Source organism: Amphibalanus amphitrite, unplaced genomic scaffold, assembly GCF_019059575.1.
Source record: "Amphibalanus amphitrite isolate SeventyFive unplaced genomic scaffold, NRLGWU_Aamphi_draft 000715F_arrow, whole genome shotgun sequence".
Classification (NCBI taxonomy): Eukaryota; Metazoa; Arthropoda; class Thecostraca; order Balanomorpha; family Balanidae; genus Amphibalanus; species Amphibalanus amphitrite.
In genome coordinates, this window is record NW_024882209.1 from 98,482 (window position 1) to 242,202 (window position 143,721).

Consider the following 143,721-nt stretch of genomic DNA (forward strand, 5'->3'; position numbering starts at 1 on the left):
ATATATATGTCCACACAACACAAGCCAAAGGCCGTGGAGATGACACATAACTAGTGTACATACAAAAAAGTCAAGTGCAAGGCAGCACTTTGGCGAGCTTATCAGATGCATCACAAAGTTGTAACAACTACATAATCAAGGATATTTGTCCATCGGATAAATGCATTTATTCAATACGACATTTATAGCATCGTCACCTTGCGCCACTGACGTGCACCAGCACAGTTGCATCTCTTAAAAGTTAATAAATAACGAATACATCATTTCTCTTCCGTGCTTAACCCGCACCCCAGTGGTGGTCTCAGTCAACTTCGCCCTGGTGGGGGGGGGGGGGGGCATATGCTACCACCCACCTCTAACTCAAAAACTAAGAGGGCTAGAATTAAGACGCGGTAAAAAGCAGTCGATAGCTCTCAATGCGTACGTCTGAAAGTATTACCGTCATTTTTCACCTTAGAGCAATATTGGGGTCACCAGAGGTCATCAAAGGTCAAAATTTGCCAATTGTCATTATATTTTTCAGAAAACATGCCGCTATCTCAGGAACTATGGTAGCTAGAAAAACGCATGGAAAAGCAATCGATAGCTTTTGCACTCTTCTTTTGAAAAGGTCATTATCAATATTGACCTCAGGTCAACGGTTTAGCCTCCAGAGGGCAAAAACTCCAAAAATAGCTGTTTTTACGAAAAGTGTTTTTCGACAATAACTTTCGACTACAAAAAGCCACGACATTTCTATTGCCAGAATCGTGTTCCCCTTGCTGAGGCGCGTCGAATGAACTATAATTTGACCTTGAAAGGTCAACTTGAAAATTTGACCTCAGGTCAAGGTCATGACCTGACCGGAAAAGGTCATTGTTGTATCCTCAGCACTCGCTGCTCTGCCGACCTCCGCCGTGACACTCCAGTTCTCTTGATTGACTCTATATTGTAACGGGACTTGACCACTTCAAGAGACACACCCAGTTCCGCCGCCCAAAACCGACTGGCCGGCGGAACAGACGAAAACACCCGACATCAACCACGCTGCCGACCGCCCGCGGCCTGACCCGGGGCGGCGGCGGCGGACAAGCGACCGTTGACCGCGAGCGAAACGGGACGAACACGTGGACGGGCCCGTATCACAAACGGAGGGGGTACGGGCCCGTATCACAACAGTCATGTTGCATATCAGTCGATGCGTCTCAACAAGACCAACACAATGAGACCATCCCCAGCGTTCTATCTCTTTCCAATCGCGAGTTATTGGCAAAAAACTGTTTGTAGGCTGTAGCCTCAAATGACCTCGGATGACCTTTCTAGAGGCTATCAGCAAAAATGACACCCTGGTCATCACGAGTGGACTAAATCATTGTGATTCTGAAATATTTGGACTGTTCCTATGCGTACACACGGATCTAGAGGCATTTTCATTTTTCTCCATTGACTTGTAATGGAAATGTCACGCCACTGACCTGACCTTAGGTCACGGATATAAAAATACGAGATATACAAATTGTAGGCGCCCATATTAGCATGCAATCCACCAAGTTTGAGACCTTTCTGACAAACACTGCAGGCTGGACATGATTGCAAACATTTTTTTAGGCTTGGTCAGTTAACCCGCGCGGGGCTGGGGGGGGGGGGTAAATTTTACCCCCCCCCCTCGCGAATTTTTGCGATATCTCAAAAACGGCGGCGCGCAGCGCCGCCAAACTTTCAGTACCTTTTCTTACATCAATTTGACACGTTCCCTGAAAATTTGAGCGAAATCCGTCGGAAAATTTTTGAGAAATTGACGTTTTAGTGACGTCATGTTCGCCATTTTCGCCTCAAAAACGGCAAAAGTTCAAACGCCGCTAACATCTTCATTTTTAAAGGAATCAAGACGTAACAAAAAGGTTATCCGTAATTTTACTTTGTCTATCAAATGGCTATCTCGGTTTTTTGAAAATTTTGGATTTTAGCCTAATTTTTTTCAAAAAACTGACTTTTTTGGGAAAATCATTATAAAATCCAAAATTTTGAGTCTATCGAAAAAAAACGGAATATATGTCAGAGAAGTGGTCTATGTGCACCTACATACCAAATTTTAGAAGAATCGGGTCAAAAATGTGGGAGTTATTCAAAATTTTCTGACGTCACGACACACAATTTTTTTTGAAAAATGACTTTTTTGGAAGTTCTAGACCTCGTACGGAAACAAAAATAGCACCATTCGATTCGCCGTGAAAAACTGCATCAGATAGACACCTTTTTAGGCCTTAACAACCAACTTCAAAATTTGACCTCACTTGACCTGACCTTGACCTGACCTCGACCTGAAATTCATCCAGAGGTGGTCCATATCACTTATTGAGTGTGCCTATTGAATTCTATGAGTAAAATGACCCATAAAACATGTGTCGCACATGCCCTTTTCTATATTTTGTTTTTTGGTGACCTGACCTGACCTGACCTGACCTTGACCTTGACCTCTGAATGATATTGTATGCAATGAATATTGTCTTGGTAGCCTAAGAACACGTTTTGGGCGATCAGTCTCAGTCCATGACTCCATTCTTCGGCAACTACGGTGCAAGGCCGATACTGTAGAAACTTGCAATTTGTACCCTTGACCTGACCTTGACCTTGACCTCAAACTTTAAATTAAGTACATGTTTTTAGTAGTTCGTGATGAGAGCTTTCGATTGGCGTTTGAATTTTCCAAATCGGACCATTAGTTCGGGAGATAACAGGGGGGTAAAATTTACCCCCCCCCCCAGCCCCGCGCGTTCGGCTGGAGACCCCAGCCCCGCGCGGGTTAACTTGACCTTGTGACCTGACCTGACATGACCTGGGGTCAAAAATTTCACACATTGTCCAAAATTGATGTACCAAAAGCTACCCCAAGCGGCGCGGCGCTACGCGCCGCGGTTTTTTATTTACACGCAAAGAACGCGACAGGGTGGTAAGTGGTAACATATGCCCCCCCCCCCCCACTGGGGCGAAGGTTAAAATAGACGTATCGCTGTCCGGGTATTCTGTACCTTATGTTACGAGCATACTTGACGATGTAACTATGAACTGTGGCGACGCTCCACCCCTCAGATTCCTCAGGCTGAGGCTGCGGCATTGCCCTGGTGACTCCCCGAGTCGCCGCAGCCATTCTCCGACATCTGGAACTGCACCATGATGATGATGTAGGTGAGCACGGTGGACGTGGTGCCCAGGATCGCCGACAGCCGCAGCCGGAAGAAGCCCAGGTCGCCGAACGTCTCCAGGTCACGCCGCGCGGCAGCTAGTAGAGCAGCTAGCTGACGATCTGCGGGTGCGTCCTGCGGCTCCACGGTCAGCAGGGCGGCGCGGGTCCCCTCGGAGGCATCCAGCACTCTCTGACAAGACCAGCTCGGGAGCAGAGTGAAGACCAGAGCCGGTAGAAGGAAGAGGTTCGCGCCCCAGATGGAGATGTTCTGGTCCTGCTGGGTGGCTCCGATCAGCTGGAAGATGGTCATCACTTGGGCCAGCGTGCCGTAGAAGATGATGGAGATCAGCTCAGGTCGGAGCTGCTGGGTGACCCGGGAGAATCCGCGGCTCAGCCGGGCCTGCAGCAGCCTCAGGCGCCTCAGGGCACTCCAGCTCACAGGGCCATCATCTTCGGCCAAGGTTTTGAGCTCAGAGTTGACAGTCTCTATGCCACATACAAAGAGACTGCAAAATAACGCGAATTTAATCGCGATCATCACTAAAGAGGCAAACACCACGCTGCTAATTGTAATAGGAAGAATTGTGGCAATAGAAGCGTGTTCTTCGATAGGAAGGAATTTTGAATATTCAGAATCAATCATGATGTAGCTGACCAGGCCAATAGCTAATATCAAGACAACGGAAATTAGCAGGCAAAGCATGCGGCGGCCGTTCTTAATGCGCTGTTCCGCGAAAGAAGGACAGATGCTGATGTCTTGCAATATTTCCAGGGACTCTTCCAGCAAAACCCCCGTGCGGCGACGTCCACAGAAAAACGTTACCATCATTGTAAACCACATCAGAAAGAACGTCACACCGAAGAAGCTCGACTTTAAGTGCGTTGAAAATTTTGCTGCCGTTTTTCAGCATGTCAAGACCCAGCATGAGTGTGGTCCAGCCTCCTAAAAGACAAGCGACAGTGGCCATCCCGAGTACAAGCATTGCATAAAGAAATTGGCAACAACCGGCGCCACTGCACTGCGCTGTCAACTTTAGCAGAGCGATCAGTATTGACAAGGGCGCGGAGATTACTGACGACTTGACTGTGGCATCTTGTAGGCTATCAGCTTTATGTTCTGCTCCGATCTTGGGCCGTCTCACATGGATTGAAATCATGGCGCTGCTTGAAATGATTGCACTTGTTGAGTTTCTCTCAGACTATTCACTGCTAAGCCCTCGTCCTAGCATTTTTCTTCAGTCTTCTTAGTCCGAGAATGAATTGATGGTCTTAGCGTGTCCCGTCACCTGCGTACGCTTTCTCAGGATGAAATTTCAATCTAAGAATATGGATTGCATTACATGGACTTGGACGCTAAGCCACACCTGGGTTCCTGGGTAGGTAGATTTGGTCGATCCAGTGGATACAGTAGGTTCTTATTCCTAAGCTGAGCGGTCCGTCAAGGGCAGGTCACTGTGCTCTGCCGGGCGGTCGGTCCTTAGCTGGTCGGTCCGGGACTCTGAAGCTACTCCAAACCAGGTGATCGGCTTCCAAACTGGCCGTCGCAGACCATCGTCGTCTGTCGTCTGTAGCCCGGACAGAGCGGCGGCGAAGATTGGCGAATGCCGACCAGCCCCGTTACCGTGGGCGGCGATCGCTGTATCGAACTGGTGCGACCATTCACACCACGGGGGAACCATCATCAAGGCATGGTGTTTGATCAGGCACAGTGCCCGAGGAAAGGTCAATTAATCGCCTAAAATAAATATCGTCGTAGCTGTCGCAAGTGTCAAGTTTATTATTATCCTGAAAAGCACGAGGCGTAGCGGTCTGAAAGCACCATGCTGTTTGAAGTGCGATCCAATGCGCAAAAATAATCCTTATGACAACAGTAGCATCGTGTTGCGTTCTAGCCAGCCCTATGGCCGCTTTGTTTGGCAGCTATAATGCCAAACATTAGTAAATTGAAGCAAGTCCTCACTGCCTGAGCTAACAAAGTCCTGGTCCAAAAGCATGTGATGAATTGGCGGCGTCCACTTCTGATGTGCTCCGTTGACCGCGCATTGGGGCGTTTTGTAATGCTGACAGGCACGAGGTATCGACCAACTTTAGCCAATAGCAAGGATGTTTTGGCGTTGACACGGTTAACACTTATATCGTTTCGTCTTTTGCACACCATCACCTAGAGATATAATGGACAACAGCCATTCGAAAGAAAAAATGGAGCATTGTTATGTCTAATTTCTGTTGTAAGGGTAACGCGGAATAGCTCAGGGTCTATATAATCGCACCTGCGCCGTTACCCGTTATACGTCAAGGCGGGGAGGGGGGGGGTGCCCCTCGATCTGGCTCATCCTTTGGGCCGTATAGCTCTACCAACAAGCGGTAAGCGACGTTCAGAACATGCTCAAAATAACTTGGAATGTGCTTCGACAATTTTAAATTATAATAAAGGGCGCTAAGCTATTGCGGAACAGGATTTGAAATATCTATAGCGCGAGTAAAACTCCTTATTCGACTCGCGCCACGGTGTTGGTGGCGCAGTCGTTCTACGCTGGGGTGGAGGGAGAATGGGGAGGGGAAAGTTAAAATTACTCGGTTCCTGAGTCATATGACGAAAAGAAACAAGTCGCGTTCGATTATTTCTAGGTACGCCCTAACGTCTCTTGAAGTACACCTTTTTACGGCCAAATATGGAAGAAGTGCGCACAGTTCAGTAAACATGCAACCGATTTCGACAGATCGCCATAGACAGAGAATGCTGTGCTGTCCAAATCACCTGCACTATAACTGATATGTGTACACTGCCACCTAAATTGGGCGTAAAAAGGTGTAATAGAAACAGTACAGACTTCCATATTTTTCTACAAACCCATTGCTCCGGCTTTCGACAGCCAAACACATCGTCAGTCCACTGTTCATTTATTATCGATATACCTGCTTACCACACACATAACCAAACTAGAACCACAAGCGTCCACCGCGCCCAGTACTCAGTACCTCCGCGGTACCGCGCGGCACTCTCCAGAGGCACCCCAGACGCACATCCGTTCCTCGCAGACACACACGCAGACACACAGTAAAACAGACACATTGATTGGGGTGGTGGTGACTCGCGTTCAGTTGTTGCAACAGGACTCGGCTGGATATTAGACCGAGTTGGGAGCCAATGGATAGCTCATCTGTGGATCGCTCACTGTCGGTTAGCTCACCAGTGGCTAGCTCACTAGTGGGCAGCCTACGATCGGCTAGCTCTCGAGTGGCTAGGCCATCTGTAGCTAGCTCACCTGAGGCTAGCCGACATTGGGTTAGTGAATAGCCACCCCGTGGTCATGACCACACGCCACCACAATACTTGAAAATATAATCGCTGGGTCATCGTTTGGATTGGAACCACCAAAGTTCGCTGGCCCAAACCACCGCGGGATGTTGAGTTGACGGTAGAGTTTGGAGCGAGCAGCTCATTTTAGCTCATTGCAGCTCACTTTACACTGTAGCTCACTGTATACTGAAGCTCACTGTTTCGCGTAATGCTGACTGCCCAAGTGTCCACTCTACCTTATTGGCTATGCATTTCACTGACCACAATGACGTTGTCTTTCGCCAATTTGACACACTACGCAACATCTTCCTCCTGAACATGTATCCCTTTGGTTAAAGCTCGCACCACGCATTGATTTACATTGCCGGCATCGTCCATTCCACGTCTTTGGCTCTTCTCACTCGCATTACAAACTACAATGAAAAATAGCAGACTCCTTTCCTGAAGCTGGTAAGCGAACAAAAATAAAAGACTTCTATTCCCGCACATGACAACGACGCTTATCGTAAAAACCGAAGATAACGGAACAGAATGGCTTATTACGCTAATGTATCTGTGTGATGGGATAAACGTTCGTTGCCAGTCGTTTAAAACCATTAAATTGTTAAATTATACTCCACTACCTAACAAGCTCGTAGTCTCTGACTTGTGGTGGATCTATCTGAAAAAAAGAGGAATCCTCACAATAAACCCAACGCAACGTTAGTTCAAATTTTCACCACACGGCGGCAGCACTTTCTGCTCTACATCTTTTACCTCCGACAACATGTCAGCTCTTTGAATCACAACCATCAACTCTTCGCTCCTGCAACGTTGCCCATCACACCCACATCAATCGACATCACACCCATATCACTGGCGACTCTTGTTCGAACCATCCGCCGCAGTGATGTCCCACATCACATGACGTGCCGATGACGTCATCATGACGGCGTTCCCTGATGTGTCTTCTGTGCTGACGTGTAGTGACGTCACAGACGGACCACCGACAGGCTGATGGCGCCCTTGGTTTTGCGCAGGAGGTCAATGACCTGGTCGGAGGTCATGTCCCGTACGGAGGTGTCGTTAACCTGGCGGCGAGGGAGCGGGTCACATGTCAGGGGGATATAATCGGACAGAGTCGGGTAGACGGCACCATTCGGAACAAGCAGTGGACATAACTCTTTGTAAGTTCTGATCAGTGAGTCGTGATATGAGTGCTAATGTCGAAAGACGAGCCGAATGGCAAATGTAGCTGCGGTGAATAACAGGCTATGGCCGTCACTTCAGCACCAGAAAACGTTTCTTTACCTTTCATCAAGAATCAATATCTAATTTCAGACTTGGCGCATCATCGCCAAGCTACTAAACCACTTTTCTAGACCAAACTCATCACTTAGGCCATTCAGTTTGTTTGTCTGTTTGTTTTGTTGGGTTAGGCCCTTTCGGTCCAATTAGACCATTTCAGAGCCGGAAGGATGTTAGGAATTAGGGGGAGACATTGGTCTGGGCAGGCACCCTAGTGAGTCACCGGGGCTGAGCCCATCCCGGAGGACAGGCCGATCAGCCCCAAGGTACTCACTGCACCGGCGGCTACGGGGTGCGCTCCCTCGTGAGCAGCGTTGCCGCTCTAAGGGAGCAGCCCGCATGAGATAAAGTTGCCTGTCCAGCCCGGAGAGGGGTTGCGGCGTGGAGGAGAAGGATTTCAGTATCCTGAGGATAGAAGCACGGAACGGTGACCATTCAGTCATCTCATGCCCACTCCATCACTTGTCTAGAAGACATGAGACACCCATGGTATAGCAAAAGTGGCATGGCATACGCGTGGCTCCAGTAAGTAAACGTGGGCCGGCAAAAGTGACTCTCACACATGACTCACACATGACTCTCACATGACTCTCACACGAGTCGCCGTACCTTGGTGAGAACGTCTCCGACCCTGAGTCGTCCGTCTCGCTCCGCCACACTATCAGGGTGGATCTGCGACACGACGTGACTGCCATCTGTTGAGTGTAGCGAGAAGCCCAGCCTCACCGACCAGCCACGCCGCAGCTGAATGTTCAGGCTCTGTGCGAGGTAGGTGGCGTTGTCAGCGGTCATACAATAACTCTCAGCCGTCCACTGACGCATGACCGGTTTATCAGAAGCAAAAACTGCTTCGGTTGTGGAAAATGTGGAGCAACATAATGAAGGACATCATTTATTACTTGATCATGAGCGACATGAAATGACTTCAGCTCCGTATTTTAAGTATGAACATTCATGATGACGTGCATTCCTAAAATTTGTCGATAGATGTGAATATGTAGACTTACAAAAAAAAAACTTTTGACTTACAGCTAAAAATGCGGCTACTACGAGACAAAACTAGCACATTGGAGATACCTTATCTCACTCGACAACAATTTAATGGACGTCACGCTTCAAATACACTCATCCCGCCCTCCCCAAATGCCCACCAACCTGACCACGAAGTCCCGTCTCGACTCCCAGCGTTGGGTCAGCGTCCAGCTCGACAGAGCTATCCAGGTTGAAGCCTTTCCATTTCCCCAGCTGTCCTCCGACCTCCGGGGAGGCCGCGCCGTCCTCCAGTCGCTCCTCAGAGCTGATACGTTTCAAGGTCCGGCCCGACTGCCGACAGGAGAGAGGGGGTTAAAATGAGGGAGAGGGAGAGAGAGTGTGTGCTAGTGAGTGAGTGAGTGAGTGAGTGAAAGAGAGAGTGAAGGAGGGAGCTGATATGTTTCAGAGTCAGCGAATAGGGATTGTGGGAAACGGTTAGGGCTTTGAGACACTACAAATAAAAACAAATAAATAATATATTCAGGCTTTCATGGCAAAAGCGTCATCTGGCAGCGTGCCAACGGCGAAAACGATATGGTAAGGCAAAGTTGTTTAGGTGAACAATTGGTGGTAGGAACGGACAAATAAGACAGCGGCATAGCGGAGAAATGCGGACCGTAGATAGAAGTAGTAGCAGTGTAGCAACGTAGAATGTAGAATGTAGAATGTAGGTAGAACGTAGGTTTCTGAAATCAGCCAGAAACGCATTTTTACTCTCTATCCGATAGACATGGGTCTACCTATCGCCGAAATATCGCTAATATCATGTCAGGCTCATATCACATTAACAATGCAATAGAAACGGCAAATAATATAAAATAATGAAAGAACATACCAAAGTTTTTCCACCGAATCACATTGTGGCGAACGGCGGCGCACAAACTCCATGCGTCTCACGCCGGCGCCACACAGCCAAAAAACGCCACGTCGATGGGCGGCGCACTGGACTTTCTGCGCCACCACTGGCTTAGGGTGGCGCCACCATCCAATGGTCAGTACGAACATCGTCGCCACCTGTGTCCACAACTAGCGCCACCTGTCGAGCAAGGCACAGGCCAACCCGCTCCGGCTCAGTCCGCTACATCCTCCCCCCGGTGTCGTAATGACACCTCGTTGAGCGGGGATAACGGAAGCCTGAACACAAAACCTCTTCGGTACGTCGCCCACTCAACAGCCACAGCCGCGCGCACACATCTACAGCGTTCATCCTGAAGACACCACGCCTCACATGGTATCGGCTTCGCTGCCGAAGTCACAGCTCCGGAGAGCAGCAGTCATCTCCGCCGCCCACTGCCACCAGCTCCGTGCGGCAGGCGAGCTCCCGCAGTACCAGCTCCGGAGAACCACCAGCTCGCCGCAGCCTCGGAGAGCACCAGCTCGCCGCAGCCGACGAGCGCACCGGCTCGCCGCAGCCTCGGAGAGCACCAGCTCGCCGCGGCCGACGATCGCACCAGCTCGCCGCAGCCTCGGAGAGCACCAGCTCGCCGCGGCCTCGGAGAGCACCAGCTCGCCGCAGCCGACGAGCGCACCAGCTCGCCGCAGCCTCGGAGAGCACCAGCTCGCCGCAGCCTCGGAGAGCACCAGCTCGCCGCAGCCGACGAGCGCACCAGCTCGCCGCGGCCGACGATCGCACCAGCTCGCCGCAGCCTCGGAGAGCACCAGCTCGCCGCAGCCTCGGAGAGCACCAGCTCGCTGCAGCCGACGAGCGCACCAGCTCGCCGCAGCCTCGGAGAGCACCAGCTCGCCGCAGCCGACGAGCGCACCAGCTCGCCGCAGCCTCGGAGAGCACCAGCTCGCCGCAGCCGACGAGCGCACCAGCTCGCCGCAGCCTCGGAGAGCACCAGCTCGCCGCCGCCGATGAGCGTCCCCGGACGCAGCTTCGGAGGACTCCAGCTCGCCTCAGCCGACGAGCACCTCCGCCGCAGCTAGCCGCCATCAGGAGGGATCTGTTAGGAAGAAACAAAAGGAAAACATAGGATACTTGGGATATACGTGATAGGACAACACTGTCGTCACCAACATAACAGCCATCCTTCAACTCAGCTCTGACACAGAACAGTTCTGAGCTTATTCAGCCTCCTCCAGGCTCCAGGAGGCACACTTTGCTGACCGGGCGCCGGTACTTGCCTCCCCCCGCTGCCATCAGTTCCACGGTACGAACTACTCCGTCCGAGCCCGGGAACACTCTTGTAACTCGGGCCAGGGGCCAGAACCCGCGTGGCGAGTCTGCCTCAATCATCAGCACGACGTCTTCAACTTTGAGATTTCTTCTCTCGCGCAACCACTTCTGCCGACTGGCTAGTGTTGGTACATATTCATTTCGCCATCTCTTCCAAAAATGTTCTGCCAGTACTTGTGACTGACGCCAACGTCGTTTGCTGCTGATCTCTCTGTCTTGAAATATGCCAGGAGACATGTTGGCGCTGGCACACCCGAGCAGAAGGTGATTTGGCGTCAGTGGCTCAACATCCGTACTGTCAGGACTGACGTGTGTCAGCGGCCGTCCATTGATCATTGACTCCACCTCGAGCAGAGCAGTGTGGAGTACTTCATCGGTCACACACTGAGATCCGATAGTTACTCTGAGCGCGCGCTTTACGCTGCCCACCAGCCTTTCCCATACGCCGCCCATGTGGCTGGCGCTGGGAGGCATGAAAGTCCACTTAATGTTCTCCTGACTCAGTTCGTCAGTAATGCGAGTTTGGTCGAGTTCATGTAGAGACTCACGGAGCTCACGTTCACCTCCGACGAGGTTCGTCCCGTTGTCGGAGTACATTGAGTCTGGCTTCCCTCTCCTTGCCATGAATCTCCTCAGTGCCATGACGAAACTGTCCGTATCTAAAGCGTTTGCTACCTCCAGGTGTACTGCGCGGGTCGAGAAGCAGGTGAACAAGACGCCGTATCTCTTCTCGGTCCTCCTGTACTTCTTCACGAACATTGGCCCGAAGTAGTCGACTCCTACCGTGCTGAAGGCTCTGGACGTGTCATACCGGCTGGCCGGCAGCTCCGCCATTCTTGGGACCTGCGCGATCGCTCTTCGTCTTTTGCACACGGTACACTCGTGTAGGATCCTCCGGACTGTCGAGCGGGCCTTCAGAATCCAATATGTCTTCCTGACTTCTGTCAACGTTCTTTCTTGTCCTGAGTGAAGAACCTTCACATGGCAGTGCGTCACTACCAGGCGAGTAACGTCGTCTCTCGATGGCAGGATCACCGGGTGGCGAGTCGAATAGGCCACGGGCGCTTTGTCGATACGCCCACCGACTCTCATCACACCCTCACCATCCAGGAAAGGTGTCACTTGTCGCAGCTTCCCTTCAGTCTTCACTTCTTTGCCAGCTTGGATCTCTGCCAGTTCTTCAGCGAAGCATCTAGCTTGACAGTCTTTCAGTACCTTCGTCTCTGCTTGCTTCAGTTCCTCTGCTGACAGAGGTCCTGCGCGTCTCCAGTCTGCTCGTTCCTGACAGGACTTTGGGGCACAGTTCTTCACAAACCTCAGTACCCATGCCACGGTTCTTCTGTACTTCGTCCACGACGAAAATCTCGAAGCGTCGGGAAGAACTGTAGTATCAGAGTCATGCTTCACAGTGAGCATGACTGATTCCGTCCTCACTTCTGGGTCGTTTTTCAGTACAGCCGTACTCGTGAGAGATGGCTGTTCCGGCCAGCAGTTCTCCTCCTGGAGCAGGAACCCAGGACCCGCGCTCCAGCGAGAATCTGATGACAGGTCAGACAACGTAGCTCCCCTGGAAACAACGTCAGCTGCGTTCAGACTCGACGGCACGTGTCGCCACTGGTCAGGGCAAGAAGACTCTCGAATTTCTGCCACCCTATTAGCGACAAATGTGTGAAAGCGGCGGCTGTCATTTTTCACATACTGCAGAACAACTGTGCTGTCGGTCCAGAATAGGACCCTATCCACCCTGACCGACAGCTCCGTCCGTAGCACGTTTGCTACTCTGACGCCCAGCACAGCCGCTTGCAACTCCAGTCTTACAATTGAGATCTGCTTGAGGGGTGCCACCCTGGTCTTCGCCATAGCCAAGGAGCAGACGCGGCGACCATCAGGCATCGTCGTAGCGACGTACGCGGCAGCACCGAAGGCATCCTGAGAAGCATCACAGAAGATGTGAAGCTCTCTCCGACAGCCGTCACTTGCCGACACGCCTCCGAAGCATCGCGGGACGGTTACCCGCTCCAGATAGTGTAACTCTGAGAGCCACTGAGACCACCTCTGCAGCTCCGTCCCCTCGAGCTCATCGTCCCAGTCGTAGTTCCCCGCCCAGAGGCGTTGAATGAGAACTTTAGCCTGGAGAGAGAACGGAGCGACTAGCCCCAGAGGGTCGAATAGTCGAGCTACTCCTTGCACTACTCCCCTCTTCGTTGACGGTACACGTGAGTCAACAGCTCTGACTCCCAAGGTGTCGTTGATGGTGTTCCAGGCGCAGCCTAGCACACTCTGAACCGCGACATCGATGTCTTGAACGCGCTCTGCGGCTTCGATCCGTTCCAAGACCTTCCGCGAGCTGCTCATCCACTTTGTCAGCCTGAACCCCCCTCTTCTGAGAAGTTCTGTCACCTCGGTTTGCATCTCAGCTGCCTCTTCTTCGGTTCTCGTAGCGTGGACGAAATCATCCATATAGAAGTTTGTAAGTGCCGCTTCTCTAGCTGCTCTCCCTGCCGGGGTGCTACTGCTGCAGTCCTTAGCGGTCTGCTGCAGGACGAAGTTTGCTGATGCGGGACTGCTTCTGGCCCCGAAGATCGCGACCTGCATGGTGTATGGTTCTGGTTGCTTCGTTGCATCCAAATCTCTCCAGAGGAACCTCAGTGCTGGTTGATCTTGCGGAGTTATCTGGACCTGGTGGTACATACACTCGATATCAGCGGTCAGAGCGACGGGTTCCTCTCTGAACCTCAGGAGGATGCCGGGCAGGTTCTTAAGAAGGTCAGGTCCCGTGAGCAGCACATCATTCAGAGAAGTGTTGCCACACTTGGCAGCCGCATCAAACACTACTCTGAGCTTCCCGGGCTTCCGGGGGTTCGTTACACCATGATGTGGCAGGTACCACTTCCTGGGGTGTGCTTCTTGATCTTCTTCTGGGGTTAGCTTGCGAGCGAATCCGCGCTCGACGTACCCCTCGACAACCTTCTTATAAGCTTCCGCTTTCTCAGATTGTCGCATCAGGGTCTTCTCCAGGGAGTACAGCCGGTTGGCCGCCATCATCTTGTTATCAGGTAGGCACACATCATCACTCATCCACAGGAGTCCCGTCTCGTAGCGATTGTCCAGTCTCCTGGTTGTGTCTTCCATGATCTTCACGGCTCTGACGTCTTGGGGAGATTTGGCATCCTGGCCTTCAAACCTGCTCCCAAACGATTCCGTGCTCCACCACTCCTGGAGTGCTGCTGACAGTTGATCGTCTGGAGCCATCTTCCTGATCAGCATCACCTGGCGCGTTCGTTCTGGCAGGAATCCCTTCACCGTGCCCGTCAGCGTCCACCCGAAGACGGTTCTGATGGCCACCGGTTGGCCCACCTTCCCTGTCCTCGCTTCCAGCTGAAGCACCGCTTCAAGGACGTTGGCGCCGAGAAGAAGATCGACCCTCTTCCCTGAGCAGTCTGGAAGGTCGAGGTCCAGCAGGTGCTTCCATTCGATCCTCTTGTCAGGGAGCTCTGGAACCGTGACGTTGATGTCCCTGACGGAGAAAACTTCAGGGACCACTATTCTTGATCCGTCGCCACCTGACGCCTTGAGCTCCAGTTTCATCTTCACGGAGTTCTGGAGGCGCCCGCATCCTTCCACGTTTTGCAGGCGGAGGGTTTGTGGCTCCCCTTGAAGATTCAGCTGTGTCATTACCTCTTCGGACACCAGTGAAGTCTGAGAACCAGGGTCTAGTAGAGCCCAGACCTGCTTTTCCTTGCCACCACTGGCAAGGACGGTGACTGGTACGACCTGCAGCAGGGTTGTGGTCGCGCCCGCCTTCACTGATGCTGCTGCTACCACGCGCTGGCCAGTGTTCCTGAGGTCGACCCTCTTGCTGCCATGGAGCACCTGATGATGTCTCATCTTGCAGCTGTCGATGCCGCACGGCCTTGCCGAGCGACAGTGCCGAACGCCATGTCCAGCCTTCAGACAGAAGAAACAGCACCTCGCACTGGCGATGAAGTGGGCTCTTTCATCAACCGATTTCTTCAAGAAGATCGGACACGTTGTCACCTCATGCTGCTCCTTGCAGCATACACAAGTCGTGCCTGATGTATCAATCTCTGTGGCCAGAGCACTTCTTTGGACGGGCCTCGGCTTCACGTCGCCCTTCCACCGCTGGGGCTGTCCTGCCGGCTTCTTGCCAGTCGCCATATTCTGCTGTGGAGACACGGCAGCGTAGTTGAGGGCCACCCTGACCTGCCTGCGAAGCCATTCGTCAAAGTGCACCAGTGTCGGTCTCTCTCCCAGGTTCAAGACATATTCTCCCCATAGACGTTTCATCTCAGATGGGAGCCTTTGAACAACTCGTCTGAGGTTCTCGAAACTATTCAGATCCCCATCGTAGCCGAGACTCCTGAATATCATGACAGCACAGTGGACTGATGCGTGCAGGCGCTCTAGTCCAACATGATCTAGTTGGGAGGGCGCAGGGCAGGAGAAGATCTCTTGCAGGTACGCGTGTACGACATCTTCCTGGCGGCCAAACCTGTCCTGCAGAGCATGCACCGCCTCTTCATATAGGGCCCCATCAAACATCATCCCACTGATGGTGAGCTTAGCAGTACCCACCACTGATGCTTGCAGGTGTATCAGTTTTTCTGTTGGGGAGAGTGAGATCTGTTCATGTACTAAAACTTTAAAAGAAGCCCACCACTTCGGCCACTCGGCCGGCTCGCCGCCGAACTTCGGCAGAGTCAAGCGCGGAAGACTATTGTGCAGCAGCGATGGAACACAGGGCGCCCCTTGGGCGACCGCATCACTGGCTGTGGGTCGAAACTGACCGGCTAGTTCAGTAGTGGGTGCCCCTCGGGCAGCTCCAACAGCCGGTGGGGGAACATGACTGTAATAGAACAAATCAGCTGTGTCGGCGCCGAGTGCCCCTTGGGCAGCTCCAACGGCCGGTGAGATGGTGTGGCTGGGACGTGACGAACCGGCTTCTTCAACAGTGGCTGCCCCTTGGACAGCTCCAACGGCCGGCGAGATGGTGTGGCTGGGACGAGACGGACCGGCTACTTCAACAGTGGCTACCCCTTGGACAGCTCCAACGGCCGGTGAGATGGTGTGGCTGGGACGAGACGGACCGGCTACTTCAACAGTGGCTGCCCCTTGGACAGCTTGTGCAGCTGGTGGGATGGCTCGGCTGAGATGAGTCGAACCAGCTTCTTCACTAGGTGCCCCTTGGGCTTCACAGACCTTGGTCTCACCACAGAAATCATTTCTTCGGTCCCACGCTAGGTCATCTTCAGCTGCTCTTGCCAACTGTGCACGCAGCTCGGCAGCTGCATGAGCATCCTTTGCTTCTTGTAGCTTCATCTTCCTCTGGATCTGTTGCTCTTCCTTCTCCGTCTCAAGCCTTCGCTGCAGCTGCTCCAGCTCTAGCTGCTTCACCTTAGCCTCTATCTCTGCCAGCCGGGATGCTGACGTCTTGTCTGATGCTGCAGAGTCTGACGCCTGCTTTGATGTAACTGATGGTGGATCGTCCTTCCTCTCCTTCAAATGCACTTCAATCCGGCTCACCGCTTCTTCATGCTGCCTGTCTGCTTCTGCTTGATACACTCTTGCCTGATCAACTTCCTCTTGAGATGTCAGCACAGAAACTAAACTATCTGTCATCTCCTCCAACTGCTCGAGTGCCTGATCAAGCTCATGGACGATTGACGCTAGCTGAGTCCGACTACCTCTGGTATCAATCAAGACGAAAGCCCTCCTCCTGACCCTGGTCAGTGCAGCTAACAATCTGCCTCGCTTCTGTTTCAATTGTGCTACAGACATGTTCTGGATTTAACAGCACAACACCAATCAGGAACTGAGTCACAATTGAATTCTCAGCAGCAGGTACAAAACTTCTCGCCACAAGAAACTGTCATTTACACGACCTACACCCTGAGAAGCCTCTTCGGGCGATCAAGACAGAATCTTCAAATGAGATACACTCATAACAACAGCATCATGTTCGGAAAGTCCTTGGGCATTCTGACAAACTTTTGCATAGACCTACAACCATATCACTAGGCTGTGGAAACTTTGAAACTGTTGTGGGAAACGGTTAGGGCTTTGAGACACTACAAATAAAAACAAATAAATAATATATTCAGGCTTTCATGGCAAAAGCGTCATCTGGCAGCGTGCCAACGGCGAAAACGATATGGTAAGGCAAAGTTGTTTAGGTGAACAATTGGTGGTAGGAACGGACAAATAAGACAGCGGCATAGCGGAGAAATGCGGACCGTAGATAGAAGTAGTAGCAGTGTAGCAACGTAGAATGTAGAATGTAGAATGTAGGTAGAACGTAGGTTTCTGAAATCAGCCAGAAACGCATTTTTACTCTCTATCCGATAGACATGGGTCTACCTATCACCGAAATATCGCTAATATCATGTCAGGCTCATATCACATTAACAATGCAATAGAAACGGCAAATAATATAAAATAATGAAAGAACATACCAAAGTTTTTCCACCGAATCACATTGTGGCGAACGGCGGCGCACAAACTCCATGCGTCTCACGCCGGCGCCACACAGCCAAAAAACGCCACGTCGATGGGCGGCGCACTGGACTTTCTGCGCCACCACTGGCTTAGGGTGGCGCCACCATCCAATGGTCAGTACGAACATCGTCGCCACCTGTGTCCACAACTAGCGCCACCTGTCGAGCAAGGCACAGGCCAACCCGCTCCGGCTCAGTCCGCTACAGGGATATAGAGGGTGTTAGATTGAAAGAATGAAGAAAAATGAGATAGGAGAAAAGGCGACACTTCTCATTTTATGAGTTGATTGACGGTGGCTTGGCGACGAAACATGAGGAAAAAAGAGGGAAATACCGAAAGATGAGTTAAAAAAAAAAAACTAAAAAGGCCGTCTGCCTAATTTTCTGTAACCACTCTATGCTGGTGCCCCGTGTCGGCCTTCATCGACAGATTCCACCGTTTTTTCGTTTTTTTTTTAGCCAGCGCTCTCTGTTCAGCCACACAAAAACACTGCTACCGAGCCTTATGTCGGCGAGTTAGCAATGTGTCCCACAAGTGTCACAGCTGTGATATCTCACTGCGATAAAAGCCACAGCTGTGACAGTGTTCGAGTCAGCGTCACGTGCGTTGTCACCGGCCGTGACTCGGCGGTGACACGTCACAATAGTCAGCTGAGTGACGTCTGTGGCGTCAGCTGGCCACTGGCCGTCAGCTGAATAGGAGACTGGGGTAGGTCTAGTAGTCAGAGGGTGGAGGATGATTGTTAAGTGCACTGTTGTTAGATGACATTAGATGTTAGATGACATGCTATTTTGAATCTGGATGACAAGTGTTCGATGACAAGTATATAAATGACTCGACAATTCGCATCGCTTCGCAATAATCACCCTACACAAAATCGTCACAATTCAATGTTACCGAAGTTCGCCTCTTATTCCTATGAGTATGTTCCTGCACCCCTTGCCAAGCTCAAAATACACATGCGCTTGATTATAATCAAGCACATAATTATTGACTTTCATACGCACTAGCTTCCCAGCACTTTCATATGGAGCAACTCCTATTCATATGCCGGCTAGGCACACCCAAAACACAGCTGCACTCCCAAAGCCTATTATCAGCTCGAGTCTTAAGCAGCATATTTGATAGATTGGTTGGCATGATGATCGTCCCTCCCCTCCACACGTCATACAAGTAAATATCGTCCATTCTCCGGAACTCGTTCAGCACATACGTACCTTGACTCGCTGCTGTGGCTGTACAGAGAGGTATAGCTGACGACTGCGGCCGGATCCGACCCCCTCGGCCGCTCCCTCGACGGCCACTCGGCGCAGGTGACGCTCCTGTGAGGGCAGAAGAGATGGAAGGGTGTAAGAGGGGCGACGGCCGTCAAGTCAAGTACACATGACAAGGGTGAGAAGGTGGTTTGGATTACTTGATTGATTGTGTAAATGTCCCAAGACAACTACCCACCAACTCTGGGCAGGTTATTGACTAAATGGCGACCACAAATGAAAACACGCGTATAAAGTTTGCAATTTATAGACAGATGGTTAAGAAAAAACTAAGCTTTATTTTACACACAAGTTGTAGCTACAGATTCATGAGCAACCATGCTCGATGCATTCCAACTGGTTTTATTACGCAATGTGACCGAAACAAAGTGTTTTCGTGCATATTTGAACGTGCATGTCACGGGAACTTTGTTGGCACTTCTCGCTCAGGTCAGGTCGGGTCAGCTCTAGGCCCCACACACCAACTCACGTGCAGTTCTGCGTCACTGTCCTCGCCGCTGTCCTGCCATTCATCACTCGCCGCCGCGTCACTCGTCTCCTGAACGCGGCTCAGCTGGGAGGTCATCTGTTCCAGCTGGTCTGACGTCACTGGATCGGAGTCGGCCAGCGCCGAGCTCTCAGAGATGCGCGTTAATTGGTCGAGACGCTCTGACGTAACAGCGTCCATGTCGTCGACGCCGGAGAGACGCGAGAACGGGTCCGTGGAGTCTGGAGGAGGAAAGAACAAACGGTCATATGGCAGCACTGCGTGACGTCACAGCTTCCATATTGGGTACTCAAGGCAGAGGCGTAATACCGGGTCCGTGAAGTCAAGATAGAGATTAGGGATAACGATAGATGAAAAGATAGATAGAGGTACAAAAAGAAGGTCGGCCACATGGCAGGAATGGTTTACGTCAGAGCTTCCACTGTAGAATGTAGATGTCCGGTCCGCCCCATTTTCATAAGAAGTAAAAATTCCCATCAACAAGCTACACCGCAAAGCAGTCTGCAAATGGCTACAATCCTTCCCGCTAGATGGCACTGATAGTTGGTGCCTGAAAGTATGCTGTCCCGCAATGATCACGTCAGCTGTTACGCGGCTTTGTCAATAGATGGCAGCAGCGTCAAGCGCCTGAAATCATGCTGTGCCGCAACGCCCAAGTCATGTTGCGAGGATTCGTCAATAGATGGCAGCAGCATCAAGCGCCTGAAACTATGCTGTTCCGCACTACTCGCGTCAGTTGCATGGTTTCGTCGGTAGATGGCAGCAGTGACAAGCGCCTGGTTCTATGCTGTACACCGCAAGGCTTGTGGGACCACTAACGACCGCTGGAAACGGCGGGGGTGGTGCACATGATTAATTTCTGTCGAAATGCTAACAGCCAAGAGATGCTGATAGTTGTTGATGTTGTAATTATTAGGTACAAATACTGGCGAAGCTAAGAATATGAGATCTATTTTCTAGTTTCATGTTTCAACATTACAATAAACAACTGACCACATCTCGCAACATGTTTCGTTAGGATGGAGATATTTATTATGCAGCTGTCCTCAACTGAGCCAAATTGTAACACGACTTAGTCATAACTTATACATTCCCTCAGTCACACGCTAATGAGTTATGGCGGTGGTTTGATTTACACGACAGTCCTGTAGGACTGTCTGTTTAACCCGCGCACCGACGGGGGTCTGCGCCAACTTCGCACCGACGGGGGGGGGGGGGGGGCGGATGACCGCCCCCCCCCCCCCCTGAGATCTCGAGAACGAAGCAAGATAGCGACAAGCGGTAAACGGCATCGGATACGCACGGCCAAGATCTACAATTTTCACAAAGGTGATTTTCAGGTCAGGTCAAAGATGACGTCACAGGGGTCGAAAAAGTCAAAATGGCGGCGCTAGATATGGAGAGAGTTTTTCTCGAATAACTTTCGAATTAGTCAAGATAGGAACAAACTAAGGGCATCATCGTGATCCTCTCGTCAATCCGCATCGAGTGATATATAGGTTGACCTCGAAAGGTCAAGGTCAAAGGTTGACCTCAGGTCACGTGACCTCGAGGTCATCATGTATATCATTCGATGCGTCTTGACGAGCTGAACACAATGAGACCATCCACGCGTCTGTATCTTGTTCCTGTACGGAGTTATTGGCCAAAAACCTTTGGTGACCTTTGATGACGTCACATGACCTCACAGCTGCCCAACAGCAAAACAGACCTCAAGGTAGTGAAGGTTGATCGTATATGAAGTCATGTATGGTATATGGGGCCATTCCGACCCGTTTTAGTGGTAAAAACAGGGAGTTGATTTTTCCCCCATTGACTTATAATGGGGAGGTCGCGAAATTGACCTGACCTTAGGTCACCGATATCAAAATTCCGAGATATACAAATTGTAGCTACTAATGACCTAATAATATCCGGCGACTTTCAAAGGCCTCCGACATCTACTGTAGCTCTGGCACGGTGACAAAGTTGCAAAAAAGTGACTTGAGGTTGGGTCATTCAAAGTGACCTGGTGACCTGACCTTAAACGGTAGGAGGTTCAAACTTGCACACCATGTGTAAAATTGATGAGGTTATAGTCATACCAAATCCCGCTATTCGCGAAAAATATCAGGGGGGGGGGGCGGATATCCGCCCCCCCCCCCGTCGGTGCGAGGGTTAATTGTTTATTGTTAGAGTACCTAAATAGTTCCACGGTTACACATGGGGAGGGGTAAAGAGAACATGTCAATGCGACCCCCGGGACGGCGATCAATAAACTGTGCCGTCTCCACCAACGATGTCCCATACATGCTTCTTTTTCCACGCCTCCCATCGTGAATATCGTGAGACGCAGCGCCTGGCACAGCGGGTCTGGCGTGGGTGATCATCCCTTTGGCGTGTTACATACCGGAGCTCATCGTTGACAGGCGTGACCTCCGTATCTGACCTTCCTAGCACCTTATCGGACAGGGAACATCAGACTATTGGAGATGTGGAATATTAGTTTCCCTCACAATTTCTTTTGATTCTTTGGCTGTTTTTTTTCTCAAGTTATATTGGTGGATTCGCCGATACCAAACTAACTACCGAATCTTTGACCACCCGTAGGACATTTGCCCTGCGTTCACATGTTTGCTAGAAACAATGCCAATGGCGATAGTACCTAATTGAAGCATACAGAATGCCGATATTCATAGAATCCCAAATGTGCGTCCATATTACCTCACTTGAAGCTCCAATTTGCCCTTGTCTACTACTTCGTAACCCCGCATAGCAACCAGACTCCTCTCCCCGCCCCTCCCCCTCCCCCCACGGTGGCTGGCACGCTTCCATTAGCCCCGCGGAACTGCCTGGTACGGTCCCACTCAAAAACGATCCGCCCGCCACGAATCGCTGCAGCTGTGTTATATTAAAATATACGACCGTGCCCAACTATGACAGAATTTGGGGCCCGTGACCGGCAACGCCAGCCACCATATAGTGGAGTTTTGGTGCTGTTTAGGTAATCTTTTCCGGGAGTTTGGTAAACTTTGACTCTTCCGGCCTGCAAAATGAGCTACATATGCAACTAGTCAGGTAATTTACAGACATGAAGTAGGTACTTCAGGTTTAGAAATGACGAGCCAAAACGAAAGACTTATGATAATGATATGACAAATTGGTGATAGGTACTTGTAACAGAAAGATATCGAAAATAAATCAATGCCTCTAATAAGATAAATCTATCATGAAAAGTCCAAAATCACAGTTCGCAACTATGGACGAACAAAAACATTTCTAGCAAAAATTATAATAATTATAATTTAATAAAATTATAATAAAATATAACAGATACTTTTTTATATAACAGATACTTCAAAGCCGGGGACAGCAGGCGTGTTTCCAACCCCAGTGGACGAGGTACTGCGCTACAAGTGTGTCTGCTGCGCCACATATGTGTAACCGGCGCCATTCCACAGCTGAGGATGCGTCATACGGGACACGTTCCGAACACACCGACACACAAACAGACATACAGACAGGCAGACCGATCCATACAGACACCTTCCACGGAAACAGAGAAGTGCAGGTAGGCAGAAGCCTTCGTACGGATACATACGGGCCAGGCCACATACCTATATCATAGGTATACAGACATGTTCAGGTATGTTCAAAAATGCAAATTCAATTAGGCCAAAATGCAGGCAGGTCATGACAGTAGAGACACAAGTACAGACATACCAACATGCAAGAAAAGACACCGACAAACATGCAGCCACACACAGCCCGAGGCGACGACAGACAGACACGCTACCAATAAGCTGTTTGGGGCGGACCAATCGGGAGGTGATGAGACGGAAAACAACAGACCGCGGCAGCCAATCAAATCGCAGCCGCGTCCCATCTCGGCCAATCATCGATCAGACACGCCTTATTTGCGCCAATCAAACGCCGTCGCCGCCAGTGGTACAGGGACCCGCAGTTGCTTCTGTACACACTAGTATTTCAGCGTATTCTTGGCCTGTGACACCGTTGGAGGTGAATTGGGAAATGATTGTGCGCTTATTAAAACCACCATCTGAAGGGCTTTAAACTGATGTGCTGCTCTCCTAATTCAGTGAACATTTTATGGCTATATCAGCAAAACATTGTTTTCAGCGCTTTTTCCTGCCCCATTCCGTCTGAAACCTGGAACCGCTTATTCAATTCACTCCTGCCATCTGACGATGGTCGTGCTGATTACTAGTTCCGGCGCTAGTTACTGCTCCAGTTTTGCACCCGGCACAAACTCAGGCGGCACCGGGCCGCCGTGGCTCGACCAGTGAGGGTCGGACCGAGCCGACTGCCTGGGGCGCGGTTAGATCGGACGCCCTGCTGGGGAAGGGGACGGGAATGAGGGGGAGGGGAGGAGGTGGTCACGTGGTCCGTCCAAGCTCGCACATGACCTGTCCCGCGCCCAGCCATGTTCCGTGATGCAAAATGGCACTAGAGAACTGTGGAATGCTTAGAGGAGACGCTTCGAAAGCGAACTTCAGCAGCACTAATTTACCATATTCTGAGGAGATAAATAAATATTATCTTAATGCAGAAAAAAATTGTAAGCCTAAGCTGTATAAGCTGTATCTTTTTAAAAGCTGTAAATAGGATTATTTTTAGGGACTTATAGGTTTCGTATACACAGTGAATTGTGTTACATTAAGCCGTTTCGCTCTTATGGTTACTAACTGACTGAGCGCTAACTAACTGACCTTTTTTCTCACAGGGAATGACAATACAATAACAATACGAATAAAACCAGACGTTTCGCACACAAAAGCCTCCGTCAGTGGCAAGAAATAAGTAACTGGCATACATGTTTTCTTTCGACTAAATCGAGGAAGTAGTTATCTTTATTTTTTTAAAGATATATTTTCAGCAGTTTTTTAAGCACACCATGGAAGCTTATAAACATTTTATTTTATCGGCAACCCGGCTGGCCAGACCGAGACGGTGCCGCATATAGTTCTCATCGATGTTAAACCACTATGGTTAAACCTACACTTATTTTTCTCCACTGCACTGACGAAGGCACGTTTTTGTCCGAAACGTTTAGTTTTATTCGCATTGTTTTTATATTGTCATTGTCCGTGAGAAAAACATACTCATATGGACTGGTCTCAGTTCATGTAGAAATTGTTGCACATTCATCAGCACAGATAAAATGAATATTAACCCTCACCACACATATAAGTAGAGGTAAATAGACCGCGCCCCGTTTTTCACCAATAAATCGCGGCAAAGCGAAGTATTGCGACGATTCTTTGGTGCCCTGGAGTTAATCAATGTTACAACTTCCCGGAAAATTAAATAGCCCTTATCATTTTTGCATCTTCTCCGAGAATTTTAAATCCCTGAACCAAATTACCTTTAACCTGTGATTATTTTTCTCAAGATCATGTCAGTCCAGAATAGCAATTGAAAGTCAGCGCACATCTTCTGTGTGTTTCCATAGTCGTTTCGTAATTAGGGACGTGACAACATGTGAAATATACTATCTAATGTTTGTCTCATTGATTGTTGTCGGTGCCAAGGTCACGTGAAACTCAAGTTAAGGTCATTTGCTTGAAATGATCTCGGTTAACTTCCTTAAAATTTACACCTTTTTACTGTGGTTTTTAGGAAGTGTTGGTTTGAAATTTAGCACCCATTTTAGCATTTGAAAACTAGGCATGCTTAGGTATCAGTTATAGTGCCTATGCAATATGTTGCAAGGCTGTAAGTGCTGGTTAACATTCTATGGAAAGCCGGCAGAACGCCTAATGGGTGATCTGGCGTGACCAGTCCTACCCCAAATGCTTTGATACATCATCTTTGATCAAAGCAAGTGCAAGTTCGGAGTCAGAAGCAAGCCAAGTCCCAGCAAACTTCACTTGTAGAAATTCTAGCAGGACCCAATTTTCCGTGCCTTTGGGTTATTAACCTGATCAGGAAGGTCAACCAATGACCTAGGATCTCAACATTGACCAGGACATAAAAATAATTGGCTTTCTAGTCTCGTCAGCGATGACCAGGAGCCTCAAATCATCGGATTTCTCTCGTCACGAGCAGCTCGCTCTTTTTTCTTTTTCAGCAAAGCACTGGCTCTTTTTATCAAGGGCCGAATGGCTGAGGGTTTCTACGCCCCTCCGCTACATGTAAGACGCTGAAAAGAAATGCCTAAATGGGTGAGGGTTAGATATCGATTGGTTTTTAAGTGCCGAAGCCCGGAGCACTTTAATTTACTTCGATAGCAGTTTTTAAGACCAACGAGCTCGAATACTATAACTTCTTGAACAATGTAAGCACCACATAAAATGAATCGTGAGAGAAGCGGCTCAAGATTAAGGAGCTATGAGACACTTAATAAAAAACGGCATAGACTAGTAACTGCACCTAACTTGCACTGGTTTTTAAACCCTTTCGTTGCAGACTGGTAGATTAAATTTTAGGATTGATTTCAGCTGGTGCTCAAAATCAAATGATGTAGAGCTATTCATTCGTTCATTCATGCGACCATCCATTCATAAAAGAGGCCAGTGATAGAACTGTTCATTTTAGATAAGTGTGAAATACAAACTCAATAAAAGTTTAATGATACGGCAAATTTGACAGCTTTTATAATGAATAGACAAATAACTTTAACAAATCGAAGTTGAGAGCCCCAAATACGAAACACAATTGAGGGCATTTTAGGCCATCACAATATTTGTCAACAATTATTGGGGGGACTGGGGAGGGTGGCTGCTGGCTCATAAACTGTCCCCCCCCCCTAAAAAACGAAACCGATCATCCGCGAAAAGAACTATTGAGCTCGAACCGAGGTGACGAATCGATTTATAGGTATGCAGGATGACGAACGATGCCCCTTTTTGACTTCTTGTGTCAAATAAATTCCATCATCTGGATAGCACGTCAACATTCTATTTGACATTTTGCAACAAACGTATACTATTTGGCGCGACTAGCCTCAGAAATGTTCTGAAACTAAAACCGTTTCTTCGAAATTAACTTGGCCCACGTCATCCCAGCTTATGCACGACAAAAATAAAATAATGCTTCAGGATCACTGGCCTGAATTCCAATGCGTAAAGTTTACTCTGGCTGAGGCACTATTCGCTACATCTCGTGACGGCCACCATTGGGTTGCATTTTTTCGGTAAGCTATAAGTTAATAAGGAAAGGATTGGTGAGTGGGTTGAAAACAGCGCTCATCCTCCACCCCCCCCCCCCCCTCCTTCTTCTGGAAACATAAGTAACCGAAAGATCAGGCGGCAATGGTTTATCCACCTCGTCTGCCGCCGCGCTGCGAGGCCTCGATTCGTTCGGTATGTGGATTCCTGAGCGGTCCTCCCCGGAGGCAAGGTGAAAGGTCATGGCCTGTATCATAAATTTATACGTTGCTGAATATGTTTTATAGTTCTTCCAAGGCCTTGGACACCGTTTTATTATATCTGACTAGATGGCCATGTTTGCGCGATAACTGTATGGTATTTAATTGATTTTACGGGTTCTGTAGTGTGTACCAAGTTTGAGAGAAATTGGCCCAGCCGTTCTTGAGATAGGAAACTGCTCCTTTCCAGGTGTGCACGTGCATTAGCATTTAGCACCCTACATATGGTAATGTGTCGTTCGATATGTGCCCGTTGACAGTCCCAAAATTCAGCACAATCGGCCCGGTAGCGGCTGAGTTATTGCAAGAATAAATTTATTTTATTTACTGGCGAATTCCCCTGGCGAGAGGTGCCTTCCGCTACCGTTTGTTGTCAAAGGTTCAATGGCCTGCCTGGGCCTGCCTGCCGAAGCCACCGATCCGATTTCGTCGGAAAATACGCGTAACGTTATCAAAACACGGTCGCATGCTTGAGTCATTTTCACAAAAGTTTATTGACTTTTCGATAATATTTTGGGTGGATATTGGTCAGAAAAGAATGCTCTTTCCGAATATGTAGGTTTCATAACGATTGATCATCGTTTTCAATACGTTTTGGTGTTGTAAAGGACATCGCGCTCCGTAAAAATCAAATTTTCAAATTAATTTTTCATTATTAAAGAAATAGTACGGATCGTCACTTTTTATTTGCTTTCCTATTATTACACGTACCTTTGTCTGCAAAATGATACAACACCGATTTCATTCCGTCAAGCCGTTTTCCAGCGGCATCGGTTTTCTTCCCACAATGCATGAAATCGGTCATTTTTTCACAACCGGGGGTGCTGTCTTGCACGTGGCGCGTGCTATACTATGAAACCATATCAATACGCTAGGCCCAGCTCTCCTCTATCCAGTGGTGGCAACCCCACCTCGCTACGGCAATCTGTCGCCGAGTTTTGGGCCCGGGAAGTGGGCGCCGCAGGCCGGTTTTCGCCCGATCTTCGATTTGACCGTTTCCCGTGTTAACCCTATGGCGCACGCGAGCGCGTGCTGACGGCGCACCCCTGGTCCGATCACGCCCAAATTTTAATACAAAGGCCGCCCACGCCCACAGATTTGGCATGCCAAATTTCACGCCGATACGCGGCGCCTTTCAGGCGCAATAAGACACATAAGTCATGACGGATTACGCACGCACAGACATCTTATAATTCATAATATAGATAAGCATTGCACTTTCTTGTCAATCAATACATTCAAAGAAAACTTTATCATAATATCATAATGCGGCAATTGTAATTCTGCTTACGGTTGCCTCTTTATGATACGGGCCACCACCACCTCCACTGCGCTGGAGCTCTGGCGTTCTACCCCTCCCCGCTACGGACCGGCCCTCGGGCTAGGTGTGTTAGTACTGAGCGCAAACGTGTAGTAGTCACGTGACTTTCATTCACGTAGCGGGAACGGAAGCTATAGGCGATACCAAGGACGGGCTCTGGGGAGGCAACCGGCGCGGAAAAATACCACGATTGTAGTTTTGGAAGAATATCTGTTGCGGTAAGAGGAATTATACAAAACATACGTCCTAGGGGCAAACATGTGTTATTCCTCCATGCTTTGCGCTACATTTCCTTTCTCCAGTGGCCAGCACTTCGCAAATAATAGCACATTTCTAAATTGGTAATATATGTGTACAGTAGCAACTGCGGGTCCCTGTACCTACAGCTGTTACAAAAGCATAAGACAGATGACTGCTGTCATATGACACATACTAACCCAGCGATAAAATATGCATCGTCAAACTCATAATTCATAGGGCATCGTGGCTTCTTAAAATTGGCCTTGGCGAAACGTGTGTTGTGTTTTATTCATTTGAAACGTGCACGGCGCATTAATTTTCGAACTATAATCCCTACTAAAATACGATGATTTACGTTGTGCAACATATAATATTTCAAACTATGCAACTATTACAATGTGTAAAATGAGTCTTTGGTTTAGCACTCAGCAGCGACTCCTATGCTATACAGCATAACAAACACAAACTATGAAAGCCATCCTACAGCGTAGCAACCAATAAAGGTGTTGGTGACTACTGACTATTAAACACAATATGACAAAACCGGAAAGTTTTACTACCAAAACCGAAGACACCACATGTCCAACGTTGCTAGCCGAGCACCGCCTTTCTATCAAGCAGGATCTCTATTTCCCATCCAAGCACCCCAACATCCTACACTCCCCGTCCCGAGATTCCGCGTCCCACCACCAGCACTCCGAGGTCAGTCGGTCTAACCCGGCTGGGTCGATGTCTGGGGTAGCACGCGAGCCGGTGACTCATGTCGCCTCCAGCAGCTGAGCGAGCCCTGACGTGTCTAGGGAGGAAGCTACTTGGAGGTCGTGGAAGGTAAGATGAGAAGATTGTGGATTTAGAGGGGAGAAGCAGTTGAAAATAAAAAGGGAGATATCGTAGAAGAATAACCGTATGCTCACTATCCTTTAACAATCCAAAATGAACCCAAAAAAAGGGAGATGTTGGATTTACGATGAAATTTATCTATGCATGCCGCTGTAAAGATATAAAACTCAAAGTAATAAACAGAGAGGCCGTATGCTCAATATCCTTTAACATTCCAAAATTAACCTAAAAAAGGGAGATGTTGGAATCTATATTATGATTTATAAGTTGTCTGTGCGTGCGTAATCCGTCATGACTTATGTGTCTTATTGCGCCTGAAAGGCGCCGCGTATCGGCGTGAAATTTGGCATGCCGAATCTGTGGGCGTGGGGGACCTCTGTATTAAAATTTGGGGGTGATCGGCCCAGGGGTGCGCCGTCAGCACGCGCTCGCGTGCGCCATAGGGTTAACACGGGAAACGGTCAAATTGAAGATCGGGCGAAAACTGGCCTGCGGCGCCCGCTTCCCGGGCCCAAAACTCGGCGACAGATTGCCGTAGCGAGGTGGGGTTGCCACCACTGGATAGAGGAGAGATGGGCCTAGCGTATTGATATGGTTTCATAGTATAGCACGCGCCACGTGCAAGACAGCACCCCCGGTTGTGAAAAAATGACCGATTTCATGCATTGTGGGAAGAAAACCGATGCCGCTGGAAAACGGCTTGACGGAATGAAGTCGGTGTTGTATTATTTTACAGACAAATGTACGTGTAATGATAGGAAAGCAAATAAAAACTGATGATCCGTACCATTTCCTTAATAATGAAAAATTAATTTGAAAATTTGATTCGCGCGGAGCGCGACGTCCTTTACAACATCAAAACGTATTTAAAACGCTGACCAATCGCTATGAAAACTATATATTCGGAAAGAGCATTCTTTTCTGACCAATATCCACCCAAAATATTATCGAAAAGTCAATAAACTTTTGTGAAAATGACTCAAACATACGACCGTATTTTGTTAACGTTACACGTATTTTTCGACAAAATCCGATCGATGGCTTATGGCCGTCAGGTCATTCCACTTTTCACAATAGCTATCAAAGCATGGGCTGCAAAGCACCGCCCGCAAAGGGGAATTCCAAACACTGAAAATAAGCGCCTACCAGTAAACAGCACATTATTGTACTAGGAATAACTCAGCTACTACTGGGCCGATTGCGCTGAAACTTGAACTGTGGGTGGAGGGGGCACTAACCTGGCGATATATGGTCATTTGTGACAGGTAGGGTGGATCGATTGCACGTGTGCACGTGAGGGGTCCGCTTCTGCATATCAAGAACGGCTGGGCCGATTTCGCTCAAATTTTGTACACCGTTAGGAACAATTTAGAAGGGTGGCTGGCACAAGTCATCTAAGAGTCTTAGTTAGCGCGTGCGCACGTGCAGCAGGCCAGTTTTATATCTCAAGAACGGCTGGGCCGATTGCGCTCAAATTTGGTACGTTACTTTAATCGAGTAAAGGTAACTATGTGTAAGTTATGAGTAAGATCGGGTATGGGTAGGTTAGGGTAGGGTAGGGTGGGTTTGAGTTCGATAAAGGCAAACCATGAGAAAGACTCTAACAACTCGCAACCAGCACCAGCATAACATGCCGTTCAAACAAATATCCAACTCCGACAAAATAAGACAAATAAAAATCATAAGTTCTGACACCCAAACAAATGCCCCATCAAACCCATCTATCAAAACGCACAGTTATAGCGCAAAACATGCCATCTAGTCTATATTATGAATTATAAGTTGTCCGTGCGTGCGTGCGTAATCCGTCATGACTTATGTGTCTTATTGCGCCTGAAAGGCGCCGCGTATCGACGTGAAATTTGGCATGCCGAATCTGTGGGCGTGGGCGGCCTTTGTATTAAAATTTGGTCGTGATCGGACCAGGGGTGCGCCGTCAGCACGCGCTCGCGTGCGCCATAGGGTTAACACGGGAAACGGTCAATTCGACGATCGGGCGAAAACCGGTCTGCGGCGCCTGCTTCCCGGCTGTATAAATCGGCAACGGAGGGTCGCAGCGAGAAGCGGTTTTCACCACTGGATAGAGGAGAGATGGGCCTAGCGTACTGATATGGTTTCATAGTATAGCACGCGCCACGTGCAAGACAGCACCCCCGGTTGTGAAAAAATGACCTATTTCGTGCATTGTGACGGGAAAATCGATGCCGCTGGAAAACGGCTTGACGGAATGAAATCGGTGTTGTATCATTTTGCAGACAAATGTATTTATAATCAGAGAATAGCAAACAAAAACTGATGATCCGTACCATTTCCTTAATAATGAAAAATTAATTTGAAAATTTGATTCGCGCGGAGCGCGACGTCCTTTACAACATCAAAACGTATTGAAAACGCTGACCAATCGCTATGAAACCTATATATTCGGAAAGAGCATTCTTTTCTGACCAATATCCACCTAAAACATTTTCGAAAAGTTCATAAATTTCCGTGAAATTAACTCAAGCAGACGACAGTATTTCAGTGACGCCACGCTGCTTTCCAACGAATTTCTGTTGATCGCGTCGAAGGAGAAAAGTGCCCGGCCGCCCCCGGGAATTGAACCCGGTACCTACGCCGCTGAAATCCGAAGCGCTATCGACTGCGCCACGGCCGAGTTGCTACAGGCGGCTCAAATATTGTTATACTTTAAAGTTAGGTGAGGAAATGACTGTGAACTCTTAATACAGAGCGTTCATAAATGCTTTCCGTTATTCAGTTTGATGCTTCGTCCTTAAGTATTTGAAATATTAAAGTGTACTTTGAACAGATATTTTTGTTTGCATTGAGTGAGATATTCATTTATCCAGGCTTGCGTTCACTTTTTTGCCACGGCCTTGATTTGTCGCATAGCAACGGGATACGCAACAATACTGTAAACAACTTCAGCAAAACAGGCTCGGGTGATAGCGTTCGCTGTGGGATCGACTGTTCGACGGGCAATCGTTTGAGTGAAATTTTGCGCATTTTTGCGTATTATCTTTGCTCACCTGATTGTTGGTCGTCTCAGTAAGCCCTGCTGTGAATTCGTTTGCTCGATCGTTCAAACTTTGCGCTGAGGTGTTTGATTGATGGTATTTCGGGTACCAGACCTGTTAATTGCTTAATTCCTCGCAATTTTCCCAAAATTATCACCTGCCTTCTGCACTTTTCCTCATCTAAATTAGATATCCATGCCGCGCCATGACCGGGGCAGTGCTGCTCGGGCGGCGAATGCCGCCGCTCAGCGCCGGCGCCGCGAACGGATGGCCCAGGCCAGGCGGGAGGCTGAAGCTCTCCGTGACGCAGAACGGCAAAGACAGCGGCGGGCGGCCTTAGATGAGGCCGAAAGAGCGGCGGTCGCCGAGAGACAGCGACAGCGGCGGGCGGCCTTCGACGAGGCCGAGAGAGCAGCGCATGCTGAACGTGAGCGTCAGCGGCGGGCTGACTTCGATGACGCCGAGAGAGCAGCGCACGCTGAACGTGAGCGACAGCGGCGGGCTGACTTCGATGACGCCGAGAGAGCAGCGCACGCTGAACGTGAGCGGCAGCGGCGGGCTGACATGCCCGACGAGGTACGTGACGCGGAACGGGCAGCTAATGCGAGGGGTCACATGGAGGGGCGCCGCAGGGCCGACCGGGCCAATCGAGCCGCCTGTGACGCCGACTCTGTGCTGTCCGGTCGCCAGCCGGTGGCCAGACTTGACACGGGGGCACGCGACACGGTATGTCCGCACTGCGGCGCCCTCCTCTGGCGAGGGGAGCGGGCCACTATCTGTTGTTCGGGGGGAAAGGTAAACCTTGATCCCCTGCCGGCCCCGCCACCGCTGCTCCGTGACCTGTGGACGGGTGACACGCTGGAGGCACGCACATTCAGGCAGCACTCCCGGCGCCTGAACACGGCGCTGTCTCTGGCGTCTATGATGACGAGAGAGGTGAGACCGGCGGACGGTGGGTACGCACCATCAGTGATCATACAAGGTAGGTTGTATCACCGCGTCGGTCCGCTGCAGGCCAGAGACGGGGAGCGGCCGTCGTTCGCCCAGATTTACGTAAATGACCCAGACTGTGACGACCCGGCGGCAGAGGCCGCCCTTCGCCTCGGACATGTGCCGCTGCCCCGCGGCACCCGCGAGCCAGAGCGGGTGCGTCTGCTGACGCTGCTCGAACAGCTGCAGGTTCTGCTGCGTCAGGTAAATCCCTATGTGCAGGACTTTATCCACGCCGCCGAGCTGCCGGAGGAGGAGGTTCAGCAGCAGAGACTGGTGGTAAGTGCCGACGCCCGCCCGGCCGACCAGCACCCCCGACGGTACAACCGCGCCGAGGGGTTCCGGGAGGTGGCCGTGCTGATGGACGAGGAGCCCGTCCACCAGGACATCGTGCTGCGTCGCCGTGCCGATGCCGAAGGTCCGTTCCTCCAGACGGTAAATGAGACGCACCGGGCGTTTGAGGCACTGCACTTCGTGCTCCTTCTGCCGTTTGGCACAGACGGCTGGCAGCCGGACCTACGGCAGGCGGTAGCAAACGGGCGCGGGGACGTGAGGGGCGTGACGCTGATGCAGTATTACGCTCATCGGCTGCAGCTGCGACCCGATCTCGATGACTCACTGTTCCGCGCAGGACGACTGTTTCAGGAGTACGTGTGCATGGCTTTTGCGCGCGTAGAGACACAGCGTTTGCTGTACCTGGCACGGAACCAGGCCGGCCTGCGTGCAGAGCTGTACCAGCGCCTCCAGGACGCGCTGCCGGGGGACGCCGAAAGGGAGCTGGCCGGCGGAGACCGCGTCGGTCAGCGTGTCATCCTGCCGGCCTCCTTCACCGGCGGGCCCCGGTACTACCAACGCAGGTAAGCTATTTACGGGCGCATTGCATTGTTTATTATGTAGAAACCAGTTGTTTTAATCCACTGGATTATGGATAACCCGTGCCATTGGGGGCGGGGGGGGGGCGTCTGAGCACCCCTTCCGTTTTTTTCGCGAATATCTCGAAAATAGTTGCAACCGCCTTTGGCAAATCGTATGATGCACCTTTTCTGCATCCGTTGTGAAAATTTCGGGGTCAAGGTCACTCAAGGTCAGGTCAACAGGCCACGTCAAACGATCTCACCTTATGAGAAGTTTTGATGCCTTCAATAGCTTCACCGAATACCTAACTGATCGCTTTGAAAAAGTCAGCGATTGATAAGAGCGACAATGCATTAAATGAATATATCGGAATTTTGATATCAGTTCAGTGACCTAGGGTTAGGTCATGTTTGCGAACTCTATTTTTAAATCGTCTGTTAGGCAGTTTTGGGGTCCTGTAGTTAGACCATTGACTTTAGGTCAAATCTGAGAAAAGATTCAAAAAGAGCGTTAATGCCCATAGTGCTACTATTTAATAAGCTTTTTCGAGATGCTTTATGTCTATTGGCTTCTGAGTCATTCGCTATGTTGTTGAAAATTTCCGACATTTGACCTGAAAATGGGCGAAATTTTAGCCTTCGACGACCTTTGGTGACCTGACTTTAACCTGAAAAAAGTGATCGGAACATTTTTGCGTTATTTCGTCAACCCATGAACAGGATTTTTGCGATAGTTCATTTTCTCATTTTGGTGCTTTACCTTTGTCTCAACGTTTCAGGTACCAGGACGCCATGGCCATCGTGCGAGTGTACGGCCGGCCGACGTACTTCGTTACGTTTACCTGCAACCCAAACTGGCCTGAGATCCAGGCGGCGCTCCTGCCCGGCCAGGATGCGCAGTCCCGTCCCGATCTGGTGGCCAGGGTGTTCCACCTGAAGCTGAAGGCCCTGCTGAAGGAGCTCACCACCAGCGGCATCTTCGGACGCTGTGTCTCCATGCTGATGGTGGTCGAGTTCCAAAAACGAGGTAAGCACTAAATGTTTGTATTTGTGTGCGTGTGGGGATGGGGAGTGAGAAAGAGATACAGCTCACCATGCATCAATGTTATATCGTGTGCATAACCTTAGCGCTCAGTTCACTTACGGTCAGGTCGAGCTTACAAGTTCAACCGCAAGATATTTTTAGAATCGCAACATCTTTGCCTATCTGCAATGGGCTAAGTGCAGCTAATGGCTAGCACTGACTCGGAAGGTCATGTTAGGTCATAAGAAGGTCACCACTGTGTTTTTTCGACGTAACCTTTTGCTTGATGCATGGCAGAGCAATGAAAGCACCTGGATTGTGTGAATTTCACCATCTCTGATCGATTGATAAGTAACAATTTATTTTTCCGTTAGGTCATGACCTTGACCTGAGGTCAACTTTTAAGGTCATATATTTTATCTCATACAACTGTTGTATTCGATAGGCTATGACACGTTCGGTCATCACCCCGACCTTAGGTCATTTTTTCAAGTAATGTTCTATCTCAATCGACGTTTAAAACGTAATTTATTTTTCCTGCAGGTCTGCCGCACGGCCATATCCTGGTCATCGTCCGGCAGGAGGACCGCCCGCGGACTGCCGACGATGTAGACGCGGTGATCACGGCGGAACTGCCCGACCCGGCCAGGTCAGACCAGGCGCGCCGCCTGCACGAAATCGTGGTGAGTACTATGGTACATCGCCAGTGCGGCGCCGCCAACCCGACAGCCGCCTGCATGGACGGCGGCCGCTGCTCCAAGGGCTTCCCCAAGCCGTTCGCCAACGCGACAGAGTGGCGGGATGACCATCCGTACCCTGTCTACAGGCGGCGACCAGCGGCCGAGGGCGGCCAGGAGTTTGTGCGTGACGGACGGCTCATCACCAACCAGTGGGTGGTACCCTTCTCTCCATACCTGTCCCTAAAATATGAGGCGCACGTGAACGTGGAGGTGTGCTGTTCGGTGCAGAGTGTCAAGTATCTTTTCAGGTACATCTACAAGGGCCCGGACCGCCAGATGGTGCGCGCTGACAACCTGATCGGCGGCGATGACGAGATCGCCGAGTACCAGGACATGCGCTCGATCGGCGCCAGTGAGGCCTGCTGGCGTCTGTTCGACGTGCCGATGAGCCAGCGGCAGCCGAACGTGGTCGCCCTACAGGTGCACCTCGAGGATCACCAGCTGGTGTACTTCGAGCCGGGACAGGAGCGGCAGGCGGCTCAGGCCGCCCGCCGCACCCACCTCACCGCCTGGCTGGAGTATAACCGGGAGTCGGCCGCCGCCGACCCGGACTGCCGCCGACTGCTCTACCCGGACTTCCCGTCGCGGTATACCTGGCAGGCCGGCCAGAAGGTGTGGCGCAAACGGCGCCAACAGCAGGCGGCGGAGGCCATCGGCCGCGTGGTGAGCCTCTCACCGCGTCACGGCGACGTCTTCTACCTTCGCGTGCTGCTGCACCACGTCGCGGGGGCGGCGTCCTTTGAGGAGCTGCGCACCGTGGACGGCGTGGTCTGTGCCACCTATCGTGAGGCGTGCTGCCTGCGCGGCCTTCTGCAGGACGACCGCGAGTGGGAGGTGACGATGGAGGACGCGGCGCACGCACAGATGCCGGCTCAAATCCGGCGCCTCTTCGTGACGCTGCTGCTCTTCTGCGCGCCAGCCGATCCGTCAGAGCTGTTCCGGCGTCACCTGGACGCCATGTCTGATGACTTCGGCCGTCGTCATCGCGACCTGCCGGACGAGCTGCGCGCTGCTCTGACACTGGTGGAGCTGGAGCGGCAGCTACAGCAGGCCGGCAAAGAGCTCCGAGACTTCGGTCTGCCGGAGGTGACGCCCGATCAGCGGGCGCGGGCGGCTGAGCTGCAGCAGGCCGCCGAGCTGCGTCAGCTGCCGCGGCTCATTCAGGAGGAGCTGGAGTATGACGCAGCAGCGCTCAGAGACCAGGTGGCCATCCAGCTGCCCACTCTGCTGCCGCCGCAGCGCCACGTCTTCGACCTGGTGATGACGGCCGTCGACGGGCGGCGTCCGCTGGCCGTGTTCGTGGACGCCGCTGGCGGCACCGGAAAGACGTACGTCTTCAACACGCTGCTGGCGGCGGTGCGCTCGCAGGGTATGGTAGCGCTCGCAGTGGCCTTCAGTGGAATCGCTGCCACTCTGCTGGACGGCGGGCGCACATACCACTCGCGTTTTAAGGCACCGCTGCAGGTGGACGCGACATCAACGTGCGCCATCAGCGCGCAGAGCCCGCTGGCGGAGCTCATCCGACGGACGGCGCTCATCGTGTGGGACGAGGCACCCATGGCCCACCGTCACCACCTGGAGGCGTTCGACCGCACGCTGCGTGACGTCACTGGCAGCGAGGAGCCGTTCGGCGGAAAAGTCCTCGTGCTGGGCGGGGATTTCCGCCAAATTCTCCCAGTCATCAGGTAACTAACAACAACAGGCATTCAGTCATGTGTGTGAGAAAAAATGTATATACAAAAATAGCTGTGGTACGTTTGCTATTATTAGTGTAATTAAATACGACTGATATAATGCGCTTCGGCGCAATCGCATTACTGCAGTTTTAGTTTAACATGTGACATAAGTCGTAGCCATGAACATTCAACCGATATGCCTTCAGATCAGAACGTATTCATTGATTTTTATCGATGCCAGCGTCGTAAACACACTGCCGCAGCGGATTGATCGTAGACCGCATGCTTTGTGGTTTATTTAGCTTCGCCCTGGTGGGAGGGGCTTTTGGACCACACTCGCCAGTTAACACTCACACTCGCCCACACAGTGAGCCCAGTAAAGAAATCTGGGCTAAATTTGTTATGGCCGATAATAAATCAATTGTGCATCATATGAGTTATTTCTTACCTCCGGTCACATAAGGTCAACGGGTCTCCAGATTAAGATTAATCCAGCCTTTTTTGCGATAACTTCAGGTAAAACTGTTAGAACGATACAAACGCGTTAGTTAGATGGATTCAGTTAAACGATACAAATCGACAGTTATGACACATGACCTTTTCCGGTAGGGTCACGACCTCGACCCTAGGTCAGATTTTGTAGCCGGTCTTTTGAGGTTAGATTATACTTCATTCGACGCGTCTCAACGAGCGGAATGCGTCGCTGATAAAATCGACAATACAACCTTGATGAAAAAGTTTCGCAGAAAAACGTTTCCCGAAAAATGTAAACGCTTAAGTTTTTTCCCTGTGGCTTAGACCCCCACCAGGGCGCTGGCTAAACAGCCATTTTTGAGCATTAGTGGCCGTCTCGGCGCGTTTTTATATGCATATTGTTGTCCGTTTCAGGCACGGTACCCGCGCACAGGTGGTGGACGCCTGTCTGCGGCGTTCAGCGCTGTGGCGTCACTTCATTGTGGCGCCGCTGCTGGAGAACATGCGGGCGCGGCGGGCAGCCGGGCCGGACGGTCCAGAGCTGCGGGCGTTCTGTGACTGGCTGCTCGAGCTGGGAGAGGGACGCGCAGAGGGCCCCGAGGATGGGTTCGTTCAGCTGCCCCCGCACCTGGTGATGGACGCCGATATCGACGCTGTCATTGACTGGGTGTTTGATGACCTGGCAGGGCGACACGGCGACCGGGAGTGGATGGCGTCGCGAGCTGTGCTCGCGCCGCGAAACACTCGGGTCGACGAGCTGAACGCCGCAGTCACCGAGCGCTTCCCCGGAGAGGCCGTCCGCCTGCTGAGCGCCGACAGTCTGGTGGAGGAGGCCGAGCAGCTGGATATCCCACATGAGTATCTCAACACTCTGTGCGCTCCCGGCTTCCCACCTCACTGCTTGATGATAAAGCCAGGCATGCCACTCATGCTACTTCGTAATCTGTCCGCCACTGACGGACTGTGCAATGGCACGCGACTTATCGCTGGTCGTATCATCAGCCCGCGACTCATGGAGGCCACTATCGCCTGCGGCAAAAACGCCGGAAGGCAAGTGCTTATTCCACGGCTCCCACTCCAGCCCCCGGATGACGCGTTTCCCTTCCGCTGGGAGCGTCGCCAGTTCCCCGTGCGGCCAGGTTTCGCCATGACGGTGAACAAAGCCCAGGGGCAGACGCTCGGTCGGGTCGCGGTCTTTCTGGAGGAGCCAGTGTTCAGCCACGGGCAGCTGTACGTGGCTGCATCGCGGGTCGGCCGGCCGGCGGATCTGAGGATCGCGCTGCCCAGAGGTGGCCAAGGCGCAACACCCAATGTGGTGTACACGGAGGTGATGGGCCGAGGTGATGGCCGGTAGATCCACGGGTCGCAGAGGCGACGGGTCGCAGAGGCGACGGGTAGCCAGAGCGCTACGAGCAACGTGGAGAGTAGGGAGAAAACGGCCGGCCGACCGTGATGCAGGACGCGTATTTTGAATTCACCATAGGGCTCAGCCATTCCTAGAGGAATTCTAGGCACCTTGGAAAAAAGCGAAATCGCGCTAGGGATTTCAGCCGATCTGGCAGCTCTTCCGATGCCACTGGCGGGGCCTTGGTAACAACTGGATTTCCATTACGTCATGGGTGATGATGTCACACCACGGGTGACGTTTCACTGCTGCTGCTGCTGTCCACGGAGGGCAGCGTTTGTGAGTGGAAAACAGTAGCAACATTGTAAATGAAGGCAGTATTGGCGCTTATGCTACATATGAAATTTATAACAACATATTGATATTGGTGAATGTTTATTTTTGTTACTTTTCATAAACCCTCCATTTCAGAGGGTCTGCATGCAAAATTTCTGTTATTTTTTAGAGTCAAGCTATTGTACTAAGGGATTTATTTTGGCAATTTAGTCATTTGTTAGGTTATAAGGCTGCAGAAACTTTTAGTTGAGGTTGGTATCCATTATCCAGTTGCAGCTATAATCGTGTCATATTTTGTATCATTTTCTGAACATGTAAACACCTACCTATATGAATTCAAATTTTGTGATTGTAGAAAAGCAGTTACCCTCACATTGCAGCGGGGATTAGAACAATTAACCACACTTGTTATACAAAAAGCCTGTTTGCCATCAATTTTGGGAATCCAAATTGGGTATTGGTAAGGTAGATGTAGCACAAGCTGCCCGATGCACGAGAATGGGTCTTTCTAACCAAACCTTACCTAACCTGACCTACAACCTACAGCCTTAAACCTAAAATTTACAACCTACGACCTAGTCCTACGGTATGGCATATCACAACAGCTTGTGCTACGTCTGCTAGTGCTACCATGACCCAACTTTGTGCCAATTCATACCAACTTGGGATGACAGTCACTGCAGATGACAGATGTGTGCTGACCATGCAGGTCTTTGTTACAATTGCAATTCTATTGTGTTACAGGTTCGGCGTTCTACAGCTGCGACCCGCCATGGCTGGGCCACCGCAGCGGCATCACCTTCAGGGTGGACCTGCCCGTGGCCACCCGCCGGTCGGACCCGCCTGCAGTCCGCAGGGAAGCTGCCCTGCGAGCCATTGCAGAGCTCCCGCACCCGGACGTCACTATCTGGTCGGACGGCTCGGCTCGCGGCGGACGGAACAGGGCGGCGCAGGCGCTGATCCAGTTCCACCACCTCAACAGAGAAGAGACCGTGCGCGCTCCTGCAGGGGCGGTCTGCTCCAGCCTAAGAGCAGAACTGACCGCCATGCGCGAGGCGTTCGCGGCTGTGGCCGGCCTGGAGGACGGGGAGTTGGCATCGACCAAGTCGGTCCGCCTCCTCACCGACTCAAGGTCTGGGCTCCAACTACTTGGCCGCGGCCCAGCTAACCAGACCATGGCCCTGGCCGCCGAGGTGTGGAGGCTGCTGAGTGCTGAGCACCCTCACCGAGAACGGCACCGAGACGGTGCTCCAGTGGGTGCCAGGCCATGCCGGGCTGGACGGCAACGAAACCGCCGACCTCCTGGCTGGCGAGGCCACGGCGGGCGACCAAGACAGCGCACCGATCGACCTGTCGAGTGCGCGGGCCGCCGTCACGCGCCATGTCCGGGAGCTGTCGCGACAGAGGGCAACCGCTGCCCACCCGCACCCGGACCCCACGCCTGGCCACGACTCCCTGGCGCGCTGGGGTCGGTGACGCTGTCCCAGCTGAGGACCGGCACATCACCGCTGACCCGTGACACGCTCCACAAGATTGGCCCGGAAGCCGACGACGAATGCCCCGCGTGCGGGGAGCCCGACCGCGCGGCGCACCTACTGACCGATTGTCCGGCCTATGAGGCGGCCCGCCGCCGCCGCTGGGGTGTCGACCCTCGCCTGGTCGACGTCCTCGGCGGCCCGGCGACGAAGGTCGTCACCTTCATCGAGGATGTTGGGCGGACCGAGCCGCCGCTCGACCCGCCTGCGCCGCCGCCCCCCTGAGCGGGTTGGCAATGGGATGCAGAAGAAGAAGAAGAAGCAACTGCCAGCGCGCCACGGCGGCGAAGCCGAGTTCCGCCGCTGGACCGCCCGCGCAATGGCCAGCACAGACAAGAGACAACCGAATCACAACACCTACAATTACGTTATTATGGTATTGACATTGTTACAATTAACCCTGCTCTTTCGAGCGTGGATGCACGCTGAAATTGTCGCATAATTCCATGCAGCTTCCACCCTTCTGCAATACAAAGTTTGAATACAAAGTAGTCTTACAATAGGTTTAGAACTTATGTGCAGATTGTCGATGCTGGTTGACTTGATGATTGGAATTGTGTTTATCTGTTTATCTGTTTTGACTTAAATATATGGCCATGTACTATGGCCTACCTTGGGAAGTGTCTCTGATTTCAACAAAACATTTTTCATCAGGATACGCTGCAGGGTACATAGTACATACGTAGTGAAAATTTTGAGCATGTATGGGTGCGCATGTGGAGATGTAGACTGCGAATGAGACGGACTACGACGGTTTTTGAACCAATTAAATCTGATTGACAACATAATGTAGGATTAAAAACTGACTGTCAGAAGAATATTCACAGAATATTCACTTCACCCAGTACAACGAAAAGGGAAAGTCAGGAAACAGGCAGGGTACATCTCGAAGATCAATCAAATTGCAGGTGCCGATTGGTTATGGATCATTGTAGCTCAATGTACTGCCTTGTGCTGCTTTATTGATTGAAATTGCTTCCAGCTTGTATTGAAAGAAGTCATTATGGAAGAATTAAAAAGGTTCTTGAAAAATTTAAATACTTTGAATTGATATTTATGCAGAATTATACACCCGTATCATTCTTTACATGTCAATATTTGTATATTATCTAGCATATAAGAAAATAGTGGCCTCAAGTTTCTAGAAAATATCTGATTTTACTCTCAGAGCCACTGCAGATCCCTAAAAAGTTAGGAGCCGTCTTCATTATTGACAGGGGCGTCGCCACGGATTTTTGACTGGGGGGGACGGATTGGCTGACTAAAAACCCAAAAGTTAGTTAGTTTACCGTACAATTTCAGGCCTATGCACTACTTGTAACGCATACACAATACACATGTTCTCATGTTCTCGCGTGGAGGCGTTATTAGTCACACTCTTTTCTAACTGTGCATGAATTGGCGGCGCGAAGCGCCGCGAAAATTGGCAAAAACTCTTGGCAAAACAGTCCCAAAACGCATAAATTTTGCATCCCGCGTAATAAGTTTGATACCAGGACAGTTAGGGTCTGGTCACCAAGTCCAGCAGCCCTACCTCTAAAAAATCGTGTGGTCCTCTGAAAACCGCTGTCAACCATAGGTACAGCTTTTTTCCAACTTCTGTGCAGTGTAGCTGCAGGACTGCGGGGTCGGAGTCGACTTCGGTCGTAGTCGACGGTTTTGGTCGGATACGGAGTTGGAGTCACCAAAATCGTAACAGACTTCAACTCTGAAGTCAGAGTCAACGTCATCCCCGAGGATGGGTCGAATAAGAGCTGGAGATTCTGTTGGCTGTGGTGATTGTAGGGGTCATGGTAAGACCAATGTAGGGGCATACTGAGCATTACGTCCTCCTGGGCTCTCTCAGACCAGGACGAGGTCCTCTCACCCTCAAGCATCAAGCGTTCAAAGGCCATGGTGAGACCTTCTGCTGTCGGATGGCCTCGAACGGGAAGAGGGCCGTTTGAGAGTGAGCTGAAGGTCTTGACTATTACGAATATCCTATGTAAAATGTGTGGTCTCTGCAAGCTGTTGTCCTACTGCACTCTGAGACTTTGGGACAGATCTTCAGCCCTTGTTGGATATGGTCGCCCCTACAACTGGAGCTTTGGCTCCCTATCGAGGACCTGGGACGGACAGTCCAGAGCTGCACCTCGTAGACAATGTTAACTTTTAATGTGCCAAGAAACGTTCAAAGAGACAAAAGCATCACATCACATGTTTTTTTTTCACTCCGATGCGAGCCGAGGGATGCCGTGGTCGGAGATGGAGTGGGGACTCCGAGCGTTTTTTTTTTTTAAGCCGGAGTCGGAGTTACCAAAATCATCTACTCCGCAGCCCTGTAAGCAAGGGTACAGTGTCAGCAATTCGCAGATTCAATTTGTATACGAGTACCTAGGTATCCGCAATTTCATCCCAAAACGACAATACACCAATGTCGTAGGTCACCTTTTAAATCATTCATGGGGATACAGGGTGTCCGGAAAGTTCTGGCGCCTCTTTTGGACGTCGTCTAACGCGCGCTGTGATTATTGGACTTTCAACCAATCACCGCAGATATGACCCCTCGTTCACCGCTCAGCTAGGGGTCGCGTAAATATGACCTTGAAACCGTTTTCAGTGCTAGGTATATGGGCGAAGATGCGCCTTGTCGCTGAGAGCCCGCGCGCGGGGGCCCGGTGCGGCTTGAACGAGGCGCGAGTTGCAACGCGATGCGGCGTTTCCCGGCGAACGGTTGAGCAGGCAAAGGTGCACTCCAGATCGGAAATGTCTTAGAAAATATTCTCACTCAGCTACAACCACGGTATGCCAAAGCTGCTGAGACTGAAGCAGCATTTCAGCGGCAATCGAAGAAAATCTTGGGTCTGATGGACACAAATGTCCCATCATCTTCGTCAAGGTCAAATAAATGACTGATAGGCTGGTCCACGAGGGGTTCCTGGACACGACAATCAAGGCGACTTGCCCTAAGGGTCATGTCGCACTTCAATAGCACGGAGCGCCCTCCAACAACGCCGCTGCCGTCCAAACCAAACTGACAGAGGAGCTCGGCGGACCAGATCACCGTGGTGAAATGAGATTAGGCCACCTTATTATCCCAGCCTTAACCCGCTCGACTAAGGCATGCTACGCGTTTTGCAGAATAAGCTCTAGGCCACCTCTCATCCCAGCCTGGAGTCCCTGAACACTCGCATCATGACAGCATGGGAGGACAGGAAATGTCCTGCACCGTCAAAACCCGCAGGCGTTTCCGCCCTTGCGTCGAGGCCGTCGTCGGCACAGACGGTGGTTACAATGAATGGGCACTTAGCAGAAGGATGTGGCTTGGTGTTCCTGGTCATTGTTTCGTTCTATTGTTGAGTATCTATGGACCAAAGGCATTTATCTTAACAATGTTGAAAAGCGCCAGGACTTTCCGGACACCCTGTATTTTTGCGGGGGACGTCCCCCCCGGATTCCTCGACTGGGGGGGACGCATCCCCCCCGTCCCCCCCGGTTTCGACGCCCATGATTATTGAATGTATAAACCCAAATAAATTATCACTGCTCAAAAGTGGAAGAAATGACAAATGAAATAAAGTTTTCCTACAGCGTTGCAATCCAGATTTCAAGATAGTGATGGGCGCACTAGAAAGCAAGTAAAAGTACTCCACAAGGCAAAAGTAAGGAACAAGAATATCCTTATACTGTTTCAGAATTCGGTAACAAACATTTTTTGTGTGTTTTAAATACCCGAACAAATCGATTCCAGAATCAGTCTTGATAATATTATATGGTTTTTGTATGGTGTTGGTGGTACTTGAATGACCAAAGTCAGTACATGTCCATCACCTTTCGATATTTCCGTGGTGCTCGTTCCCATTTCATAGCTGCTCACGGTGTTTTCTGCTGACGTCATATGGTGCTGCTCCACTAGCGCCACCATACGGCGTCAGCTGGCGAATTATCCAGTTAATACCAGAGCCCCACTGGCGCGCCTTTTAATCCAAAGCGCCTTTTTCGTGTCTCATGTTTGCTCGTTTATTGCGGAGGCCTATATATGCTTCAAGATGCTGGAAAAGGTTGGTGATTAATAAGTATTTCCATTTTAGGTGCATGTTCTTTGCAAGAAATACAGTTGTTGTTGCTGTTGTTGTGGGTTAGGGCGCAAGAAATACAGGTATATGTCAAGTTTAGGTCCTAACTATAACTGTGACGCTGTTGATACAAATCTGTAACAGCAAAAAAATTATGTTTTAGGTTACGTTAGGCTGTAAGTTTTAGGTTGCATTGTAGGTTTGTAGGTAGTAGATTGGTAGGTTATAGGTGAAAAGGTAAGGTTAGTTCAGGTTTGATTATGTTTTTCTTTTAGTTACGAGACATATAAGTATCATTTTTGGATTCAGGATGTCAAATAATGGTCGGAAACACTAAATTCAAAATTAACTAATTTTGAAGCGGGGACCTCCATGTGTACCGGCCAAATAATGTAAGAATATGAAAAAATTATCCATGAAATCTGCTTAGGACTTAAACTTGACATTTACCCACATGGCTATAGGTATCACCAGCAGAATTATAATCTTTACATAGGTAATTTTTAAGAAATGCTGTAAGTGAAGATTATGAGTCGTGTAACCATTGTTACTATATTGATATTAAATATTGAATAGGTACAAGTCCGCCACTAACTTTATGGAACATTCCTTCTTCCAACAGGATCACTTCCAAGTAATCTGGAAGGCTGATGCCAAGTACATCTTGTGCGAGAAGCTTGATATGATTCCTGACCTGGAACCGGTGAGCATCAAATATAGCAATTTGCTTAAAGCAATAGCAATTGCCGATGATGGCAATTTCAATTTGCAGTAACACATATTATATGTAATTGGTTTGAGCCATGTTGCAATCATTTCATGAATGAAAACTTCCATTTTTAAAATGGAACTATCAACTTTCCCCACAGGCTTCGGTAACAAAGTTTTATCAATTGTGAATGACAATATTATTGGTATGAGTGGTGTGTGCGGTGATCTGTATTTGAATATAACGCGTCTTGTCACTAAGTATTTGTCATCTGCATTATAGCTGACTATTACGGTAATACGATCGTGCATTGGTCCCAGACAAGAATACCCCAGTGAGACCTTGCATTATTTCGTTTCAGGAGTTGATGGAGGGCACCACTGTGGCCTACCGATGTCCGGCGTCAAAGGAATCGGCCCTGCAGTGGATTCAGCTGTACCAAGAGGCCGCCAACATCACCCTGACGACGTACGACTCCATGTCGAATGGCCAAAGGGTGGTGTACTGGGTGAGAGCTTTAGTTTATGAAATACCAGTTTGGGCTCGCCGTGTAAAGCTCGGCAGGGGGGTACTTTTGCCCGAGCACTCGACCTGGGCCCGCCAATGGAAAATTCTGCTGGTGCAGAGCCTCCTGAGGGTTCAGCAAAGACCCGCCGTATGAAAGCCTGTCGGGGTCTACTGACAGAGGGCCCGGCGGCCTGGGCTGGCTGCATGAATCCCCAGCTTGATGCCGCGTACTGAGGACCAGTCATCCAGCCGTCATACCGGGTGTCTCGGAGGACTGGACGGGCACCTACCAGCGGGCCCGCTAGATTTCGGGAGGGTCAGCTGACCCCTTTGTCCCCCTGACTCCTCCCTGGGTGCGCCACTGCACCCAGTAACTTTTACTCTTTTATATCGCAGGAAGGTGCGGGTTAATGAAACACCATGATCAGGGTCAGTTAAAAAGGTAACGTTTTTAAATCGAGAAACTTTCATCCTCATTTAAATGACGGACTAATGAGTGGCAATTGATTTCATCACTTTTGTTAATGTTGTCAATTTTTTTTTTTCAGGCCAGGCTTCGTTGTCACCACGACGTCCCAGAAAAGCCGAGTCGTCCGAGGAAAAACCAATCCGCCAAGGACACCGGGTGCCCCCTGCGCCTGAAAGTGACTGTCGCCAACATTCCAAAACGGCAAGTTTCTCACCGTCTTTTGTCATTGGCACCTTTTACCAGGGCTGCGGAGTCGACCCAACTTTAGCCAACTCCGACTCCGACTCCGGCCTCACAAAATCGACTCTGACTCCGACTCCGACCTATTAGTTCTGGAAAGCATTTATTTGGTCCTTTGGTTCACCGAACCAGTGCAGAGACGTGAACTTCGGGAGAAAAGAAAAGGCTGATCAAAATCGTAGGTCGATTTTGTTGTCTGACCACTTTGGATCATCGGGATAATTGCCATTTTGCTTTCACCAGACAACAATTTCACTTGATGAAAGGCGATTTTCGGACTACATGGCCGGAGTCGGTAAAATCTTATCGACTCTGGCCAAGAAAAAAGATCGACTCCGACTCCGACCAAAAACTGTTGACTCCGACCGACTCCGACTCCGACTCCGCAGCCCTGCTTTTTACAAACGCCTTAGTTGATCAAACGATCAACCGCAATTGAAAAAAAAACTACATATTTGATGAAGGAGTTCGCTGCCGAAAAGATTTCAAGTCGCTATCTTTCTTAGTTGTGCCAATCTTGGCTCAGAAAACTAAAAACGGTGATAATCCGAAACATTTCACCTCGCTCGTTCCTTGCCTCAAAAGGTTTCTTGCTGGTACCCTATAAAAGTGCGTGGAAGGAGCGGAATTTCTTCTGAATAACACCATCGTCTCGTGTTTTTTATATTTGTTGACGAATCCTCCCTTTCCAGGAATAGGTCTACAGACCCATGCGCGGCTTACGAGCTACGGGTGACATGTAACAAGAAGCCCCACAACCACGCCGTGGACAACGCTGCCGCTCTGAGACATCGACGCGTCTCTGAGCTGACGAAGGCCCGGCTGATGGAGCTGTTCCAGCACCACCACTCGCCCTCCACGGCGCTGGAGACCCTGAAACTACAGCTTCAGGAGGAGCATGGGAGCGCCTACCCGTCGGTGGCCGCAGACCGAGCCATTGTCCCAGATCGGATGGCCGTCTACTAGTAAGTTTTTAACAGCTTGATGCAAAGCCACACTGCCACAAGTTAGCAAGTCTGTAGGGACAGTATCTGAAATAATAAGACTTTCCCTATAAAGTTACACATGATTCTCATATATGAGATGCAATTGATCGTTACACGGAGCAGAGATGATAGGGCTACTCAGAAAAGAAGGCCGCATGTCTGGGATATGTGGTTGCGATCCGAGACTGATCTGGCCATTGACAATTTTTGGGTCCCCTATTGCAATCTGCCTGTTTTCGTGTCACATCCAGTTCTACTGTTATCTATGAATTGTGTTGTGCTAAAAACTCGCAACATTTTACGCTGCGATAAATGCACTCTGGTTTAGTAAAAGCTATCGATAATCATATTACGTACGCCTATGTGTCAGGGTCATTTCCGTTTTCCTGCTTTTCGTGAAAAACCTGAAGGGGAATGGCGTCTAGACGCCCCCCTTCCGGCCCAGCGCAGGTTAACATTATTTTCACCTTGGATTTGTGTAATTCAATGCGCTGAGGGGTAAGCTATATTTTGATTAGGACGAATCAGGAACAAGTGGGACAGCTGAAGCTTAACCATAAGTACACTGTTATGCAATCGGTATTTTATCACAAAATGAAACTGACCACCACTTGCAGCTGGAAGTCAATTGACAATGCAATGTGTTTTCAGCCTGTACTACAAGCACTGTCGGGAGCGTTACCCAGCCTCGACCCAGGAGGAGACCATGGACCTCATCCGCCACATGAAGGACGTCCGCACGGCGGTCTCAGTCGAGGACGGCGAGACGGTGATCGCGGCGGTGACGCCGCTGATGGAGCGCGTCCACACGCTCCCCGACGCGGGAGAGGTGGTCTTCGTCGACGCCTCAGGAGGGATGGACCGGCACGGCCAGCGCGTCTTCCTGCTGATGTGCTGGAGCCCGGCCGGTGGTCTGCCTCTCGGTGTCATCGTCTCCACCTCGGAGACCGAGGCCGTGGTGGACAAAGCCTTCCGGCTGCTCGTCGGGATTTTACCAGACGGTACGATATACCTACATTTGCCATGAATTCCCCTATCTGGCGGCTAAACTCTGAATTGTCCAGTCAGTTGTGCATTGGTGTATAAAATCCAATATCGTGTTTGACCGAGAATGCTTCTTTGACAGGCGCCTTTGCGGGCGTGGAAGGCGCGGCCCTCTGTGCTTCATGAACGACGACTGTCAGGCCGAGCGGAACGCGCTGTCGGCGGTGTGGCCTGAGGCGCGGCTCCTGCTGTTGCACGTTTCACGTGCTGCAGGCCGTCTGGCGATGGCTTCACAACGGCAAACATGGCATCGACAAGCAGTGAGTAGTTTCTACTGGGAATGAATTTCCGTTCATTTTTGTCTAATTACCCCTTTTGAGAAACACAGAGAGAGAGAGAGAGAGAGAGAGAGAGAGGGAGAGAGAGGAGGCCAGAGGGACATAGAGAGAGGGTAAGAGACGAGACAGAGAGAGAGGGAGGGAGAGAGGAGAGAGAGAGAGGCAGAGCGAGGATGAGAGAGGCAGAGAGGAGAGAGGCAGCCTGGGAGGGAGCCGAGAGAGAGAGAGAGAGAACGAGAGAAAGAATGTGAGAGAAAGGAGAGAGGAGCGGAAAAGATGAGAGGGAAGAGAGGACGAGACGGGAGGAGAGAGAGGAGACGAGAGAGAGAGAAGAGAGAGAGAGGAGAGAAGGAGAGGAGGAGGAGGAGAGACGAGAGAGAGAGAGGCAGGCAGACAGCTGGGCAGAGGCAGGCATAGGCAGGCAGTCAGGCATAGACTAGACAGGCATAGGCTGGCAGTCAGGAATAGACATGCAGTGATACTGGTCTAAAAGCTGTAAAAGAACGTAAATGAGTTTGATTAATTTCATCTCAAACACCCCCTATATTTACATTTACCTTCACCCTTCACCCTTCACCCCTCCCGCCTCCCACACTCGGATACCAGTTAAATTGTGCATTTTCTTCCAGCACAGGCAGGCTATCATGGCACTAGCCAAACAGCTCGTGTACGCCAACAATGAGGCGGAGATAGCGACGACGATGGAGCTGGTGGCTACCGAGTGGGGCGAGCGCTACCCACTGCTGGACCAGTACCTGCAGGGTTTCGCTGCCCGCCGTCAAGAGTGGGCGCTGTGTCTCCGCACGGATGTCCCCACCCGGGGACACAACACGAACAACATCGTAGAGTCCGCCTTCAGAGTCCTCAAGACTCTGTCCTCTACAGGTCAGTCTTTATTCATATGTTTCACCTAATTGCGGTTCAATAAATAAAACAGTTAACCTGGCGTTCATAGACAAACCTGTCTTTTAACTAAAGTTGATTGTAAAACTGTTTCGGTGACCGGAGGTATTGCGATAGATTCATTACTATTTTAAAATATTTCAAGTTGTAAGGTTGCCCAAAAGTGGCAAATGTTGAAGAAATGTCAAAGTTGCAGTTACAGACAAATTCCAATTAATAAAGACAAATAATTGGAAAAAAAGCCAAAGCAGGGGAGTAGTTTTCCTTTCAATATAGGTCGGAGGGCTGAGAGTTAGCCGGTAAAATGTTCTCGAAAACACCATCAAAATCCCTAGGACTGTGCAATTCTCCCCAGTGTCTGCCAAAGTTCAGAGCCTGAAGCCCCCGAAACGGAATTGGACCATACATCCCTTCGTCAAAGACGTTAATTACTAACTTGTGACTTTCATGGATTAACACGGATTAACTTGTGAATATCACGGTTTTACATTTCTGTTAACCCTACATGTGGAAGAAAAACAAACTTTCGCATTTCGGGTAGGTTGTGAAATTGTTAGTTGTGCTTTTGGCTGCTCTTCTGAAAGCCTTATTGTGTCCATACGATGGCAGTCTACCGTTAATTATAGCTGCAAAGAAATTGTTGAAATATTCGCTTGACACGCGCTGTTTTTCCAGGACTCGGGCGTTCAACCTGCTGCAGCTGTTTGATTTCGTCACGGTCCAGCTCAGCAAGCACTACGCCAGGAGGGCGTGCGACGTGGCCAACGGCCGGCAGCGGGCGGCACCGGTCCGCGGCGGCACCAGCCAAGAAACGGGCACTGTGACGCAGGTATTTTGCATGACACGAGAACTGATTGAGGTCACATAAGACAGCTCGTTTTCCAATGCTGGTCCCACCCGTACTGCCACATGGCTGTGCAAAGTGACCAATGCAATCGGCGCACCCCTAAGCACCAATAAACCACATTGCTGTGCATTCACACACAAGAGTCTGTCACTGTACCGCTGTGCCACTGTAGGGCCGCGTGGTGTTGGCGCTGTGTGCCACATCTCGTGACTCGTTTCGCGTTTTTTTCTTGTTTCTTCTTTTTTTCCCTTTGGGGGTCTGTTTTAAAAGGCCAAGCTGACAGTACTGGGGCGAATGAACAGGTTCGGATTTTCGTACAAGTAACCGTCCGTCAGTTTATGTTGTACAGTCTGTCTTAAAAGTCCGCGAAAAAGCAACGGTGGATCCATCAAGCCTGACCGAGGAAGGGCCTGCTCAATTTGAGTCATCAAAGCAATTGATATTCTCGTCCATTCCCCAGGTCAATTGGTTCGGTGACTTTCAAAGTAAAGCAGGCCTTTCTTCAGTAAGGCTTGATGGATCCACCGTCACTTTGCGCGGTACTTTTAAGACAGACTGTACATACGAATTTTACAGGATTTTATGTGTTGCCCCTCCCACAGGTGACGGAGTTCACCTATCAGGTGAAGTCGCTGACGTCGGTCGGCATCACCTACCTGGTGGACCTGAACGTCGGCGCCTGCACCTGCAGGATGAACCGGCGGACTGGCGGCTGCAAACACCTCCGAGCCGTGCGGCAGCAGACTGGCGCTGTGCCGGAGGCGACGGCGACAAAGGAGACGCGGAGGGCCTTGATGGACATCGCCATGGGGACCAGCCAGCAGCTGCCAGGCAACTGTTCGACCCTCTGGTCGCCGAGCCGTCCACCTCGTCACCTCCTGTCCCCACGCCCGCCAGCGCCCCCGGAGTCGCGCAGCCCCAGCCGTCGCCGAGTCCCGAGGAGTACGACGACGACGCAATGGACTTCGAGGACCCCGCCGCTGCGGCGGCGGCTGTCAGTGGAGCTGAGCAGCGACGCTCAGATGACCGGACACGCCAAACCGTGGCGTTCATCCAGGAGTGGGCAGCCTTCATGTGCGAGGCAGTCGTCCAGGACGACACCTGGGAGAGGGCTGCCGCTGCCTTTCAGCAGAGGTGGGGCCAGCTGCCCACTGCTGGCCGCCAGTCCGCTCTGCAACCAGTTTGGAGGCGCGCAGGGCTGCCGGCGGAACGCCACCCAGATTCCGGTCCAGCCGACCAGCACTGCCCGTCGCACCAGCACACAACGTGCGGGGGCGCGCTCGCTGGCCCGCTGGACGGCCGTGCCGCTCCGCGCGCACCGGGGAGCACGGCTACGTGGCAGCCTCCGCCAGGCGGTCGGCGGCGCCCCACAGCCTGGCCACCTGTGTTGACCAGAACCGCCCCCTGGGGCGCTGAGTGATAGAGGTGAAGTGGGGGTGACCGGGGCAAGTTGGTGCCAGGGGGGGGGGGTAAGTTGGGACGGAAGGGATATTTCCAATACTTCTCGACAGTTGGCGTTCAAACTTATTTTGTACATGAACAGTAACGCCGTCTGTTTGTCAACGTGGTGTCGGCGCGTGCTGAGGTAAGTGCTGTTAATAATCGCTACAAATGTGTTTCAGGTACCAAAAGTGATTTTCTTGCTGTGAAAATATTCTCTTCTAGTGTCGTTGTGTGTGCCTTTTTGTTTGCCGCAGGAGTACTGCAAACGTTTGTGTTTTGTCGTTAATGCCCGCATGGATTAGCGATGATTGTTCATGTGAAACATGAATAAAAATGTGTTTAGATAAACTGTTTTTCCTAGTGTACCAACTTGCCTTAGGCCTTGGCCCAACTGACCCCCCGCCGCGGGGTAAGTTGGGACATTGGAGGATGGCCGCTTTGATCAGATATGACACCAAGACGATGCTACCATCTCTCTTATATTAAGTCTTCTTTAAAAGATAAAGAAATCAGATCTCAGTTAATAGCCAACAAATAATGATGTATAGTTATACCGAAGTTATGACGCTTCAAGCAATAACTGGCTCAACTAGCGTTAGCGGAATGACGCAAAATTAGCAGGTGACCAGTGACCACTCCCAGTTCGCTAATATGTTTGCATCATTAACATACCTTCCACTATAAGCACGGTTTCTCAATCTTAACATAAAATATAACATCTTTTCATGTAATTTGCATCTCTAATATACCCCAGTCAAACTTGCATCACTAATGTAGTGGGGGACTTCTTGGGAAGAATTAGTTTCTAGGGACTTACACATTTATGCTCATTTCCCCACATTTGTCGCCAGGGGGAGAATTCCCCAGAATTTTCCGCTAGGAGTGGCTGAGCCCTATGGTGAATTCAAAATACGCATGCAGGACGGATCAATCATGGCGAGCCAATGCGCCGCCAAGTGGAAAATTTACACATTAACATAATGCCGCAACTGGCTTTGGTGACCTCCAATGCGCGAGCGCAACTTATATTTTGAGGATAAATCAATGTATTGAGTGGCATGTTATAAAACATGTTTGATATGGTCTGATGATATGTTTGATATTTGATGATACATTTTGATATTTGAGAGCACATCTAACAATGGGCTTTTGCCCCCAGCTATACAATCGGCTGCGAGTAGCACACACCGAGTACTTCTCGGGGGCCTTATTGCCGCTGCCCACGGCCGCCGTGTCTTCCCTCACCAGAGGTGTGCGCTCTGCACCCGGTGAGGGGTCTCGGGCGTTAAATAGAGACGCAACCCGATGTGGCAGCCTCCACGCGGTGGGTTGCGGGGTAAAAGCTAATAGCCACACAGAGCGACACGTAAGTATTTCACTGTTGTATTCACTAGATTTGATTACGTTGCAGAAACCTGTCATGTACTGTCACCTGCACACTGCAGCTGCTTCCACTTCTTATCACGACATGACTTAGTGTCCGCCCCGCTGAAGACAAGAGGACGCACAAGCGCTGCGCTGGATTCTCCGACAGCATCTTCTCAACCAGCGTCTTACGGGTAAGGCAAGAAGTAAAGTATGGTTTGGTATGTGTTGAGTAGAGCTTCTGGGTAGGGTAGGGTAGTGTAGCGTATGGTAAGGTTGAGTGCATAAGCGGCCAGCATGCGAAAGACTCAAACAACCCGTAATCAGCACCATCATATCATACACTTTAAAGAATCAAATTTCACCTAACTCATACAAATAAAAATCAACCTCATACATCAAACTAATGGCACCATGAACAATAGCCATCGAAACGTACAGTTATCGCGTTCATCCGTCCATCCATCCTGGGTAGGGTAGGGTATTGTAGTGTATGTTAAGTTTGAGTGCATAAGGGCCCAACATCCGAAAGACTCAAACAACCCGGTAATCAGCACCAGCATACCATACAGTTCAATTAAAACCAAATGTCAAACTTCACCTAGCTCATACAAATAAAAATATAACCGCATACACCCAAACTAATGCCCCCTCAAACGCATCTATCCAAACGTACAGTTATCGCGCAAACATGGCCATCTAGTCTATATTATGATTTATAAGTCGTCCGTCCAATCTCCATCCGTGTGTCATGACTTATGTGTCTTATTGCGCCTGAAAGGCGCCGCGTATCGACGTGAAATTTGGCATGCCGAATCTGTGGGCGTGGGCGGCCTTTGTATTAAAATTTGGACGCGATCGGGCCAGGGGTGCGCCGTCAGCACGTGCAAAAGGGCGCTCTCATAGGGATAGCATGGTGTCGGCGAGAGCGGCGGTCGGCCGAAAATCGGGCCGACACGGCTCACTTTCCGGCTTGATATCTCGGCAACGGGTGATTGCAGCGAGAAGCGGTTGCCACCAATGGATAGAGGAGAGATGGGCCTAGCGTATTGATATGGTTTCATAGTATAGCACGCGTCACGTGCAAGGCAGCACCCCCAGTTGTGAAAACATGACCGATTTCGTGCATTGTGACGGGAAAATCGATGCCGCTGGAAAACGGCTTGACGGAATGGAATCGGTGTGGTACCATTTTGCAGACAAATGTACGTGTAATGATAAGAAAACAAATAAAAACTGCTGATCCGTACCATTTCTTTAATAATGAAAAATTAATTTGAAAATTTGATTTGCACGGAGCGCGATGTCCTTTACAACACCAAAACGTATTGAAAACGATGATCAATCGTTATGAAACCTTCATATTCGGAAAGAGCATTCTTTTCTGACCAATATCCACCCAAAATATTATCGAAAAGTCAATAAACTTTTGTGAAAATGACTCAAGTATGCGACCGTGTTTTGATAACGTTACGCGTATTTTCCGACGAAATCGGATCGGTGGCTTCGGCAGGCAGGCCCAGGCATGCCATTGAACCGTTGACAACAAACGGTAGCGGAAGGCACCTCTCGCCATGGGAATTCGCCAGTAAATAAAATAAATTTATTCTTGCAATAACTCAGCCGCTACCGGGCCGATTGTGCTGAATTTTGGGACTGTCAACGGGCACGTATCGAACGACACAACCATATGTAGGGTGCTAAATGCTAATGCACGTGCACACCTGGAAAGGAGCAGTTTCCTATCTCAAGAACGGCTGGGCCAATTTCTCTCAAACTTGGTACTCACTACAGAAACCGTAAAATCAATTAAATACCATACAGTTATCGCGCAAACATGGCCATCTAGTTACGATGAAATTTATCTATGCATGCCGCTGTAAAGATATAAAACTCAAAGTAATAAGCAGAGAGGCTCTCCAACAAAATGATACAAAGGGTAAGAGGTATGTCTGACGTCATCGCTTAATGAAATGGGTCTAATGAAGATGCAATCAATAGTAAATAACCCTCGCCGGCCGAGGGGGGGGGGGGCGGGTGCCGCCCCCCCCCCATAGGGTTTTTTCGCGATAGCTCCGAACACGCTGGCGATAGAGAGCTGAAACTTGGCATACCTGACCTTTGATCCAAGCCGCATCTTTTGACACCGACCGCATTTTTGGGTCAGGTCAGGTCACTGACCTATGACGTCATAAGTGAACCTCTGCACGGTCTTCAGATGTCGCAACTTCGCAACGCCCTCACTGCCAGAGGAGATGTCACAGGGAAATGAAACTTGCAGGATCTAGTATCCATTATGAGTCTCACAACTTGTATATCTCGGATTTTTCCTAAAGGTCATATGAGGTCAGGTCATTTTCGTGACCTCACCATTATAAGTCAATGGGGAAAAATTCAAACTGCTATTCTGGCGCCGGGAACGATCTCCAACTATCTCAAGCACACAGAATCGTGATCTGATGCACTCCTTGCAAGGTTAGATGCGTCACTTTTGCAATGTTGACCTTCCGTGACGTCATTTATGACGTCATCAAGGTCATATTAGTTTTTCGTCAATAACTCCCGATCAAATTGAGCTAGCGAGTCGGGAAAGCCACCAATGGACTCAGGAAGACCTGCCGAATCGAATGATATGCGACATGACCTCTTTCGACCAACTTCGTGACCTGGGGGTGCTGACCTGACCTTGACCTGAGGTCAACACCCCAAGTTGACCTGACCCGGACAAAAAGTATCATTCGACGCGCCTGATCAAGGCGAACACGATGCTGCCAAAATCGCGGCTCTGCGGCCGTTTTTTGCGAAGTTATTCACCAAAAACTGAACCGTACCCTGGGGCACTTGACCTGACCTCAGAGGTCACCGGTTGACCTAGGACCTTAAAATCGGGTACCAATCTCTGCGTCTCGTAACGGCGCACACGCTCGTTTTTTCCGCGACGCGCTAGCTCCACCAGGGGCGAAACGGCGAGGGGGGGGTCGTACCCGCCCCCCCTCGGCCGGCGCGTATGTAGAAAACCAATAGGTCCGGCGAGGGTTAACATGCCCATATAATGATGAACGCACCATGAGGCGAACGCATGTCTTCAGTAGCATTGAACATCACAACAATGACCAAACTCAGAGGCAGACATGTGCACGGATCCCAGACAACCAATCACGGAAATCGAGATGGCCATTAGATTGACGGTCTCTTCAAGCATGAAATTATGGTGGAAAACATGGCTCATAGAAGCCTCTCAACGAACCAACTATTTTGCATTCCTTCAGGGTTAACAGTTCTGAGAAAATCCCTCAAGATCCATCTCGGATCCATGATTCGTGGCAATGGATCCGAGATGGATCTTGAGGGATTTTCTCAAAACTGTGAACTCTGAGGGAATGCAAAATAGTTGGTTCGTTGAGAGGCATCTATTAGCCATGTTTTCCACCATAATTCCATGCTTAAAGTCCACTAATCTAGTGGCCATCTTGATTTTCGCGTTTGGTCGTCTGGGATCCGTGCCCATGTCTGCTCAGAGGCGTATCACAAAGGTGTGTTCAAATGCGCCTGGACACACCATGCACTTAGAAGGTCACATGCGCTAGTGCAAACATCATTATCGCACGGTCGCGTCAAGATCGACACCAACTTCGTTTTTTGTTTGTGTACCGAAGGAAGAGCGGCGGTCGAGGTAAAGGTCAACAAGCCCATCAAAGGAATGAGGGTGGCTTAACGGCAAAATTAATGGTAAATGTTACGTGCTTGTGACCCAGAACAATTTAAAATTGAGTTTATCAACTATGAACTTAAATGCTCCCTAATGATTGGTAATCAATGAACTTGAAATTCAAACATGCCTGTTTGATGTATCCCCAACACTCACTTATTTGAAAAGTCGATATAGATATTCAGTACAAAACGCCAACATATATCAGCCAGGCGTTTCCATTACTCACCTAATATCCACTACCGTCTACCATCGAGCGGTAACATGTCCGTATCTTGAAGGTTCAGGCAAATGCCCATCTATTTCACTGTAGGGGAGTGGGGCAAAGCGGCCACCCGGGGCAAAGCGGCCACCCATCGTTTTAGCCCTCCACAGCTGGCGTCAGTTCCAATTTATGATTTCCAATGATACTTCTCTTTGCGGTCGTTCGAATGAGCCAGACCGGGGTTTCAGGCCCATCGCCATTGTTCTGTGAAACACGGAAAAGCATTTCTTGCCAGGTTACCAATTATGTTTACAATTTTTAAATGTTATTTTTTCCATAACCGTTTGGAATTTTTATAAGCGTTTTTGTCCATGCATTGCGTGGTTATCGTACATGTCTTCTACCAATTTTAATGCTTTTTACCCCCTAATAGCTGAGCTGGAATATTTTTGTCTCGGACGGTAGCGCGGGGCAAAGCGGCCGGGCAAAGTGGCCAGCCCCCAATTGGCCATAAGTTGTTTCCATCTGGATAAAAACATTATTTATATTCAAATGTGTCGTCATGCATTCATCTTGGCCACTTTTCGGTTACATGAGTTACCAAATTATGCAATTAAATGTTTTTTCAAGAAAATTCTTTCTTTGTTTAGCAATAGGTGGGAAGATAACAAAGTAAACATCCATCTTCCCTTAAACCTTGTCACCATCAAATACCCTAGTCGTGCATGAGGCAACTATTCTGTTTCTCATATCGGGACTTGAGAAGTCGCCAGTGGCCGCTTTGCCTCAGGGATGGGGCAAAGTGGCCAATATGCTATAGGTTTATAGTTTTGTCAATATCTCCCATATGTGAACGCCTTTGGAAATGAAACGCAGTTGGAATAAAAGACAATTTGATAGGGATCACATTGGTATAGAAAGAATCTTTCCAAGTTTAAAAATCAAGCGTCGGCATCGTTAGAAACGTTAGGGTGGCCGCTTTGCCCCACTCTCCCCTATACCCCACTTTTATTTCACTCATATTGATTTATAACCACAACCATTACCCCCAAAATAGACGCACTCGGCTCAGGTCAGCCACGTCGTCACGTATTTTGCCGTATTTTACGTTTATTATCGCCTTTAACCCGCGCCCTGCTGGGGTCCTGGATTTCCACGCCCTGCTGGGGGGGGGGTGTTTGAACACCCCCCCCCCTTGTAACTCGGCTCCTGGGCCACGTAGAGATACGCGGAAGGCGGCGTTCGAAAGAGCGTCAAAAATAATGACGAAATCACTTCGGTCAATTTTTTGGTCAGGTCAAAGGTCAGGTCACCACAGGTCATTGAAGGCAAAATTTCGCCGATTTCCAGGTCCAATGTCGAAAATTTCCAAGAAGCCAACGCATAACTCGGGAACCAATAGAGCTACAGCGCCGCGGAAAAGCGCATTCGATAGCCCTATTAACGCCCTTTCTGAGTAATTTTCTCAGATTTGACCTAACGTCAACGGTTTTGCCTGCAGGGGGCAAAAACTGCAAAAATAGCCGATTTTTTCGAAAACAGTTTTTCTGCAATAACTTTTGACCCAAGCCTTGTACGAGCTTACTTTTACCGGCATCGTGTTCCTCTCGTCAAGACGCATCGAATGAACTATAACTTGACCTCGAAAGGTCAACTTGAAAATTTGACCTCAGGTCAAGGTCATGACCTGACCGGAAAGGGTCATGTTGCATATCAGTCGATCCGTATCGTCGAGCTGAACACATCTAAGGCGTTTTCATCGCTCTAGCATGCCTCTATCAAAAGTTATTTGCGAAAAACTGTTAGATACCATTCGTGACCTAAGATGACCTCAGGACATAAACAAGGGTCACGGACACCATTTCAAGTTCAGTGTGTCTAAACCACTTGTAATTCGGTGTTTGGGAGTGTTTATAATGTCTTTCATCCAAAAGAGGCGCATTTCAATTTTCTCCCATTGACTTATAATGGGGAGGTCGCAAAATTGACCTGACCTTAGGTCATCGATATCAAAATTCTGAGATAAACATTTCGTACATGCTATTGCTCTTAGCAATCGCTGAAAGTTTCAAAGCGATCGGTCACTCGGTGTAGCTATGACAGACATTGAAAGTTTTTATGAGGTGAGGTCACTTTAAGTGACCTGGTGACCTGACCTTGAATGACCTTGGTCTGAAATTTTCACAACATGTGTAGAATTGATGTATGATAAGGTGTACCAAAAACGGCGGCGCTCGGCGCCACCGTTTTTGAGATATTCGCGAAAAACCACAAGGGGGGTGTTCAAACACCCCCCCCCCCCCCCCAGCAGGGCGCGGGTTAACCCGCGACCGCCTGGGGGGGGGGGGGTCGGATCCGACCCCCCCCCCCTCCGTTTTTCTTGAATAACTCATGAACCACTTTCGCTATCTACTTGAAACTTGGCATACCTTCTCCCCCATCAATTTGACGTCTCCTGTGCAATTTCTAAGAAAAAATTTCCAACATTTTTTTAGATATATCGATTTTAGTGATGTAACTACATGGCGTTTTTAGTCAAAAGTGGTAAATGTTTAAAAAAATCGCCAAAAATCAGGGTTTGAAGCAAATTGCAAATTAAGGACATCAAAAGACGCAGCTCAACGAGTTCTTTAAAATGGCTATCTCGGATTTTCCATAAAATGCGTTTTTCACCCCTAAAAATTCAAAAAACTATATTTTTTGGAAAACAGCTCATAAACTCCAAAATTTTTGGAATTTCCAAAAAACCGGAATATATGTTATAGAGCTCTATTAGAACATTAGATGCCCCAAATTTCAACTTTCTATCTTGATTTTTGACCCCCAAATTGTAAAAAAATAGCTCCAACATGCATAGGGCATGGTGACGTCATAAGCATTTTCGTGAATTAGAGGCACTTCTGAACATCGCATGTGAAAACAAATGGCACCACTAGATTCCTGGGACAAAGCTCGTCTAGAAAAGTGCATTTTTATGTCAAAAATAAAAAGTTGAAAAATTGACCTTTTTTCTTAGCCCTCGTTTAGTTATGTATAGTATAAACGATTTTTTATGCTTTCAATGCACACTTATCACCAGCACAGTGACTTGGGGTCACATATAACCATTACCATCGGATTCGGCGTGAAAAATAAGCCATAAAACATGTGTCGCACGCCTATGTAGCAGAAAGTGAAAACCGTGACCTTTCGTGACCAGACCTGACCTTGACCTGTACCTAGTATGACCCCTATACGCACATGGTACCTTCACTAGGCCTTTGAGGTCTTTTTGGTGAGTTTCGAGCAGCAGCTATCGATTCCGCTGTCCGTAAGCCGATTCATGCAAAACCCCTGAATTTGACCTTTGACCTGACCTTGACCCGAAAGTTGACCTCAATCTTAAAATCTTAAGAGTGCTTTGGGAAGGTCTCGTAGAGACCTTTCGAACGCCGCCTCGCGGGGCTCGATACGACCATTGGTTCTCGAGATAACAGGGGGGGGGTCGGATCCGACCCCCCCCCCCCAGGCTGTCGTGGGTACGGAAATAGCCCAGGCGGTGCCGGGTTAAACCGTTATTCACTACAGGCCAGTTTTCAACAGCACTTCTGCGCACTTCATAGACTGTTCTACAGCCAGTTCAGCTGTTTCACAATAACTCTTGCTTGTCCGGGATGCACATTACACAAGTCGCTCTGCTCTTTGGCTCTCACACACTATATCACCACGCAAGACACTCCCCAATCTCGATCTTCCCTGCCCCACTGTTCGAGAGTAGTACATCCAGTCACTACCTAGCACTACCTAGGCTAGCACTAGCACTTTTGCCTGAAACAGTACCCAGTAGCTCTCACACTACCCCGTGTGGCTCTTGGCACTATAGCGACATGCCCTCAGGCTGATTGCAGAGTTCAAAGTATACTCCACGGGAGAGGTAGGTGCGGTTTCAGATAACACTGATACAGGTGATACCAGGGATACGGATGATACGGGCAGGGTTACGAGGGACGAGCAAGGGGAAATGGTTTATCGATGGTCTACGGGAAGTAGTATGTTGACACTGACTCAGATATGTGTAAATGTTACAGGCAAAGTGAAAACTCGGGCATTTTGCAAAATGCCTAGGCAATTTGCAAAATGCCTGACCCGCCAGGCATTTTGCAAAATGCCCAGGCAGTTTGCAAACTGCCTGACCCACCAGGCATTTTGCAAACTGCCTAGGCATTTTACAAAATGCCTGACCTGCCAGGCATTTTGCAAAATGCCTGGGTTTCCATATATTCCACCGCCATTGACTACAGGCGTTGATCATAAACGTTCCACTGTGACTGACCCCACAACACATTTCACATGTGTTGTGGGCACATGTGACACATTCCACGGTCACGAATACAGGGTGTCACGAAATTGTTGCGGGATGTTGTACTTTGTCCCGAAATGTATTGCATCGTAGTTGCGTCAGCGTTCTCCAGCACCTCGCTGGACAAGTTATCAGTGGCCACATGGTCTGTCCCCGCGGCACCTGGTGAAGCTCAAATAGGCCTCTGTAGCCCATCATGCCCCAAACGAGAATCCCCAGTGCCCAGTGGGTGTTTCACCGTCTCGACGGTGCAGCGCCTCTGAGTGCTGTTGGCCCAGAACTGCTTGTCGGGACGGTTAGTGACTAAGAAGAGCTCTAATAGTCGTTTTCACGACGGGCTATCCGGCGAGTGCACCTAATTTGACCAAATCTGCACCTAATCTCTTTTAATACAACAAATACCTTTATTTTATGAATTTATTTCAGTGTTTTAACCGATGATGCTCTCTGATAATATGACAAAGGAGGCATATAAGCAATTAGTACAACCCTAGCTGATAGTTACTAAGAGACACACTGAACCTAATTTGACCAAATATGCACCTAATCTGCACCAGATGTAAACCAAATGTGTACCATATGGCCGTCGTGAAAACGGCCGCTAATATCGCCTCACGGCCTCATCATTGGAAAGTATGAATCGCTAGTCCTGAACACTGTAAAAAAATATTGACTAGCCCCTCGTCAAATGATTCTCAACGCTAAATGTCGGGGGTACAGACTAGTTTTGCATCCTACTTTTGACACACGCTGCGAGCCCCTGGCTTGTTTTGTGTTCGTCAGATGACAGTTACCAGGTGTCGGTTAGTTTTTACCACGTCTCAAAAATAGCTGGAGCGTTTCTGCCTTGTTTTGGAAGCAGGTCCTCGTTAATGCTGTGTATGATAACAAAGTACCTAGTAACAATAATAACGAAAAACAATGTCAAAACGAGGGCGGCTTGTTTAGTGACGATGCTCAAAAGAAGCTTCGTCTTGTTCCTACTTAACGAATGAAGCTCAAACTAGGTCAAAACTAACGTATTGCTCAACCCATAGTCAGATGACCAGCAGATCCTACGCCGCCCAATCCAGTCATCGAATTTGCCAGCGAATTCGTTTGAAGGCCATCATATTATTAAATATCGGTGGTCTTCAAACGAAATCCCTTACCAGTTTGATGACGAATTCATCCGGCCCATTCCAAAAACGCTCAAGATAAAATGAAAGTGTATTTCTGAAATAATATGCTTTCTTGCAATGCACCTTTCGTATATCAAGCGAATCTTTCACTTCCAGCGCCCGTTTACAGTTATCAATCGAATCAGAAGCATGCACATACCTATCGATAGATCTGAACCTAAGAACACAGACAACATTTTGTAGAGTACCTGTCTGAGCCTATGCAGTGGAGCCCGTGAGCCGCCCAACCGCAGCTGCCTCATGAACTTGATGATAGGTCTGAACCTCAGATTGGCCAGAGCTTGGCCGTCAATGAATCAGAACGTCGATTACTTCAGGTCATATATCGGCAAGCAATTCTTCATAACTAGACACTGCACAAATGGAAACGATACAGGTTTGCCCAGTGATAAACACTCGCACTGCACAGACTCGCGCACCCCCGACCGAACGCGGCACGGCACAGCGCAACAGCTGGCGCCGGGAAGCCGGGAACGCATTAAGTGAAGGATTCACAGGTGCGCAACTTTATTGCGAACAATAAAAACCTACCGCAAACGATTAAAAAAAAAAGTTTTAGGGCAATCGGAAATACAAATGTATTGACTTATAGAAATAAAATTGTCATTCACCTTCCAAATAACCCAACAATTTATTTGCCGTGAAAAGTGTCTGGAAATGGAAAGTTGCTAACATGATTCAGCAAGTAGGGAAACGCAGCCGCTACCTGGCGAATAATCTCAGGCTGGTTTAGTGACGAGTGCATTGCTACGGCTTGTTCCTCAACCTTCACAGATTACTATGACAAAACTACCCCTAGTATTTTGATCATCCTGAGGCTGGCTTTCACCTAATAATTTGATGAGGGTCTTCCTCGTTTCGGATTGAGGCGAAAACAAACGTCAAACAACCTTGATAGTTAATTCAGCACTTCAAAACAAAGGTACACCTATAGGGTATCATTACAATACCGGATCATAACGATCTGGATAGTTCTCAGCCTGTAAGCTAACTAAGCGGTAACTAGTCAAGTGGTAGGTACCGGAAGCATTGACAACCTGGTGACTGTTTCGAGACCCTTGTTTTGACACATAGCTCGTCAATATTTTTTACAGTGAATGGTCCAGATTTGGTGGGTTTTGTCGAAATCCAGCTGCATCACTTATGGATGACGGTAAGTCAGAGTTGCAGCCTGAGGTTGAGCGGCTTCAGCTTCAGGGTAAAATCTTCAGATACCGGGGGATGGCCGATTTAGATGCCGAGTGCCCTGGTCCAGATGCCCTGGTGCCGGACCCGTTCAAATTACATCCATTCAGCACTCAGGAGGGGCATGGATGGACAAGACCGCGCCAACCGCGTATCAAGTTCGTAACACTCTGTATACTTACGCCTTGCGTCAATTCTGTCGAGATGGAGCCAACGCTGAATGGACTTCAGCCACCGTCTCCGTATACCTTTCGTATATATGGAGTTGTAGCCGTGTGTTTAAAAGCTGCGATGTCCAGTATTCTGCCCTGGTGGGCAACTGTTCCGGCAGAGACGATTGATAATGTACCTAAACGTGTAACAATCGAATTTTCGTAAATTGGAAGAGTATTCTTTTCTGATCAAAATCAACCCATAGTATTTTCAAAACGCCACCAAGAGCTCTTAGAAACAGTACAATCATTGTACCGAGCGCATGTTTACCCACGAAGCCATGCCCGGTACTCGGCACCCGACGGCCGCTGGGGCTCAGTGACCTGAACTCGGCGGCGCTACCCGGAGAACGCAGTGTCCCCTCACTTGGTGCGCATTGACAGCGATGAACTTTTGTAAGCGGCAGTTACAAATGATGCTTACCTATACATCGCCGCTAGTGCGAGTTTGATGTCAGGCATTTTGCAAAATGCCTGGGAAAATATTTCAGGCAGTTTGCAAAATGCCTGGTGGGTCAGGCAGTTTGCAAACTGCCTGGGCATTTTGCAAAATGCCTGGCCGGTCAGGCATTTTGCAAATTGCCTAGGCATTTTGCAAAATGCCCGAGTTTTCACTTTGCCTGTAACATAAACATATTACTGTCAATTTGAAGAAGAGCAATCGATCGTGGATTAATTTGTAAACTGCGGTTACATCAAGATCTGAATGAAATTATCTAGCGCCTAAGCGGCTATAGTAACAATCTTAGGGAAAGTTATCGGTTTGTTTTGCATTTCGGTAAGGATACAGTCGATCCAAAAATGAGACGACTTTAACCCTATTAGTGGCAGGCTCCTGGCTACCCCCTATTAGTGGCAGGGGGGGCTGTTTACGACCCCCCCTTGATATCTCGAGATCTAACGGGCCGATTTTCAAAATTCAAACGGCATTCGATTTCGCTCAACGTGATCTACATTTCTAACAAATAGAAATTAAAAAATGTCAATAGGGGGGTAGAGGGGGGTAAAAACGGGCAAATTGCAGATACATTTTAGACTGTTTATCACGGCCAGGTTTCTGAACCAATCTTAACGCAACTTTTGCCGATCGATAGAGAATGAACCAGGAATTCACATGGATCCTAAAAATATGCATTTTCAAAAATCATAGGCGGATACAGATCATTGAGATTGGGGGTACACAAAAAGTATAGTAAATAAGGCTTTTGTTGGTACTGTTTCTAAAAAGGGTGGTAATGGTCTTGTTATGTTACAATTTTCTTATGAGAGAATGACTACAATTCTATTGGTCATGCATAGGCGGTGTCAGGGCACCTATGTTGGGAGGTAAAACATAACCCCCCTTTTTGGACGCCTGGATCCGCCTATTATAGCAAAAACGTGTCAAAAGAGGATGCACAATAACTGTATATGTTATCACATGATACCTTTCATTCACTGTTCGTAAAACTGGTGCAGCATCGTGATCTTCGCCCAAATGACTCGCTTCACGAGTAGGACCCCCCAATTCCCAGTGCTCTGGAGCCGCCCCTGGTAAAGTTATGAACTTGAAATTTTCAGGGAATGTGCCCAATTTAGTTTTAGGAAAAGTCAGAAAATTTCAGCATCGTAGCTTCAGCGGTTTCGGAGATGTTCCCGAAAAACCTGAGGGGTGGATAAAAACAACCCCCCTGCCACTAATAGGGTTAATTGATCAAAAAAGGCAGATCCTAGTGGATCGAACTGAAACAGGAGAACTTATACTCTCAAGAACATGGTCCAAGTTATACATACTTATAACTATGCGACAAAGAAGGCTACACCGTCTAGAAAGTGGACATCTCCAGGACATGGAACACGTATGCAATTGAACGCGCATCTCCAATGGCCGAAAAAATGTACATAACACTGCCGGCCGTCTATGCTATGTGAAAGCCGCTTATCTTGTTCACTAAGCGGATTACAGGAACAGCAATAATGTGGGTAATTCCATCAAAGGTATCTCTGATGGAAATGAATACCAGCAGCGGGTCAATAATGACGATATCATTACTCTCACAGCTTATTATCTATTACAAGTAGTAAATCCCATCTATTGAACGTCACGTTTCGTAATTCTGGTGATTTGATAAGGGTAAAATAAGCTACATTTGACGAACTGATTCGCAGCTAGCTCAATGCTCCTACACCCATTCATAAATCATCACGCTTTCCACTTTCTCTCGCGTCAACGCTATATCACCTTCCAACTAACCTGTCTGTCAGCAGCCTTCTGGGCAGGACAGCTTGTAAAGGGTCTTCTCAGACTAATCAGCTGCGATTGGAGGTCTTCAGAGTTCAAAGGATACCGATGAAGAGCACCTCAACCACCATCCTACCGACACAACTCCAAGAGCAAGTCGATAAAAGTATTTGCTATTTCGGTCAGATCAGAGACGTTCTACTTTGGTGACTTGAGCTCAAACACTTCAAAACTAAAGCTGTTCAAACGTCTTACTGCTTGAAGGGTTCGAGACCGGGGGCAGATGCTTGAAACGTTGTGCCTCAGTTCTTCATTCCTCTCGTACCTTTTCACTCAATCCTCATCAATCCTCAAGACTTTCAACTTTTCACAGAAATGTTCTCACCAACGATTGTCACACTTCCCCCAAAAAAACTTCCTCCTGCCTTCTTCTTCTCCCTTGCTCCTATGAAAACTCCTCTAACCTACCCCGTATCGTCCCTTCACTGCGCCCTCCTACACTCGGCGGCACCAGCCCAGCACTGCTGGCTCGGCCGATACCAGCTGCTACTGCGGCAGGTCCAACACAGTACCGACGGGCCGGCCGGCCGGCTGAACCGATCGATATATCGATTCGACAACAGGTGTGAGCCGGTGAGCGACACGGGGGACGGGAGGGGGAAGGAGGACAGGGACTAGGTGGGGAGGGATTGGGACTAGGTGGGGACTAGGTAGAGGACTACACCTTTTTGCAATTGAATTCAACCATTGGCCATATCTGTTTGAAGAGCCATTTCGACAATCGGCATTGAGCACAACTATTCCGGCATCGTGTGTTTCATTTCAGCCATTCGACAAAACAGATTGAACACTGAAATGAGCGATCTGCAAAACAGTTTGACACTTCGCCATGACTTCGGCATTGAGCAAAACTTCTCGGCATTTGGTGATATTACTTCAGCAATGTTCAAAACAGAATAAATGGATATCCAGGCTGTTTTTTAATGGATTTAACACACCTCGACCATTCACCACTTGAGCGTGAGCATAATGGGCATTTCTAAGCAATAAGTCAGTCGTTCCTTAGCTTCTTTCTAAATGGAACAGTACAGTAATTGTCAATCAAGCCATGCAGTACGTTTATCTTACCGGTGAGCATTGCCAATCAATGCCACCGACATTTTTTTTAAATTACCTTTGACGTCATTTAGTCAAGTGTCAACAAGAAAAAACAATGTGCTCCCTTCAGTTTTTTGTTTCTGCTTGCAATGCTACACATACAGCTGAATTCAATATGTGAATTCGAATGCATTAAAGTCATTTCCGTCAATGCACCATACCATTCCAACCTAGCACGCCTACGTTGGTCGGTGGGCACTTTATAACAAAAATTATAATGATGTAAATAGCCTATTCAAAGACGAGCTCTTTATTGGCACATCGAATAAACAAACTGTCCTCATGGCGGAAGCTGACGAACGCCGTGCACATCTGCCATGACGGTCGCCTTGGTATCCTGGAACTCCCTCACGAGGGCAAGGTTTCGCCAATTTATGAGGCCTATCTCATTTCGAACCCCAAGGCAATGCCGTTCAGCTGACTTAGAATGAGCGCAAGGTGTTGTTTATCTGTTAAGTGTGGGACTAATGCGCACAAAGAAATATGATGAGCTCCGAACTCAGCCGAACGTATATGCTGGGTGTGCCAGCTGAGGTCGGTCTCGTCCAGTGAACACTTACTGGCCGCCCGGTGTGCTTGTTCCATCATCCACTCGGTTATATGAGAGAAATGTCAAGGATTGGGCCCCATGAGCTGCTCCATACCCCCTGCGGCCAATGCTGAAATATGCATAGACGGTTTTGGCCAATCATGAATTCCCGGCTGCTCAATGACGAATAGTTTCGACCATTGACGATTTGTTTTGCACAATGTTGAACCATTCGCTCAATGTCGAGTTGTAGAGGAGGATCGCCGAACAGTTTTGCACAATGGTGATTCTTTTTGCCCAACCGCCCATTTGTAGCGCCATCTATATGGCGATTGCGTACAAATGTTTTGCCCAATGGTCAAAAGCTATCGCAAAAAGGTGTAGTAGGGAATAGTTAGGTGAGGAGGGATGGGGACGGTGTGGGATAGGTGGAAGAGGGACGGAGCTTGTTTGAGACTAGTTGGGGAGGGGATGGAAACTGGGTGATGGAGAGATGGGGATTTGGTAGGGCCTAGCTGAGGACTAAGTGGGGACTAGTAGGGAATAGATGGGTAGGGATTGGGACTAGGTGGGGAATAGGTGGGGGAGGGATGGGTACTACATATGTGGGGAGGGGTGGGACTAGACGAGGGACTAGGTGGGGAATGAATGAGACTAGACGGAACCAGACGAGGCAACTGGGTTGACAAGAGGGACTATACGGTACTGGGTGAGACTACAGTTACCAGGCTCATATACTACATAGGTCGTTACAAGTATACTAAATAGGGACAAAGTGCAATCTAACTACAAGGAGTCACACTAAGTTTAGGTGGGGACAATGAGAGACTAGACGACATTGGATTGGGATTTTATGAAGAACAAGCTGACTAGATCGGGACTGGGCATGGAAACTGGAGCTCGATTATAAAACTGTGCCACTCGGTTATCGTCCTTCCTTCAAGCGTTCTGACGCCCACAAACCAATACGCTCCCCCCCCCCCCACAATAGTCCCACCATCAAGTAGGTCGCCAAACAAGAGTTGTTGCCAGGCAGAGCAGCTAAAGCTGCCGCCCACGCGACCTGTTATTTTTGTCTCCCGACTGAACGATCTTCGATCTGTCAGTTCGCGTTAGCCCGAGGATGGCACCCGGCCACAGAGCAGGTGATAACAGGCTGGCTTAAACGACTTGTGATAGCAATTTGGTAGAAAATGTGTGGAATCTATATTGGAAAACTCCTTATATCGCAAGTTATCACTCACTGACCTGCACTAGTAATATGCTCTCTAAACTCGAGTGGTTTCCCCGGCATCTTAGTTGACCGCATTTGTAGCATTTTTTACTCAACTTCTATCGGAATCGCATGGCCTGGAACTCGATCCAGACAGTAATTTAGGCCATTCAAATTTGGAAACAGGACCTGAGTCTTGAGCAATCCAGCATTTCAACAACTTCAGCTCTGCTTAGCGTAAGTTTCAGCTCTGCCAATCCAATCCACTCAAGCATTCTAATCATCTTTCAAATCCACCCACCTGTCACATCTGGACTGGGCGTCATCCTCTTCCTCCTGAGTCTGGGCGAGCCTCTGCTGCCGCAGCTCAGCCTGCGAACCTGCTCAGCCCTCGACCGTCGTCTGCCCAGCTCTGGGGCGGTGCCTGAACAACCGGGACTGAGTTCACCGGATGGGGGCAGGCTGCGTTCGCGACGGAACGCCAGGCCGGTGAGCATCTCGACTGCTTCAGGTCTGTGGGGGAGGGAGAGAGGATAAGACAGAGGAGATGAGGGCTCAACTCACACTACAACATCTGGGAAGGCAGATGATGGGTTGGATTGATTTCACTACATCCTTATCGTTTCAAAATTCTCATTTAGATAGAAGCATACTTAAATCATGATAAATTAAATTAGAATAAAGCCAAACGCAGGTTTATCTATGCCACATACAGGCATTTCTCATGCGTCTCAGATCTCAGTGAACAAAAGTCTAAGGCACAAGCTAGGCTGAAACGTAAAACAACTGAGGGGTATGAGTCAAGTAGTTGCAATCCTGACACATCACACCCCACCCCCATAAGCCCACCCCAACCCTATCCCACCCACCAGTCCACTGACACATACCTGAGCCTCGTAGATCGGCTGGAGACAGGCGAGCCGGGGCTGCCAGGGGTGGCCATGCCGTCCCTATAGAGGGTCAGGGTGACTCTCTCCGAGCAGCGCCGAAGGAGGGAAACCACCTCGGCGTGGGACATGGCCGTTGTGTCGATACCATTCACCTGAGGGGCGAGGGGTATTGTCGTTAAAAGAAGGGGAGGGAAGGGAGAGAGAGAGAGAGAGAGAGAGAGAGAGAGAGAGAGAGAGAGAGAGAGAGAGAGAGAGAGAGAGAGAGAGAGAGAGAGAGAGAGAGAAAAAAAACTTCGCCCGATACAGGAACCGGGGTTAGAGTGAAAGAAAACATGGCGAGGCGAGAACTAAGTGTTAGATATGATGGGGAAAAACTAGTGGCTGAAGGCGATAGGTGCAAGTAAGAGGTAGATTACACGGTGTTAGAGGCAGGAAGCATGACTTAGAGACATAATTAGAGAGATTGCGAATAACCCATGACATAACAGAACTATTGTCAGTTTCCGTCCCACACAGTCGCAAAGCGAGCAAAAGCACAGAGCCGCGCGACGGCACCAGGTGGCAGGCGGCGCTAATCAATAGATGTCGCCGCTTTCCCTCAGTCCGCCCAGGCACCTACGTTCCCGAGGTGCTCCTGTGCTGTCTAGTGTCCATATACCTAGCCACCATCACCTCCGAACAAATACATTGCTCCTTTCTTATCTATTTTGTATCTCTCATGTGAATCGAAGCAGCTCGGTTCGAAGTCCCTATCTTCTTATCTGACTTTCGCCGGTTTCACTCTAAGTCCTCGCAAATTCTTGCTTTACCCACTTGCCTCACCATTGCTCTCACCTCGATCACATCGTCACATTTTTTCTCACTTTGACTGAATGTGTCTCAATTTGTCTCTCATTGTCTCATCTTAAACAGTTTGTCTCTCCCTGTCTCACCTTGACAAGCTTGTCTCACTTAGTCTCTCACTGTCTCACCTTGATGAGTTTGTCTCCGACCCTGACCCTGGGGTCACTGATGGCTGGCTCTCGGACCTTGGCCCTGATCGTGTGACCCAATACAGTGTCGTCCGTGCGGCGCAGACTGAGACCCAGAGTGTTGTTCACCTTCTGGAGCTCGACGGCGAAGGTCTGCGGGCAGAGGGGTCACAGAGGTCAACGAAAGGTGAGCAAGGGTTACAGCGAGGTTACCAAGGCAAAAACGTCACCATGATGTCAGCAAGGGGGTGACAGAAGTCAATGAGAGGTCAGTAAGGGTCAGCGGAGGTCATCAATATGTCAGTAAGAGTCGAAAAAGATTACTTGGAGATCGGCGGAGGTCAGTACGTAGAAAAAAGAAATCGGTATATGTGAGGAGGCCGGCATTTAGCGTATTAGATCATAGCCTAGATCTGACGACTTTGCAAATGGGGAAGGCGAATATCAATAAAGGCCCACAAAATCAGTTGAGGTTAGAGGTATTTGGCGTCATCAAGGGTCAGCAGAGGGTCATCAGAGGTCAACAAGCGTGGTCGGTGATGAGGCCATCCCGCCCAGCCAACAAGGTGAGCCGACAGTTACTAACTGCGGAGCGTGGGTCCCAGTTCTGCTATGGTCTAGATCCGCAGAGGCAGACGTCCACTACAAGAAGTACCGATTGAAACGCGATATCGACGTTACGAAACCACCGCAACGCAACTCAAATGTACCCTTGCGGCATGTTGCGTAGCTCCAGCTGCGCAAACTGTCGAAGCCAAAGACAAACTACCCGGCTAAGAGACGGCAGTGTCCATCACTTTGCCACGAAAACCAGAGCGAGATGTGCCAAGTTTCATCACAAAGTGGCAGCTAGCTCGACAGGCCTAATGCCAGCTTGTCCGTCACGCTAGCTTGGCGTCTCACACCGCCCGGGTCAACGAATTATACGGGCTCTTGGGCCATCAGTGACTTGCATTAGGAGAAAAACCATCGCAATGACCCAGAAGACAGGCCATTTGCTCTGCTTTCTGTCATCGGTGTCACTTGGAAGACCACCTTCGCTTCTTTTCTGTCTAGAACTATTAGCAAACGGCATAGGCGCGGGAACTACTTTCAGACTGGGGGGGGGGGGGCACACCATAATGGAGATGAACCTAGGGTACCCCCAAATCTAGTTTTCTCACCGGTTTTAGGCCACTTATTTTTCATCCCTACAAAAAAAGAAAGACAAAAATTTACAAAAAAGTGCAGTATTTCGTCTCAAAGTTGTGGGGGCACCGCCCCAACGGCCCCAGAGTTGGGGGGGGCAAGCTGCCCCCACTGCCCCCCCGGCTCCCGCGCCTATGGCAAACGGTGCCTGGAATCGCTCAGGCTTCCACAAAACAGCGTGGCTGCGAGCCAAACCAAAGGTTCCTCTCCGCATCACTAGATGGCAGAGCGGGCGGACTGGCATCGCCTGTGACCGCCGGGGATGCCAGATGAGTCAGCGCCGTCCGTGCCAACCCCGCCTGAACCCGGCGACCGGGCGACGACCGTGGGGGGGGGGGGCGACCCGGGGGGGGGGGCGTGACTGGCAGTCTAGGCACGAACCAGGTGTGAGCTGTGATGTCATAATACCCCACCCAGCGCAGAGCGAATGAATTCCAGGAGTCTGTGTTTGTGTTGGTTACAACAGGCTCTAAATCAGGCGAATAGGTACCTGCTGGTTGTTTATTATGAGCTGGCTACAGCCTGATGACCAGAGATTCTAAAATCAGTCGACCATTATCTATTTCTTGGGCTATCTTTTCCAGTGCCGCCTAACCGTAACTTTATTAGAAGTCCTATACGATTGAAGAACTCTTCTCGATCAAAGGGGAAAGTCGTATCTTCTTCAGCGATCTGAACAACCCACTCGACTGATATTGATGGCCGTTATCTGTCTCTGTCTCTCGTAGCAATAACAGCTCTAGCTAAATCTGATTAGCACGTTACGGACCCGAATCCCGATACTAAGAGACCGTTCAGGTCGCTTTGACTAGGTATAGCATCTCTGGTCTCGAGTTCAGAGCCACCTCAATAATATAACCCGTGTGTCCATGCAAATGTCGGCGATGGATATCGTATCGTATTTCTGAATTATAATGGCTGAGCATTTTTCACCTTTGACCTCGTATCCTTTCTCTACGTAAATCTGTGACGTTGTGAATCGTGACCGCGTAATTATGTACCACGTAACTCCATCACGCGATTACTTACCTATACGTAACTAAAGACTTCATAACTAACCGACTTTGCAACTCCGAAATTCATTAGTTCCGCGTTACTTGAATTCATATGACTCTTCCAACATACTGACTCATTCATTCTATAACTCCGCGACTCACCCCGTAATTATCGGTGTCGAGCGGCAGACGTAGTCCTTCGCGACTCGCCGAACCTGACTCTGACTCTCCACCGGGCTCCGGGGAGACTCGCGACTCTGACACCGATCCAGTGGAGTCAGAGTCAGAGGAGTCGGTCGGCGGGCCGCAGGAGTCATCCGCCGGGCGACTCAGTGAAAGCAGGACCTCGGAGCCCGCCAGACGGAGGACGTGCAGTACTTCCTGTAACAGAAGAGGGTGGTTAGGAGCAACTGAACGTGCAGTACTTCTTGTAACAGACGAGGGTGGAGACGGTAAGAAAAAGGAGAAACGGCACCACCATCTAATGTCCGAGTTATGAGTAACACACGAGCATTATTTATTATAACATATCGGGAAACACACACCGTTATGCCTGAAACAGACTCTTTCCGCAGTCAGGAAATCGCATGCGAGAGCCAATAAATACATGTAAGCACGCTCGCATCAATCGCACGCACCTCCCGGATGCGATTGATGCGGGAAGAATTATAATGTATTTGAATAAGCTCTCGCATGCGATTTCCTGAACGCGGAAAGAGTATGTTTCAGCCTTTAGAAGCATCACGAAGTTATAGGTAGTCTAGCATCCCCTGCGAAAGGCAGGGCTGGGTACAAGGACCAGTGGCTCAAATGCTCTGGTAAATCCGAACCGAGCTCACTTGCTTATGAATGTTGATGAATGATGAATAGACTAACAGTAACTATTGTTCAAGTTTAACAATAGTCAGCTATCCATCATTCATCGCAACTGCCATCAACGAAGTGGGTTGGCTAAAAAAAAAACGTTTTATAAATTTTAACACTTTATTCATTTTTCGAAGCGATGCTAAATATCACCACCTTAGTCTTTGCCTGAAGAGCTAACCAGTAATTAGTACCCATATCGTATTGATCACTCACCTGAACAGAGAGCCCCCTGACGGGCATCTCGTTGACGCTCAGCAGCACGTCTCCCGGTCTGATTCTGCCAGTCAGCGCCGCCGGCTGGTAGGGGAACACCTTCTTCACTCGGACCAGGCCCGCAGCGCCCGGGGCAGACTCTACGCTAAGCCCGAGCCCCCGCGAGCCGCGGCACACCGTCACCTGCCACGTGACCTCTGCTGGGGGGGGGGGGCAGAGGAAAAGGTCAATAATGGGTCAAAGGTCGTTCCTGCAATACATAAAATTAGATTGTACACTGTACTGTTGCCAAACCAGCGAAACTACAGATATCCACGGTGACTATAAATACCCCTCTCCCTCCCCCAAGGTCACTATACGGTACAGTGACACAGTTAACCCTCGCCGGACCTGTTGGTTTTCTACATACGCGCCGGCCGAGGGGGGGCGGGTACGACCCCCCCTCGCCGTTTCGCCCCTGGTGGAGCTAGCGCGTCGCGGAAAAAACGAGCGTGTGCGCCGTTACGAGACGCAGAGATTGGTACCCGATTTTAAGGTCCTAGATCATCCGGTGACCTCTGAGGTCAGGTCAAGTGCCTCAGGGTACGGTTCAGTTTTTGGTGAATAACTTCACAAAAAACGGCCGCAGAGCGCCGATTTTGGCAGCATCGTGTTCGCCTCGCTCAGGCGCGTCGAATGATATACTTTTTGTCCGGGTCAGGTCAACTTGGGGTGTTGACCTCAGGTCAAGGTCAGGTCAGCACCCCCAGGTCACGAAGTTGGTCGAAAGAGGTCATGTCGCATATCATTCGATTCGGCAGGCCTTCCTGAGTCCATTGGTGGCTTTCCCGACTCGCTAGCTCAATTTGATCAAGAGTTATTGACGAAAAACTAATTTGACCTTGATGACGTCATAAATGACGTCACGCAAGGTCAACATTACAAAAGTGACGCATCTAACCTTGCAAGGAGTGCATCAAATCACGATTCTGTGTGCTTGAAATAGTTGGAGATCGTTCCCGGCGCCAGAATAGCAGTTTGAATTTTTCCCCATTGACTTATAATGGTGAGGTCACGAAAATGACCTGACCTCATATGACCTTTAGGAAAAATCCGAGATATACAAGTTGTGGGACTCATAATGGATACTAGATCCTGCAAGTTTCATTTCCCTGTGACATCTCCTCTGGCAGTGAGGGCGTTGCGAAGTTGCGACATCTGAAGACCGTGCAGAGGTTCACTTATGACGTCATAGGTCAGTGACCTGACCTGACCCAAAAATACGGTTGGTGTCAAAAGATCCGACTTGGATCAAAGGTCAAGTATGCCAAGTTTCAGCTCTCTATCGCCAGCGTGTTCGGAGCTATCGCGAAAAAAACCCTATGGGGGGGGGGGCGGCACCCGCCCCCCCCCCCCCCTCGGCCGGCGAGGGTTAAGTACACATGACATAACATTGTCTAGGTTCCTTCGTAAAGGAAATTTCCTGATTTGAAAGATAGCCTGACTATATTTAATCGTAACGCATCGCTACTGCAATATTTTTCAAGTGACAAATAATTGTATCTTTCGCAACAAAATGATAAGACGAGTAGTAACAAAAGAGCGATAAAATAATTCTGTCGCCGTCCAGGAAATGCAGAATGAAAACGCCGTTATGCGTAGCTGAACATAATTCTAGAATACCAAAAATTAGGTATATCACAACGCAGATACCAGAAAAGCGAGAATCATATGTAACAACGCAGTTCAACGATTATCATTATTTTCGCAGCATGAATGCAAATATGTAAATAAATCTATGTGTCCAGCATGCATCCAGCATCATGTACGCGTATATGATAGATAGATAGATAGATAGAATAAATTTATTTCATTAATCAGGACACGTACAAAACAGTGATCGCCAATTGGTGCAAAAGCAATTTTGCTTAAGTTGCAGCACCTCTCGGCTCTTACGTGCTATCGCCCGAGTCGGATCAGCCTACCACCGCACGCACGCACGCGCCACACCCGCAGCGACCGCCACCACGCCGCCACCACCGCACCGCCGATCCGCCCGACCGCTCCGGCCCCGGCCGGCCCGAGGGGCCAGCCCGCCAACCCGATAGGCTACTTGAAACGTCCTGTATCGGATAAGAATTTTTGAAAGAGCTGGGCCACCACCCGGTCGCTGCCTCTCGCAGGACTGGGTCCATTTAATAACAAAGTTAGCAAATCAGAGGAGCGGAGAACAGAAACGTTAATTTCTAAATGGATGCTCAAGGCTCTAAGCAGGCGATCACGAACATTACGGTAAATAGGACAGTAGGGGAGAGTGGTGCAGGAGGCCCCCCCTTAAGCTCAGTTACTATTTTTAGACAACTGATAATATTTAAGCGCTAACGTGTGCATGCGCTGTGAGCATGCATCATTTTCCCATACATATTTGCATTCAAAATGAATCTAGGGGGTACACAAACCGTAAACTTTAACATTTTGGAAAAAGTTGCAAAAGGGCCTCTTACACTATGGGTATGGTAAGACGCCCCCCCCCCCCTCGGGCGTTTTAAAAGTCAAGTCGACTTGTAAAAGACGCTTTGCGAACACAGCTGCAAGGCCTTTTATTTCGAAAAGCTAAGCAAATACGGTGTTATCGAAACCAATAACACTTCCAAAGCGCTCGAACAATGCGAAAACTAGCACAACCAAACGCTGATGACCAACGAAAATTGTACCTATAACCTCTAAGAAAAGAAACAGAAAAAAGAAACAAAAACAAACTCCTTGAAAAAAGAATGCCACGCCTGCCACAGGTGCAGGCGTTTTAGCATCGGGGGCGTTTTTTATCGGGGGGCGTTTTATCATCCTCGAAGGGAGGGCCTCTTAAAAAAATACAGTGTTTTAACGTCCACAATATTTATGGTTTATGAGACATTTGCAGCGCACCAGAACATGGTCTATTCTGAAGCTAACATGTGACAATTTCGATGAGAAAAGATTGCATTTGATAGCCATTGTTTTTTTCAGATATATAAGGGTGATAAAGATGCATATATCTAGCAAGTAAAGGGGCAAAAACAGAAACAGGCTTACCAAAAGTCGCTGCGACGCACCTGATACCTCAGGTTTCGTGAGTTGTTGTTTCAAGAGGGCTTCTGCTTTACAAGAACATTAAAAAATAAATAACATTATTGGTTTGGTAAAAAAAGCGATGGGGCCTCTTACCGACCCTGGGCGTCTTACACGGATCTCCCCTATAAAAGAAAGTGACGAACAGTTTCACTGGGTGACCCGCATTGACATTGAGGGGAATCAGAAAGCTGTAAGGGGAAAAGGTGAGCATTGAGCTGAGACATCCCGACCCTTAGCCTAGTGTGAACCCTGTTTCCAAATTTGGTACCGTAGGAGAAATAGTGAGGAGGGGGAGGGGTTCCCAAATGCTTAAGAAGGGCCTTTTTGAAAAGTTTAATGGATGTTTCACTGCGGATGTTGTTAGGAAGTGTGTTCCATAGCTTAGTGGTTGATGGTACGAATGAGTTTTGAAATAATGTAGTCCTATTCTTGGGCAGTGTCTGTATGTTGGAATTTCTTAGGAGTCTGCCGGTGTCTTGCGATCGAGTGTTAGGAATGATGGAAGTGATGTATGTAGGAAGTTGTGATTGTGGTTGCCTGAGTGCGTAGTACATTGTGAGTTTGTGAATGTTCCGTCTCGTTTTGAGGGTAGTCCATCCTAATTCCTGTCTCAGTTTATCAGTCGATGTCCTACGTAGAGTTCCTGTCACAAGTCTAGCTACCCTGTTTTGAAGTCTTTCCAGTCGTAAGGAGTCAGTCAGTGTGATACTTCCATCATAAATAATGTCGCAATAGTCAAAGTAGGGTCGGATGTATATGCGGTAAATGAGATCCAGTACGTGTCTTGGTAAAAGTGATGCTATAGGGTAGATAGGACTTAAGGATCTATTGACTTTTAAAATGATGTCATTTACATGTTGATGAAAGCGCAAATCTTGAGAAAGGGTAATACCGAGATGCTTGTGGGAGTGAGATATTGGAATTGGTTGTTAACTACTATGATGTCGTGGAATGATGATAACTACTATAATATTTTAGTAGTTATTATTCGTATACGAACCTGGCTTGGTTTCTTTCTTCCTGTGGTGGTGCAAGTATGCATCCTTGCGCGATCCTTCTGAGCTGCAGTCTTGGAGAGGTTCCAGCCAACTTCCGCGGACACTGCCTAAGCCTGGGCTACCGGCAAAATATCTGTAAGCGGAACACAAGTCGTCACTTCAAACGCACACAATGCCGTCCACGAAACGGCCGGCACTGCAGCTTTTCGGTGGTATAGGGAGAGAAAACGGCGGCCGAAGATAGGTAGGAGCACAGGAGTATAGATAAGCAAGTGCACGGATAGATGCACGGAGACAGGAGAAGAGAGAGAGAGAGAGAGAGAGAGAGAGAGAGAGAGAGAGAGAGAGAGAGAGAGAGAGAGAGAGAGAGAGAGAGAGAGAGAGAGAGAGAGAGAGAGAGAGAGAGAGAGAGAGAGAGAGAGAAAGAGAGAGAGATGGAGAGAGAGAGAGAGAGAGAGAGAGAGAGAGAGAGAGAGAGAGAGAGAGAGAGAGAGAGAGAGAGAGAGAGAGAGAGAGAGAGAGAGAGAGAGATTTGAATAAGAAAACAGGCCTTGCATCCTTGCAGGCCCGTATATATCGGCCCTTTGATCTGAAAGTCATCTCAGCAAACACATTCAGCTCATCAACCAGGCCGTCAACATGTTTAGCATCTGGTCAAGGCCGGGTACCACATCCAGAAGCTGATGTTGATCCGATCTCTGTCCTTGTCCGACCCTTCAGACCACCTTGGTCGATATCAGAGGCCAGTTTTCTGTCTCGGCGATTCGCAGTTCTCGTATGAGCATGAGTTCAATTGGGCGGCACTTCATCTAAAGGTGTGTTTACACGGTGACTCAGATGATAGAGCAGCACGTGAACTGAGGGCTGATAGCGGTGTCGGTTTCGAGATGTGAACCGACAATTCATCGTGACATGTGGACATTGGCAGATAGTAAGAGTGAAGCAGGTCGTGATTTTCCTCTGATACAACATTTTGAAGAAAGACACGATGGAAGCGCTTCCGTGAAGTATTTAGTCGATGATGTCTTTGATGCGATTCGATGCTTCAAAACGAAGTGCAGCCTGAATCGTCCCTAATTTCTTCGAACATCAAAGAATCTATCCGAGAGTCTACCATGAATCTAACTAAAGCACCTATATAAATACTCGCAGTTGTTTAACTACGTAGTGAACACATATTTAAATCATTACACGGCCATTATCATAACGCTTGAGTTTGACATAGATAATTTAAAAAAATCAAGCGACCTCTTCAAAGATCTGAAGCTTTGAATTACAGATACATAGTCGTGTAGATATTTTGTGATGAATCAACCGTCCAGCATTGCATTCCAAAGATAATCAGGAAAAAATCGCGCAAAAATCTTCACGTTGCATCACTGATCGCTCATCATGTGTAATGTAATGTTTTTTTTTCCTGAAAAAGGGCATATAAACAGCAACTGACAATCCGACTTACCTCTCGATGGCATCCTCACGAAACTCCAGCTCTTGACCGGAATCATCACCGGATTCCTCCCCCGATTCCGATCCAGACTTGGACTCCGATTCCAGTCCAAACTCGGACCCCAGCCCGGGTCCGGGTCCCGATTCCGGCTCCGGGGCCAGCTTGTGCCCCGGCTCCGGCTCCGTCTCCGGGCCGGGTAGAGTGACGAGGTAGCGGAGTCGCTCCTCCCCTCTATCCGCAGTCAGCTGATGCAGCGCTAGTCGTTCTCTCTGGGCAGGCAAGCAGCCCCGGCGGCCGCACACCCCCTCACCATAGGTGCTGAGGAGGATGTTGGGCTTCCTCCGAGCGTAGTCCACCATTGTGGACGGTGTGGAGTGGACGAAACACCTGAAACGGTAGAGAGGGGACGTCATATTGGTGACAAGCGCTGCCAGCGCGGCGAGGGCTAGAACTCGGAAAAACGTTCGCCGCGAACAGCACAAAGGGATAAATGACGCGTAGCCCTTGTCTGATAGAAAAAAGGAACAAACTAAATTCATCCATTTGAGGGATGATGCGAGTACATGTTCAATCATGAACGTATTTCCATACTGACTTATGACTGACAGCACAAGAACACGGTTGATATGGAAGAGACCCGATACATTTGTTTTGAAATCAACTCTTACTGAATCCAAGGGTATTCTGATTCCCTGACCTACATACATCAATTGTCTTCTTGCTATATATCAGTTACATCGTGACGACATCACATTTTGCTACATCACGAATGCCTCAATCGTGTTCATACCGTCTTAGTTCAAACGTGACTACCTGACAATGTATCGTAACGGCTGGTCTGTAAATACAGTGTCCCCATTCCGAGGGGTGGCTCCATTGAAAATCAGAAGAATGACTTATTATGATTCAACGCTCTCGTCATTCTTTATCAGCGAGCCCAAAAAGTTTCGCGTTTTACAGGTCTGGCGCATCCTTACATCGTTAGCAGTATAAATGCATATTGCATGTGCAATACTTATACCCATTTAGTGTATCCTCTAGAGACCCCGGGTGCACTATAGTATACATGGCTTCAGCGCCGTCTATATCGCTCCGATGTACTCAGAGATCGCAATAGCTATGGTCATACCTCAGACTGATCCAATGCCTGCCATCTGGTGCCAAAAACAAACCTTTGGTTGCAAAATTTGCCGCCAGGGGCCTTTTCGACTTTGCTATGTCGGGGCGACGGACGCGTTCAGGTGAGGCTCCGACATGTTTTCTTTTTTTCTTATTATCATGCCATGTTATCATCATTTTTGACATGTTGTTAGTTATGAGGAAGGTGCTGTGCAAATATGTGTATAGTTATTTTTGCTTTAGCGTTCGTAATTTTGACGAAATGTGTTATCGTACTTGATTGTATACTATAGTATACATCCGGACTTCAGACTTCATTTCATGCCACCCGATGATGCAAGTGCCCTATATCTTATATTCCACTCTCTTGAAAAAAACTTTATTGTATCGTGACTGTAAGACACATATTAAGATAATTGTCATGCCTAAACCGCAAAATTAAATCCTACTTATTGAATGTGTATACTATGGTATCCATCAGGATTCGCTCGTTTCTTGATTTGTGTACTATAGTATACACTTAGGCTTACATTACAACAGGACATGTGCACTCAAGTATACATTCAGGACGTGAAGCGTAAACATACTTGTGGTTCCCACGGACACATCTCAATAATTATTGCGCTAAAATATGGCACAACGTTAGGGACCGGTTAGTATGGTGTTGCACACAAGTCAGTCGGGGTACCATTTCACACTCAGGCACGTAAACGACTCACCTTTGCGCTCTCTCGTTCATCGCCCTAACGGCGTTTTACTGGTATTTGATGGTAAAATACTGTTTTTGAATGGAGAATAAATGGTCAACCAAAAGGGATCGTGGCGTCACAGTCTGCATGCCATCACTGAAAAGTTAGGTCGGATTATAGAGCGAAGTTTGATAAACTGTGCTGTTTTATAGGTGGCCTGTCGTCTGCCAGTATCAAGGCCATACTCGAAGCACCTGATTCCGGAATTCAGGGGCGTAGCCAGGATTTCCTCCAGGAGGGGGCTAAACTTACAGGGGCCCAAATATTTTTTTTTAATTGAAAAATGAAAAAAATGTTAGAACTGAGGGGCAAGCAGTCCATGGGTCCCTGCTAGATAGGCCCACGAATAGCTTCATAGAGTCGCTCAGCTAGTTCTGAAGGCGGTCTTGAGGGCCCCGTAGGTCGTATGAGGGTCCTTCAGACCGCCAAAGGCCCCTACAGCCCATGAGAGCCTCGTAAGCTCTGATAACTTGACGAGGGCACTCTAAGAAACAGAAAAACCCTCTGAATACACAAGGCCCCCTGAGCGCATGGAGGGGCCCCTGATCGCTTCACGGGGCCCTCTAAGCCACAGAAAGGCTCTCTGAGTACACGACAGGGCCCTCTAAGTGCATGAAGAGGCGCCTGAGCGCGCGTGACGGGTTCTCTGATCTACAGGAAAACTTTCTGAGCATGTTAAGGACCCTAAGGGGCCCCTGAACGCCTGACAGGGCCAGGCGCGTAGCCAGAATTTTCCTCAGGGGGGGGCAATCAGACCGAAAGGGGCCCATGTGAGCGAAGAGGCCAACATTTTCTTAATATCATGACGTAGTTATTTGCTTAACTACCTTAAAATTACGAAGGGCCCCTGCGAACCCAATGGAGAGGCCCCGAGGGGCCCAGTGGCAAAGCCTCAGGCCCGAAGGGCCCTTTTATAACCAATGAAGAGAGCCCAGAGGGCCCTAGAGGCAAGGTCGCAGGCCCGAAAGGCCCCCGCGAACCCAATGGAGTGCCCCGAGGGGCCCTTACGCTACTTTTATTGTGCCCCTTACCGTACTATGACACCACGATGGGGGCCCTTTTGGGCTCCAGGGGGGGGCATGGCCCCTATGCCCACCCCCCTTGGCTACGCCCCCTGTTCCGGATCCGACCTAGATGTCTCTGATTCAGGAGACGAGTATATCCCTCGAGTCGATCCTGCTCCTGGGTCCGACAGTGAGAGTGACCTCGAATTAGGTGATCAAGATGTCACCCCCAATGCTCCTGAGTATGTTTACAACAACAAGTATGTTTTTTTCCATGCAGATATCACCCCAAAAGGTTTAGATTAGAATTAGAACACATCAGCCCATTCATCACATTGCTAGACATTGTCCATGCGACCCTTAAAAAGCATATTTATCACTTTTAATATTAACAACCAAGTGCAAAAAAATAAGTTCTGAAACCGAATGTATACTATAGTATACAGGTCACTGCGCATGCGCATTGGGGCATATGGCCAAAACGACTGGAAATTTATCAATCACACCACTTAAGCAGACTATATCCCAAATTTCGTCTTTTTTTATCTGTAAACTTGCTCTCGGGTCTCTAGAGGGTATTGGAACAGACGTTAGATCCACCTCACTATAAACAGGGGAGAAAAAAGCGCTATCACTAATACATTCGAGCAATGGGCTATTTCACAGCAATGCAACATTGTCACTTCCCTTCTCCTAACCTCACAACACTTCTGCAGCTCGGGACTATGGCTATGATGAAAACAAAGGCACAGCTCATCATTTGGCGTGGCACCGTGTTGACAATTTACGAACAATCACTCTGGTGTGTTGAGCTGACGCATAACGTTTTACCTCGCCTCAGTACGCGAGATATCAGCCCCCAACACCCGGCCACCACCATTCCATTGTCCCACCCCACAATTGTCAGTGTTTAGTCTTGTGTTCTAGCGCATACCACCTTCTCTCTAGCTAACCGGCTATGTTCGTACCCTAGCGATAGCCGCGATCCAACACACACCCAAACACTGAACCTGGTGGCAGTGTTTACACCCTATAACAGTGTACCCAGTGTACCCTACACCATCTGAAGTCAGCGCAGACCATTGCATGGCCATTGTTCTACAGGGAGACAAAGCTGCCCATGTTCGGTTGGACACGGTTCAAAAGTGAGGCCAAGGCGAAACTGGCAAGGTTAGAGGGGGTCGGGGGAGGGCGAGGGGAGGAGCTGGAAAGGGGGTGGATAGAGGTGGTCTTAGGACTGAATCTCAGTCTTAGTGCTGAGAGAACAATGAAGGGGATGGCTATGGTTTTGTCTTCTCTCTATCGTTATTTGATTGATAATAAACTGATGTCGAAAGTAAGGCTCTTTATTGCAAACAGAAACACATCCAGGAAAACAAGTTGCATGCAGTATATCTAAAGACAAACATTCAGATCCAGCCCATTAGAAAATTGATAATAGATCAATTACAACAAACATTTACTGCATCCAAAATACGGTCACTTTTAAATTCCATGTTCACCTATAGGCTACATGACTCACTGGTAATGATATACTCCACACCGATACCAACCAAACATTTCCCGAATGCCTACCTCAATCTCTCAGACACTACAGACCTCTGCGGTTTCGATCTAGAGCTATTGCGGTGTTGGCTGGTGGCCAAAAGGCTCGTTGAACTAAACATTGAACGCGGAGCAGAGATGAGAGAACCGTCGGAGGCTGCATATGTTGCGTAATGACGTGCAGTACGAAGTTGCAAGGTTATGCGTGAGTGAGGTTTGCCTGTGCTTCCGAGCTTTGTGTCAATCACGGGAGAATTCAGTGACCGCTGGCCGTCAACTGAACCAACTTCATACTTCTGGAGTTTCATTTTTTAAGACGTAACGTAATTCATATGCATTTCTTCTATTTTCTGGCGAACCAATTGTAAGCTCGACTCGTTTTAACTTCAAATGAATGAGATTATTTGTCCAATGTTTATTCGTGGATCGTTGGTCGATGACATGCGTTTTGGAGTATGGTCATTATTCTTATGTAGCAAGCAGCCGACAGCTATGTCGTTAAATAAATCGTTAGCCTAACGATCTTCTTAAACTACTCTAGCCCCTACTGGCACAGCAAATCAACGTTTAAATTGCTCTCCTTCAAATCAAATCTATGTCACCCTAACGATGCTCCCACGTGCAACGTGCAGGCCACATGTGACCACCCTCCCCCCCCCCCCCCGCCTCACTAGGTGTCAAAGGTCACGCCTCTGAATCACTGCACGATAAATGACCTCTGGCAGCGGCAGCAGACGACAGATACAAATGTCGGTGCGGTGATTATGATTCATGGAGTGCTAGAACACGAATGTGAGTCAGGCGGTCAGAGAGGGTAGAGACATTTAAATATGATGTTTTGATGAAATGCTTTTCACGACCTCCATCTGCATATGCTGATATGCTAGGGCTTCTATGGTGCAATGTCGTCGGTTAATTGTTTGTTTATTTGACGTCGGAACTGTGGTGGTGTGCATCCCCAGTCTGTACCTGGGGTTTGCATCTCTACGACCGTGTGTGCCCTCGGGGCACGGTCCGGCGGCGGCTCCCGGCCGGACCGTGCGGGGCCGGTCAGTCTCTACTGGGTCCGCGCCACGCTCGCTCGCTGTGAACAATACACCTGCACCGGTTCAGAGGCGTCTTCACAGGAACTATATATCAACACCAGTCTGCAAATATTACAAACGTGTGTGCAATGAGCTATCATCAATAGCCATCAATTATCAATACAAATAATTCAGCATCGTTCAGTTTCCATAGTTCAGTTTCCACAGTTTCCAAAAAGGCAACCTTGAAAGATGGCGGTCTCGTACTGTGCGCGAGTCATGCGGCACAGTATACCTTCAGGCGCCGACTACTACTGCCATCTAGCGATGGAATTTAGAAGTAAGGAGGGAGATGCAGACTAAATTACTGAGGCAATCCTGGACAGCTGGTGATTGAGGTTGATAAAAAAATGCGATGGGTCACCGACAAGCATATGAAGCATTAATACATATCTAGGCATCTCTTTTATATGTACCTAGCCCTTTTCGTGGGATTTCAAACGAGAACGATGAATTTCCATCCACTCTCCGCCTCCGTCCGTCACGTCTCTTATTATCAGTCTCGTGTCCATCCATCCGTCTATCTCGATCTGTCTCGTCCGTCTACCCGTCCTTCCCTTCGTCCGTTCGTCTACTCGCCTCTCCATGAACCAGTCTCTCAGCCCATACGTCCGTCCGTGTATCCGTTTGCTCGTATCATATACCTGTCCTTCCGCACGCTCATCCCCAGTTCAAGAGTCACAAAGTCTCCTATGCTCTGATTCACTGCCCATACTCGTCAGGCATTTGTCTGTTTGGGTTGGCCGTCCCCCGCGACCCATGCTCCTCTGTGACCTTCGACCGGTCAGCGCCGAGAGAGTCCGATGACTAGCATCAGCTGAGCAGCGGAATCAGCTGAGCAGAGAAATCAGCTGATAAACGGGTCAGCTGGCGAGTGAAACGATCGGGAGGTCATGGGTGACAGAACATACACCTATTACGAGATATTACGAACCCAGCTACTGTTAACGCCAGACCCCTTGAGACCCTAATTTTTCGCGATTATTTTTAAATGCGTGGAGGAATTTCAACCAAGCTCAGGACATGGCCGTTTCAAGGCAGGCCGAAACTTTTACAATTTAGATATTTTATCGCCATTTCAATATTTCAGGCACTTGTCATTGACTCGTAATGTTAACTGTTTTTCCATCCTGGATAGAGGCTTTCTACGTCATATGACATTAGGCTCCGCCCACGACTGCGGCATTGACCCGTGCCCATCAGCGACCTCTGTACAAACGACACTTCTGCCATCTGTGAAGGACTATGAATTTCGCTGACGCTTCACGTGCTATGAGTCAATTGCAGCAGACGGTCAAGTAAATGTTAGGCTCTTGTTGACTCTTGTATATAGGACCAAGAGGACCATCACTCCTCAACCTACTACTCAGTCGTGCTTCGAACAAACGTTAACGATTCCTAACAAATACGATTTTCGATGTAGGGTATCTGTTTGAAATACGAGCGAGCCGTATGATGTGAAGCTCAGGCAATTAACTTATTATTGCGTTGTTCGATGGTTGCATAGCGATGTACAAATCGGCAGCTACTTGGTGACATCCGACATCCCATTATCGCATTATCTGCAACGCCATAGGCTTTAAATACAGGTGAATATTTCCTAACCTTATGTCAGTTATATGCCATCTGCCCGTCATTTGCAGCTTATAAAAAAAAAAATATATCAGCGAACATATCAGCATTGTAGAAGCAATGCGCATTGAGCATTTATGACTCCTTAGTCATCATGTCGCTCTCTGGGCACTGTCAGCCAAGACGCTACGCACAACTCCGCCGGCTTTCGGCACCGCTCGACCGTCGCCCGTCCCCGCTCCCCGCCACAGCGAGAGTGACCGCGCGCCGGCCCGAAACCGCCGCAGGCCAAGACCACAGAGGCGGGGCTTAGCTGTGACGTCATAACGTATCACAGACTGACTGGTGATAGCCTCTACACACCGGATGAAAATCTTGCTCGAAATTTAGCATTACGAGTCAATGACAAGTGCCTGAAATATTGAAATGGCGATAAAATATCTAAATTGTAAAAGTTTCGGCCTGTCTTGAAACGGCCATGTCCTGAGCTTGGTTGAAATTCCTTCACGCATTTAAAAGTAATCGCGAAAAATTAGGGTCTCAAGGGGTCTGGCGCTAACAGTAGGAGAAAAACCGAGCATAAACAAATATGGAATGCAACTCACTCCGAAATGCAAATAAAACAGCGATTATAGATTCGAATGAGGAAAGTTTTACAAGGGTTTTGCCACAGGTTTTATTATGATAATCAGCAACATAACAACTTGCTCGACAATTTCACAAGACCCCTCCCCCGTCTATCTTTCAGCAGCTGCTATGGAGAGCAATCACCGAACCAGTGATGCGTGAACTCAGCACAGTCAACCCTTTCACTAGCGGAGGCTGAGTGCAGCGAGATTGCAGGCACTGCAATAATCTGTAACGGGAGCCTGTTGAGTGGCAGCAGCCATGCTGCCTTCACATTTTACTTCTAAGTTGAAATTAATTTGCATCTTCTATTACATTGCTATAGATGCAGCGACCGCCTAAAGTTAAAATGCTGCCCACAAATGTAACCTAAAAGTCTTCCTTCCCCCAACTGCGTCAGTTTGTTATTTGACATACCTAATCAGAATAAATAAATTACGCTTAACTTAAACTTTCACACCATTAAACATTTTTAAAAGCATCCGCATGCTTTTGGCACACATCCCCAGACCCCCTGTCAGCGTTCGACCGTCCGCTGTCACCATGACAGATGACAGTAGGGAGGTGACGGTGGCGTGACCCTGTCCTAATCACCAGTGTCAGAGTGGGTGGGAAGACAGAAAGGTCACTAGGGAGGGGGGGCTGGCAGCGAGTAAGTGTCGGAAGAGGACAGAAGAAAGCAAATTGAAGGTGTCAGGAGTGATGACTGATGAGGCAGGATAGAGATCAGGTATAGGAGAAATGAGATGCGCAAAGTATGAGGAAAAAGACGAAAGGAGCTGGGTGGAGATATGGCAATGGATCTAAAAAGAGAGGTAGAGGGAGAAAAGATGAAAAACCCAAGGTAGAATGAGTAAAAATGAGACAAGACAAGGCGAAACGAGAGAAAGACAGAGGGACAGAGAGACGGTAAGAGAAGAATAGAGAAGGATGGAGCAAAAGAGAGCGAGAGAAAGAGAGAGAGAGAGAGAGAGAGAGAGAGAGAGAGAGAGAGAGAGAGAGAGAGAGAGAGAGAGAGAGAGAGAGAGAGAGAGAGAGAGAGAGAGAGAGCGAGAGCGAGAGAGAGATAGAGTAGAGGGAAGGAGAGAGGAAGAGAGACAGAGTGGGGAGAAGATTATGAATGCAATGCCCCAACGTCGATGCAGTGTAGCGAGGTCACATAATATGATGGTTTATATGAGCGCGAAGTTCACAAGCGCCAGCGCGATAAAGACCGTGAGTTAATTGCTTCTCGACCTCTGAAAACAGCGGAAGGTAAGTGGGAACGTACCCAGCCTTGGCAGCGCTCGTGGTTTTCACAGCGAGAGGTGTCTGCAATCTGCATGTTGTGGTGAGAGGAAGCGCGCTGGGATGGTGCATGGAGGATTACGGTAGCATGATTATGAGTAGGCTGCTTATATGAAGTCGCACGACATGGCCTTGACGTAAGATGCAGATCTGGATAATATTCCCAGTGCTTGGAGTTTATACACAGCGGAAGAAGCCAAGTGTGCACGCACTTTCATCCAATGCTGACATATCTTAGTAAGTGCATTTTATATGAAAAAAACTGACAACAAATCAGTGAGGCTAAGCACGAAGTAATAAAAAAGTGCAGCACGATAGTAATGTGAATAGAACATGGAATATGCACATTGCTCTGGCATCCATGAGCCTAATCTCGAAGGGCCTCCGTTCCTCATGTATAGATCGGCACACGGCCAGCCCCTAACAACACACCTGTCATTTCTGTGCCTCCCCCAAGGTCATGGGGGCAGGCGGTAGCCCCCCCCCCCCCCCACCCCTCTCCCCGTGGGCGGCGGACAGCTGGCGACGCGAGGGCGGTGGGCGGTCGCGGGCTCGCCAGCATGGGCACGAGACTGGGCTACCTGCCAACCAGCAGCCGCCGCGCCCGGCCCGGGCTGGGGCTGGCCGGCCCTCAAACTATCCCGTTTATCACAGAGAGGAGGTTAGCCTGGCTTCGTAAGAACTCGAGCCGAGGGTTGGGTATAAGGTGGTTGTGGGAACAAGAGGTAAGACAGGTTAACCCGCGCCCTGCTGGGGGGGGTGTTTGAACACCCCCCCTTGTGGTTTTTCGCGAATATCTCAAAAACGGCGGCGCGGAGCGCCGCCGTTTTTGGTACACCTTATCATACATCAATTCTACACATGTTGTGAAAATTTCAGACCAAGGTCATTCAAGGTCAGGTCACCAGGTCACTTGAAGTGACCTCACCTCATAAAAAGTTTCAATGTCTGTCATAGCTACACCGAGTGACCGATTGCTTTGAAACTTTCAGCGATTGATAAGGGTAACAGTATCTATAAAATGTATATCTCGGAATTTTGATAAGGTCAGGTCAGGTCAGGTTTTGATAAGGTCCTAAGGTCAGGTCAATTTTGCGACCTCCCCATTATAAGTCAATGGGAGAAAATTGAAATGCGCCTCTTTTGGACGAAACACATTATAAACACTCCCAAACACTGAATTACAAGTGGTTTAGACACACTGAACATGAAAATGGTGTCCGTGACCCTTGTTTATGCCCTGAGGTCATCTTAGGTCACGAATTGTATCTAACAGTTTTTCGCAAATAACTTTTGATAGAGGCGTGCTAGAGCGATGAAAACGCCTTAGATGTGTTCAGCTCGACGATACGGATCGACTGATATGCAACATGACCCTTTCCGGTCAGGTCATGACCTTGACCTGAGGTCAAATTTTCAAGTTGACCTTTCAAGGTCAAGTTATAGTTCATTCGATGCGTCTTGACCAGAGGAACACGATGCCGGTAAAAGTAAGCTCGTACAAGGCTTGGGTCAAAAGTTATTGCCTCAAAACTGTTTCCGAAAAAATCGGCTATTTTTGCAGTTTTTGCCCCCTGCAGGCAAAACCGTTGACGTTAGGTCAAATCTGAGAGAATTACTCAGAAAGGGCGTTAATAGGGCTATCGAATGCGCTTTTCCGCGGCGCTGTAGCTCTATTGGTTCCCGAGTTATGCGTTGGCTTCTTGGAAATTTTCGATATTCGACCTGGAAATCGGCGAAATTTTGCCTTCAATGACCTCTGGTGACCTGACCTTTGACCTGATCAAAAAATTGACCGAAGTGATTCCGTCATTATTTTTGGCGCTCTTTCGAACGCCGCCTTCCGCGTATCGCTACGTGGCCCAGGAGCCGAGTTACAAGGGGGGGTGTTCAAACACCCCCCCCCCCCCCAGCAGGGCGTGGAAATCCAGGACCCCCAGCCGGGCGCGGGTTAAGGAGTAAATAAATGGTGATGGAAATAGCAAATCATCAAAAAGAAGCTTTGCTCAAGCCTGACAACATTCGTGTCCGGTAGTGATGTCATATGACAATGCTCAGAACAGAAATATAAGTGTTGAGGTGTAAAAAGTAAACAGGAACAAAAAAAAAACCTGCAGGCAGAACGCACAAAAACAGCGTAAAGCCAAAGGTAACAGAGATTGACAGAAAATATATCTGGCTGTGCACTATGCAGTATGCACTATGCAGTGCTATATTAGGAGTAGGTATGCTTGCTCTAGCATATTATCTAGCAGGAAAATACAATTCACAAGCTCATCATTTCACAAAATTAGCCACCGTAATCGCACAGTGAATAAAGTAAATCAGATTGGTTATTATCGAATTTCGCCTAATCCCATTCAATGCTTCCTTATCCAATCCAGGCGTATTGACGCAAAACCTTTATCTCTATCGCCAAGTTTGTCCAGCTGTACCGAGTTGCTATGGTAAATATAAGTGTCCTGATTCATTCAGTGATCCAGGTGAGTGCCGCTGATACCGACTGAAGCCGGTTCAAACCGGATCCGCACGCTGCGATATCCTGTAGCGCGCAGGACCGCGGCACCAATCCGCACGTCGATTGTGACATATCCGATAGCGGCACCACTAGGGGGGGGGGGGCGTCCGGCACCATCATCACCAGTGAAATGATGTCACACGGCGTACTAACACCAACGGTGTGTGATTTGACACCACTTGAGCAATCAACCTGCTGATATGATGTTATATGTGGATACCCAGCATTACACAGAAATTACGCTAGATACCACCCCGCTTCCCCGTATTTTCTCGTCATCGGAATCACTTGAGACCAGACAACTGTCAATGCTTGTCAGTTCGCCAACAGCGCAGTTCCCACTAAATCTCATCCCTCACGGTCGCTTCTAATTACCCCTCCGGTGTTGACAGGTCACGGCCTGAGGCGGTGGGAGCTTACACCCATTAGACGGTTCTCTATTTGTTCGCAATCGGCTGCCCAAAAAGCGTCAGGATATTGGCAAAAAAATGCAACATTGTGATATGCAAGACGAGATGGAATGACAAAACGATAAAATGGCAAAATTAACATATCGAAGAGAAAATATTTTCTGAGGGATATCGGCGAGAGAGACAAAAGGACAAGGAAGAGGAGAGACAAAACAAACAGGAGAACAGAAAACCGCGTAAAAACGATATCAACGAGACGAAAGTAGACGAAAAGAGACTAAAGGCGAGACGGAGCGAGAGACGAGACAAGAGGAGAAGGGACAGGACGAGACGATATCAGACCAGATGGGAAGGGATGGAAGGTAGCAGATGTCGGCAGTTCACTTTTCACAACTGTTACGCAACCCCGAGTGATGCGAGACATCCATCTGCTACTGTGCAAAGAGAGAAGCATTCGCAAGAAGTTCCAGCTACCGTCCGGACGCCCTTGAAGTTTGACACCGGCGAAAATTTCTCAGTTTCAGTGTTCACTGCCAGTCAGTGTTGAGGTTAGGCTGTCTAAGGAAGGCGTAGCATCTGTCCGTCTGTCTGTCTGTCTTTCTGTCTTTCTGTCTTTCTGTCAGTTTGACCGCTTGTGGGAGTTGTTTTTCGGTTCCACACTCATCAGAAGTTGATGCAGAATGAGGGGTTTCAGACTTGTGAAGCTCTTCATTATTGACGGCATTGAGAAAAGAAGCAAGTGAGCATGTGACTGCCCTTACGCTATGCTCGCTTTTCGCCAGAGCTGAAGGGTACCGCGGAGATGTTTACAGGGTTCGCCTGGCACGGTTCCAGCGGAACATTCCAGTCCGCCCGGGCCCGCTGGTGTAGGGACAGCGGACTGACCTATACCGTCGCCCACACACGGCTCGGGACGGCCACACCTTGGCCACGCCTATACTCTGTCCCTCACCCATTCTCTGTCCAGAGACGGACACAATTAAATGCTAAACCTACCGGTCTCTGTTTGGAGGAAATTTGTCACATTACCGAGAATCGATCATAGGCGTAGGGCGTAACCCACCTCAAACAAGTAAGTAACCAACTTCATTTTGATGGATACCAAACCGTTTCTGGACAAAGCTGTGGATGTTGCCTATCGGCGCCCAGCGGTAATAATTTATGCACGTTAAAACACACACACAAGAAAAAAGTCAAATATCTGATCCAACGCTCAAGCGCCAACATTCAAATCACGCTCAGTAATTTGCCCTAGATGTCACTGCGTTGTAGCCTAACATCGCCCACGCCCTTTCAATGAAACACGCGAGGTCCTGCACTGTGCCGTGCACTGTGCAGGTGGGCGTACCTTTCACAACAGAGTGATCCGTCCCCGTGACATGCGACCCACACACCGTGCAACGGGCACGAGCGAAACGACGATAACAGCCAGCAGGTACTTCTCTAGCGAAACAAACGCCAACACAATACCTGGGGATGGTGGGTAAGACAAATTGCAGAGTAAAGGTCATATTTCACTGTCACAGGATACCAAACAATGAACAGTTTCAGGTTGCTCAATGTCAAATGAAAATGCTACACGGGTTGAAAAGATGATCAAAAGAAAGCGGATATCACAGATTATTATAACTGACACAACTTCAGTTCCCACGGATAATTGCGTGGAATTTACGATCCACATCCGTGATCAATGGATCGATATCAACCGATACCACATCTGTAAAGTGCAACCATCACGCAATCACATCCATCAAAAGTCAATAACAGAGCATATCAGGATGCGCTATCTGACATCAATCCGTTCACGAGGAGTGTGCTCAATCAAACGTGATGCCAAAAATAACATATTTCTAACAACTCAGCTGAATGCATTGGTAGCACGGATCACGATTCGAAACCAGTCCAACGGCATCAGAAATGAAGTAATCGCATGTATGGACGAGTCGTGCAAGTGAAAATGAAAGTTACACCAATAGAAATAAGTACTGAAAAAGGTCTAGTTATAGAGTAGCCTACAATCGGTCAAATGACAAACTAAAACAGTAAAAGCGCATATACTTGAAGGCCAGCATTCGAAGCTGAAACATTTTGCGGTCATGTATAACTTAAGTTGTCAGAAGACGTAGCATGTGAGCCGGAACATCAATCCAACCAGTTTAACAAAATGGCACCGCATTCTGTGATGCTAAACCGACGCAAACTACCGCATCTCAAGCATATATCATAACGCACTCTCGTACCCTTTGGCAACACATTGTATGCACAAATCGCGTCACTCGCATAACCCGTTCTGGCCGGGTTTTGTGAACGCATTTATCTACGTGTGACGAAAGTGTTGAGCCTGTGTGACTCAGAGACAATGGGTTGACCAGTGGCAATTGATGCAACACTCCCCACATTAAGCTTAGCACCAGTTTAGATGACGTCAGCTGTTATGAGTCTTATGACAAACCTTATGTTTATGTTCACGCTTCGTGCAATGAGCAATGAGCATTGCTTTGTTTTGCCACCATGCTTGTTGAGTAATGATTTTAACTTACAAACGAAAGATAATTAATCTCCTACAACGATTCTTTCCGCAAAATAGGCAACATATTTCGACCATGACAGCTATGGGCTAGGCGCAGACCGTAACAATCAACCCATTCATTACAAATCCCCATCGAAACCAACGCTTGCTAAGCTGACTTGTCCTGCAATGCTATCTACAGATACAGCGGATATTTCCCGTTACAAACTCACCGTAAGGCTATCTCGAGGCACCGGAAACGCTTCTCTTCCTCCCGACCCAGCGACCTGCCTGACAAGTCCTCCCCTCCTCTCCCTATTACTCCCCCTCTCTCCGGCTCTCCACCGGCCGGCCGGAAGAGAGGTTCGGTCGTCGTATTTTTGGCGGCACGACGCAGCGCGCTGGCGGCGGTGGAGATGACTGGTTCGTAAATGACAGGTCGGGATATGACAGGTCGGGATATGACGGACTGTCCGGCGATATGCGATGGATAGAGGACTAGCGATAGCGTTTGTGACGGGTGACAGCCTATGCGGACGAAGAGGACGGAGGAGAATTGAAAGAAGTCAGCGAAAGGATGGGAGAAGTATCAATGAGCTGCTTGCAATGTGAGGGCATAGAAAGCGAAAGGAGAGAAAGGAAGCAGCCGGTGGTCATTCCAGCTCAAGGATGTGAAACGAAGCTGAATACCATAGAAGCGTACCGTTGCAAGAGTGGTCGGAATCTAAAACCGAACAAAGAAGGGAATGGAGTCGTCTTTCACGAAACATTTTGCAAGTCGAATATCGCCACGAAAAGAAAGGGCTGAAAAAGTATAGAGGAAAGCATGATATATCGATAAGGACCAGATCGCCATTCAGGTAGTATCAGTTCGCACAAAGGAAAGCATGATATTTTATCGAAAAGTCAGCCAGAATAAAAAACATTCAAAACACACACAAATTTAAAAATTGGCCCTTCCGTTTCTATCATTTTCAGGAGACAATTTCAATCACGCAACTACAGGTAAGTAAAGCACGCGTATAGATGGTTTCTCGTCATCCGAGATTGGCTAAGATTGGCCCTCCCGTACCGTCGGATCAGCGTCACAGGAAGTGTCCTTACTGCGCACTTTAGCCAGTCACGGTCAGTTGTCAGCCGGCTGTGTCACCATGTGTCCGTGTGACAGGATGTGTCCGTGTGGTGACACGGTGACAGGAAATGTCAGATGACCACCTACCAAGAGAGCTTCCGTCTACTCTGTCCCAAAGTCATGTCAATGTCAACATCCCGCACCTGGGATGTAGAGCAAGAGGTTCTGTCGTGCAGGCCTGGATTATTTCAGACAGAAGCATGAAGCGATTACGTTTGTTTGTGTGTTTATACTCGTGATGTGTGTTTAAAACTCGTTTGTGGCGATGCGTCATAGTAGATACGCCTAGCTAGCTGATGAGATGTTTACCACACTGTAAAAACCCATGTCAAAAACCAGCACCCTGTACCTGCTTATTTTAAGCAGGCTAAATGGGTGCTAAATTTTAGCACCCTTTTCGAAAAATAGCTCCCTGTGCCGGCTTATTTTAAGCACCCTAAATGGTTGCAGCCATTTAGGGTGCTTAAAATAAGCCGGCACAGGGAGCTATTTTTCGAAAAGGGTGCTAAAATATAGTACCCATTTAGCCTGCTTAAAATAAGCAGGTATAAGGTGCTGGTTTTTGACATGGGTGCTAAACTTTTTTTTACAGTGCATGCACAGAAACATGTCAAAATTTAAATGCCGGGCAGTCCCATGAAGTCCTGAATGCGACTAATGACGTTGATGAATGATCTAAGCGATGTGTTGTGTCCGCCCTTCCAAATCCCATCAAATTGCTGTTCTATCGGATTGTGAATTCAGTATGCAGCAAACCAAAATCCAACGAGATATAAAGGCAAAGCCATCGAGAAGGTCGAGTAGAGAGCACATGATAGAGAGGGAAAGAGAGGGGGAGAGAGAGAAATAGAAAGAAAGAGAGAAAGAGCGAGAGAGAGAGGTGAGAGAGAGAGAGAGAGAGAGAGAGAGAGAGAGAGAGAGAGAGAGAGAGAGAGAGAGAGAGAGAGAGAGAGAGAGAGAGAGAGAGAGAGAGAGAGAGACAGAGACAGAGACAGAGACAGAGACAGAGACAGAGACAGAGACAGAGACAGAGACAGAGACAGAGACAGAGACAGAGACAGAGACAGAGACAGAGACAGAGACAGAGACAGAGACAGAGACAGAGACAGAGACAGAGACAGAGACAGAGACAGAGACAGAGACAGAGACAGAGACAGAGACAGAGACAGAGACAGAGAGAGAGAGAGAGAGAGAGAGAGAGAGAGAGAGAGAGAGAGAGAGAGAGAGAGAGAGAGAGAGAGAGAGAGAGAGAGAGAGAGAGAGAGAGAGAGAGAGAGAGAGAGAGAGAGAGAGAGAGAGAGAGAGAGAGAAACTGCGCAGTGCTCGTAATTGCGGCCGTGCGTCTGAGCTGTGTGTATTGGCAGATTGCCAAGGAACCTGGCACTGGTGAGGACGGGACGGCGGCGCAGGTAGGATAGGTGCGTGTGTGGGGGGGGGGGCTGACATGACATCGAGGCGCAAGTGCCGGAGGCTTCACTTGGACACTGACACGGGCGGTATGAAGATTCGAGTGTTATAGGCACAGGAGAGGTGTCATAAAGGTATTAACACGCGCAGTGGAAGGGGGGGCGGATTTCGCCCACCCCTCCTGTTTTTCGCCAATAACTCGCGCCATAAACAAAATATTCATGTGAAATTTTAGCTACCTGCCCAGAATTGAATTGCGGATCTTCTCGTGCAAGAAATAAGAAAATCGGTTCACAACTTTTCTAGTAAGAGCGATGTAAAGTCAAACATCCTGCCGCCGCGGCGGCGCGGCGGCGCGGCGGCCGGCGCTAGCCGTTACGCGCCGCCTGAATTGTAGACTGTGCCGGGGCGGGACGGTTCCGTCTTTACATCGCGCTCCTTACCGCTGATTATATTAGATTCGCGTCAAATTTGATGAGAAGACTGAGAAATGTACAGGGAATCATATGGTCAAAGAATTTTGAAAATCGGCCAGTAACAACTTGAGTTATGAGTGTGTAAACACAAAATTGTGATTGCCGCGTTTCCCGCGTCCGCCGATCCCGCTTCAGCCGGCGACATCTTACGCTTAGCAGGCTTCTAACTGCCATATTTATTGTTGGATTAACTAGAAATTCACTTTACATACTCACAAATGTTTGGTCTTTCGTATAGTGAAAGAAAAAAGAAAATCGACCGGTAACTTTTTGAGTTATCGGCGTGTAAACGCAAAAAAGTCGCTCATATGGCAGATTTGACCACATTTGACCTCATTTGACCTTGAAGATATTGACCTAGGGTCATGAATTCACACACAACAGAGTTCCCCATGGCCCCCACCTACCCTCCAAATTTCGTCTTTCTAGCTCCAGTGGGAGCTGAGATCTTAGGGGGGGCGACATCCGCCCCCCCCTTCCACTGGGCGTAGTACTGGCAACCCTTCCACTGCGCGTGTTAAAGGTAGTGTGCCACCTTTGAAAGATTTCCCGTTTTATTTTTCCTAGGATAAGAAGCTTCTGTTTTTACCTAATATCGCAAAAAAAATAAAAAATGGGCCTGGAATAGTGCCTTTTTCGCCTAAAAGTTTATCGGTTTTTAGATATGTATAACAACTGTAGTGGGCTCACCTGCAAACAGGCGTCGGGCAACAATCGCGAATGCGGCGCACTTGTGACAATAAGCAAAGGTCATTATAGTGTTACGACCATACGACGTACGGGAATGAGTTATCAGCTGTCTAATCGTAGACAACACAATGTCGAGCCTTAACCCGCGCCCCGTAGGGCTACCGGCGGACCCTACCACCCGTAGGGGGGGGCCGTTTCGGTCCCCCCTAAGATCTCGGAAAGTTACCGGCCGATTTTCAAAATTCAAACGGTGTTCGATAGCCCCACCCGGGAACTACCTTGTGACCAAATTTCATTGACCTAGGTCAAACCGATGACGTCACAGGTCAGGTCAAAGGTCAGATTTTCACCGTTCACAGGCAATTCAAGAAATGTGCTGTGAAAGCGAGTAAATTGGTTATTCATTGAAAACCATCGATGGTACATTGTTCGTCAAACACATACTTTGCTATCTGAGGTCACTGATACCAGGTCAGGTCACAGCGAGGTCAGGTCACCGGGGGTCACAATATGAATGTGTCGTGTGATACATGTTTTATGGTCCATTTTACATGACAAATGCGATTATGTGGGTTAGGCAGCCTTTGGGGCCAGCCTAGGTCACGTTTTTGTGAAGGTCAGGTCAAGGTCAGGTCAAATTAGGTCAAATTTCAAAGTTGATATTTTTGCATAAAATGGGTATCGATTCGATGCAGCTCGTCACGGGGAGTCTAATGATGGTCTTCGTTTTGCTCTACAAGTTCTAGAATTGCCAAAAATTGAGTTTGAAAATTTGACGTCATCATTTTTGAACAGTTTTTTCGCTATAACTTGGCCAAAAAACGAGGTATCGATCTGAAATTTGGTATGTAGATAGAAGACGGTAGGCACTATCACATATATTCCGGTTTTTTCGAAACTCAAAAAACTTTTTGGATTTTTTGGCGAATATATAAAAAAAATGCTTTTTTGATTTTTGGGGGTCTAAACTCAAAAATTTTAAAAATTCGAGATAGCAGTTTTGTAGCCCTGTCAATTCTACACCTTTTATGTCTTGATCATTTTTCTGTATCTTCAAAGCTGTAGTCCTGACAGGTCTTCTCGCGAAGGTCTTTTTTCGGTCGAAAATGACAGAACATGACGTCACTCTGACGTCATTTGTGGCCAACCTATCATAGCCTCTGGAAAAATTTTTGGTCACAATGTGTAAAATTGATGCCCGGAGGGGTCCTGAAAGTTTGGTGGCGATATCTCCAGCCGTTTAGGAGATATCGACCGAAAAGGACAGGGGGGGCCGTTTCGGCCCCCCCCCCTACGGGGCGCGGGTTAAACTGTAAGCCTGTATTGGTATTGTTTCTTAAATTTGGCTGTCGAACATTAATTTGTGGTTTGAAATATGATATATGTAAAATAATTGATATGAAACAGCCGTCTCTTAAGTTATGACCCCATTACACCACACGCAAGTGGCAGAAATGACAATGATCAGCTGACGCATTTTTCTTGGCCGAAGTCAGAGCGCGCGGCCCGACGCACCACGCGTATTTGGAAATTCCGACCTCGACGAGCATCAGAAGCCACCTAACAGGCGTGTTCGAAACCGCAGGAGATGATGATGAACGGGTTTATCGAAACTTGATTGGATGAGCCTATCGGTAATAGCGATTTTAATGTGTGCATTTATTGTTCATAGTGGTGTGAAATGTGGTTGGGGTACGACCGACAACCCGTCGGGGCGAATTTCGCACTGGGGTACTCAAAATTTGAAGAATTTAAGACGTTTCCATAAGTTTTGAAGGTATGGATAAGTTCTAAAAATCCGGTTCTCCTTATCCGGGTCATTAACTCCATATGGTCCAAGAAAGCTGGCACACTACCTTTAACACCAACGAACAACGAAAGCAGGACGATCTGAAACCGATCACGAAAGTCATGCCGGTACGGGATACCAGACACCACTACACCGGAAATGTAGCGTGATTCGTCAGCCTTTTCGGAAATTGTTTCATAAATTCAGAAGAAAACTGCAAAGTAGGAACGGTTGCACGACTGCGCATAACCGAACTTTACTGCCATTTCATAACTCTTACAGACACTTCATAGTTCATTGATAAACCGTCGAGATGCAGAAGGCCGATTGCTCCAAGTAAGTCGCCGAATAAGAGGCTTTAAACTTAAGATTGTGAGAGTTATTAAGTGCTGGGCACTTGAAAGCACTTCATGCATTTCACATCTCTTGAACCCTTGTAGGCATGAATCACTATCAATTCAGATTGTACTCAGCTCGGGTTGTTTGCAACACTTTGATAACTTTCTAACAACCTACCTACTCAAAAGGCAAACAAACATAAGATAGTCTAAAAACTGAGATACCGAACACATGCAAAATGATACACAATTCCGAAATTTTGGCAAAAACATTATCTGCATATTGCATGTCTAGTTTCCTTGTTTTAGCTTCCACTCACCTATTCAAGGCACTGGATGACCAGTGATCTCATGCGTCTACATCATCAGTTTCCTAAGCCGGATCAATGTCCACGCAGGTTTTTACACCGCCGGCGCCTTCAGTACATGTCTTCATGACGAGACCTTCGCACACCGACTCGAAAAAGCTTATCCTTATCTCTAAACTCTTATCATACACGTCATCACATCCAGCCGGAAACCATGAAACATGCCTGATCTATCCTCTAACACGTGTCACTCTACCAAAACGAAACACGTGCAATGCGCGATCCTTTCCGGTCGCCTAATCACACGCATTCACGTGCCCCAGCTGAGCAAATATCCCCGCACCGCGAGCCCTAGCCCCCTCCCCAAGGAGATTTCTCGAATCGAAGCTCCGACAGCGGTGTCTGTTGGAAGACTGCCAAGTGACGTTCCAACCAAAAACCCTGCGGTTATCTGGGTCAGGTCGGGGGTGTTGGCAAAGGGTGTCCGTGGGAAAAAACGTGTTCTGTTTGAGACAGAGAGCTTATGGGGTAGGCGAACAGAAGACTTTGCGGCGGTCGACCTGGATCAATATTAGGAGTCGATCGATTTTGATGATCTGCATTCGTTTTAGAAGCTGGATCGAACGTTTATTCTGCGGCCACTGCCAGCGTCCTGAATTGCAATTATCCAGTAATGAGGCATTGGAATTTATCACAGTAATCGAAACGCAGGGTTATTAACATGCTTATTATCTCGGCCATTTAAATGTGCCACAACTTTTATTTTTTCATCGCCCATGGCACTGTTATAATCCATTAACCAAATGGAACGCCAATCAGCCAGTACTTACAACGATTCAAATCACAACCGCCCGCAACCATTGTCTCTATCCTCACAGTAGCGGCGCGTCGCATACCTCCACATTCTCTCACACACTACGGAAGTTATAGTGCGCGTGTCCCACATTCGCGACAAGGTCAAATCGATCACCGCCCTAAAACGGCAGAGTGCCGACCTTGGCTAGTTCCCAGGCCCGTATTGCGACCACAGGTGGTCTCGAGGGGCCGCCCTGCTCCCCACTGCCACCGTCGGGGGGGGGGGGGAGGGCAGGTAGTGAAGCAAAATTGAAAAACGTTCCGCATTTTTAGAGTCGAGCCTTACCTAGCAACAGCTTAGAAGCATAGTAAATATGTTATTGCTAGATAAGAGATAAAATACCGAAACTGCCATCTACAATCTACATTCAACATCCATAACCTGATATATTATAAGAACCATGCCAACTAATAATACGCTAAATGATCCCAACTTAGAAACATATCATCTGTAGTAAAAAAGTTAGCATCTACCATTTACCAGATATAAGCTACCGTATACTATTCACGATTTGCCTCCACCATGCCACGTCTACGGTCTACCATCCTTCGTCTACTATTCACCACTCAGCGTCTTCCACCTACCACCCTCAACCTTGCCCCTCCCCCTCCCTTCCCCTGCCCTTCCCCACCCGCGTGGCTCGCAGGTCAAGGTCACCCACAGAGGTCACCGCCACTTCCCATCAGCCAGCTGATTGAGCTCACGTGACCGAGACAACCACCCCGCATGTTTAGCTGGCTGGCGTCTTGCTCGGCGGGGAAGGGACGGGAGAAGGCTACCGGGGTGGGGGGGGGGGGATAGCTTTTGGGGCCCCGTTGGCATCGTAAGTTGTTGCTGCATCGTTGCTAGGCAGCTAGGTAGAGATGGCCTCAGTTTGGAATCCCAAAAACCATGGGTATGTCGAGGTTGAATTGCAAATGAGCCGTCACTGGTTGAGTTTTGTGCAGATCACGTTCAAAATTGAGATGGAAAGAGTGTGACGAACCAAGAAAGCCTGGCGAAATAGTGAAAATAAATGACAAAGAGACAATAGTTTAGTTATTAGTTTCGCAGCATCACATCAAAGCATGACTAAAACAGTCCATTACTTCAAGAAGAATGTCCCGACATAATTTATAGCTCTTGAGGAGTGCTCTTGAATGAATGTGGCGACGATCACACAATATCCCTGACACAATATACCAAGTCTGTCGAAACTTCTACAAAGAAAAGGTGACGACACCATTGTGCGGAAACTCGATTATGCGGTGACTTAATTCTACCGGCGAAGCGCATTAACCCTCGCCGGACCTATTGGTTTTCTACATACGCGCCGGCCGAGGGGGGGGGGGGCGGGTACGACCCCCCCCTCGCCGTTTCGCCCCTGATGGAGCTAGCGCGTCGCGGAAAAAACGAGCGTGTGCGCCGTTACGAGACGCAGAGATTGGTACCCGATTTTAAGGTCCTAGGTCAACCGGTGACCTCTGAGGTCAGGTCAAGTGCCCCAGGGTACGGTTCAGTTTTTGGTAAATAACTTCGCAAAAAACGGCCGCAGAGCGCCGATTTTGGCAGCATCGTGTTCGCCTCGCTCAGGCGCGTCGAATGATATACTTTTTGTCCGGGTCAGGTCAACTTGGGGTGTTGACCTCAGGTCAAGGTCAGGTCAGCACCCCCAGGTCACGAAGTTGGTCGAAAGAGGTCATGTCGCATATCATTCGATTCGGCAGGCCTTCCTGAGTCCATTGGTGCCTTTCCCGACTCGCTAGCTCAATTTGATCAAGAGTTATTGACGAAAAACTAATTTGACCTTGATGACGTCATAAATGACGTCACGTAAGGTCAACATTGCAAAAATGACGCATCTAACCTTGCAAGGAGTGCATCAAATCACGATTCTGTGTGCTTGAGATAGTTGGAGATCGTTCCCGGCGCCAGAATAGCAGTTTGAATTTTTCCCCATTGGCTTATAATGGTGAGGTCACGAAAATGACCTGACCTCATATGACCTTTAGGAAAAATCCGAGATATACAAGTTGTGGGACTCATAATGGATACTAGATCCTGCAAGTTTCAATTCCCTGTGACATCTCCTCTGGCAGTGAGGGCGTTGCGAAGTTGCGACATCTGAAGACCGTGCAGAGGTTCACTTATGACGTCATAGGTCAGTGACCTGACCAGACCCAAAAATGCGGTTGGTGTCAAAAGATCCGGCTTGGATCAAAGGTCAGGTATGCCAAGTTTCAGCTCTCTATCGCCAGCGTGTTCGGAGCTATCGCGAAAAAACCCTATGGGGGGGGGCGGCACCCGCCCCCCCCCCCTCGGCCGGCGAGGGTTAAATTCTGTGAGGAGATCGGATTAAATTGTCGTAATTTATCGGCACGGTACGGGTATCGTCAAATGAATCGTCAAGGAAGCACATCACATAATAATAAGAAAATCATGTCATTAATTCATTGCACAGTCCACCATGGGACTGTTAACGATAATTTACTTTTTTCAAAAGAACTATGGACAAAAGTCTTCGGCCACTCTTGGTTTCCACATATTGATCCTCATAGCATATGCACAACAGATCTGGAAAGACGGATATGACGGGTTTAGATAAACAAATCGGTCGAGGCGAGCCACCGATATTATTCCAGGCCATCTCAAGCTTGCAGCAGACAAGGGATGGGGCTGCATCTCATTACGAACATTTGGCATGTAGCGAGAAATAAGACGGCGCCGCCATAGTCGAGTGCCTGCCAGTGTGTCTGCGTGCCATTTCTGTAGGTATAGATTGCGTGCTGACTTGCTCTTTGAAGCAGCGCCAGAACAGCTTTTTAGTCTCTCCGCACCCACCGGCGTGCTTCCAAATCCACGCTGCTCTTCATAGCTCCATACGGCTACGGGCTAATGAGATAGACGAAAACATTCTGGAAATTTACCTTTCCCGAAATCCCCTCAGAAACGTCCAGACCAGTGGCGGCGGAATAGGGGGTGCAGGGGGTGCAGCTGCACCCCCATCGAAAAACATGGGGGTGCAAACATATCTTTTTGCACCCCCAAAATCCGTACAAGGGGCCCGTCGCACCATCCAATACATTTTCTCCTGAAAACCAGTGATCGGGAACCGAACACTGATGTGGAATCATCCGGGATGTCCAATTATGGTCAGGAGTGTCCCATGCTAGTCTTTGGGGCCCCCACACCGGCTAGAAGTGTCCCGAGCCGCGTTTGGTGCTCCATGCGGCATATGAGGGCCCCCACGACGGCCTCAGAGGGCCCTTTTATGACGATCTCTGAGGGCTCCCACGACTACCTCTGTGCCCTGGGGCCCTACAACGGTCACTAAGGGCCCTCATGACGACCGCTGAGGGTCCCACAGAGACTCCGGGGCCCTTATGAGACTCAGGGGTCACGCTGGCCTCTGAGGGCCCCTATGACAGCCTCTGAGGGCCCTTACGATGATCTCTGAGGGCTCTCGCGACCTCTGTCCTCTGGGGCCCTATAACGACCACTAAGGGCCCTCATGACGACCGCTGAGGGTCCCACAGGATTCCAGGGGCCCGCTGGCCTCTGAGGGCCTCTACGACGGTCTATGAGGGCCCTCGTGACGGACCTAGACCTAACTCAAGTCTGAGGGCCCATTTGGCTTCAGACGGCCCAGCGACGGCCTCTGAGGGCCCCCACCCAACCAGGCTGCAGGCAGGGGCTATGCTGGCATTTGAGGGCCCTGCAACGGTCTATTGAGGGCCCTAACGATAGCCTCTAGCGGTCTTACCAAGGCCTCTGAGAGCCCTGCAAAGGTATCTGAGGGCCCATGAAGACCCTCACTATGGCCAAGGACCCTCATGACGACCTCTGATGATCCTCTCGAAGGCTTCTAAAGGCCCTCACAACTTCTGAGAACCCCAGGACGGTCCCTGAGGGGCTGAGGGCCCTGACGACGACCCCTCTGGGCCCTCACGATGGTCTCTAAGACCCAACGCAAGCTCCAAAGGCCCACGCTGGCGTATGAGGGCCCCACGATGGCCTCTGAGGGCCTCGACGCAGTCAGGCTCCAGGGGCCATGCCGCCATGCTGACCTCTGAGGGCCCTTTTGACGGCTTCTAGGGCCTAACGAAGGCTTCAAGGACCAACGCTGGCATCTGAAAAACCCTACGACGGCCTCGGAGGGTCTCAACTCAACGCAGGCAGGTGCCAGGAGACATGATGGCCTGTGAGGGCCTCGCAGAGTTCAGATTCAGAGGACCCAACGACCTTTGTGGACCTTACGAAATACGAAGGTCTCCGAGAGCTCACGCAGGCTCCTGAAATTCGACACTGATTCTCAGGCCCCATGTCGGCTTGTTGAGGCACTTTATCTGCTCTCGGTGCCCCGTCGCCGGCCTCTGAGAGGCTCAATGTTGGAACTTATGGGACCATGGGCCCTACACCGGCTTTTATGGCCCCTACATCGACTCTTGGGACTCATGACCCATGAAATGTGGGTCTAAGCGGCTTCTAAGAATCCCCATGCTGGTTCTAGTAGCTGCCAGCCGAATATCTGGGCTCACACGCGAGCTCCTGGGACCCCGTGCATACCCCAGGGGTCTACCTGCCTCTAAGACCCCACACATACTTCTGGGGCTCAAACGCTTGTCCCTGAAGACCCCACTGAGACCCCTTTCCTCTAATCAGTCCTCCATACCGGCTCTTTAGGCTAAACATCGTCTCCTGTGGCCTCCATCCCGGCTTTATAGTTTTTTTTTTTGGTGGGGGTCCGATGCTGGTTTCTGAGAGCCCTCAAAAGACTTTCGAGCCTATACTGCCTTCTGAAACCTTTCAGCAGCTTTCAAGGGACCGACCCTGATCGGAGGGCTCATTCTCTCAGAGGAGTCATGTAGGTCTCTGGAGGAGTATTTATGTGTTCGGTTTCCAAGGGGCTCCTAAACACTAGGTATGTACACTGCAATTTCAAACCTTTTACATAACTTGTGTGTATGGGGATAGTTTTCCAAAATCTTCGTTTTTCATAAATCAATAATAATCACCCCAAAAAAGAAGGGGGCCCAAAACTTCCCGAGGGGCCCCTTGAGAAAACTTTGCACCCCCATCCAAAATTATCTTCCGCCGCCACTGGTCCAGACCAGATTCTACCGTGTTTACAGATCTCTGCGATGGACAGTAATCGCATGGGGGGTAAGCTGATGCGTGCCATTCCAATTTCCATCACTTTTAACCCAGCAGCTGCCAGCTGAGCGCCTAACTTTCATGAGCACACGCCATCTTCCCTAGATTGAGATTGTTATCTTCTCTGCAAGTCGCGTTAGTGTGACTTCCGCGTGCGGATTTGGTGCGAAGCTGGCTTTTTCCGCCGCAAACCAGACACCACCGGTGGCGGTGCGGCGGCCCGCGGGGGGGGGGGGTCACAGGGGGAGGGGGAGGTGGGGGGGGGAGAGAGGGGAACAGGCGTCTGAATGAGCGCCAAATGAACGGAGCGCGCCGGTGCCAAATGTCAACTCTGGCGAACGGAGTCATCCTCCACCCGCGCACTGGTGGCCATGACGAGAACGACTCGAGACTTGGAGGGGGAGGGGGGGATAGAAGTTGGAGAGGTAGATACCGGCAATGATAGTGCAAATTTCTGAAAAGACATTGCACTTCAATTTCATTTTGCCCTTCAGTGCATGATAAGCGCTACGTCAAACAATTATGCAAGAAGCAGCTGCAAATTAAAATGTCTGCAGAGAAATGAAATGTGAAGCAGGCTGGATATTTAAATGCATATCGTTACTAAAGATTTAACAGCTCCCTCTGCAAAGATTCGAAAACGAGGCACCGAGAAGTCGGAAATACGAAGCGGATAAGCAAAAGGGACACTTTGTGAAGCTTCCCAGACAGTTGCGCTTATATTTAAACAACGGTATTGCGGAATCAATCGTACACGATCATCCCGATCCCGAACAATGCTTCCTTTTAGGACAGCACTTTATAGTGTATGGAAAAAAAACACAAAAACTCGAACCATTTCAACCCACCTGTTAGGGCGCCTCCTCCTTCACTCCAGAAACAATCGTCACCTGTCGCTCTTCGTCCGAAAAGATCGTCCTGAAACTCCTCAAGGCACTGCACAAGCGACACACCCTTCCCTCCTCAGCGATCGCTCTGTTTTGAGCCGGGAGCCAAGCCAGCTCAGCTGCCGGCAGCAGTCACCGCAAGCCCCGCCCTTCTCCTCCCCCTACCCCTCCCCTCTGGCACCGCGGCGCTACACCTGACGGAGCCGACACTTGGCGGGGTTTTATTTTCGCGCTGCATGCAGAAGCGCGAACATCTGGCGCGAAACGGATAGGTTTTGAAACATGCTAGTGTATGGCGTAAGCGGTAAGTGCTACCTACCGTTTTGAGATAATGTCCAAGTGTCACACATGCTGCGGAAATGAAACGTTGGCCAATGACAAATGTATGAAATGTGCAATATGCAGTGTTCACGCGCGTGCAAAGTTACAGGGCGTTGGAGGCGGTGCACCGCCTGCCACCGCCTGGAGCGCTACGCAATGATGCATTTTGCACCGTTCCGTGACCTGGACCAACACAAGTCGGGGCTATCACTAGGGTATGCAATTGGTGGGGGCTGGGGCTACTGTGTATGAATCGAGTTTAACAGTTTTCAGCCCCTACCAATAGGGTTGCTTACCGTAAACCAGGGTTTGTTGCTTGAATATTTGGTCATGAACAGTTCGTAAGCTACGTTTATTTGTTTGTTTATTAGACAGTTTACAAATTCCATCATTAAATCAAGGTCACATGTTCACGAACAGAACAATTATTTGTTCACGAACAGTTCGTGAACGTTCATGAATAAGTCATCATTTCTTATACCTTTCACGCTATCTAGATGAAGATACATATTCCATTTCTCGTGCCGAACAGAGTGCCTTGCAGAGGAATGCGTGCCTTGCTGAGGAATGCAGCGGCGTCATGGTCAGCCCATCAGCATGCTGCCTGCAGCCAATGGGTTCGTACTACGCAATATGATTGGTCGAAGCGTAATAAGTTTCCGCGTCAAACAATACCTATTTTAACCGAAGGTTTGTTGTCAATAGTTAAAACACTATTCTTTAGAATTGTGTTTTTCTATTGAAAAACAAATCTGAGTTCCCTGACAATTTGGCAAAAGCTGCCTGAGATCATATATAGAGTCTAGTTCTTCCTATATTAGAATAAACAAAATGATCGTCTTTTATAAAAAGGTTTATTTTCTTTGGTGATTAGTTTGTGCATAAAAAATCACAATTCCATTGCAAAAAAGCTAATTTTGGGAAAGTGAACTGTTCCATTCAACTCGCACAGTGCTGTTGGTCAGAGTTTTCCGTGTCGTGCGCGTGAAAACGCCCCCCCCCCCCGCGCCGTCTAACTCGGCTCCTGGGCCAGGTAGCAACATGCATTAAGCGGCAGTCGAAAGAGCGTTCAAAAACAGGAGGACAAAACCACTTTCGTCATTTTTTAGGTCAGGTCAAAGGTTAGGTCACAAAGGTCATCAAAGGTAACACCGACGCATTACGCGGAAACCAAAAAAGCTACATGCACTGAAAACAATTTAACCCAAGGCTGGCGAGTAAACCGCGGTGTTTTACGGGTACCCCTATCCGCAACCATTTTTTACCACCCTCCCAGGAGTAGTGCTAGGTCCCATTGCGGTGTAGTCGTACTTGCTCTGAACGGATATAACCGCTGTCAGCGAACAAGTCCGCTGAGAGCAGGGACGACTACACTGCAATGGGACCTTACTGTTACTGTACTCCTGGGAGGGTGGTTAAAAATGGTTGCGGATAGGGGTACCCTCAAAACACCGGTTTACTCGCGGGCCTTGGGTTAAATTGTTTTCAGTGTGGCCGGGGAAAAGCGCATTCCATAGCTCTTTCGAATGCCTTTCCGTACATCGTTTTCAGATTTGCCCTCAGGTCAACAGTTAAGCCCCGAGAGGGATCAGGGAAAAACAGAAAAATAACCGTTTTTACAACAAAAAATGTTTTTTTTTTCGCAATAATTTTTGACGAAAGAGAGTCTCGAGATTTGTTTTGCCAGCATCGTGTGTCCCTCGTTGAGACCCGTCGAATGAACTATAATTTGACCTTGAACGATCATGTTGATATTTTGACCTCAGGTCAAGGTCATGACCTGACTGAAAAAGGTCATGTTGCATATTAGTCGATCTGTATCGTCAAGTGGAACACATCTGAGGTGTTTTATCGTTGGAAATTTCAAAGCGATCGTTCAGTTGGTGTAGCTAAAGCGCGAGAATTGGAACTTTTCTGAGGTAAGGTCACGACGTGACCTAGTGACCTGACCTTGAACGACCCAGATCTGAATTTTTCACAACTTGTGCGGAAAATATGTATCAATAGCTGTGCCAAAAACCTGACGGGGATGCGTGACCCCTACCCCCCCCCCCCCGCTCCCCCAGCACGGCGGGGGTAATTCTCAGACAATGGCACTCACTATTGCAGGCATTTTCTATACGTGAAAAATTCGCCAATATTACCTCAAGCACGTGGAATCGTGACTGATAATGATTCCTCAGCAACGCTCTAAGGCTGACTCAATTGGCCCATTACTCATTTTTTATTTAGAAGTCTTTCTTACTTAACCCGCGCCCCACTGGGGTCTGTGTATAACACGCCCTACTGGGGGGGGGGGGGCTATTCATAGCCCCCCCTCCTAACTCCGAAACTACTGGGCCGATCGTCAAAATTCAAACGGCGTCTGATAGCCCCGGAAAAACTGTCGAGCGAAACCTAATTTCATTGACCTCGAGGTCACCGATGACGTCACAGGTCAGGTCAAAGTAAAAATTATTAGCACTTTGGCTTGTTCACATTTTGGGCTCTGGCCGCCGTCTTACAAGTCAGATCAGGCTCATTTTTGGTTTCCACACTCGTGAACAGATGCTCTAGATACCTTGAGGGTACCAAACTTGTACTTTGATTTTCAGGTCAGGGTCAGGTCATCACAGGTCACGAAAATATTATATCATGCGTCGGTCACGTGACACATGTTTTATGGTCCATTTAGGCCATAGATTTCGAATTTGATGTCGTCTGTGTCATTCAAGGTCATTTTGAGTCGAAATTAGCTTAGGTCAGGTCACTTTCAGGTCAAAAAAGGTCAAATTTTGAAGTTGAAATTTTTCAACAAAAAAGGTGTCTATTGGATGCAGTTTGAGCTCAGGAACACGATGGTGCCATTTATATTGGTGTACGATGCCAAATACGTACTGAAAAATTGATTTGAAAAATTAATAATTGTGAATTTTTTGCAATAATGCGTATAACTTGGCCATTTTTGAAGATATTTAGCTAAAACTTGCTAGAGTTAGTCACAATCATGCGTTCTGTCACATATATTCCGGTTTTTTCGAAAAGTCAAAAACTTTTTGAAAAAATATAAAAATATAAATTTTGAATAGTATTATATAAAATTTTCGAAATTTTCAAAATTTTGAAAATCCGAGATAGCAGTTTGATAGCGCGGTCAATTCTGAGTTCTTTCATGCAAAGAAATTGGATCTAACTTAAAAACTGAGCTCTTGGGAGCGATTGCCGTGGTTCAATGTTTTGCGTCGAAATCGGACGAACATGACGTCACTCTGACGTCATTTCCGGCCGACCTATGGTAGCTACGAAGTTCAAATTTTGACACAAGGTGTCAAATTGATGCAGCCGAAGGTACTGAAAGTTTGGCGTCGATTCGTCAAGCGGTTTGGAAGTTATTGCAGAAAAACCGGAGGGGGGGCTATAAATAGCCCCCCCCCCCAGTGGGGCGCGGGTTAACCCGCGTCCGGCTGGCGGTCCGGGATTTCCACGCCCTGCTGGGGGGGGGGGCGTGTCTGAACACCCCCCCCCCTTCTAACTCGGCTCCTGGACCACGTAGCGATACGCAGAAGGCGGCGTTCGAAAGAGCGCCAAAAATAATGACGAAATCACTTCAGTCAATTTTTTGGTCAAGTCAAAGGTCAGGTCACCAAAGGTCATTGAAGGCAAAATTTTGCCGATTTCCAGGTCAAATGTCGACAATTTCCAAGAAGCCAACGCATAACTCGGGAACCAATAGAGCTACAGCGCCGCGGAAAAGCGCATTCGATAGCCCTATTAACGCCCTTTCTGAGCAATTCTCTCAGATTTGACCTAACGTCAACGGTTTTGCCTGCAGGGGGCAAAAACTGCAAAAATAACAGATTTTTTTCGGAAACAGTTTTTCTGCAATAACTTTTGCCCCAAGCCTTGTACGAGCTTACTTTTACGACATCGTGTTCCTCTCGTCAAGACGCATCGAATGAACTATAACTTGACCTTGAAAGGTCAACTTGAAAATTTGACCTCAGGTCAAGGTCAAGACCTGACCGGAAAGGGTCATGTTGCATATCAGTCGATCCGTATCGTCGAGCTGAACACATGTAAGGCGTTTTCATCGCTCTAGCATGCCTCTATCAAGAGTTATTTGCGAAAAACTGTTCGCCCCGTTCGGGTCTGCCGAGCAACGCGCCCTGTTGGGGGGGGGGGGTATTTTGCCCCTCCCTAAGATATCGAAAACCACGCACCATACCGACAGGCGACAAGCAGCAAACGGTGTTGAATAGAGATGTCAATCGCAAACCAACTTTTTGGTATACCGATACCAAACCGATACCAACTCGGTATTTGGTATTTCAATCCTAATATACCTACTTGGTATTTTGTTGGTATCATGAACCCTTGCTAATGCTTATGAGGCTAAGAAATCGGCAAAAAGTTGGTATTTCCTGATGTTCCCAAGTTGGTTTGGTTTCGGTATTTCTCCACGGTTTTGGTTGGTATTTGGTTTGGTATCGGTATTCCGATTTTCCGTGATACCGTTTCATCCAACCTTGTGACCGAATTTCATTGACCTAGGTCAAACCGATGACACCACAGGTCAGGTCAAGTGTCTAACTTTCACCGTTTATTTTAAGAGAAAAGGCATTTAACCCTATTAGTGGCAGGCTCCTGGCTACCCCCTATTAGTGGCAGGGGGGGGCTGTTTACGACCCCCCCCCCTTGATATCTCGAGATCTAACGGGCCGATTTTCAAAATTCAAACGGCATTCGATTTCGCTCAACGTGATCTACATTTCTAAAAAATGAAAAATTAAAAAATGTCAATAGGGGGTGTAGAGGGGGGTAAAAACGGGCAAATTGCAGATATATTTTAGACTGTTTATCACGGCCAGGTTTCTGAACCAATCTTAACGCAACTTTTGCCGATCGATAGAGAATGAACCAGGAATTCACATGGATCCTAAAAATATGCATTTTCAAAAATCATAGGCGGATACAGATCATTGAGATTGGGGGTGCACAAAAAGTATAGTAAATAAGGTTTTTGTTGGTACTGTTTCTAAAAAGGGTGGTAATGGTCTTGTTATGTTACAATTTTCTTATGAGAGAACGACTACAATTGTATTGGTCATGCATAGGCGGTGTCAGGGCACCTATGTTGGGAGGTAAAACATAACCCCCCTTTTTTTCCGTTTATTTAGAAGCCAAACAACTGAGGACGAACGCATCTCATAACAAAACACAGGAAACGATGAGCACATAAACTGTTTCCCGAGTGGGGATGGACAGGGTCAGTGTCCCACTGTACCTAGCACTGTACATATTAGCACTGTTTGTTGTCATGGCATTTTTAGAGCACACATACAGAGTTCACACGTTTTGTCGTCGCTCGCTAGTCGCCAGCCAACACAGCGGACGAGCACAGGGCGACCGCGCCGGCGGCAGCAGCAGCGACAGGGCCGCCGCGGGCAGCCGACGCGGAGGACCGGGCGGGCAGAGAACGGAGGGCGGGCGAATCCGGACCAGACGGCCGGCGCAGCCAGCGCCCCACCCCCACCCGGGACCCGGTGCGCGCCGGGAGAACAATGGACTCAGTTGTCAAGGAACAAGGATTCGAAATGGGTTGTGAATTATCTATTTCTCTTGATATGTTTGCAAGCCTGCCCCATTTAAGGACATGTGACTGCATTGAGTTTGATTTCAACGCGTAACGCTCTTCATTTGATGCTTCAATTTTGACTAAGGATAAAAAGTGCTGAAGGTGTGGAATACTTGAGTTATATTTTGCTTTGAATATTACTAACTTCGCTATTGTAGATATTAGCGTGCCTAAGGATCCTAACATAGATACACGTGGAAAAACCCATGACTGATTTGTAAATCTAAACGACAACTCATACTTGTGCTTTAAATGGTCGATGATCTCTTTTACATATTTTTGCGTCACATCGCATTCCCATACAAGATGAATTAGTGTTTCGTCGTTTAAATTACAAAAGGAACAAAGTGTGCTTTCAGCTATTCCTATCCGATGTAGGAAAGTATTTGTTGCCATTATCCTAGATGTAAAGCGATAATGAAATGATTGTAAATAAGTACTGCGTGTTGATTGACGGACATCGTCCAGTGTCTCTTCATGTATTTGAACATCTCTTATCCATTTACGTTTGACTGAGCTTTGAATATTGCTCGGTTTACTTTTAAGTTTGGCTATTAATACTTTATATACTTCGTGTGATATCTTACGAGTTTTCCCTAATAAAGTTAATTTGAAAGGCATAATTGGGAGTGCTACGTTTTTTACCTCTTGAGCGGCTATCGAAAGCGCTGAGATGTTTCTTACAAGAGAGGCATGACATAAAAATGTCATTTTTACGTTAAACAGCTCACATAATTCGCTCCTACCACGCAACGCTCCCGTCTCTTTATTGAATAGGTCAACCAAAAAACGTAGGCCTTTTTCATCCCAGGACTTCACTATAGATTTCCTGAATTTCGTGTGGTCGGAGAACCACAGAGGCTCTGTCAGAAGCTCGGAAGGGGCGAGATGCACTGAGGCACAGAACGAAACCCATGCGTTTAATACGTCTTTCCAAAACCTATTCTTAAAGCGTTTTGCAGTCACATCCTTCAATTTAGAGACACCAAAGCAGATAAGCTTTTCAACGGATGGCAAGTTGTTATTGACATGGCTTGCCCAAACTGCGTCACAACTTGACCAGTACAGTCTTTGTAACCACGATGTTTTTAAACTTTTGATGAAGGCTTCTAATTCTACCATCTTGAGTCCACCGCTATTATAGTCTTGCACCAGTTTACTCCTCTTTATTTTGTCTGATTTACTATCCCAAATAAAATTAAACAGTAAACAGTTAATTTTCTTAATAATATCCCAAGATGGATTCGGCAAAGATGTGAAAAGATGTACAAACTTCGATAATAGCATTGCTTTTACCACAGTGATTTTGCCAAGAAGTGTTAGCTTTCGCCGTCTCCACTGTGCAATCTCTTGCACTAACTTAGGGATAACGAGACTTACATTTTTATCTTCAATGTCGTTATTTGTACTATTGTAAACAATCCCAAGGACTTTTAACTCATTGACTACATTTACGCCTAGATTGCTTAAGCATTCATTATCTTTGCTTTTACCAATCGGTAAACATTTAGTTTTGTCTACATTAACTCGTAAGCCTGAGACCTTTGTAAACTGTTCAAGTTCATTGATTACCCCTCTTATTGATGGCTGGTTCAACTGCGAAAAAACTATCAAATCATCTGCATATTGTGAAACACGCGCCTCTATTCCTTGTCCTAATGCAATTCCTTTTATGATCTCCGATTTTATCATTTGGCTAGTTAGGGGCTCGACAACTAAGTTAAAAAGGTAGCCTGATATCGGGTCACCCTGCCTTATGCCTCTTTCCATATAAATTTTATCGCCTAATTTTCCGTCAAGCAGGATACGAGCATGGTTGTTTGAATTCAAATAAAACGTTTTTACCATTTTTACGTAAAATGGTCCAAAGTTATAATAACGAAGCGCTTCTAGCAAAAACTGCCAGGAAACTGTGTCAAAGGCAGCTTCGAAGTCAATAGCCATTGCACAGCCAGACGATCCCACATTGTTCACGTGCTCTATGACGTCATACATCAACCTGCTATTCTCGCCTATAAATCTACCCGGGATATAAGCCGTCTGCGAGGGAGATATCAATGAACTTAATACTGATTTTAATCTGTTTGCAATTGCAGTAGAAACTATTTTGAAATCTACATTAAGTAACGAAATTGGTCTCCATCCCTTGATTGAATCCATAGGTTTCCCTTGTTTTGGTATAAGCGTGATGATGCTTTCCTTGTGTGAATTCAGTACTTTTTGAAAAAGAAGTCCCTCGTTTGTAGCGCGAAACAAGAATACTCCTATGAGCTCCCAAAAGTGTTTAAAGAAGGTGGAGGTGAAGCCGTTCGATCCTGGCGATTTGCCTTTCTTCATGCTCATTAAAGCACCATGTAATTCGTTTAACGTTAGAGGCATGTCTAAAACATCTCGTTGGTCTTGCCTTAACTTTCGCGTAATATGCTTTCTGAGACACGTGGTGGGGTTTGCGTTGCTGTTTTTCTTATATTTTTCTTCTAAGTTCTTTGAAAAGTGCTTATTTATTTCTTCTTTATCATTAATGATGGAGTCACCTATTTTGAGCGACTGTATTGAGTTTCTTACTGCATTTCTTTTTTCCAGCGACAGGAAATACTTTGTGCATCGCTCTCCCTCTTCGAACCATTTTACTCTAGACCTAGTTATTAGGCCTTGAATCATAGGTTTACGTATGTTTTCAAGATTTTGCTTAGCATCATCTAGACGGCGAAGGTTTTCATGTGATGGATTCATCTTAAACAATGCATCGCATCTGTTGACTTCTATTGTTGCTTCTTTTTCTTTTATCCTGTTTCTTTTAGCTTTTTGTTTTGAAAAGCGTATTGTTTCTCCACGGATCATCATAAGTAAGGTTTCATAAAATAACCCATCATTTATGATAAACTCTATCGCACTAAAGTTCTTTGGATCACATATAAAGCAATCACTATAAATTGGAACCGCATATTGCTTTATTACACTATTAATGACCTTCACCACTAAGGTGTTGTATGAGTCATCGTCTATTAATGACTCATTAAACTTCCAAAGCCCAGGACCACTCTTCTTTCTAGGCTGCTTCAAATTTAGTGACACCATACAGTGGTCTGATCTGTACCCTGTTTGAACGTTAACTTCCGTAACATGATTCAACAAATGTTCCTGAATATATAGTCGATCTAGCCGTCCCCATTTGAATGGATTTTGACGAGTCCAGGTGGCACTTCTCGTTTGAGGATGAAGTTCATCCCAGGTGTCTAACAGACTAAAATGTTCAATGAGGCTAGCAAATACATTTCTGGCACGGGGGTTATTCTGCTGAGAGTAATTTGAGTCTTGTTGGTAATTCATTACAAAGTTAAAATCCCCTCCGATTAATAAATTTTCCGATCCAATTTCGCTCAGCCTCATTCGGAGCTGGTCGAAAAAATTAGGGCAGTCATCATTTGGGCCATAGATACTGACGAATGTGTAAGTGTTTGGAAATATATTGCAAACTAGTATGACAAAATTACCGTCTTTACAATATTCTTCATGGATTATTTCATGCTGCACGTTGGATTTAAACAGGATCGATGTGCCCCGGCTGTTTGATGAGCCACAAGAATGATAACCTTTCCCTCTCCAGAGGTGGTTAAAGTTGTGAACTGTTTGTGTTGTCAAGTGTGTATCTTGCAATAGCAATATATCATTTTCTTTCTTTCGCAGATAATTAACAACGTCTCTTCTTTTCACTTGACCTCCTAGGCCTCTACAATTAAATGTCGCAACTTTGAGCTCGGACATAAGCCAGGATATACACAGCTAGACAGCTGTTGCTATGAACGGTAGGAGATACATCAAAAGAAAATAGTTGACCGTGAACTAATATAGTGCGCACAGGGCCACGGGCAGGAGGGGCCACCCGACTAGGCCGGCAGCGACAAATCCAGGTCGCACGAGGGGCGCTCGGCCAGGGGCCGACGCCGACTCTCTCACCGCCCATCACGTTGTCTCCCTCCACACCTCCGCGCCCAGGAGCCACAGCGCAGACCCCGCCGCCGCCGCCGCCGCCACCGCCGCCGCCACCGCCGCCGCCGCAAACGCCGCGCCCGCCACCGGCAGGCTGGACGACAAACCGCTTTAACATAGAAAGTTTATGCCAGTTACTAACAAAAATATCAAAGAAATCAGTTAACAAACACAGCTGAGGGGTACGCGAGCGGTAATTTAGCGACGCATACAGCATGATAAGCAAAACACTTACGATGAAAGCTAGTGCAAGAAACACGGATTTTCCTGACTTAAGTCTATCGAATAAGATGCTCTCAAAACATTTCATAAAGAAAAACAGAACGGGAACATTGTGTATGTTCAAATATGAAAAACAGCAAAACAGGGTAACTGTTAGAGCGATCATTACACTGATTATGCCAGACTCTTCTCTCTAGAAATACTCCCTGATATCTCTGGAACGCGAACCAGCTGCCGGGTTACCAGGAGCGGCAGGGTGCGCCTCACGAGCTCCGTACGACCGGTCCTTACCAGCAGGACCGCGCCCCGATCCGGTCCTGCTCGACCCGACAGTGGCGACATCTGTAGCCGGCCGAGAGCTCGCACTCGCCGCCCCTCGATGGTCCCCATCCCCATCAGAATCCCGCGCCACCCCAGCAGGTCCACCAGTCTCTGACGTCACAGCCAAGGGCGCGTCCGATACGGCGGCAGCGGGGGGCCGCCGCGGCGCGCGGCCGCCATCAGCCGCGTCGGTCAGCAGCTCAGCAGGTGCGCCCGGAGACGGCACCTCACGGAGCGGCGGAGACAGCTGCACCAGTCGAACCGATGGTGTCTGGGCGCACTCCAGAAGCGACGATGTGGTCCTCTGACGTTGCACTCCGATGGAATCTGCTGATTCCAGTCCGTCAGCAGCCCCCACACGTGACGGCCCGGAGTACGAACCCCGACGACCCGGACTGTTAGTATCCACGGGATCATGCGTCTCCACCGCCATGTTGTTGTCGGTGCTTCGAGGCGAGGTCGCTGCCCGCCCCGAACTTCTCCGCTCCCCGCTAGGGGCGGCGCACGGCGGTGCTGCTCCGCGCTCTCCCTGGGCGCGCCTCTGGTCGGGGCGCTCCGGCGGGTCACCGCCAGCGAGCTGGCGTACCGCCTCCGGGTCAGCGATACGTATCGGTGCCGATCCACGTGACCGGCACACGAGGATATCTCCAGAACGGGTAAAAACCGAATGGATCCTTCCCTCCTTCTTCATTCGCAACAGCTCCAAAAACATGGCCTGCCTGCGTGGCGTCAGTGATTCGGCGATAAAGAGGCCGGAACCCTTCAGCCTTGCCTTCGACCGGAAAAGGATGTCTCTGTCGGAACCTGTTGCAAAGGAGGTAAACTCCAGCAGTATCTTTCCATTCTGCAGTCTTATGACGGTCTTGACCTGCCTGTCGTCCAGAGTGTGGTTCAGATACTGTTGCACCACGGACCGAATCTGTCTCACTGCCTGGTCCCGCTGGGTGTGCGTCTGAACCGCCGGCCCGGAGAAAAACAGGCACGCCAGCCTCTGCTCCTGCTGTCGCTTATCCTCCACCAGTTCCAGCTCCTGAACTCGCCGTCTGAGGTGGGCTGTCTCCTTACGCAGTTGGACAATGTCCAGATCAGCGGAATACTGCCTGTTAGACACCGCAGTGATCGAGTCCATTGTGAAAGACAGTGACTCCTCGATCGCCACTAAGCGTCCGTCACTCGCGGCCTTTATCTCACGAACACATTTCGCATTTTCTTCCACGATGAATTTCTTCAACTCTTCGCAAAGCTCACTTTGTCCTCCTTCTGTTGGAGAACACGCCTTTCGCTTTTTGGTCATGGTTAGACCCACAAGCGACTCACGCTACACAAAAACACTAGCTGGCCAGGTGCTCTCGCTCCACCAGCCGCGCGTGCGGACGGAGCGGCCGCAAACACGTCCGGCCGGGTCAAGGTCGACCGGTCAACTGCATAACCCCCCTTTTTGGACGCCTGGATCCGCCTATTATAGCAAAAACGTGTCAAAAGAGGATGCACAATAACTGTATATGTTATCACATGATACCTTTCATTCACTGTTCGTAAAACTGGTGCAGCATCGTGATCTTCGCCCAAATGACCCGCTTCACGAATAGGACCCCCCAATTCCCAGTGCTCTGGAGCCGCCCCTGGTAAAGTTATGAACTTGAAATTTTCAGGGAATGTGCCCAATTTAGTTTTAGGAAAAGTCAGAAAATTTCAGCATCGTAGCTTCAGCGGTTTCGGAGATAGTCCCGAAAAACCTGAGGGGTGGATAAAAACAACCCCCCTGCCACTAATAGGGTTAAGAAATGCGTTGTAAAATCGAGTAAAATGCATTTCCTTGAAAATAATCGATGGGGATATTCTGCTATTTGAGGTCACTGATACCAGGTCAGATCACAGAGGTCAGGTCACTGAGGGTCACAATATGAAAATATCATGTGATGCATGTTTTATGGTCTATCTTACATGTGAAATGCGAGTATGTGGGTCAGGCAGCCTTTGGGACCAGTTTAGATTATGTTCTGGTGAAGGTCAGGTCAAGGTCAGGTCAAAAAAGGTCAACTTTCAAAGTTGATAGTTATGCATAAAATGGGTATTGATTCGAATTTCGATGCAGCTCGTCACGGGGAGTCTCAATGTGGTCTTTGTTTTGCGTTACGAGGTCTACTGCAATTGCTCATACCTATTGAGTTTGAAAATTTGACGTTTTCAATTTTGAACAGTTTTTTTCGCTATAACTTGGCCAAAATAAGGAGGTATCGATCTCAAATTTGGTATGAAGATAGAAGGCGGTAAGGAATATCATATATATTCTGTTTTTTTTCTCTCGAAATTAAAAAAAAAACTTTTTGGCTTTTTCGGCTATTATATTGTTGCGTTCACTCACCGAGCACTCGTCGATAACTGCCGCGTCCGTGCGGCGCTGGCCCGCGCGGAGCGGGACGGGGTTGTGACCTCCAGTGCCCCGGGGCAAGGTCAGCTGGCGGTCGGATGATCGGCCGGTCACGCGCAGGGGCGGTCGCGCGCGCACAGTGAGGGGAGGCCGAAGTGTGACCGCCACACACCTCCCTCCCCACTTCCAGCTACATCTTCGTGTAGGTGAGCCGATCAGGCTCGTTGCGGTTTCGCAGCGGGTAGCGGTTCAGCTGCGGCGGGGAGCAGGTCTCAGATTCAGCAGGCTCCTCGGTGGGCTCATCCTCAGCAGCCCTCGGTCCGTGAGAACCGTCCGGTGCCGCGCCATGACGCAGGTCTTCCACGGCCAGGTCCACGAACGAGTCCAGGCGGGTCTCGTCAGCCCGACGTGCAGGCGCCGGCGCCGGCAGGACGGGGGCCGGGGTGCCGGCGTCCGAGCTGCAGTCCTCAGAGAGCAGTCGGTCAGGCCTCACTGGACAAGCACGCAGGCGGTCGTGGTGCACGATCATAGACCACCTCCTGCCGTCTACTTCCCTCACTCGGTAGGTCACTTCGCTCTTCAACTGGAGAACCTCGAACGGTCCTATCCACTTGTTGGACAGCTTCGGACTGACGCCTACCTTCCTGTTCAGGTTTGACACCATGACGAGGTCCCCCGGAGCGTGCTGACTGAACCTGACGGTCTGTTTCTGTCTGTAGGCGCGCCTGCTGGACTCCACCTTCTCCTTCACCTCATGGCGCAGCTCGTCCAGTTCTTGGAGGCGTGATGCTATCTGGCTGTCATCTCGGGCGCGACCTGCCGCGAGATCTGTTGGAGTCGTGGCCTCATAGCCGAGCAGCAGCATATGTGGAGTCTGTCCCGTTGTTTCATGCACGCTTGTCCGGTAAGCCGCCATGACCTCCGGGAGCCGTGCATCCCAGTCAGCGTGATTTGTCGACACGTAGGACCGGAGCATGTTGCCGAGTGTTCTCATGAACCGTTCCGCTTGCGGGTTTCCTTGTGGATGATGGGGAGTTGTCCGACTTTTCTGGATGCCGAACCTTGCACACAGCATGCGGAAGAGCTCAGACTCAAACTGCTTCCCTTGGTCTGAGTGGATCTGACGCATGGCGCCGAAGCGACAGATGATCTCATCCATGAGGACCTTGCACACGCTCTCGGCGTTCTGACGCTCCATCGGGAACGCTTCCGTCCACTTCGTTGCCTGATCTGTGACAACGAGTATGTACTTGTTACCCCTCCGACTGGGCGAGAATGGTTCGCAGATGTCAACTGACACGAAGTCCCACGGCCGCAGCGGAACAGGCAACGGCTGATGTGGGGCCTTGTCGCGCTGGTCTGGCTGCTTCACCTGGAGACACACCTGACAGGAACGGCACCAGTCGGAGACATCCGCAGTCATCGTGACCCAGAAGAACCGGTCTCTTACTCTATCCAGAGTGCGCCTCCCTCCTTGATGGCCAGACATGGGGTCATCATGCGCCAGCCTCAGCACAGCCGGCACCAGGTGTGCCGGCACGACAACTTGCTCGCGCTCTCGGCCGCGGCACCTGTATCTGTTGATCAGTAGTCCGGCTTCGATCTTCAACGCGTCTCTTCTCCTCCAAAGCCGTCGTGCTCCTTCCGGAGCGGTCTGGGCGAGCCTGCCGATCGCGATGCCGTCCTTGACACAGCGCAGAGCCTCGTCCCGCTCCTGCTCCTCCGGTGTCACCAGAGCCGTGTCTGTCAGACGCACGGCGCTGACCGGCGCACGGTACAGCGCGTCGGCATGGGGAATGGACTTCCCGGCGACGTGTTGGATGTCGAGCTCGAACTCAGACAGCTTCAGAGCCCACCTGGCGAGACGTCCCTTCAGCTTGTTGGAGGTGGAGAGAGCCAGCAGTGGGTTGTGATCCGTTCTGAGCACGCAACGCCTCCCGTAGATGTAGACCCTGAAGTGTTCCACGGCCCAGACCAGTCCAAGACACTCCTTCTCCGAGGTCGAGTAGTTACGTTCGGCCTTTGCCAACACTCGGCTGGCAAACGCGACGGGCCGGCCATTCTGAGACAGGATCGCGGAGATCCCAACATCGGAGGCATCAGTCGTCAGCTCGAAGTCGCTGTCCATCTTGGGATACGCCAGGACTGGCGCAGTCACCAGAACGCCTCTCAGTTGTTGGAACGCACTGTCGCACTCTGTAGTCCATCTGAAGCCGTTCTTGAAAGTACGGTCTGCCTTCCTCTCCAACAGTCTCAGCAGCGGCTTGGCCATGTCGGCGTACTTGGGACAGAAGCGCCGATAGTAGGATGTCAGACCGATGAACCTCTGAAGCTCCTCGTGCGATGCTGGCGTCGGGTAGTCGCTTACGGCCTTGAGCTTGTCTGGATCAGGGCGGATGCCGTCCTGGGTCACGAGGTACCCCAGGTAGCGTACCTCCTTCTTGGCGAAACTACACTTCCCCAGATTCAAGAGCAGATTGGCGTCCGCGAATCTCCCCAGGATGTCGTCCAGTCGTTTCAGGTGCGTGTCGAAGTCCTTCGACCATAGGATGACATCGTCCACGTACGACAGGGTGTATAGCCAGTTCGAGTCCGCCAGAAGCATCTGGAGCGCCATCTGCAGCGTTGCGCCTGAGTTCTTCTGCCCCATGGGCATCCTCAGCCACTCGTAATGGCCGCTGTGGGTCGAGAACGCTGTCTTCTCGATGTCACGCTCGTCCATCTTGAACTGCCAGTATCCGCTGGCCAGGTCCAGTGTGGTGAAGAAGCTGTTGTTCTGCAGACAGTCCAGGGCGTCGTCGATCCGGACCAGCGGGTGTGCGTCGAACTCGGTCACTTTGTTGAGGCCTCGGTAGTCGATGGTGAGCCGACTGCTACCGTCCTTCTTCTTGCACATGACGACGGGCGCGCTCCACGGGCTGTGGCTTCTGCGGATGAGTCCTTTCCGCATTAGGTCCTCACAGAACTCTTCGGTCTTCCGTCGGGTCTCCCAGTCGGTTCTGCGCGGGGGTATCCGGATGGGCAGCTGATGCTGGTCCTTCAGACGTATGCGGTGCTTCACCAGGTCGCACATACCGACCTCTCCCCGTACGGAGAACGCGCCGTTGCGTCGCAGCAGGACCGCCGCCAGGGCACGGCGCTGCTCGTCCGTCACATCCGACTCGGCGACCTTGCTGCGGACTATGTCTTCCAGCTGTCGCTCTCTTGCCTCCCTTTCCTCCCGGCTGAGATCGCTCAGCGGCGAGGCACGCACTGTCGGCGGATCCGCGTAGCCGACACATCGGGCGACAGTGCACGACTTGTACAACTTCACTGCACTTCGACCCGGGTTACACAGCCGCAACTGAACAGCGCTGTCTGTCCTGATGACGTCCACAGAGCTCGAGACGCAGAGGCTGTTCCCGTAGCGTCGTGTGAACTTGCTGTCCTCGACCAAGGTGATGTGCTTCCCGGGTGCACATGCAGTGTCGGCCCGCACTCTGCCCGCCAGCAGAACCTCAGACGCCGCGGGGATGGTGACGTCCGCGGTGAGCTCGACTGGGTGTCCGTCGGTAGCCGGACGGACGTCGCGGCTCTCCATAGACGCAACTGCAGCTGGGCCGCCGGGTACCACCGCCCTCTCGCCGAGGCTGCGTCCGCCGGTCACACGCCTGTCGGCCGTAGAGTTCTCCGTCAGTCGCATAGTCATGTGCAAGAAGTCGAGCGCCACCTCGCCATACAGGGACAAGAAGTCATTGCCGAGGACGCATTCGGTGTTCACACTGTCAACAATCAGTACCGTGTGACGCCGCGGCGGCAGGTGACCACACTCGACGGTTGCATCAACAGTCCCCCTCACCTTCAACGGCGTGCCATCAATAGTCACCGGTGCCGATGCAGGGTGCACGAGGGGTCGGAACGCTTTGCACCCTACCGCCGGGCAGCTGCTGGTGACGAACGTGACGTCACTGCCAGTGTCAGCAAGCCACGTGACGCGGACGCCGTCGATGGCGCCCCGGATCAGCGGAGTCGTCCGAGCCACCCTAGAAGAGGCTACTACAGCGGGGACCGAGGAGCGGCGGCTCACATCCTCCTCGGTCCGTTCCCGTTTCCCGACCGCCGGTCTGCTGGGCGTTGGTACGGACAGTCAGAGCGCCAGTGGGAGAGTTCACCGCAGTTGAAGCAGCCCTCCTCCCTCCGACGGCTCGATGTTCGGCGCCTGTTGGACGAACGGGACGAGCGGTTGTAGTCGCGGCTGGGACGGAATACGCGACATGCCTGCATCTGCTCCTCCAGCATCTGGATCTTGTCGGACAGCGCCGACAGCACCGAAGTCTCGCTGGGCTGAGGTTGAGAGCCGGTACTCCACGCTCCGACTGTTCTCCTCTCGGGGCACCATGGACGGCCCCCACAGATGCGCCGCCTCCCGTTGACGTCTCGATCTGCTCCAGCTTTCTCGCCTCCAGGAGAACCGTCTCTGTCGACCACGTTGGTTGGTAGAACGAAAGTATGTGTTTCCTCGACTTTTCTCCGATGCCCATCAGAAACCGATCCTTCACCAGCCGCTGGCGGTATGTGGCGTCCTCCCACTCGGGGTAGGCGCGAGCACACAACGTTTCCAGATCGTACAGGAACGTCGCCAGTGATTCGCCGGGCCTGCGAATACGCTGATGAAACTCCAGCGCGTACTGAACAGCGAGTCCGGGAGAGTCGAACTCGGCATTCAACTTCTCGCACAGTTTCTTCCAGCTGTTCCTGTCGCCGTCGGAGAGGCGCATCGCGAAGTCGAATGCCCGACCGGTGATCGCCGGGAGCGCCATCACCGCCGTAGTTTCGTCACTGAAATCGCTGGAGGTCTTCTGTTCCGGTTTTGAACTGTCCCAGTTGCAAGCACGGGCAATCACTTCTATCTTGCTGATCCACGTTTTTACATTACCACTGCCGTCAAATTCCGGTAAACGGTAATTCTTCGCCATAGCCATGGCTCCGTTGCAGTTTTCCGCTGCCACCATGTGTTGCGTTCACTCACCGAGCACTCGTCGATAACTGCCGCGTCCGTGCGGCGCTGGCCCGCGCGGAGCGGGACGGGGTTGTGACCTCCAGTGCCCCGGGGCAAGGTCAGCTGGCGGTCGGATGATCGGCCGGTCACGCGCAGGGGCGGTCGCGCGCGCACAGTGAGGGGAGGCCGAAGTGTGACCGCCACAATATTTTTAAAAAATCTATTTTTTTGTTCTTGGGGTTCAAAATCCAAATATTTCAAAAATCCGAGAAAGCAGTTTTAATTTTACACCTTTTATGTCTGAAACATTGTTCTGTATCTCTAAAGCTGTAGGCCTTAGGTACAGCTCTTCCTGCAAACCTTTTTTTGGGACGAAAATGGCAGAAATGACGTCACTCTGACGTCATTAGCGGCCAACCTATCATAGCCTTTGGAAAAAATTGGTCACAATGTGCAATAGCTGTTCACGGGAGGGTACTGAAAGTTTGGTGACGATAGGCGCAGCGGTTTTGGAGATATATTGAAAAAGCTAAAGGGGGGCAAAAAATGCCCCCCCCCCCCCCACCGCCTGGAAGGTTAAGGACCAAATATAATATGAACAAAAATGCTTGAAATGTTTCTATAACTTATATAATCAGAACGATGATCAGAATTTGTTTACTTTATACCCTGTCGTGGCTATTCTTTTTGGTTTCCATACATTTGTTAAAAGTTTACAGATAACAGATATTTGTAACCCAAGGTGGCTCCAGCAATAAAGGTTCGTGACAACGGTTTAAGAATTGCAATCACGCGCAAAAGGCCAGGTAATTATCCAGGTAAATTATTGATTTCACCTGGGCGTACCTGTCAAATTTTTTAGTCAACTTAGTTGCAATTTGATTTACTGCATAGGCAGCATTTATTTGTTAGCCTAAGTCACTTCCACTTGTGACTTGGTTCACTAAATTTCGCATTCTTTGTGTTTTCTTAAAAGTCACTTTCCGTTTCGTTCTTTTCTTGTAAGTAGGTACATGCTAGATAAGGCTTTTAAATTCAGTTTTCAGCAGACCTAAAATTTGATTATCAAGAAAATCAAACGCAGCAAGGTCTTATTCGGGATTGTACGGTATCAAGACAAAAATGTACCAGCAAATATGAAAGGGAGAGCAAAAACTCAGCAAATAAGAATTGCACCCTCAAACCTGTGACGAACGGTCAGTTTCTTTGACAAATATCATTGAGAAGGTATGAAGGTACTGGCCATTTACGCCCTACTGGCGACCGCGACCCTGTTTAGTTTCGCTCAGGCCGAATGCCCTGGAAGTCCGTGGAAGAAGTGGAATGGTTATTGTTACATGATGACTAAAAAGCAGGTGAATTGGCATGATGCAAGAGCCAGCTGCAAGTCTGTCTCGCCATATGCCGACGTGGTCAGCATTCACAGCAAGACTGAGAACGACTTCCTTCGGAGTCGAGTAGTGGGCAGCCGGCGAGTCTGGGTTGGTATGCGGTCACACGGACAAATTCGGCGGTGGGTGGACGGCACACCGGTCCATTTCACTAATTTCATGCCAGGTGTGTCGCCGGCCGATCGTACCAGCGATGTCGTCCAGCTGTTGGGGAAAAACGGCTATTGGAAGCCTGCCTCCTCCTACAAAGGCACCAGGCTGCACGCGGTCTGCAAGATGGCCTCGTGCAAGTGTCGTGAAGGCTGGACACAATGGGGTAACGCGTGCTATCTGGCAAAGAAGGAGATGTCCATCGACTGGCTGAGTGCGCGAGAGCAATGTCAACAGATGGAGCCCACTTCAGACCTGGCCACTATCACCTCTGCGGCCGAGAACAGGTTCGTCTTCCGACTGGCCGGGGGCAAGGACCGCATCTGGATCGGCCTCAATGATCGGGTCCGCGAGGGTGAGTTCCACTGGAACAATCGCTCCGACGGAGTGGAGTACACCAACTGGATCAGGCATTCTTCGCAACGGAATTCACATGCCAAAGACTGCGCCTACATGACCCGAGGCGGAAAATGGATAGTCTCTTCTTGCCGTCAACACGGCTTTTATTACGCTTGTAAGCAGTTGCTGTGCGGCCGTTCCTCGGAGGCAAGTCCGACGCGGCGCGGCTCCGACCGTGTCTGGAGGCCCGAGGACAGTGTGCGCTGTCCGCCCGGCTGGAGTCGCAGCTCGTCCTCGGCCGTGGACTCGGCTCTCCGGCCTTCTTGCTTCAGCCGGCCCACGGCGGCCGACACGTTCGCCGGGGTGCAGAGCCGGTGCCGCGCGCAGCACCCGGCCGCCGACGTCGCCGTCATCCGCTCGCTGGAGGACAACGACCGGGCCTTCCTGTCGGCCGGCGCGCTGCCCATGTTCATCGTCAGCGACGACCAGTTTGACATGCAGGAAGAGTCGGCTTCGGCCGGCGTCGGCTGCGTCTCGCTGGAGCCGACCGGTCTGTGGAGCTCCGGTCGGTGCGCTGCGGGCCGCCTGCCGGGCCTCTGCCAGATGCCCGCCTGCACCCCGTGTTGCCCCAACGGCTGGCACCTCTTTCAGGGACAGTGCTATTACGTCGAGGAAAGACCTTTGGATGCAGCCTCCGCAGAGGCTGAATGTCGAAGAGCTGGCAGCAAATTAGCTAGTATCCATAGCCAGGAAGAGAACGATTTCATCGAGAATCTGGCGTTTCAAAGAAAGTCTGGCATGCCGAAACGCACTCCTCATCTGTGGATAGGCGGCCGGCGGAAAACCCCAGGAGCCGACTGGGTGTGGTCTGACTGCAGCGACTGGAACTTCTGGCACTGGGACATCACTGACGGCCGAAAGCCGGCAAAAAACGCGCACCAGTGCCGGCGGAAGCATCAACGTTATTACAAAAACCGCAAATATCGCGGAGATCAGACCTCGATGTTTTCTGACGGCCGCTGGTACGTGAGGTGTCTTTCTTCCGCTCGGTCTGTGTGCAAGCTGGACCCGTGTCAGAAGCAGTTCGGTTGGCTCTCTGGTGGGCCCTGGTGCCCCGGCGAAGAGCCGCCACCGACCACCACCACGACAACCACAACAAAACCACGACAACAGCAGCAACCACCACCACAACCACAACCAGGAGCACGACGGCGGCAGCGGGGCCACCCTGCCCGCAGGACGGTCGGAAGTGGAAGATCGTCGGCGACGTTTGCCTGTCGACTGAGCTGGAAAAGCCGGCAACTTTCATGGATGCAGCACGCCACTGCGTATCGGGCGCGGCAAATCACTCTATGAAGACCTTACCGACGCTACGCACTCCGGCTGAACGGAAAATGCTGATGCAACTGGCTCAGGATGCCGGTGTCAATATTTGGATCGGCCTGGTTATCGGCTTTGATAGCTGGTACTGGCTAGACGACCAATCCCACACCTTTATACCAGACTTTGAGGAGCCGACACCTTCCCGGCTCAAGAATCTGGTCGGTGGGTGCGCTGCCATGAGGGGCACCACGGGTGCCTTGATGGAGTACAACCGTTCCGACCTGCTGCCGTATGTCTGTCAGGCGCGGAAGCGTAACTGAGACCGGTACCTTCACAGTGTAACTGCACCTTTAAACAAACAACGCCGCCGTCGAGAGTCACCCGATGTCAGCCACCCTTTCCAATTCTAGACATTTCAACTGCATTTGTGCCAGCCTTGGCGACGATGTAATCGAGCTGGGACTATCCAATTTTCGCAACGAACCAACCCATATATGCCGTATAAATTTCCCGCTCCTTCTCGTCGTTTAATCAGAGCCGATGTGATAGAGATGCATCAGTGAAGTCATCTGGACTATATTTTGAACTACCTAACAAGTCTTTTATATCGATCTAGCGTGCCTTTATCATGATTTATTCGCGAAAAACTGTTAGATACCATTCGTGACCGGAGATGACCGCAGGGGCATAAATAGGGGCCAAGGGTACCATTTTCATGTTCAGTGTGTCAAAGTTACTTATATTCCAGTGTTTGAGTGTTTATGACGGCTTTCGTCCAAAAGAAGCGCCTTTCAATTTTCTCCCATTGACTTATCTATAATTAGGACATCGTAAAATTAACCTTACCTTAGTTCACCGATTTAAAAATTCTGAGATAGGCATACACTTTGTACATACACATACACTTTGTACATAATATTGCTCTTATCAATTGCTGAAACTTTGAAAGCAATCGGTCACTCGGTGTAGCTATGGCAGACATTGAAACTTCTTATTAGGTGAGGTCACTCTAGGTGACCTAGTGACCTGACCTTGAAGGACTTTGGTCTGAAATTTTTGCATGTGTAGAACTGATGTATGATAAAATTGCCAAAAGTTGCTCCTGCGCCCATGCGTATATTTTCCCCAGTTACAAACATAGTGCATACGTAGGGTGAATGAAAAGTTTTGAGCCTAACATAGTTACAGGTGACGCAGATTAATGAAACTTTGGTCACATATTTTGCCACTATTGATATGAATGGACACCAAATTGTGAAGTCCTAGCACTTTTTTCCTCACCTTTTTAGCGCCTTGAATCATGCTATTTTGGGTAAGTGCTCGCGGTGTAAATGACGTCATTATTTTTTTTGAAGCGTCATCCAGTCAGTTTTTTCTTTAGGCTTAGAAAGAAATAGACACCCTACGGATGCCAATGCTGGTTAAAAGATTAAATTAGGGATACATTGGAAGGCTCAGTAATTGATTGTTTACATTGCAACCAGTGAAAAATACCCTGATTTATTGTCTTGGTGAAACACGACCAATTTTGTCAGCATTGCCCTTCTGATCTTCCTGATTTTCTAACAAAGATGTATCAGTGGATCATCCTATAGTAATGCCCAATTACAGTAAGACCCTTTTAAAAAAAGTGCACTTGCAAGACCTCTCATTTATTTTCCGAGTTACGGAATACTTTCCTCCTTGTTGTGACTCTGACATTTAATTTTTCAGATTAGAGTAGAGACGTTCTTCTGGCTCCACTGTTCTTCCCATGCTGGATTGAAGTGAAACACCCACAGTTTATCATCGGTAGCGAAAAGTGACTTTGAATTCTCAGAATCTGCTTGAACTAGCGCCAAATGTCATTACCGGGAAGCGGGGGTTACACCGCCACTGTGGGAAACACCGCCACCCCATCTGGCGGCGAAAGTATGAAATGTGAAGTGTAAAAATCCTTTATTTCCTATTAACCGCACGAAGGTAAGCGTCTTCTGATTTGTGTTCCGGTGTTTCAGTGTAATCGAAGCTCAATGTGGGCATTTAAAGAAAAATGCACATTCTCTTATAAAAATTCGATGAGTTGGGAGCACTTTTGAATGTCTTTAAGTAGAGACTCATTTTGATTTACTTGATTACATCGAAAAATAACTGATCGGCTTTGTCCAGTAAGATAGGTTTGCTTGAACCGTGTAGTACATTCTTGCCGCTGGCGATTTTTGCTTGTGATCACTTATTTGGGAACACCGCCACCCCGTGGCGGTGTTACCCCAAATGAGGTTGCGGTGTTTCCTGTTTGTAGCGTGATAAGTGATGAAACTCCAAAGACACGCTTTATTTATGTTCGTAGATGTTCCTAAGTCGGGAAAAAGTAGCTTATTTGATTTTTTACTTTATATTTTTCATGCATCCCGACCAAGCACTTGCCGGCTGTATAAAACTGGCAAACAGCTGATGAACCTATACCTATTTAGGTGTCCATTACCGATTATTTGCGAAAATTACCACTTACGGACAGGAAACTCATCGCACGCGATCTTTGAACAATTAAAAGCTTTCGTATAGGAATGGGTTGGGTTAACATCAACACCGGTGTCGGGGTTTTGTAGTTTTTGTAGGCAGCAAATATGCAAGGTATTTTTAAAAGTCGTGATACATGAAAACCTTTTAAGAGCATGCAAAATAAGTACCTAAAACACGTGAGAAAATGTTTAAATATTGTAACCAAGACAATAACTACCAAGAGACTTCACACATATTCTCTCATTATGGCGAAAAGCTTAGGGGGGCGGTGTTACCCCCGCTTCCCCTACACATCTCTCGTCGTGCTCTGCAGCAAAAAGCCGAGAGGCCCAATGAGCGGAGACCTTTCTCATGTCATGCCCATTGGTAAGAATGTCGCCAGCTTGCTCATGGGAGATGTCCATTCTTACCGCTATCTGATGATCTCACATTCTTGGATCCAGCATCCACACCCCTAGAGCTGGGTCAATGTTTTCGGATTTCGTCACATTCTACGGCGTTTTTGAGATTTGTTCATTTTGGACGCTGTTCCTGCCCTGCTTGAAATTAGCAGCTCAAACCTTAACAGTGCCATATGATGGGTCACAACCAATAAGTTTAATTTCAGGTCCTTATTAATTTCAGATGAAGGCATCGCTTTGAAATCGCAATACTTTATAAAAGTTCGGTTCTCGATTTTCTCCCTTTTCACCGAACGCGTAATCTTCTTCACTTTAACACTATTAGTGGCAGGCTCCTGGCTACCCCATAGTGGCAGGGGGGGGGGGGGGGCTGTTTATGACCCCCCCTTGATATCTCGAGATCTAACCGGCCGATTTTCAAAATTCAAACGGCATTCGATTTGGCTCAACGAGATCTACATTTCTAAAAAAAAAAATTAAAAAATGTCAATAGGGGGGTAGAGGGGGGTAAAAACGGGCAAATTGCAGATACGAGTACATTTTAGACTGTTTATCACGGCCAGGTTTCTGAACCAATCTTAACGCAACTTTTGCCGATCGATAGAGAATGAACCAGGAATTCACATGGATCCTAAAAATATGCATTTTCAAAAATCATAGGCGGATACAGATCATTGAGATTGGGGGTACACAAAAAGTATAGTAAATAAGGTTTTTGTTGGTACTGTTTCTAAAAAGGGTGGCAATGGTCTTGTTATGTTACAATTTTCTTATGAGAGAACGACTAAAATTGTATTGGTCATGCATGGGCGGTGTCAGGGCACCTATGTTGGGAGGTAAAAAATAACCCCCCTTTTTGGACTCCTGGATCCGCCTATTATAGCAAAAACGTGTCAAAAGAGGATGCACAATAACTTTGTATATGTTATCACATGATACCTTTCATTCACTGTTCGTAAAACTGGTGCAGCATCGTGATCTTCGCCCAAATGACTCGCTTCACGAATAGGACCCCCAATTCCCAGTGCTCTGGAGCCGCCCCTGGTAACGTTATGAACTTGAAATTTTCAGGGAATGTGCCCAATTTAGTTTTAGGAAAAGTCAGAAAATTTCAGCATCGTAGCTTCAGCGGTTTCGGAGATATTCCCGAAAAACCTGAGGGGTGGATAAAAACAACCCCCCCCCCTGCCACTAATAGGGTTAACGGGCTCTAAAAACGAAACGAGAAGGACTAGGACTTCAAAACTTGGTGTACACACCTAAAAATAGTGGCAAAATGTGTGGCCAAATTTTCATTAGCCTGCGTCACCTGTAACTGTGTTAGGCTCAAAACTTTTCATTCACCCCACGTATAAGGAATGTATTTCAATTTATTGCTGTCAGAAATGAGGAGAAAACATCGCATTGCAAAGGAGGATAATCATGGTATCCAAACTGCACTTGATCTTCACACCCAGTGACAATATTCCAAAGGCTTCGAAGGCTTAATTCAAAACATAGGCAAGTGAATTCAACGATGCAACTTTATAATGTCGTTTCTGATCGGGCTGGAAAATTATACTACGTATGTCGGTACGCTGCGATGGCTGGATCAAACTGCTCAAATTCGGTTGAATTATGGGGGAAATGAGAAGTTAGCAACAACATCGGGCGACTTGAGCGGCGTTGTTTGTGGAGGTGCAGTAACACTGCGAATGTGCTGGTCTCAGTGGCGCTCGTGAGCTTGGCAAAGATACGGCAGCTTGGAGAGGCAGTGACGCGCTATCAGTCCTCCCGTACTGCCGTCCATGGCACCGCACCACACGTTATGAGAGATAAAAGGTGGCGGCTTCTCCCAGTTTGGCGTGATGGCATGGGCAAAGTCGTCGTCCCAGAACCAGTCATGGTTCTCACCATCCCCGAAGCGCGACAGCCCCAGCCAGGTATCGGCGCCGGCGGCCAGCCGCAGCAGTCTCTCCCGTTCGGCTGGCGTGCGCAGCGTCGGCAGCGTCAGCTCAAAGTGATCTGCCTCGTCCGAGCGACAATCGAGAAACGCGTCGCTGTGCCTGGCCGGTCTGGCGAGCATGGTCGTCAGGCAAATGTGGCCCTCGACCGTCCACTGACGCCCGTCCTGCGGACAGGCCGGTTCCACCGCGGGTCTGCTCGTGGATGTGGTTGTTGGTGTGGTAGTGGTGGTGGTTGTGGTGGTGCTTGTGGTTGGGATAGTCGGTGGTGGCTCTTCACCGGGGCACCAGGGCCCACCAGCAAGCCAACCGAACTGCTTTCGACACGGGTCCAGCTTGCACACAGACCAAGCTTTAGGATGGCACTTAACGTACCAGCGGCCGTCAGAAAACATCGCAGCATAATGATGGTACTCTGGATGGTACCGCCGCCGACATACATTTTTGTCCTTAGCGGGTTTTGGGCCATCAGTGACATCCCAGTGCCAGAAGTTCCAGTCGCTGCAGTCGGACCACACCCAGTCGGCTCCGCGAGTCTCCCGTCTGGCACCTATCCACATCCAGGCATTGCGTTTCGGTTCGTTACGCCTTCTCGCATACGCCAGATGCTCGATGAAATCGTTCTCTTCCTGGCTATGGATACTAGCTAACTTGCTGCCAGCTCTTTGACATGCGGCTTCTGCGGAGGCTGCATCCAAATTCCTTTCCTCGACGTAATAGCACTGTCCCTGAAAGAGGTGCCAGCCGTTGGGACAGCGCGGGATGCAGGCGGGCATCTGGCAGAGGCCCGGCAGGCGGCCGGCGGCGCACCGACCGGAGCTCCAGAGACCGGTCGGCTCCAGCGAGACGCAGCCGACGCCGGCCGAGGACGACTCTTCCTGCATGTCAAACTGGTCGTCGCTGGCGATGAACATGGGCAGCGCGCCGGCCGACAGGAAGGCCCGGTCGTTGTCCTCCAGCGAGCGGATGACGGCGACGTCGGCGTCCGGGTGCTGCGCGCGGCACCGGCTCTGCACCCCGGCGAACGTATCGACCGCCGTGGGCCGGCTGAAGCAAGACGGCCGGAGAGCCGAGTCCACGGCCGAAGACGAGCTGCGACTCCAGCCGGGCGGACAGCGCACACTGTCCTCGGGCCTCCAGACACGGTCGGAGCCGCGTCGCGTCGGACTTGGCTCCGAGGAACGGCCGCACAGCAACTGCTTACAAACGTAATAAAAGCCGAGTTGACGGCAAGAAGAGGCGATCCATTTTCCGCCTCGGGTCATGTAGGCGCAGTCTTTGGCATGTGAATTACGTTGCGAAGAATGTCTGAACCAGTTGGTGTACTCCACTCCGTCGGAGCGATTGTTCCAATGGAACTTACCCTCGCAGACCCGATCGTTGAGGCCGATCCAGATGCGGTCCTTGCCCCCGGCCAGTCGGAAGACGATCCTGTTCTCGGCCGCAGAGGTGATAGTGGCTAGGTCTGAGGTGGGCTCCATCTGCTGACATTGCTCTCGCGCACTCAGCCAGTCGATGAACATCTCCTTCTTTGCCAGATAGCACGCGTCGCCCCATCGTGTCCAGCCCTCACGACACTTGCACGAGGCCATCTTGCACACCGCGTGCAGCCTGGTGCCTTTGTATGAGGAGGACGGTTTCCAGTAGCCGTTGTTCCCCAGCAGCTGTACGACATCGCTGGTACGATCGGCCGGCGACACACCGGGCAAGAAATTAGTGAAATGGACCGGTGTGCCGTCCACCCACCGCTGACTTTGTCCGTGTGACCGCATACCAACCCAGACTCGCCGGCTGCCCACTACTCGACTCCGAAGGAAGTCGTTCTCAGCCTTGCTGTGAATACTGACCACGTCGGCATATGGCGAGACAGACTTGCAGCGGGCCCTTGCGTCATGCCAATTCAACTGATTTTGAGTCATCATGTAACAGTGACCGTTCCACTCCTTCCACGGACTTCCAGGGCATTCGGCCTGAGCGAAACTCAACAGAGCCGCCAGCAGAGCATGTGTAGCAAATACCTTCATAGCTTTTCAGTGATGCTTGTCAAAGAAACAATGAAGTGAAAAACCTTATCTCATACTTTTATAACATAAAGTGGCTTTTAATAAAGACTGGTCTTTGAAGATCGAAACATAACACGAGGAATGCGAAATTTACTGGTGCTGGCGACTCAAGCTATCAAAGACGTGTCGCGGATGGAGCAGCTCAATTAAAAACCAGATCACTACAAAATTTCCATTTTACAGGTGCTCAAGATCTATGATTTAAAGGGGTTTTATAGGTACTGAGGTTTCCTTGTAAAGCATTTAAGTACCGATTTCACGAAACTTTACTGCAAGCGGCACCTTCGATAAAGGATAGGTACAATTTTGCTAGCGAAGTTGAGGGGAGAAGATTGCCTCCCGCACCCAGTAAGGGAGAGGAGAAACGGCTCTCCTGCCCTACATCCTATTTCCTGCGCATAAATTCTTGAGCAAAGGCTGGGGGGGGGGGGGGGGGGCGGTACCAGCCTTTGTATATCCCTTGCGGCATCAATTGGCAAATCCTGATCAAAGAAAAATGTGATGGCCCCAAAGGACAGCCGAAAAAGACATAAGAAAGACGTCATCTTTGCACCATCATGATGGCAAAAAATGACTTTCGGGAAAACTTTGGCAGTCAGGCACAGTTTCAAAAATAAAGTCATTTTTGGCAAATCAGTATGCTCACAAGGAACCAGGATAAGAAAATACTACCTCAGATTTTCGATGTTCATTTCTTAACCCTCGCGGACCCGCCCTCCCCCCCCCCCCCCTGGCGAATATTGGTGATAGCTCCCGAACACTAAGGAATAGGAAAGCGAAACTTCAAGTACTTTTTCCCATCAATTTGACATCTTTTAAAGTGAAAAATGGACCTAGCCCCCTTGATGATGTCACAGGGTCGATTTTTATAGATAACTGCACGGCAATTTTCGGCGTCACGGACGTAAAATTCAAGTTGCTGCCAAAAAAGTTTTTGAGATAAAAACAAATTACACGATTGTATAGCGTTTGACCTAAAGAGAAATAGAAAAATAGTTTTGATGACCCGAGGTCAGAGGTTAGGTCCACGACTCCGAGCCTGAGTTTTAGTTTTTCGCAAATAACTTTAAAAAATGGTCCTAGGTCTACGGCAGTCCATTTGACCTCAGATCAAGGTCATGATCTGACCGGGAAGTGTCATGTTGGATATCAGTCGATCCGTATCGACGAGCTGAACGCATCTGTGGTGTTTTCATCGTCCTAGCATGCCTCCATCAAAAGTTATTTGCGAAAAACTGTTAGATACCATTCGTGACCTAAGATGACCTCAGTGGCATAGGGTAAGTGGCTCCTATGACGCACACTTCCTAAAAGCGCACACCAAGAACTTTTTTTAATGTAGTTCCTTCAGCAGAAGCCAGGAACGAAAAAATCAGCTGTCAATCACTTCCAGCGACATTTGTGCTGCGTGTGGACGGCGGTGGGGTGTTGTCGGCTCAAAAGGTGAGTAGTTATGGCGGATATTGTGATTGAGGTGCAATGTTTCTTCAGCAAAAAAGTGCCTGAAGCAATAATGCATGTTTTAAGACGCATGCACTTCTCGCGTAAACCTGAATAGGCCGGAAAGATCGATGGGCACTGACCGGATGGCAATGCAACGGGGCTCAGTTTAGGCATGCATGCTTTACCCAGAATGCGTCAGTGCTGACGGGAGGGGGCTGAATGTCAGGTGTGCGTGTTTAGGGCAACTGGTTCTGCAATGACGCACACTTTCAGTGCCGCAAATGCGCACAGTACATCTGATGATTATCTAGCCTTCTTTCTTACAAGGAGCAGCTTATATCACGATGAATTGACATGTTAGGCATTGGCACAGTGTAGAATGCGGCATTGAGCTCCACTCCCGGCGGTGGAGCTGGCAAAACGGCGGTGGAGCTGGACGCCGGGCCCGGGCGCTCGGCAGGTGACGCCGGACCCGGGCGCTCGGTTGGTGACGCCGGGCCCGGGAGCTCGGCAGGTGACGCCGGGCCCGGGCGCTCGGCTGGTGACGCCGGGCCCGGGAGCTCGGCAGGTGACGCCAGGCCCGGGCGCTCGGCATGTGAAGCCGGGCCCGGGCGCTCGACTGGTGACGCCGGGCCCGGGAGCTCGGCAGGTGACGCCGGGCCCGGGCGCTCGGCTGGTGACGCCGGACCCGGGCGCTCGGCTGGTGACGCCGGGCCCGGGAGCTCGGCAGGTGACGCCGGGCCCGGGCGCTCGGCATGTGAAGCCGGGCCCGGGCGTTCGACTGGTGACGCCGGGCCCGGGAGCTCGGCTGGTGACGCCGGACCCGGGCACTCGGCTGGTGACGCCGGACCCGGGCGCTCGGCTGGTGACGCCGGGCCCGGGAGCTCGGCAGGTGACGCCGGGCCCGGGAGCTCGGCAGGTGACGCCGGGCCCGGGCGCTCGACTGGTGACGCCGGACCCGGGCGCTCGGCTGGTGACGCCGGGCCCGGGAGCTCGGCAGGTGACGCCGGGCTCGGGCGCTCGGCAAGTGACGCCAGGCCCGGGCGCTCGGCTGGTGACGCCGGGCCCGGGAGCTCGGCAGGTGACGCCGGGCCCGGGCGCTCGGCAAGTGACGCCAGGCCCGGGCGCTCGGCTGGTGACGCCGGGCCCGGGAGCTCGGCCGATGGAACATCTCGTGCTGACTCCGTATCCATGCGGGGCGACGAAGAACTAGATAGAAGTCTGCATGACGTGATGCCAACCCCTCGCGTGCAGAGCAAAGGTAAGCGAAGGGCAGTTAATAGAGATGCTGTGCTGGTAAAGAGGGCATTGTTTGAGTCCGACGGTAACAAGGAAAAAACAAAGAAAACAGCCAAACATGGACACGTGAAAATAAAACAGGTACCTAAAGCCCAATGAAGACCAGTCATCAGGAAGTGAGACGACATGCATATACTGCTGCATGAAGTTCTCACGATCGTGTGAAGAGTGGATACAATGTCAAGTGTGCACTGGCTGGGCATGCGTGCCATGCACTGACGCTGAAACAAAACAGACAAGTTTCACTTGTGACCTCTGCCGACAGTAGATACTGAGTCAATGAAAAGGTTTCGAGTTCATGATGTGTTCATGATGCGTACATGTTCATGGTGTGTTTCATGATGTGTCGAGTTCAAAGTTCATGATGTGCTCATGGTGTTCAACTTTAAAATAAAGTGATTTGATCAATACCTCGACATGTTTATTAAACCTAAAACCTGTTGGAATTGTTCTTGTGCGCATTTGAGGCAGCTGAATGTGCGTCATAAGAGCACCGGTGCTCTATTAGCGCACGTCGGACGTTGGTGGATGTTTTGCCTTATATGTCATAAATGATGAAGGAACGCTGGAACGTAAAAGTCAAATCAAGAAAGCAAATGCTTATGAAAACTGCTTGTGACCATTTTGTCAGCAAAACAGGTTTCAGTAAGTCTCAAAAGCAGTTTTCCTACTAGGTGTGCGTGATAGGAGCCACTTACCCTAAGCAGGGGTCACGGGGGCCATTTTGATGTTCACAGGGGTGTCGATTTTTCAAAATGGTTGGGGGTGCTCAATCCCTTCACCGGGTGAAAGATTGCAGCTTTGCCATGGGGCACAACCGTACAAGGCAGGGTTGGTTATCCCCATGAGGTACACACAGAAAAATATTGACACCGTTAGCGGTGTAATTGCACAGTACATATCTGAGCACTTGAGGAAAGTTAATTTAGTCCCTTCCCCGCTTAAATTACTCGCGCTTCCAAATGAACACCAGGAAGAAGGTAATAGAACACTGTTAGGAGGGTTGGGTGTTTTGCTACATGTAGTAAAACACCCAACCCTCCTAACAGTGTTCTATTACTTTCTTCCTGGTGTTCATTTGGAAGCGCGAGTAATTTAAGCGGGGAAGGGACTAAATTAACTTTCCTCAAGTGCTCAGATATGTACTGTGCAATTACACCGCTAACGGTGTCAATATTTTTCTGTGTGTACTGATAATGCCGGCCATTTCCACTAACATTTCCCAAGGGCAGAACGTTCTCTTTGAAAATCATTTTGCTCATCCTAGTACCTACTTGGCTATCTTATTACATAACCATCTTTCCGAAAGTCATACCTACCTTTATTTGCCGGCAGCATGGCAGCAGCCCCGACGCCTCTGTAATAAGGTGACAGAAACCAATGACGGCGATTAGCACCGGTGCAGCAGCCGCTGCGGTCCGCAGGGGCGGACATTGCGCGGAGGCAACGGTAGCTACGAGGCTCTGGCGGTAATCAGACGATCCCAATAATGATCGCTGAAAAATGACAAGTGGTCGCCTTTGGATATTTACGGGTTCACGATTTTCCTCAGTGGCGTAGCCAGGTGGGCCCGTGAGGCACGTACCCCCCCCCCCCCCCATCAGCTTCGGGCTTCAGCCGGGTCCCCTCAGTTTATTCGGGCCTTAGGGCCCTGAGGCGCCAATTGGCCGCTAAGGGTCAATGTTGGCCATATTCGGACTGAAAAGGGATCCACGGGCTCGTAAAAACACCTCATGGGCCCACAAGTACAACACTAAGATCTCCATAAGGGCCCCAAGCCAGCCTCTGAGGGCCCTTACCGGCTTGGAGGGCGCCATGTTGGACTCTGGGGTCCTACTCCTAACCGGCCTATTTAGGGGGCCAGCTCCAGGAGCTCCACACCCGCCTATTGGCCCCACACCCATTTCTCTGAGGGCCCCTATGACAGCGACTGTGAGGGCCCTCACCGATGCCCCTGAGCGCCATGCACCGGTGTCTAGCTGAGGGCCCCACACCCCTAACTTTGAGGCCCTACACCAATGCCTTTAAAACCCCTACAGGCCTACACTGAAAACAAAATGACACAAAAAACGACTAAAAACGCACAGGCAGAGCGTGTTAACTAGGCTTTCTTGTGTACCCTGCATCATGCATTTTTTGACCCGTCGCAGACGTGTTAATTTACAAATGTGTTAACCCAGTCGTGTTGTGTCTTAAAACACAATATCATTGTGTCTTCAACACATAAGGCTTGTGTGAATACATTTGCAGAATAAAAGGTAAATGTGTTACCAAATTTAACACAAATCGCAAGTGAAAGGAGGAAACACGTGGTGATTATGTAGTTTGTTGCCGGGGCGCAGTTGAACGGACTTTGGCTTTGGCTGGACAGGCTGACTGCCAAAGCCGGGCCCCGAGTGGAATCGGGCGCTCGGGTGCGGTCAAGGCTGAGCACCCGGCCGGCCGACCCATACGGTCAGGGCGCGGTCAGGGCTGAGCACGCGGCCGGCCGACCCATACTGATACGAGGCCGCCGACCCATACACGAGCTGGAGTTGCCCCCGGTCGGCCACTTCAGAGCCGAAGGGTGAACGCGCCACGCGGACGGCTCAAGCATAGCACCAAGTGACAATGCCCCAAATTGGTGGACTACTGTACAATACAGTTGTCCAGACAGCCGGGATAAATTTACGGCCACCGATTTTTCAAATATATCCTATATAGACCGAGGAGTTTCTTCCTCCAATCAGACGTTAATTAGCTATGCTTCAGCTTGCACTTGATGTAATCAGCGCATATTGCTCTAGACAATTTCTCAAGTATCGAATCCCTCGGCTGTATTGTGCATTTTGACCTTTCTCAAAACACTTTGGCAAATTTTCCCAAAAACCCAGCATAGAAATCGGTGCTCGAAAACCGCCCTCTTTTATCCCCATCTGAAGTTAAGGTTCAGAGGTCGCTCACTGGTGGATGGCACGGTGTATTTGTGTAAGGGTACACGTCTACCATGTCCGACAACACATGATTTCGATACACTGATGTATTACATTCGTCCAGCGTGCTTGGCACGAGACAATTGTGTCATTATTCTGTTTTATGTGTTATCAAACGTGTCGAAGGTCCCGCCAAGCGTGAAAATACTCAGCCTTATTGTGTTTTGGGTGCGATTAACACATGACTGATGTGTTACCAGTGCAGAACATGCCCTCACTGTGTCGATTTGTTTTCAGTGTACATGGGCGGTTCTGAGGGCCCTTGTCAGCTACCAGCGACCCTGACGGTCCCACACAGGTGACTTGGAGGGTCCCAGCGGCGTCTGAGAGCACCATGCCGGTCTCTGAGAACCCCACAAGGCTCCTGAAGGCACCGGTGACCTCTTGATATCTTCTTTTCGGCCTATGAAGGGTTCGTTCCGTAACAGCAGTTTTGAGGGCCACACGGGCGCCTGTGATGGCCCTAAACCAGTGTCTCTGAGAGCCCCCACAACGGCGCCTGTGAGGGACATCACCGGCAACTGTTAAGCCCCTACACCGGGCCTCCGGGCTCCGAGGACCATACGTTGCCATATCTGAGGTAGGTCCCCGCACTTAAGTGCCTCCTAAGGCTCTATATCGGCGGCTCTGAGGGCCCAACACCGTCGCTTCTGAAGGCCCCACAAGTGCACGTATGACAACCACCCACCGTGCCGGTGACATTTGAAGGCCCCACACCAGCGACTCTGAGGGCCCCGTTTAAGGGTCAGACACCCGTGTACGACTGACCCACACCAGTGTCTTTGCAACTACGTCTTTTTCACCCTTCTTCTTCAGACTAACTTTTCTTTTACGCACATGGTACCTTCACTAGGTCTTTGAGGTCACTTTTGGTGAGTTTCGAGCAGCAGCTATCGATTCCGCTGTCCGTAAGCCTAATCATGCAGAACTCCAGAATTTGACCTTTGACCTGACCTTGACCTCAAAGTTGACCTCAATCTTAAAATCTTAAGAGTGCTTTGGGAAGGTCTCGTAGGACGTAGAGACCTTTCGAAGGCCGCCTCGCGGGGCTCGATGCGACCATTGGTTCTCGAGATAACAGGGGGAGGGGGGTCGGATCCGACCCCCCCCCAGGCTGTCGTGGGTACAGAAATAGCCCAGGCGATGCCGGGTTAAAATTGGGTATCATCGGCTTCCTCTCGTCACGGGCAACACGCTCGTTTTTTCCGTGAAGCTCTAGCTCGATCAGGGGCCAAACGGCAAAGTTCCGGTTCAGTGTGTCATGTTCACCTGCGTCCCGATGTTTGAGGGCGTTTTCGGCCATAAGAAGAGCATTTCAACTTTGTCCCATTGATTTGGAGAGGAAAAAAATTGACCTGACCTTAGGTCACTAATTTCAAAATCCCGAGATATACAAATTGTTGATACTGATTCTCTCATGCAATAGCCTGAGTTTCAAACTCCTGGGATGTACCTAAACTGTAGGAATGACTGAATCACAGTTGTTTTTTTTTTTTTTAGAGGCATGGTCACTGGTCAGTGGTCACATAGCTTGACCTGGTAGTGGTGACCTGATCTCATGGCACCTCGGGTCAAAAATGTTGCACAAGGAGCGAAACTGATTATTCATAAGCTAGGTTTTCTTTACATTCGCAAAGAAAAAAAAACTGGCAGGTGTGGCCAAAAAACACCCCCCCCCCCCCCTACACACACACACTTGTGTTTTCTTCCTTATTTTTGACGCTCTTTCGAATACCGCTTACCGCGTGTCGCTACGTGGCCCAGGAGCCGAGTTAGACGGGAATGTGTGTGCAGACACCCCCTTGCGGCCCGACGCGGGATATTATCACGATTTCCGGCCAACCCCGAGGCAAAGCCGCTTCACGTTCATACGATGTGCGCGATACCTGGCGGTAAGCGAGCGTCACTATCATTAGGTTATAGATGTCGCTACCAGTCGAGGAGAACGCATCGCCGAAGCAGGCAGGGCAGAAGTACGCAGGCGTCGGGGAGGCAAGAGAAAAGTGCGCATCGTTAGAAAACAACCTGAGATTACCTAACCTAATCCCAACCTTACATAGCCTATACCTTTGTCCATGCGTACATTACACTGTACTAACATTTCTGAATTGATGCATACCTACTTCTGTCCAACTTGCAACTGCTGTCGTGCATTTGCCAAATGGATCTTGGTAATCCATATG

The 143,721-nt window shown here is 49.3% G+C and overlaps 4 protein-coding genes across 5 annotated transcripts; 1 reads left to right on the forward strand and 3 right to left on the reverse strand.

Moving 5' to 3' along the window:
* Positions 1 to 6,048: 6,048 nt before the first annotated feature.
* On the reverse strand, positions 6,049 to 108,070 carry LOC122365107 (tyrosine-protein phosphatase non-receptor type 13-like). Of its 2 annotated transcripts, none has more exons than XM_043336050.1 (13): positions 107,857 to 108,070; positions 80,467 to 80,841; positions 79,010 to 79,140; positions 74,920 to 75,116; positions 74,002 to 74,220; positions 71,657 to 71,809; positions 70,683 to 70,837; positions 70,097 to 70,308; positions 19,222 to 19,460; positions 18,696 to 18,800; positions 8,907 to 9,074; positions 8,361 to 8,510; positions 6,049 to 7,534 (listed from the first exon to the last, which is right to left on the reverse strand). In XM_043336050.1, exons 2-13 carry the CDS (start codon positions 80,811 to 80,813, stop codon positions 7,436 to 7,438), a joined length of 2,175 nt encoding a protein of 724 aa, XP_043191985.1. In that variant the 5' UTR covers positions 80,814 to 80,841; positions 107,857 to 108,070; the 3' UTR covers positions 6,049 to 7,435. The 2 variants fall into 2 exon arrangements, with proteins under 2 accessions (XP_043191985.1, XP_043191984.1); XM_043336049.1 differs by having other exon boundaries at positions 74,920 to 75,119; positions 107,857 to 108,056.
* LOC122365106 lies at positions 10,544 to 15,386 on the reverse strand. The gene has a single exon (XM_043336048.1). It carries the CDS (start codon positions 15,352 to 15,354, stop codon positions 10,855 to 10,857), a length of 4,500 nt encoding a protein of 1,499 aa, XP_043191983.1. The 5' UTR covers positions 15,355 to 15,386; the 3' UTR covers positions 10,544 to 10,854.
* Positions 108,071 to 127,116: 19,046 nt separating the features above from the next.
* Positions 127,117 to 129,235, forward strand: LOC122365114 (macrophage mannose receptor 1-like). Its single transcript, XM_043336067.1, has 2 exons — positions 127,117 to 128,553; positions 129,096 to 129,235. The coding sequence occupies exons 1-2, from the start codon at positions 127,200 to 127,202 to the stop codon at positions 129,233 to 129,235; spliced, it is 1,494 nt and encodes a 497-aa protein (XP_043192002.1). The 5' UTR covers positions 127,117 to 127,199.
* A 3,933-nt stretch (positions 129,236 to 133,168) lies between these two features.
* Positions 133,169 to 136,059, reverse strand: LOC122365119 (lymphocyte antigen 75-like). The gene has a single exon (XM_043336076.1). The coding sequence runs from the start codon at positions 135,783 to 135,785 to the stop codon at positions 133,524 to 133,526; it is 2,262 nt and encodes a 753-aa protein (XP_043192011.1). The 5' UTR covers positions 135,786 to 136,059; the 3' UTR covers positions 133,169 to 133,523.
* Between the last annotated feature and the right edge of the window lie 7,662 nt (positions 136,060 to 143,721).

Coding starts and splice junctions, on each gene's coding strand:
- LOC122365114 (XM_043336067.1), top strand. CDS start 127,200: ATGCGGTCACACGGACAAATTCGGCGGTGGGTGGACGGCACACCGGTC. Junction 128,554..129,095: donor GTGCCGGCGGAAGCATCAAC/GTTATTACAAAA, acceptor CCTTTATACCAG/ACTTTGAGGAGCCGACACCT.
- LOC122365119 (XM_043336076.1), bottom strand. CDS start 135,785: ATGAAGGTATTTGCTACACATGCTCTGCTGGCGGCTCTGTTGAGTTTC.
- LOC122365106 (XM_043336048.1), bottom strand. CDS start 15,354: ATGATATTCAGGAGTCTCGGCTACGATGGGGATCTGAATAGTTTCGAG.
- LOC122365107 (XM_043336049.1), bottom strand. CDS start 80,813: ATGGTGGACTACGCTCGGAGGAAGCCCAACATCCTCCTCAGCACCTAT. Junction 75,120..79,009: donor GAAGAAAGAAACCAAGCCAG/GTTCGTATACGA, acceptor CCCCCCCCCCAG/CAGAGGTCACGTGGCAGGTG. Junction 18,801..19,221: donor ACAGTGACGCAGAACTGCAC/GTGAGTTGGTGT, acceptor CTGCCCTCACAG/GAGCGTCACCTGCGCCGAGT.